The sequence below is a fragment of the Arachis hypogaea genome, chromosome 16, assembly GCF_003086295.3.
Source record: "Arachis hypogaea cultivar Tifrunner chromosome 16, arahy.Tifrunner.gnm2.J5K5, whole genome shotgun sequence".
Taxonomy (NCBI): Eukaryota; Viridiplantae; Streptophyta; class Magnoliopsida; order Fabales; family Fabaceae; genus Arachis; species Arachis hypogaea.
The window spans coordinates 19722090-19866268 of record NC_092051.1 but is presented as its reverse complement, the minus strand read 5'-3'; the positions used below and the strand labels follow the sequence as shown (position 1 = coordinate 19866268).

The 144179-nt window shown below is 34.8% G+C and overlaps 9 protein-coding genes and 1 long non-coding RNA gene across 15 annotated transcripts; 3 read left to right on the top strand and 7 right to left on the bottom strand.

Annotated features, from left to right (window-relative positions):
• The first annotated feature begins 102 nt into the window (after nucleotides 1-102).
• On the top strand, nucleotides 103-4316 carry LOC112758305 (inositol phosphorylceramide glucuronosyltransferase 1). Its single transcript, XM_025806931.3, has 10 exons — nucleotides 103-614; nucleotides 705-825; nucleotides 1112-1297; nucleotides 1441-1604; nucleotides 1991-2098; nucleotides 2242-2379; nucleotides 2472-2600; nucleotides 2812-3097; nucleotides 3218-3341; nucleotides 3736-4316. Exons 1-10 carry the CDS (start codon nucleotides 378-380, stop codon nucleotides 3875-3877), a joined length of 1635 nt encoding a protein of 544 aa, XP_025662716.1. The 5' UTR covers nucleotides 103-377; the 3' UTR covers nucleotides 3878-4316.
• Nucleotides 4317-21173: 16857 nt separating this feature from the next.
• Nucleotides 21174-23528, top strand: LOC112758302 (F-box protein At5g03970). Of its 2 annotated transcripts, none has more exons than XM_025806928.3 (2): nucleotides 21174-21312; nucleotides 21927-23528. In XM_025806928.3, the coding sequence occupies exon 2, from the start codon at nucleotides 21969-21971 to the stop codon at nucleotides 23178-23180; it is 1212 nt and encodes a 403-aa protein (XP_025662713.1). In that variant the 5' UTR covers nucleotides 21174-21312; nucleotides 21927-21968; the 3' UTR covers nucleotides 23181-23528. The 2 variants fall into 2 exon arrangements, with proteins under 2 accessions (XP_025662713.1, XP_025662714.1); XM_025806929.3 differs by having other exon boundaries at nucleotides 21179-21312; nucleotides 21934-23528.
• Nucleotides 23529-23843: 315 nt separating this feature from the next.
• Nucleotides 23844-32824, bottom strand: LOC112758872 (myosin-11). Its single transcript, XM_072219951.1, has 36 exons — nucleotides 32548-32824; nucleotides 32314-32457; nucleotides 32078-32223; nucleotides 31835-31991; nucleotides 31512-31730; nucleotides 31278-31427; nucleotides 31055-31191; nucleotides 30820-30966; nucleotides 30640-30741; nucleotides 30466-30523; nucleotides 30274-30375; nucleotides 30153-30190; nucleotides 29856-29982; nucleotides 29605-29775; nucleotides 29320-29451; nucleotides 29083-29192; nucleotides 28903-28963; nucleotides 28574-28751; nucleotides 28259-28464; nucleotides 28052-28171; nucleotides 27550-27648; nucleotides 27210-27431; nucleotides 26921-27060; nucleotides 26708-26819; nucleotides 26547-26591; nucleotides 26196-26450; nucleotides 25941-26096; nucleotides 25647-25853; nucleotides 25367-25510; nucleotides 25187-25257; nucleotides 24986-25085; nucleotides 24824-24880; nucleotides 24671-24727; nucleotides 24509-24589; nucleotides 24328-24410; nucleotides 23844-24211 (listed from the first exon to the last, which is right to left on the bottom strand). Exons 1-36 carry the CDS (start codon nucleotides 32683-32685, stop codon nucleotides 24088-24090), a joined length of 4596 nt encoding a protein of 1531 aa, XP_072076052.1. The 5' UTR covers nucleotides 32686-32824; the 3' UTR covers nucleotides 23844-24087.
• A 20235-nt stretch (nucleotides 32825-53059) lies between these two features.
• On the bottom strand, nucleotides 53060-54256 carry LOC112756797 (protein MAIN-LIKE 1-like). Its single transcript, XM_025805416.1, has 3 exons — nucleotides 54185-54256; nucleotides 53318-53635; nucleotides 53060-53236 (listed from the first exon to the last, which is right to left on the bottom strand). Exons 1-3 carry the CDS (start codon nucleotides 54254-54256, stop codon nucleotides 53060-53062), a joined length of 567 nt encoding a protein of 188 aa, XP_025661201.1.
• Nucleotides 54257-63790: 9534 nt separating this feature from the next.
• LOC112758299 (uncharacterized) lies at nucleotides 63791-66681 on the bottom strand. Of its 2 annotated transcripts, none has more exons than XM_025806922.3 (5): nucleotides 66513-66681; nucleotides 66183-66430; nucleotides 65280-65356; nucleotides 64775-64859; nucleotides 63791-64567 (listed from the first exon to the last, which is right to left on the bottom strand). In XM_025806922.3, exons 2-5 carry the CDS (start codon nucleotides 66261-66263, stop codon nucleotides 64133-64135), a joined length of 678 nt encoding a protein of 225 aa, XP_025662707.1. In that variant the 5' UTR covers nucleotides 66264-66430; nucleotides 66513-66681; the 3' UTR covers nucleotides 63791-64132. The 2 variants fall into 2 exon arrangements, with proteins under 2 accessions (XP_025662707.1, XP_025662709.2); XM_025806924.3 differs by having other exon boundaries at nucleotides 66030-66430; nucleotides 66513-66666.
• An 11324-nt stretch (nucleotides 66682-78005) lies between these two features.
• Nucleotides 78006-79468, bottom strand: LOC114925437 (uncharacterized). Its single transcript, XM_029293511.2, has 3 exons — nucleotides 79071-79468; nucleotides 78703-78975; nucleotides 78006-78621 (listed from the first exon to the last, which is right to left on the bottom strand). The coding sequence occupies exons 2-3, from the start codon at nucleotides 78931-78933 to the stop codon at nucleotides 78394-78396; spliced, it is 459 nt and encodes a 152-aa protein (XP_029149344.1). The 5' UTR covers nucleotides 78934-78975; nucleotides 79071-79468; the 3' UTR covers nucleotides 78006-78393.
• Nucleotides 79469-79531: 63 nt separating this feature from the next.
• LOC140179915 (uncharacterized) lies at nucleotides 79532-82223 on the bottom strand. The gene is made up of 3 exons (XR_011873986.1): nucleotides 81133-82223; nucleotides 80034-80845; nucleotides 79532-79951 (listed from the first exon to the last, which is right to left on the bottom strand). It is a non-coding gene; the product is annotated as an uncharacterized lncRNA (long non-coding RNA).
• Nucleotides 82224-82863: 640 nt separating this feature from the next.
• LOC112758296 (myosin-binding protein 1) lies at nucleotides 82864-90196 on the bottom strand. Of its 2 annotated transcripts, XR_011873985.1 has the most exons (5): nucleotides 89954-90193; nucleotides 88505-89597; nucleotides 86727-88235; nucleotides 86415-86533; nucleotides 82864-83405 (listed from the first exon to the last, which is right to left on the bottom strand). XR_011873985.1 is itself a non-coding variant. In XM_025806919.3 (4 exons), the coding sequence occupies exons 2-3, from the start codon at nucleotides 89517-89519 to the stop codon at nucleotides 86740-86742; spliced, it is 2511 nt and encodes an 836-aa protein (XP_025662704.1). In that variant the 5' UTR covers nucleotides 89520-89597; nucleotides 89954-90196; the 3' UTR covers nucleotides 86197-86533; nucleotides 86727-86739. The 2 variants fall into 2 exon arrangements, 1 of the variants encoding a protein (XP_025662704.1); XM_025806919.3 differs by lacking the exon at nucleotides 82864-83405 and having other exon boundaries at nucleotides 86197-86533; nucleotides 89954-90196.
• A 1147-nt stretch (nucleotides 90197-91343) lies between these two features.
• Nucleotides 91344-95915, bottom strand: LOC112758295 (flowering locus K homology domain). 2 transcript variants are annotated; one of them, XM_025806917.3, is made up of 7 exons: nucleotides 95787-95915; nucleotides 95240-95665; nucleotides 93101-93353; nucleotides 92663-92811; nucleotides 92305-92586; nucleotides 92019-92213; nucleotides 91344-91813 (listed from the first exon to the last, which is right to left on the bottom strand). In XM_025806917.3, exons 2-7 carry the CDS (start codon nucleotides 95642-95644, stop codon nucleotides 91619-91621), a joined length of 1479 nt encoding a protein of 492 aa, XP_025662702.1. In that variant the 5' UTR covers nucleotides 95645-95665; nucleotides 95787-95915; the 3' UTR covers nucleotides 91344-91618. The 2 variants fall into 2 exon arrangements, with proteins under 2 accessions (XP_025662702.1, XP_025662703.1); XM_025806918.3 differs by having other exon boundaries at nucleotides 95240-95662; nucleotides 95787-95909.
• A 19665-nt stretch (nucleotides 95916-115580) lies between these two features.
• Nucleotides 115581-120699, top strand: LOC112759161 (uncharacterized). Of its 2 annotated transcripts, XM_025807984.3 has the most exons (8): nucleotides 115581-115759; nucleotides 115969-116012; nucleotides 116262-117849; nucleotides 118035-118123; nucleotides 118255-118360; nucleotides 118448-118519; nucleotides 118612-118722; nucleotides 120148-120699. In XM_025807984.3, exons 3-8 carry the CDS (start codon nucleotides 116266-116268, stop codon nucleotides 120322-120324), a joined length of 2139 nt encoding a protein of 712 aa, XP_025663769.2. In that variant the 5' UTR covers nucleotides 115581-115759; nucleotides 115969-116012; nucleotides 116262-116265; the 3' UTR covers nucleotides 120325-120699. The 2 variants fall into 2 exon arrangements, with proteins under 2 accessions (XP_025663769.2, XP_072076051.1); XM_072219950.1 differs by lacking the exon at nucleotides 115969-116012 and having other exon boundaries at nucleotides 115586-115759.
• The last annotated feature ends 23480 nt before the right edge of the window (nucleotides 120700-144179 follow it).

Below are 144179 nucleotides of genomic sequence, written 5' to 3'. Positions count from 1 at the left end.
AAAATAATTAATTTACTAATCCATTTATATAAATATTAAAAATTTAAATTTTATCTTCTACATCCCAACAAATTTATTAATCAATATATCATATTATCATTTAAAAGAAAATCAACAAAGGCGGTGCAGCTTATTCCCGTGGAACCGATCACAGAGGATCAGAAAATTCGCAAGCACGCAGGCCGCAGCCAGAGAAGACCACCAGAAGGAAGGAAGAAAGAAAGAAAGGTCATAGATGAGAAGAACATAACCTACATATTCCTCAAATCAAACACCTTTCACTTCAAGTTTCAACATTTTTTCCCTTTTTTCTTTCCCCCTATACTTATTTCACTGTCATCAAGTTCGAAGCACTAGTAGGATCGGGGATTTGAGGTATGATGAAAACACATAGGGCATCATCATGGTCGTGTTTAATAGTGATTTTGATGGTTTTCGTTCAATTGGGAGCTTCAGTGAGGACCGATGAGGCATATGTCACTCTTCTCTACGGTGATGAGTTCTTGTTGGGCGTTCGAGTTCTCGGTAAATCCATACGTAACACTGGATCCACCAAGGACATGGTCGTTCTTGTCTCCGATGGAGTCTCCGATTATGCCAAAAACCTTCTTAGGGTAAGTGAATCATTTCACATCGTAATTGCTTAATTTTTGGTCATCAATCCCAAAATGTTATTTTGATTATTATTTTTTTTTTCTCTGCAGGCTGATGGATGGATAGTTGAGATGATTAGTTTACTGGCTAATCCTAATCGAGTGCGTCCAAAGAGATTTTGGGGCGTCTACACAAAGCTCAAAATATTTAACATGACTAACTACAAGAAAGGTAACATTTTCTTGGGGGCTTTGTGTTATTGTTTAGTGTTATCTGGTTACAACAATAAGGAGGAAACTTGTAAAGTTTCTATTTAGGGTTAATTTCCATTTAGTATTTTACTATTAAGTTTAATTATCTTGAAACATTTCCTTTTTTAATAATATGTTGTTAGCTTCTTTTGAGTTAAGTCAAATTGGAGCTGGCAATTTATATTAAAGGATTTGTGCTTCCTCTCTTATTGTGGGATACGGAGCATGGCTTATTTGTTGTTTTTGTATTGAATTTGAATGTGCAGTTGTTTATCTTGATGCGGACACTATTGTGGTAAAAAATATTGATGATCTATTCAAATGTCAAAAATTCTGTGCTAATCTGAAGCATTCTGAGAGGTTGAATTCGGGAGTCATGGTGGTGGAGCCATCTGAAACCCTTTTTAATGACATGATGAGCAAAGTGAAGACTCTTGCGTCATATACAGGAGGTAAAACAATTTTTAGACACCAATTTGAAATTCTATGATTACTTGTTCCTTGAATATCGCTGTTGGAAACACCTATATGAGAAGTCGGTTCAAATTCGATAGCATGATAACGGTTATCTTCTTCTGTCTTTCTCCCTTTACAGGAGATCAAGGATTTCTCAATTCATATTACTCTGATTTTCCAAATGCACATGTTTTTGAGCCAAATTTGAGCCCAGAGGCATTGAAGTCCAGACCCATTCCTCAAATGGAGCGACTTTCAACGCTGTATAATGCTGATGTTGGTCTTTACATGCTTGCTAACAAGGTACTAGAATATAGGTAATGAGAGGATGTTACATTCCTTTCAAGTAATAGAGTCAGTAAGGCACATGCAATATATGCCCCTTTTTCTTCTCCCCCCTCTTAACTTAATGATATTTGATATCCTTATTCATACCAGCTTCATTTATCTGCCTAATGCCGTAATCTATATTTCGTCTAGAAGAGTCCTATACTTCAATACACCTGACGTTTAATTACTTTTATTTCATCAACGATATGCGGCCTGTTGTCCCCAGATGTTTTGTAATAATTCAAATAATATATACCATTCAGGTGATCTACATTAATAATGACATATTGACAAGAGGTTATTTAGTGCTGCTTTTGAATTTTTAGTTCAATAATTTAATCAATATGATATTTTTTCAGTGGATGGTTGATGAGAATGAACTCCGTGTGATTCACTACACACTTGGCCCTCTTAAGCCCTGGGACTGGTGGACATCATGGCTTCTGAAACCTGTTGATGTCTGGCAGGTATTTCTGCAACTTACTATCCTCTTTTGCGCTTTTAATGATATTTGAAAAATTGTTGTCTTCCCCATTTTTCTCTGTACCATGCTGCTTAGTTTGAAGTTTGTGATAAAAGTATGCTGACTTTTTCTTTTATGGTTATGCAGGATATAAGAGTACAACTTGCAGAATCCCTTCCTGGCACGGGAGGGGGCCAAAATCCTAAAGAGAGTTTTCTTGTGAAGTTTCTCTTTCTGCTACCACTCTGTGCTCTTCTCATCTGCTTCTACCATTCATTTCTAAAGGTCAGCAATCATGGACTAATATTTTTCTTTATATCTCAAGCATTGAGCAAATGGACTTTAAAGTAAGTATCGGAATATTGTATCTCCTGCAGAATCAAGGGTCTTCATTTTGTAGAAGCTCGCTATGTGATCATTTCAGACGCCATTATTACAAGATTAGATCAACTGGACCACTTACATATACTAGTATTTCGACATCAACAATCAGTTCGTCCCATCAGGTCAGCCTTTTACGTCCTCTGTTTTCTGAATGGGAATTTGGATCTTTCTCATCCGAGGCTCTCACATGCCAAATACTGCACAAGTCATCGTGATTTGTGCCTTGTGTCTATGTCTTAATGTCTATAACTTGTTATTCAAAATGCTTAGACTTATTATTTATGTATATTTGACAATTGACTCAATAAATTCCTTTTCTGTGGTGTTGAACAGCTCTTAAATGGTTCTCAGTTCAAGGTTCCTGTCTATTTGGGAGGCATTTCCATCTGTGTCTGTTTTATGGCTGCAGTGGTGTCTCTAGGAATAGCTCTTGCGATTATTCCTCGGCAAGTGATGCCATGGACTGGTTTACTTTTGATGTATGAATGGACATTCACAATTTTCTTTATATTATTTGGAGGTTATCTCCATTTGATTTATCAGTGGGGAAAGATTGTGGCATCAAAAGCAGTGTCGTCCTTGTCGCAACCTGGGTCTTCTGATTACGATTCAGGAAAACGTATGACCTCATGACCAAAGCTTATTTATTGTATTATCTTTCTTTGAGTTTTGATCTCAATATTTGTATTCCATATAAAAATTTTTTTGACATCTTTTTATCTTTTTGGGGTATTTACAGGTCATCAACGACAAGCCTCATCTTGTGATGCTACTACGTGGTTCTATGGTTTAGGGATGGCCTTTCTGGCAATTGCAGCTCCATCTTTGCCTTTCGTTTTTGGAATAACTGCCCTGTTTGTTAGGTAACTTGGAACTAAACTTATTTAGAAGGAGAGCTCTAATAGAAGCATGCATAGTGTAAGCCATCATGATAGATCTAGTTAAGACACTTGAAATTTTTTTCAATGTCAATTTCGTCTTGGTGATTCTGATTACTCTTATCAGATTCAGCTTGAGTTGTGGTTTGTCAACCAATATTATCTCTTTTCAGAGATGTCATAGTATCCCTTCTCCGTTAGTAGCAAACAAGCCCTTAGTAGTTGCCTTCTCCTGTAATTTGTAGTTTGTTGGTTCATTGCATAGCAGTAGCAGCTACTTTTAAGTTCTAAGTAGTTTTTAAGTTGAAAATGAGCATTGCCCTCAATTCTTTTTTTTTTTTTTAATGAAACTAAAGTAATGCTTATATACTTTTAACAGGTTAGGATTGATGGTTGTTGGGGGCATAATATTGGCATCTTTCATGACATATGCTTCTGAACATCTTGCCATCCGTTCATTTCTGAAAGGCCTTGAAGAGTGGGATATTGCTAGAAACAGGACTTTCTGTTTCTTATGCTGATTTGACCATAGGAATTGGTGGTGTAGACTGTGGTAGATATTAATTTGCTTCATTCATTCAGCAAATATTTGTATCATCATAGTGGTGTTAGTGGCAAATGTAATGTAGAAAAATTTTGTCACCTAGCAGTTGTATTGGCTCAGGTCCTGTTGTAGTAGTATTATTTTATATTTTATATATTCTACCGTCCGTTTCAAAATCACTTTCGCTTTGATTTTTCTGATACATTAAAAAATTAATGTATTTTGACTTATTTAGCATCTAAGTACATTGATTTTTTAATATATCAAAAAAGTTAAAACGACAAATATTTTGAATCGGAGGAAGTATTATTCTTTGGTAGGTGTCGATATATTGAAAAATGAAAATTGCATGGCATTGAGACTTGAGAACTGCTATCCTTGGTTAACATTCATTTAATGCGAGATTGTTCTGTTCATATGATCTTGAAATAGGATTGGTTAAGACCATCTCTTTGTGGCCTACCTGTCATAAAAAGTAACTCCACATCAGTTTTTGCGTCATAAACAGTAAATAGGAACTCAAAACATCTTTCTCTTCTCCATTAAGAAAAATTAATTTTAGTTCCTGTTATGGTCTCACTTAATTAATTAATTAAAATATTTAAAATTAATGTAATTAATTTTTTTAATAATATAATTTAAATTTATAAATTTAAAAATAATTCACTATTAAAAAATATTAATATTAAATAAATTCATATATAACAATAATACACAAGACATAATTCAGAATTACACTAATTTGTAAAATTAATTAATACAAAAAAAAACATAATTAAGCTCTATAGTTGATAAATTTTAATAATGTAGTTAGTTTTGCAACAGTTAATTTTGCAACGACTAATTTCACAACGGCTAATTTTAATAATGTGGTTAGTATTTTAAATTTTAAAAATAAAATTTATTTAATAAATTAATTATGATTTAATTATTTAATTATATAAGTGTTAGCATTTTAATTATTTAATCTAATTAATTATTATAATTATTAACAAATTAATTATGATTTAATTATTTAATTAATTATTATTTAAATAATTAATATAAATTATTAATTACATAGAAAAATAATTATTTACTATAATTATTTATTATAATTATTATTAATTTAATTATTATTTAATTATTTAATATAATTATTTAATTATTTTAAATTTTATATAATTATTTATTTTTAATAATAACTTACCAAATAGCAAGTTATTATTGGTTACAATGATTCCTTCTAAGCAGAGATTTTCTTCTCTTGAAAAATGTGCTGGGACTGAGTAGTGATACTCTAACGATAGGTTCCTAAAATGTCAGAAAAAAGTGGAATGAACCAGTCGCAGTTGGAGGTAATTCACATTCCCATTTTTTTCTTTTGCATCTTATGTATGAACACTTCTCAATTTTCATATGCGTGTAAGGAAATCAGCTCAGTTCAAGAAAGTTGCCACGGTGTTATCCAATAATGATGGTTTTGAATGATAAATAATAATTAATTATAAGATAATTGGAGCTGGTTAAGCCTTAACAAGGCAAGTAATGAGTAATGCTAGTTGGCTACAACTCATATCCCTTTTCTATATCATATCATATATCTAATCTAAAAGTTAATAAAAGAATGGAAGAGATCTACAATTATTTACAAGATCAATGCTTGTCTGAAGCAAAAATATTAAGGTTCATTGTTTGTTCTTTTCACCAATCTATCTATGCCTTTTTCTCTAAAAAAGAGGGTCAATTTGTTTCTTTTGGCTATATGCTTTTTTCTGCTCCATCTTTGTGGCAATGTCCCACGTCAATCTGACATTCACAATCTATCTATGAGAGTGGAATTACAATGGAGAATAAGTGGAACTAGCACAAAGAAACCAAACTGATTCATCGTCATTATATTGAGTAAACTGTAAACTCAATAAATAAGCTTTATGAGAGATTTTAAAACGCGATAAAACGAACTAAATATTAAATATATATTCTAAAACAAGACTTCAGAAATCAGATTTTAATACAATTTTTTGTAAGCATTACTAAAAAATATATCTTTTTATTCTAAAATTTTGATAATTTTATATTAAGTAAATTTTTTAAAAACATATTTTGTGAATGATCATATTATTTTAAAAAATAAAAAAAATGTAGAGATCAAATTTTGTTTCGAATTTTTTTGTGCATTTCCTAAATATTCATTTAAATATTACCACAAAAATTTGGCTTAAATAGATAAGTTATTTGATAAATAAAAATTTTTTTTGTCACTTATAAAAAAATATATATTGATCATTTCATCTTATTTTCAAAATATTCAAAAGTTATTTCAATTACATCTTTTAGAATTTTTTTAGTCAATACCTAAATCTTTGGATACCAAAATAGTAATTCACTATATTTATATATCTTTCAGTTTTAGTGTAACAGCCACTTCTATTTATTTCTATATTAAACAAAGATTATCTTTTCAATTGCCCTCATTGTTGAAGTAAACACAAACAAGTTGAGAATATCTCAAGTGGTTCACACTAAAATCGCATTATGAATTATGCGTCTTGGTCAGTTTAATTAATCCAACTGCCATTGAAGTTATCAGCAAACAATAATAAGATTAAAAGAGTCATCACGTTTTGGTTTGTCGTTTTATGGCATTTGATGAGTCACAAAAGCTAATAGAAATTAGATATGATGGCCGGTTTTATATCACTTTTTTTAATGTTGTTTGGTTGGTGCGCATCTCTTTCCTCAGGTGGGGCACATACACCAGCTTAGCATTTTAATTATCTAACAAAAATATTACTTGTACACTAAAATCGGTTGTTAATATATTTATATATAAATATATATTTAGTTTAATTTATTTTTAATATATATTTATATTTTAAATATATTTTATACTAATAATTAATTTTAATAACTAATTTTAATATACACGTAATATAATTAATTATTTAATATTATATAATTAATTAATAAAACAATGTTTGCACCATAATTATTATATTATACCTATCTTGATTCTTGAAGGTCATAGCGAAGTATCACACATCAACTATAACTAATGTTAATTTTTTTTTGTCTACGATATTTTTTAGTTTAATAAATTAAACATTAATTTATTATGGATCTAAATTTTATTTAAAAGTTATCGTTAATCAATAAATTACTGTATACACAAAATAAAATTTAAACTCTCAATACTTATTTAAATAGACGAATAAATTAATCATACGACTAACTCAAGTTGGTTCAACTAGTGTTAACTTTAATTAGATGTTTATCATTAAACAGCACTTGTATAGTAACATACCATTAATCTTGTTTAATTAAAGGTGATGTGTTGTAATAAGATGAGGACATGTGGTACTAACGCAGGATATGTCTTCATCCTCTAAGAGCAAAAAAGAGAGATTAATACCGAAAAATAAAAATTAAATTAAATTTTTATAATGTGTTTAATATAAAAAATATAAAATTGAATTATGTTTTAGTATCATGTTTAGTTTAAATTAAAAGATAAACTTAAAATTTAAAAATTTTAATAAAAATAATTTAAAAAAATATTATTAAAATTTTAATTTTTATATTTAAATATTTTAATTTATGTATCTTCACTTTTTAAAAATATTAAAAAAATTAATATTTATATTCCAAAATTAAAATTTTAGTTTCAGTCTCTATTCATCAAATACAATACTTAATCCTAATTTTTCGCCCGCAGTCGCAAAAAACAAACACGATCTAAAGTGTCTACTATAGACTCAACCGACTTAGCTAGCTTTTTAATTAGTTCCTAAAATTCCTGAGTTTTGTGAATTATAGGCATTAGGCAGATTTGATTTATTTAATGCATTTAATCCGTTAGAATCAAACAGTACTCATAATTCATGAGCCTTGAGGCCCTCCTGAACGTGGTGAGCACTCTGCCATTGAAATTCCTGGCTACTAGAAACTGAATCAAGTAACCGACAAAAACTCACCAGTACTATTCCTCTCTATCATGTATTATGTGAATGCTGTTATATATTAAAGTTCCTACACAATGTTTCTACAAAAGTATACTAAATCTAATTTTTTAAATGCATTTATTAAATTCTAAAAATTGAAATCTTTTTTACTAACAGTAATTTATGCAGTATGTAAATGTATGAATCTAGCTTGTATTTCGTCTTGATTCGTTTAACCATATTAACTAGAGGCATCGCTGTATCTATGTTAAAATTTGATACAATTACTATGTATATAATAAGAACTGAATTGAACAAGAATTAATAAGGAAGATAAGAGACTTGAGTTCATTTAATTTCTTTTGGTAAACACAACATATCTTACATATATAGTTCTGGGAATGATAAACTTGCTCAAAAGACAATAAAATGAGAAAATTAATTAATGACCATCATGATAGATCATCCTCTCCAAGAGAGATGTGAGATGGAAATCAATTCAATTATTTAAATAAAAGCCAAGCATCAGACTTGCCTAGATCAGAGGGCAGAACAGAACCCCCAGGTCAAAGGTCAAATGTCAGATCATCACTACTCTCTTATCTTTGTGGTGCTGTTATATATATTTGGCCACGGCTCCAACAACCCCAGAATCCGTAGCAGTAAACACTTGAATGCTGCTCTTCTCATCTTCTTCTTTCTCTCTTTCTGCTGCTGCAGCAACAATTACACCGCCATGTTCATGGCAAATAAAGATTATTGGATTTGTTGGGAATCATATATGATATATCCCAACAAGGCAAAGATTTCTTAGTACGATGATATACTAAGTACAAGGAGCACAGACGGATGATACCATGAACCATGCTCATATATATAGGGCTAAACAACATACAAACAATCTCATCTACGTGGCCGCATTACATTATTAGTTATCACATAGTTGTTGTTTTCATCATTTTTTTTTTTTAAATTATGAGGTGATGTTTGATTTACTTGTTAATATATTTATTTTTTTAAATGATGATTTAAACTGTTAATATAAAAAACAGTTGTTTTTGCTGCTATAATTATATAATTAAATATATGCGTAAATTTTGAAGTATATAATTAAAATCATGCATTTGACATTTCAAACTATGGTCTGTCTTTGAAAATAACCAAATCAGGTTCCTATACCCTAGAGGATTAGGATAAGTGGAAAGGAATATTCCAATTAGCAATTAGAATCTACCTGCTACATTCATTATTGGACTGGAATCTGTGGTAACGGACCCCACTAAACGAAAACAAATTACTAAAAATTATTAAGAAAGAGAGCATAATGCAGCAGGTAGTAGTTTAAATGTACTTAACTATATATAAACTAGTTTTTCTAATAATATCGACATATTTATTGAACCAACGAAGGTTAAAGTGTAGTAGAATTCCACTCTCAAGAAGAGAACCAAGATTCAGATTCTAGAAAGACAGTTAGCGGAATTGTTTCTTAACAGCAACAGTACTTGAAGGTAGAAATACTTTAAAATTAAAATCAAAATAGTTAATTATTTAATATTCAAAAAATATTTTATGTACTACTTTTCGTCTATATTATATATGTACACTCTTTATTTATGGTATTAACTATTAGTAATAATATGACATGAATTATAACTCAAATGACATAATCTTCTATACTAATTTAAGAAGTTACATGTTCAATTTTTTTTTTCTTTCGTTAAAAAAAATTATTAGTAATAATATAAAATATAAACAATTTATCTTTTATCATAAAAAATTAAAAATTAAAATAAATAAATAATGGTATGTGCTGCCAGCATACTGATGTTGGACAAGTGGCATGGATATTTTGATGCATCAACATGGTGGACCTTACCTGGCCAATTCTCTTGTCAGTTGATGACTAAAGCAAAGAGCACATACGCACCAATAATTTCATTTCATTTCATTGTTATGTATACCTACTTTTGTCGCATAATTAAATTGATCATAAGAAATTAATTAACCATTTAGTAATTTTCAATGAAGCAAGAACTCACACCGACGCAGATAACCTAATGCTGAATAGAAGCTATTTGATTCAAGATTTTTTGACATTTTTAACAATAATACCAACTCCATTGAACAAGAATGGAAAATTAATTAAAAGACTCGAATAAAATAAACGATTGTAAAGTACAATTTAAATTGAGAATGAGTTGGAGAATCGCTCTCTTTTACAAATGGATCAAGTGAATTGGTTGTCTCTCCCATAAAAATGAAAAAGTGAATCTTTATATAGAGAAATAAAAGTATTATGAAACTGTATGAACCGTACCCTGGTTGCTGCTGTTATAAGAGTACGGTTATTCCCTAGCTAGCTAATATCTACACAAACAATTATGGAGTACCTTTTAATCTCAAGTTAGTTAATAATACTAATAATAGATTAATGGGATTATGGTAGACCCAAATTTGATTATTTGAGTGACCACTATTGACTATTCACTATCCAGTGGCTCACCATTAAGCCTGTTTTAATACTTTGCAACTGCTAGTAGGGTAGACCTTTTCATTAAATATTCATTCTTATCCAAATTCATTGCAATTTAGCATGCTTCCATTATGTACAAAATGTTATTTTACTCAATATAGTGTTTTACTTTACAGAAAGCTAATATCCAATAACAAGATATGTATCATGGATCCTGTACGGACATTAAAAAAACGTTTTTTTTTTCTATTTAAAATATTCTATATTTCTCAATTTGAATGACAGCAGAAGCAATTACGTGATTTTTTATATTATATATCGATTTTGCAGGTAATTTGATTGTTTCAAGGCCTATCTGAAACAGTAGAGGTATTTAAGATAATTTGACGTCAGCTCTAAAATGGCAAGTGAGGTACTTACAAAGGATTTCAATATTTAAATTAGTAAGTGTTTAATTAGATTTTTAGTAAAATAGAGTTGAGAGATATTTGAGTGTGACAGAATATTTATACAATTGAGATGATAATTTGACTATCACTTTAAAATTCTCATATCTATAATGATGAGTAGTTATTATTTTTTCATGTTTAGAAAATTATTGTTATCCTACATTTCAAATAATAGGGAGTTTATAGGCATGCACATTAGTGCAATTGAGATGTCTTTTTTTCTGTACAAGTCAGGTCGAACATGGGTCGTGGTACTCGTGCCCCAAGTAAGTTGGGTAGGTTAACCCGTGTAGTTTTTAAATTGATCTCCTTGGATTTGGACAACTTACACTGAGTCCATTAAGGATGGACCAGCTCTTTTGGGCCACGACTAACTATTTGGGCCACGGTATGAACAGTGTGCCTGTTCGAGGTCGAATTTGGAGAAGTTAGATCTCGAGCAAGAATTGGTTGTTTAAGCTAACAAGTCGCAATTTTACTGAGTCGAATAGTTGTTCGACTATCCATCCCGAGTTGTTTTGATTCATACAGATCGGTTGGTTGGAGTTGGAGCCTTCAGGGTTGAAGTCGTATTCTCAACGTGATTTGTAGCTCCAAGTCGTCAGAAATCTCGACGTGATTGATATGTGTATCATTTCAGCTGTTCGCGTGCTTTTTCATTGCTTTGGTAATTGTGTTCATCTTTCAAATCAGAATGAGATGATCTTTTTATTCCTGTTAGCCATTTATTTATAGCAATTTTCTTCTCATTCTTCATATTCTTCAATTTTTTGAAAAACTTGTAACATTCTTTATTTTTTCATCTTCATTGTCATTGTATCTTCTGATTTCATTAAGTGTTCTTCATCTTTTATCTTTCAGGTTAGTCTCCATTTTCTTTCTCATTGTATTTTTGTTATTGCTTGTTGTTTTGTCTAATTGATGTTCTTATAATGCTAATGCTTTGAAGATGAATGGATGTTAAAAAAAATAATTCCAAATAAAAATAATGATTTTTTTCCCTTTTAGTTGCCTTTTTTTTCTGGTTATGGCTAATTGTGTTGTGGGATTCTTACCCGTCAGAGATAATGGTGCTACCTTTGGTGCGGTGGCACCGTCATTGTCATAGCCATATGTGCAAATTTGGGGTAATTAGTAAATAATTAACCAATAAATTAATTTTGGATAAGTGACGCATACGCGCACTTCCGCGTACGCAGATATGCTATGTGTACGCGAAACCCCTGTTGTCTGAAAATGTTGATTATAAGTTTTAAACCATTTCTCAAACTTTCCAAACCCCTTTAACCCTTGTTTAGGTTCTGTTAGTGAGTTTTTAAGCTTTAGAACAAGGGTGAATAGGTTGAATGAGTTAAGAAAATATTGAGAAGAATTTGCAGAGTGATAATAAAATATTGAGTAAGAAGTAATTGATAAAGATAATGATAATAATAATGAAATGTTATTGAATTAAGAGATATTTAATGATGTTATTGACTATGAAGGAAGTGGAGTAAGGTGGAGGATGAACTTGAACATGAAATTGAATCTGATTGAGAGATATGTTGAGATACCGAGTAAGATGCAGTGGCGTTATCCACTTGCTCCGGGTAAGAGATGGAGAAGAAGAATGATGAGAACTGAGTTTGATTATGAATTTGAATGATTATGAATGAATTGAAATGATATTGAGAATGAATTTTTGTGAATGAGATACCTGGTAGTGGCAGTAGTAGTAGTTTGTCCCACTTGTCCTGGATCAGTGATTGAGATATCTGGGCAATAGCAGTAGTAGTGGTTTGTCTCACTTGTCCTAGGTAAGTGATTGTGACGCCTGAACAATAACAGCAGTAGTGATTATTCCACTTGCTCTGTGTTGAGTTCGTAAACACCCGCCTGGATAGTATAAAGTAGTAGTGGTTCAGACCCACTTGCTCTGCGAGGTGGTGTTTCTGTCCAAGGTTAGCTACTAGAACATGTCGGGCTGGCTATATAACCAACAGATTATATCATCAACCATAGGATATGCATACATCATATACATTTATATGTTTTACTTGAGTGTGCATTACTTTAGTTTGCCTAATTCATTAGCCATGATATCTGCTATTTGTCCTACTTGCTATAATTGTATTCTATCTGTGTTTTTTTTTTTGCTTGTCTTGTTTGTCTTTACAATTGAGAGACCCCTCATGCTGGCAGAGGTGACGCTGAGAGTAGTTCCACCGGTGATTCGGAGGGTTGGAGGGGACAAGAAGTGAAATGCAGGTTAACGTTAGATTAGAACTTGAACACCTTAGATACTTTTACCTAATTTCTGGTTTAGTTGGATCTTAAGTTTTAACCTGAGTGTCGAAGTTCTAAGATTGCTTCTGGCTTTTTCGAGACCTTTTATATTAACTATGCAGGCACCTTTACCATACTGAGAACCCCCGGTTCTCATTTATACATATTTCTACTGTTTTTCAGATACAGGTCGAGAGGCACCTCGTTGAGCATTCTGGAAATTCTTGGAAGTGAAGAACTATTTTGGGACTTAGTGTTTGTATTTTGTTTATGTATATATATGTAAATAGATTCTCCGCCCTGTATTTATGTTTTATGTCCCTTTTAGAGGTTGATATGGAGAAACAGGAGTTCATATTATAGTTTGAGTTATATTTTGGGTTATATATATATATATATACACACTCTGGCCGGCCTTAGATTCACAGGTCAAGTCTGGAGCTTGATATTTGTATATTTTTGGAACTCCGGTCCTTATGTATATAACTTATCCTTCTCTTTGATCTTTTTGTCTGTTTTAAGCTTATCCGTACGAGTGTGACGCGACTTCTGTTACGATTTTGTTTAGCTTCTTTTCAAGGCTCCTAGTTACAATTTCTTTCAACTATATTATATAAGTATTTTTTTTTTAGAGATTGTATCGCCTCGCCACCTCTGATTTACGTCCTAGGCGTAAAGCCCTGTGTGGTAGGGTGTTACAATATGTGTTTACTATGTTGAGTGTTTTGCGTGCTGCCATTGTTGAATGAAGTGTAGATGAATAGTTTTCATCTTTTGTCTTGGATTGTTGATGAGACTGGCCTCTTTTACCAGTTATGTTAGTCGTGTTTTTCCTTTTGTAGGTGCCCGACCTCCGTGTCTCGGTTTGTAGCGTTTAGAATGCCTCCTAATGTGCTTGAGAGCGTAATGTGGGTAGATACAACCTTTTAGGAGCTCTCTCGGTTATGGATAGAGAAACTTTAGAAAAGTTTTGACTTATCCATACCTTTTGTAGTGATAGGAATAAAGAGAAAAATTACAATCTATTGGCCTCTTAACCCGAGGAGAGGGTGTTCTACCTTCTTATCAACAACTTGGATCCCCACTTTTTTTTATGTCTATGAATGTTTCATCAATAGATTAGGTAATAAGGTCTCATTTTTTGACTTTGAAATGGATGTCCTTTTCGCTTGTAAGGTTGTCCCAACTCAGTTTCATCCCAACTCTTGGGCTTTTATGCATGGCTACCAAGTCCTATGTCAAGCCTTCCGACTTCCTATTTTTTTTTTTTTAAGTTTTCTTCTATTTTTTTCATCTGACCAAGCCTTTCAGTTTTTCCAAAAGATAGCAATAGACTTCTTTCCAAGCTCAACAAGGTTGGAAAGTGTTTACTATCTTTGAAGACTCTTTTCATGATTTTAAAAAATATTATTGTAAGTTGCAATCCCGAAAAGATTCCTGGGCATTTTGGTTGAATAAGAAGTCCAAGTACATGTTCCATCTTTATAGGAACTCTGAACCTGAGATCATTCGTTATGACTTAGAGGATCTTACTAAGAAAGAAGTGACAATGGTTGAGATGTTCGAAGATGTCTAAACTGAGCTAGGTAGACTTTTGTAGACTATGGCTTGTTTCTTTTGTGTATATGCCTTCTGAAGTAGGTTCTCCTTTTTTGTAGAGAGAGAATGGTCAGCTCATCTGAGGCGTATAAGAAGTTGAAAGCTTCCAAGAAAAAATTATCTCAATGCCAAGCTCAGCTCGAAATTCAGAAGGTCGACGATCAGTTGGGTACTACTTCTTCTTCCGAGTTGGCACCCTCTTATTTACCCATTGGTGAAACAGAACCCGACCTTCAAATTACCAAGATTGTTCCAAAGCCTCCCCCAGTTTCCAAGTTTCATGAGTCAGACAAAGGGTCCGATCAAGGGAATTCTCGAAAAGGAAAAAATCTCAGCAACAAGTACGGTAACTTTTTCGACCCTCACTTTGATTCTATAGGCTTTTCTAATGAGTATATTATGTCGGACAACAACATAGCTGTAAATGACTTGGGGATGGAGAAGAACTTAGAGATATTGATAAAGAGTAGAATTTGCAATTCGGGTATATGTAGGGCTATTCAAAAAAAGTTTAAAGAATCTCTTCCCAATGCCTTGCAATCTGAGCTTTCTGACATTCGATCTAAAGTTGAGGTTCTTAAGAAAGAGAATGTCTAACTTAAAGCTAAATGTAACACTGTGAGATCGGATAATGTTGATCTAAGAAAGATGATTAAGGAGAGTGACGAAGCCCGAGATGTGAAAGTTGAGACTCAAAATAAGGTCGAATCGGAGAGAGTATGACTTTACGATGATATTAAGTTGAAGAAAGATTAGAAAAAGATGAAAGGAGATTATGAACAACTTGAATATGACTCTGTAAAGAGATTGGATGATACTGTGAAAATTTGAAGGCTTAGGTTAGAATGTTGGTGTCCAACTTGGACATTTCTTTGATTAACCTAGACAAGGTCATGGTGGATGGCCAAATCGTGGATCCTTTGACCTCTGATGCCATTGAGTTAGGTGTTTCTGAGTCTGAAGACAGAACTCTCGAGGTCTCTACTGTCGACCTCCCATCCGAGGTTGTTCCTTCTGATGTTGTTATTGCTTCTTAGCTTTTTCTTTATTCTTTCCTTTTTGTGTATGTTGCCTGAGTTGTGGGCTTTTGAACAAAGATACTACAATATTTTGGATATTTATCCTCTTTGTTGGGAGCTTTTGACTTCAATTCTACTAAGTAATGTTGCTTTTGTTTGCACGCTTTTATGTTACATCCATTGTTGAATAGCTTTGTTAGATTTAATTTCGCTAAGTGTTGTGCGTGCTTTTGAAAGTCGCACGCTTCCGACTTGTAGTGTATCTTGTGGACGACCTCATCACTTATTTCTTTTACCGCATGCTTTTCACTTCTAAGCTTTTAATTTGTCCTCTCGGACTTCATTATCTCATTTGGTACGAGTTGTTTTAATTGGAGGATTATTGAAACTTTTTACAATCCTTTCTTTCCTTTTCGACTCATTTTTGTACGAGTTGTTTGGTTGGAGGATTGCTTTTCTTGTCATTTTTGCTTTTACCCTTTTTAGGGCTTTATTAGCTTTTATGATGCATGCTTCAACTTGCATGCTTTTGACTTGTCATTTTCAACTTTTTCCTAACTCATTTTTCATACAAGTTGTGGTTTATAGGATTTTTTACGATTTCAGTTTCACTTCGATTCGTTTATACAATACGTCATTGAACTCAGACCTCGTCGCTTCATAGCCTCGACTTTCAAAGTCGGTGCAACTATTTTTGCGCTTTTTTTAGCATGAGTTCTAATTGTGTAGGTCGGATTAAATGAAGACTTATAGAAATGTAGATCACTTGCTTTATTAATCATTGAAAGCAATTACAATAGATAGCCAGTTGCTACTAAGAGCTTTTTACAAGTGGAACTCCTAGTCCTCATTTTGATGGCTTGTTAAAAATTCCTTCAGTAAAGCCTTGAAGTCAGGAAAATAGTGCATCAAGGGGTAAGGTTCACTTTATAACTGTAGCATCTCTATAGTTGTAGACATTGTACGATCTAGGTAGATTGTTTCGAGCAAGTCAGATATTTTGTAGTGACTCTTTTCCAAGCCTTTGAGTGAATTTGTTGGGATCCTTCCATTTTGCCGCTAGCTTTGCTTCGCTTGATTTTGGCCCGATGTCATTTCGGATCTGGGCGAGATCGCTAATTGAAAAACTTCTTCATATGACCTTCTTATTGTATTTTATAACCATTTTTTGCTTGGAATCTTTTTCTCGTGGTCGTACCTCGAGAAAGAGATTGGATTTTTCTCTGTAATCTTGGAGGTTTTCAACCTCATGGTAAAGTCTAATCTTGAGGCTTTCTTCATTTACCCCCTTTAGGATTATTGATTCTAACGTGATGACTTCTTTGCTTGTGGGACTATTTCTAAAGTTAAAATTTTTATTATAGCATTTATGCCTCAACTGTTGATCTTCATAAATGGTGGTTATCCCCTCTTTTGTTGAAAACTTCATGCATATATGAGGATAGTGGATAGTACTGCAGTTAGTTAGTTTAGTATTGTCCGACCTATTAATGCATTGTAGGTAGATAGGATGTCTACCACCATGTAATCAACACTGACGGTATAGACTTTAGGTCTTTTGCCGAAGGTGGTATAAACAAGGTTTTGAAAACTAAACCGGTCATCGAACCACTTTATCTACTAGTTCACTAATTTACTGGTTTAACCGATTTAACCGTGATTTAATCGAAATAACTGTTTTATAATAAAATATTAAATAAGATATAAATAAACATACTAAAACATAATTATAGTCTAATGTAAACTTTAAAATGTCATCCAAATTAAAAGTATTACATTAACCACAATGTTATAATCTCATCTAAATACAAACTCAAAAGTCAAATAAAAAAAAAACAACCAAACATGATTAGTATTATTATCTGTAAATTATATTACCATACAACTCAAAAGTCTAACATAGCCTAATATTTTCTCGGTCAATACATTGTTATCCCTTGTTGCATCTTAATTAATACTATAATCCATAACTGAAAATAAAAAATAAAAATTACTGATCAGATATCATTTAATCAAATTGATTGATACTATCATCTGTCTAACAACAAAACTTAGTTAAAAGCAACCAATAACAAGAATAATGAATTAAGATCAATAAGGTGAACAAAAATAAAAACAACAATGATAAGATCAAGATTAAGAACAGCAAACCAACAATCACAAGGTGAAGTACAACGCAACAACCTAACAATCACAGGGTCAAAACCAGCGTCATGCCAATAATTTAACAAAATTAATAAGTTAATAAGATCAAAAACATAAACTGAAAATTATAATAACAAGAAGAACAATTAAAGCTTTAAATACAACAAACTAACAACAAAACAAGAACTACAACAGCATCCTAATAAATAAAACAATAACTTATTTGTTAAACAATTAATAAAGAAAGAATAAGAAGAAGGAAAGAAATAACCAGAAGTTTTCATATGTTCTAAAATTCAACAAAAGAGGGAGAAGGAGCTGGAACTTCAAAATGTAACAGAGATGGCTGAACAGTGGCAGAAAGAAGGCTGAACAACGGCAGAACAAAGGCTGAATAGAGACTGAAAGACGACGGCTAGAGAAGTGGCAGAAACACAGCGAAATGATCGCGGATGCACGACAAAATAGAGGCGGAAGCTCGGCAAAACATAGGTGGAAGCACGATGAACAATTGTCGAGCTGATGCTTTGCAACGAAGCCAGAGTAGTACGGACGCAGTGGACTAGATGTTATGGCAGCGATGGCTGACTGGTTGAAGAACGACAACGAGATGGAGGTTGCAACTTTCTCAAGTTTTTCTTCGACAAGTGCAGTTTTGGAGTTGATTGGTTGAGAGAGGCCAGAGTGCTGAGGGGACTAGGGAAGTTAGGGTTTTGTTTTTTTTTTAATTGGTGAAACGACATCGTATGGAGTTTTTTTTAATTAAAAACCAGCCGGGTCCCGGTTCGGTCGGACTGGCCAATTCTCGACTGGTTTAACGATTTTGGTTTGATTTTTGAGAGAGGCGGTTATCCCTATTACCCGATTCGCTTTAGTCACCGATTCCCAGTTCGATCGACCGGTTCGAACTGGTTTTCAGAACCTTGGGTAAAAAGGCTTATGTACCCAAGAGGTGAGATCGATGTAATTCGAATATAGTGCTTAGGTACACCTTTAAGTCATTTTCTTCTAATATGAGCTCGTCAAAGGCAGGATTGAGGAGGATATCTGTAGAACTCCTAGGGTCCACCAATGTTTTGTGGAGGTTGGCGTTGGATAGGATTATTGTTATCACCTAGGGATCATTGTGGCCGGAGGCCCTACCTTTGATATCTTCTGGTACAAAGGTTATAGTGTAAAGGCCGGGTACTATACAACCTTTTCCGACCTGGTAGACTTCTTTGAGATATCTTGTTCGAGACAACTAAGTTGTTCTGCCTTCAGCAAGTTCTTTCGTGATGATGTGGACATATCGATTTGGGGTGCTTATGGGATCTAACGATCTTTCTCAATCTTTGTACTCCCATATTATTTTTTGGTCTTTTTCTTTGTTTTTTATTTGGTAGTCATTTTGCCAACCTTGCTGAGGCTTCATGATCTGGACAATTTCTTCCAGATTGAAGAATTTTTTCGCCCTTTCTTGTACTTCGAACAATGAAGTTGGGTGTCTTTTCGAGAGTGACTTTAAGAAAGGGACTATCCCTGAGGCAATTGACGAGCCCCACGATAACTGCTTTTGTTGGTAGACTCTGTATCTCCAAGCAGGTTTTATTGAATCTTTTCATATAGGCCCTTAGGGATTCTCCTGTTTCTTGTTTTACTCCAAAAAAAACTTGTAGCATGCTTTGTTTTGTCTTTTACTTCATCACCGCCTTGGTGAGAATTGTTGGGAAGGCTTTATATCGGGTTGTGTCAGATGCGTCGACCAAGTAATGATGATTTTTAAAGTTGTTGTGATGGTTACGTAGATAAGTAGATCCATCATAGAGATCCAAGTTGGGATATTTGAAATTTCATGGGACCTTTGAGCACATGATCTCTTTAGAGGAAGGATCACTCCTCTAGTGAAGACTGGGTCTTTGTCATCCCGACATCTTTTTTCCCTTAGCTCGGTTTCCACTTTCTTTAGCTTATCTTCCATTTCATAGCTTTTTTCGTAGTTATCTCTCCGATTCTCTTCATTGTTCTAACTCGATTTTAGTAGTTTGAGTCGACCTTGATGATCATGGAAGAGTCCCATGATCTCGGCAGTATTTCGATTTCCTGATTCTCTAGGGATGCGAATTTGAGAACTCACTCCATGTCCACTACATTCCCTTTTGTCTTTCAAGCTGTTATGGTGAATAGAGAATGTTTGATCGTCAATGCGGTGGTCTCTGTTTTTTTATCTGAAGTTGGACGCAATTCGTCCATTATCAATGGTTGAGCTCCAGGTCCTCGACAACGGCGTTAATATTCCAACACATACCTGAAACGAACTATAGGCAATTGGTCCTTGAGTAATGAGGCTAGAGATGGTGGTGAAGGTGTTTAAGATAACTTCACGTCAGCTGCAGAACGGCGGATAGGAGTACCTTCAAGGGACTCCGATGCTTAAATTAGCAAGAATTTAAACAGGTTTTTAGTAGAATGGAGTTGAAAGATACATGAGTGTGACAAAGTACTTATACAACTGGGACGATGGTTTGACCATCACTCTGGAACTCTCCCACTTACAATGGTGGATAGTTATTTTTCCTTATTTAGGGAATTATTGTTATCCCACATTTCAAATACTGGACGAGTTTATAGGCATGCACGTTAGTACCGTTGAGATGTCTTTGTTTTTGTACAAATTGAGTTGGACACAAATCGTGGTACCTATATCTGAATAATTCTGGTAGATTAACCCATATATCTTTTAGACTGATCTCCTTAAATCTAGACAGCTTGCACTAGATCCATTAAAAATAGACCAACTCTTTTAGGCCATGATTTTAATTATTTGGACTATGATATAAACACCGATATCATTAACTAAACTTGCGAAATTAAGGAACAATATAATTTCACAGGTGATCAAAATTAAAAACATATATGTTTTACATTAATTTATAGTGACATAGCGATAACGAAATTAAAATAGAAAATGTGTGTGTTTAATTTCGTTCACAGTGCCTTCAAAATTGATATATAATGCACAAGTTAAGGGTGATAGCATTTCTCAGCTCTTCATTCACCGAGCTCATTAACGAGAAGGCGGAGAAGGAACTGCAACCAATTATGGAAGATGATTTTCTCGTTGCAATGTATAAAATATATACAACAGAAAATTATTACAAATTTGGTTGTTAATCATTTGTCACGTTACCTTGAAAATAATATGTTTTGCTTTTGGTTCGGAGAAATAAAAATTCTATGATTGTATGACAAGAAAAGGTCTTGCGGTCCAGTCTATTGTACGGCCCATTAAGACCTTGAATGAGACCCAGGCCTAAACCTAAATTGATGAACTAAAGCCCAAATATGGCCCATTTAGTGTACGAGAAAAAAAAAACGAATAAGAAAAGCGTGATTTCTTCGTATATATATATATGATTTGGAATTGGAAACGAGCGTGCTGGGTTTGATGGTGAAACGACAACAGTGCATGCAGCTGAAGCACCGTTCACTGCTCAGTGCTCTCAGTACTCACACTCCCAACTCTGAACTCCGAAGACACAAATGAAATGATTGAGGTGTTTATACTGTTTACCCTTTACCCTCTCTTCTCTTTTTTCATTTAATCTTTCTGCTTTCCATTTCGTTATCTGTTTTAGATTTCAAAGTTTTTTTTTCCGATTCTGATATTTGATTCAATGTTCAAAAATCGTTTAACCAAATGCTTTGAATGTATTCATTAGTTTTCCAATTAGGTGGGTTGGTCTGGAAGATGAGGGTTTCAGAATCGAAGCTACAAAAATTTATCTTTATGATTTGGCTTCACTGAAAATTTTGTGCTATTAACTACTGCTTCGTATTCGTCGTATTCTTAACCTCGTAGTTTCAGAAAGGTGGGAGGGCAAGGTTCTTTACCTGCTAACTGCTGTGTGATCCTATTTTTTCTGTCATGTGATTATGAATGATCTCGTAAATAGTGATGAAAGGATGATATTTTCTGGCACATTTTTCATTGTAGAATTCAATATTCATACACTATAAGCTGATGAAGTTAATTTATCTGATGATGAGTAGTGCGTTTAGTAGTTTCATTAAAATGGGTTTGAATGACATTGAATGCGTTTAAGCACGCCATTATCTGTTTAAGTATTTGAGATGTGTCTATAGTGTACTAATTTTAAGCTCTTAATAGGATGCAGATAGGTATGCTCGGAGATAACTTGCTTTGACATGAATGGGAATGGAAATGGATAAGAAGAGTTGCAATAGCGTTTATGCTGTGCTCAACTGTGATGACATCTTGCATGATATATTGCTTCGTTTGCCGCCGTCAACTGTTCACAAACTCATTCTTGTATCAAAAAGATGGCTGCGTGTGGTAAGCAGTTCTTCATTTCGCCGTTGCTACTTGAGGAAGTGGGGACAGGATTTTCGACTTCTGGGTTTCTTTGTATGCAACTTTTTGTATCTTGGAAGACCCCGAGATGGCTACCGTCGCCCTAACTGGGAGCCCGCCCTGCCGTTCTTATCCACATGTGAAGAGGGTGATGATTTCAAGCTTTCTGGAATCCTCAAACAACTTGGCTACTTCATTGATTGTTCCAATGGCATTATTCTTTCCGGTCGCCATCCAAAGACATATTTTGTGTATAATACCATGACCAAGAAGAAATATCAACTCCCGGAACCCCAGCAGTTCTACAAAACTCTGTGCATGGCATTGATTGTTGAGGAATCCTTTGATGATGACCTCTGTTACAAGGTGATCCGTGCTAAGTGTGAATGCAAACTTAGGGAACGCAACACTGTTTCCATCGAAACTTACTCGTCAAAAACAGGAAAATGGAAGCAATCCACTTTGATGTGCTCTACATCTTTTGCACTGCGCCCAAGGACAGTTGGTATGGTGGTTGGTGGGGTTGTACACTGGTTTGCAATGTGGGGAAAAATTGCTGTTTATGATCCACGTCTTGGCGACAGGTATATAGCATTGGTTAAACTACCATCGGGTACTTTATCACATGAATACGAAGAATGTGTTCTTGGGGAGTCTTCTGATGGTCTTTTGCAATATGGTCAGAGCAGTAACTTGGGTCTGGAGATATGGGTACTGGAGAAGGAAAGTGACAACCCTTCCCTTTACTGCAACTGCACTCGGCTGAAGTATAAGTGGGTTCAAAGGTGGAAACTAAATTTCAAAGTGATATGGAAGAAGAATCCACCTTTGAGTACACAGTCTAAAGAAGCTCAGATACTATCATTTCTTCCTCGGAATTCTAGAACTGTCTTCATCAGATCCGGGTCGAGCATTTTTCTATGTGATTTGGGGAACAAAATGGTAGAACCAGTAAACTACCAAGGTCGTGGAGCTGCCATTTCATGGGAATCAAGCAAAGTAGTTCCTTGCTTTCTACCAGCTTGGCCAGTATCTTCTTTATCTGAATAAGGTGGAAATCACTTCTGTAGTGATAAACCGCTCTTTGTGAATAGATAGATGCAATGACTATGTTTGTCCTTTTGTTTTTATGTGGATTAGGAAAATTAAAGACATTAATTTATTGGTAGGTAGGTGTATCTGGCTCCATGCTGCTGTTAAACAAGAAAGTGAGAAGTTATTACTTCTAAGATCGTCATTCTGTTCTTTCTCAGCATAGAAAAATTGCAGATGAAACAGTTGCAACTCACTAACAACTTTAAACTTATGCTCTTTTAAAGATGAATATAGGGGAATGCTTTTTCACCCCCATTTTTGGTTACTTGAATGCAATATGGAATCTGGTTTTGTTTGCTGACAGCAGCTTATCTTGTGTGATTTTCATCTATATAAAACTGATAGCCTTACAACATCAAACTTTTTCATTGGTCAATTGTGCTCAAGATTGTAATATAGATAGTTCTCAGATTCATTTATATAAAAAAACCTATTAATAGGACTAGTTTAATATATATGTTTAGAAGGGCTTAATCTACTGCATTATTGGCAACTTTATAGTCATAAGCTAAAAACACCTAACAAGAAAGCACTGAAAAGAAATGAGAATGTGAATCAGTTAGATCTGACACAATGCCATAATATGCAACTTTTTGAATTCATTAGTCATTACTGCATTTTGGTGAAATTCCTATATTTTCTAGTTACAAAATCTTATTCTAAGAAAATGTGCTGACAAGTGAAAAGTCCAAATAAAAAGGAGATGGTGAAGGCAAAAATTGTCACAAGCCTTTTAACCACACCCCCAAAATCTAGCTGCTGCAAAACCAAAACGTAAGATCTGCACTATGTCTCCCTTTTAAGAAACAACTAATAAATAAATTACGTATGTTAAATCAAAAAATAAATCAGCATCCCTCCATCAGTCTGCGCGTGGCAACAAGAAGCTAAAGCCAGAATTCTCACGGATTAATGGTGGGGGCTCTATATCAGATATATCCATCTGTTCCATCGACTTTGATATGTCATCAACAGAAAATGGAATGCTGCAAAGTAGATACTTCCAAACGGTTAATGGCAAAGGTATTGTAAAAAATTATCTCATATGTTTGCGACTAGAAATAATCAGATCTATGACATTGCCGAACAAAATATGGCATACCTTGAATCATCATCCAACAGGAATGAATTACTAACGGCATTATTTGAATCTTCAGTCATCAACACTCTCATATTGGATATGACCTAGATGAAAAGAAAAAAATTGAAACAGAAAAGTTCAACATAGTTTTATACTTGAATTGTGGACTTAGTTTAAGAAATAGTTTGCTGTAAGAACTTACATCAGGGGACACACTGTGTGTGCCATACTTGTCATCCCAGTACATAGTACTTATTCGATATAACTGTTGTATACTAAGTACCTACAAATAGAAAATTCACAATTATAGCCAGGTATTTGGAAAAAGTGAATTTATAAGTAGAAAGAGAAAGTATTCACTTACAGGACATAGGTCATGACTTATTTCATCCAGCGTTTTCTTTGGTTTTTGATGTATGACCTAAATTAGTAACGGCATAAAATATTAGTACTGAATTCTTAACTTCTATTCACATGGTTCATAGCCAATATAGGATAGAAATATATATATAGATACCAGAAATCCTATAGCCTGTCTTATATGTTTGAGTTCATCCCAAGCTGAGCCTGCATACTGCATTTTTTTCCCCCAAGAGAAATATGGAGGGAGAGGTATTAAGTATATATATAAAAGAACTGTGTAGTATAACAAAAAAACAATGTGAAATAGTTAATGCACCTCATCTGTTGCTTTATAACACCAATGCTCCAATTCAGCCAAACCAGCTTTCACATATTCTCCGTTGCTAAATGAGCAGCACTCTCGTCTTAAGAGAAGACTGTAAAGGAAAAACAAATGAATACACAAGGCATTAAACCTGAATTCTGATTCGAAGAACAGAAAACTACCACAAAACAATGGAAAACAGAACAAACTAACCTGTTGAAAAGTTGGACGTTAATGAATGAAAAAATTTGGGTGAACACCTTACGAACCAAGAATGGAGGAACCTGCCAAAATGAAAACAAAATCGGAAAATTTAAAGCAAGCTAGTTTAATAAAGTAACATAAAATAAATAAAGCATACATAACACGGGGGCAAAATGTTGTTGTACTAACATGATTTGCTTTTAGAGTATTTAAGAAGTTTCCAAGGCTCTTAACTATCCCTTGCCAATGTGCAATCAAGGCTTTCTGGGCTTCGGTGTTTGCAACTGAACGTGATGATCCCTTAACCAAGCTTGCTCTGGATGTTCTTGGTGCCTGTCTCATATTGCATTTAAAAACAGTTACCCTTTGAGAGGAAACTTTGCAAATGAAAAAGCTTTATGAGCTTGTGAACGCATGCATGCATGATAGACATGTACATAGAAACTAGTGAATGAAGAAATCATCAAACCTGAATGCACAATCCAAGCAAAGGAGAAATTTCTTTCTTCAAATTATCTCTGATCATTCCATATATCTTTTCCACATAAGCTGTAAGCTGCTGTTTGAAAAGCAAAGCTGGGTACTTGGCTTCAACTTGTCTTAATGCATCCACTCCACCATTCATGCCACCATTGATGAGGGAAAGGTTCACTCCCCCCGGTGCTCCACGGAAACTCTGAAACAAAATATAGGAAAATAAATCACCATGCTGATCTGAAGAAGCAAAATGTTAAAATCTGTTAGACTGAGAAGTTACACTTACTTGTGTCATCCTTCCAAAAAGAGTTGCTGATGAAGAACGACGGCGTTGAGGAGCCATTCCAGCTGCACCACTCGCTTTAAGGGTGCGCTGGAGTAACAAGAGAAGCGTAGAAGCATTGGATAACCAATAAGCCAAGACATCATTGTTCTCCTGTGTCTGAAGCCATATAAAAATGTCAGTGAAATGAAATCTGCTGAGAAAGAAGAGGAAGTTTGGAAGATAAATGTAGCACATGAAAATTGATACATTTCACACCTCAATTGCATGCCCAATAGTTTGGATTATGCGATCGAAAACACTGGTACGCTCAACTTCAAACGATCTCCAATGCAATAGGCATTTGTATATGATACAGGCTGCAATTGGTCTATTTCCAGCAAAGCCTAAATGTTGTGCAACGCATCTAATGAGCAACTCTTGATTCTCTTGCTGTTTCTCATTCAATGACTTCTGTGGCTTATCCTCCATTTCAGAGGATTCTCTGTGGTTCATTGATGGACTATGCATCTCCTGGATAGTTCATAAGAAGATAGAGAACAAGTTAAAAATCCACATATGCATAATATACCTAAAAAAAGTAACAATGATTTGAATAAATTCAGTTACCAAAGATGGCTTAGACTCCACTGCAATATGTCCACTCTCAACTCTCTATCAAAACAAAATTTAAAAAAAAAAACTATATTAGCAAAAAGTTATTTAAACCAACTTAAAAGATTCTTATTGTTAATCCTGTATGGTGGTTCGTAAGTTCATTAAAAGGACACCTGCATAATTGATCTGGAGCGGCCTGAGAGGAACTTGTTAGGAGACATGGACAGAGCTTGTTGACGTAGAACTTGATTCTCTGATTCTAAATTATGAATCTTCTCTTCCAGCCTAATCAAACAATTATGAGGATTTAGTCTTCTCAAAAACTTAAGGATGAATATGAGTCACATGATATTAACATTGATTCTACTGTTCATTATTTGTATTACCTGTGTAGTGATTCTTGGAGCTGACGAACCTTCTTCTCTGTGTCTTCTAATTTGTGAGTCTTTTCTTCACTCGAAACTTGGATTTCATTATATTTCTTTTCAAATTCATCAGCTTTCTGTTTTTCCGTCTCAAGGGAAGTCTGTTCAAAGATAAAGGCACAGGCAACACAAATTAGTTGTGATAATCATTAGGCACCTACATGAACTTAAGTATATCACTATGAGCATAAGATGATATCAAATTAGTCTATAAGAGTAGTAAAAGATTTGAAATGTTGAACATGGTTACCTTTAGCCTCTCAACTTCCGCTGTTAGTGCGTCAATCTTTGCAGTGTCTTCAACAATAACCTCCTTTTCTTGGATAACCGGAGTTGCTTCGATGGTAACCTTCTTTACATTCTCTCGCTCCTTGACAAGCAGAGCATTGGTTTCATCAAGTTTACCCTGCATCTCCTGTAATGAATTCTGCAGTTTCGATATCTCTTGTGCTTTAGACTCTTCGAGGTTGGTCTGCAGAATTCAACATAGTTTTCTTCAGGAGTTATAGTATGCATGATTTTGTAAAGATATCAAAAAATAACAAAGTCCACCAACTTATATCTAATTGCAAAACAAACAACACTCTCACCCGCAAACTTTTTTCTAGTTGGAGACGCCAGGTGAGTTCCTCCACCCTTTTCTCAAGTTTGTCCTTTGCTTCTTGAAGTGCACCAGTTTCTCTTGCAGCCTAATCATGCAAATCAAAAGATATGTCAACTTAGAGTAGGAAAAAAAAAAGATAAGAAGCTTAACTATTTCATTTTTAGCCATTCAAAAAACCACCAATAAGAGGAACTAAAAGATCTGGGAGCACAGAAATGATGCTTGACATTCAGATGATGCCCATAGGGATTTGATATTCCCTTCTGTTGTTCACTACAAGCTTTATTTTGCATCTGTTTCACATGTTTCATGTACAACAACCACCAATAAGAGGAACTAAAAGATCTGGGAGCACAGAAATGATGCTTGACATTCAGATGATGCCCATAGGGATTTGATATTCCCTTCTGTTGTTCACTACAAGCTTTATTTTGCATCTGTTTCACATGTTTCATGTACAACATAAGAACATAGTTAGAGAAACTTACCATCTTCAGTTTCCTGAGTTCTCTCCTGGCCATCTTCCCCCTCCATCTGCATTGTGCGACTATTGCTCCTACCTTAAGCCTCTTGTAATATTTAGAAGCTCTGTGGCACCTATAACGAGCCTGCCATATTTGGACAGAGATTTTAAAAACTGATCGTGCTTGTGGCCGGTCCTGATAGACATTACAATAGTCCAACTCAAATCATACCTGAATAATGATTGAGGCTTTAGTCTGTTTTCTAAACTTGAACTCTTTAAGGGATGCCACAGCCCTTAAAGCTGTTTGTAAGGTAAGAACTGATGCGTGGAGTTTCCTATATGATTTCCTAGCTTCATATCTGCGAGCATGCTTCTGAATTTTTATTGCAGCTGCTTTCCTCCTCATGTTCTGATAAAGTTTGCATGCAAGGTTTGCTGCACAATGTGTCAGGCTTATTAACGTGTATACATTATTGCTTAACCATAGGATATTGCACCTATCATAAAAAAACGGTTTAGCTGTTTAACTTGTAAAACACCTCACCTCTGCACACAGACTGCACGAATATCGTCTTCGTCCGCAATGAAAGATAATGTTGTCGAGCTTGATAGGTTCGTACACGCCGTTGGATAGTTTTTGCTGCATTGCTGAGTACTTGAGCCCTACGAGCATCTAGTTCAGCCATCTGACCTGCCCTTAGGAATACCTTTGTTTTTCCAATCTACAACAGTTGACAACAATAAAATGAAGTCCGGCCATAAATGTCAATTAAACATATGCCTTTTTTATGATTGTACAATAGTCTTGATAATATTCATGTATAGACTTATAGGTGAAAAAGGCACTATGAATTATGAAACATATGGAAGTACCTGATATCCAGCAAGCCCCATTTTTTCTAGAATCTTTTGGCAAACAACCTTCTCATCGTGGCTGCCACAGGTGAAAAAACATAGCAGATCAACAATATTGTCTTTGGTAGAAAAGTATCTGGAAACATCAATTCCAAATCTTCGGTTCTGACACAAAAGATATGCTACAAGAGTTCTTACTGTGAATCTGCGATCTCCGGGGCGAGGAGGCTAAACCGATGCATAAATTCAAAGAAAGCACGCCGAGTAGGGTAGCCCGCGCAACTAATTCTGATTGCCTCTAAAACACCCTGCAGGGAAAACAGTTAGAGACAACTCTGAAGAAAGGCTAAAATCATGAAGAAACTATGGATTTATATTTGTACAAATCATCATTCAAGGAAGGAGATAAAAAGAGAACAATCAAAGCATACTCACACCACAACGAAGTTGTTGCATAATGTTTTGATTCTCAAAAATTGCAGGCTTCAGGAGGTTGTTTGGTTTCACACATCTAATGTAATGAGGCTCTGTAGAGTTTAATGTATCCATCAGTGACTGCAGTTGTAGCTGCACCATTCAGGATACCAACACAAGGTTTATTAGCTTCCATATCTACAGCTCTATTTTGATAGAACTGACATGATCTTATACATATATCGATGCAATAAAAGGTAACAGTGTCCAAAATTTTGATAATGAAAACTAGAACAAGAGTGATACCTTAAAGCGAGAACCAATTGAAGAAAATTTGGAAGATTTTGATGTCTCTTCTGGAAGTGGAGGAAAAAGGCCAGCTACAAAAGAACATTTGGAAGCACCCAGCAAATCTTGATACTCAGGGACAACATAATCCTTGTTTTTGTCTAGAAATTGATCAGACTGGTATTGTACCTGCATATTAAGGACAGTTAGCATTAAGAAGAAAAAATGTCTCACTTTGCTGAAGCTTCTGATATGAGAATAAGTCATACCTCGCCTGCATAATGAGAAATAGTGAAATCTGTCCGAGACAATTTTGGCTTAATGAAGCGCTTATGATTCTTAAATGTCTGATACAGTTTGTTTGAAAACGTTTCATGTGTTGACTTTGGAAACATGCTGAAAAACCAGGGGAAAAGTGAGAACGAAAAATCAATTGGACATGTTATGTAATTTGGAACTTCAGATTCAAAGCACAGACAACAATGGATCAAATTATTTTTGCCACCAAAAACGAATACAGAATCACCATAGCAAGCCATGAACTTATATAAAAAACAATGTCTTACCAAGCTTCATCAAGGAGAGCAATGATTCCACCAGGTTTCTGCAAATGAAAAAAGGCTTTATTTAAATTGACTGCTTATAAACTCAATAAGTGAAGTGTAAGAAGAGAAAAACAAAAACAACCTTTTCAATAAGGTCCAAAACATCTTGGTTGTCAACAAATTCAATGTAGCTCCAATTGATCTCCTCCTTTGTATATTCTTCTTGTTCCATTTTAAATACGTGCTGAAATTCATAATCAAAACCAAATTAAGAAGGGTTATAATAGTCGTAAGCATTTTTTCTAGAAGTGGTTATTGTGGTCTGAGACTTTGCCTGATTGAAATGTTGCTGCAACTTCTCATTTGTGAAATTAATGCAAAACTGCTCAAAGCTGCAGAGCATGATAGGCTGAAAATGAGTTACAAAGAATTGAAAACAAGCATAGGGTGCTTTCAATATCTTCCATTAATGAAGTCTAGTGGATGCACTTCTAAAACTACATATTACCTGTTGGTTTTAAAGCTTTCAAAGCCATAAATATCAAGGACTCCAATCAAACATTTAGAAGTCGCGTCTTGTCCGATCGAATTGTTAATCTTGTCCACCAACCTAGTAACAAATTAAACACATTAGTGGAGCAGGTTTTGAATAGCTAGAATTTGATTATATTTTTTTTTTCTTAATTACCAGTCAAAGAGTCTAGAATATATTGTTTTCGCCAAGCCATCTCTGCTTATTGCTGCGCTTTGCGGATCGAGGCTCCGTTTAATAACTTCCTCTGGGGTGATCATCACACGCTTCACTAATGCATCTTCCAAACCAGCAAGATCACACCTGATCAAGTGAAAAATACAGTATAACTAAAATCATCTTAAAAGTGATTGAGAATCAAGTTGACATAGGAGTAATAACTCAATCTTACATGAGAAGCTCAGCAGTGGTTTTCAGGTGGAATTTGGCGTTATCATCTTTTGGAACAGATGAATCAGCTTCCTTTCCTTTGGTAAACGCAATGTTACCAAGATGAAGAATAGCAGCAACTACTCTGAAAATTGCTTCCTGGCAAAGACGCAATGATAATGATTCAAATTGTTCTGTCAAGAAGCCAAATTCATTCTTTCCAAAAAGAGATACATTATAGATACCTGATCCTTTTGGCTTATTCCAACAATGTCCATAGCTCTTCTAGTGGCAAGATACTCGCGAGCATCGCTTATATCGGCCAGTTCATAACATTTTGACTGATTAAGGTAATGAAATGTTTTAGGATGTCCTAATTTGTATTTCTCAACTTCCTGTTAGCAGAAGAAATTGCAACGAGTTTACATAATGAAGCGAATCATAGCAACTATAAGTAGATTAAGTGGGGCGCAAGTTACCTCCTGCGGTGCAGCACAGAGAAGATAGAAGCAGTGGTAATTGCGTTCAGGATCATTTACTTGACAAACCCTAGATCTTTCTAGAAGGTATGTTCTAATGGCTGCTCCTGAGATTCTTCCATTCTTATCAAATTGGATCTCAACGAATTTACCAAATCGACTCGAATTGTTGTTCCTCACAGTTTTAGCATTTCCAAAGGCTTCTAAAACTGGATTTGACTGCACTTAGATCCAGTTTATTCAAAATCCCCAAATGAGTCAAAATTCAAACATAAAAAAAAAAAAAAGAAAAAGAAAAAACGAGTGGTTTATTTGCATCGTACTTCAAGAACTTGCTGTTCAACTGTTCTTCCTTCGGTGGCAGCCCTTCCTCCTAAATAAGCAAGGTATCGCATAAGCATTTTCGTAGTTTCAGTTTTACCGGCTCCACTTTCTCCACTGACAAGAATTGAATTGCTTTTTCCTTCGTTAATCATAGCCCTGATTGATAACAAATTCATGAAATCACCACCGAATTATACAGAATATAAATCCAATTGTGATGATTAATTAGGTACGTAACATACCTGTAAGCAACATCAGCAACGGCAAATACATGAGGGCTTAATTCACCAAACGGTGCTCCCTTGTATTGTTGCATCATGTGTGCATCGTAAATGTGAGGTAGCCTTTGGAATGGATTTATAGCAATCAGAATGTTTCCAGTGTATGTCTGCCATGGCAACAACAATATAGATATAGATCTTAATTCTTATTGATCGATGACGAATAGAAATTGAAAGCCTTAATTATTATTACTTACATATATTTCATTCAATTCATATCTACTTTTCAAGTTCTGCAAGACTCCAGGCTCGTGCAAATACGAGAGCTTGGTCATATCATCCACTCCGCCAGCAGGAGCTTCCATATCCTTGGGATATATCTTTGATAACTTTGCAGTAATCTGAGGTCCATGCATGCATGGTTGTGGTTAGAGAAAAAGAATAATAATTAAGTAAACGAAAGAAAGAAAGAAAGAAAGAAAGATAGGAACCTTCTTTCCATTGGATGTGGCGACTTCAACATCCTTGCCAGTGATTTTAGAAACCTGTCCATCGAGCCAAGCTTCATCTGGATCTTCAACCCAGACGTGAGACCCCACAATGATATTCACTGGAGTCCCCTGCATCATGCAAAACAGATCAGATCATGCATGCATGCATGCATGCATGCATAGAAAGAGAAAGAAGAAAATAGATCGATAACGTACCATTATTGAGGTGCAAAGTGGGAAGGGCTAATAAGGAGTATTAATTGTTATCATCATGTTATGTAAAGTGTTGAAGATGATGTAACGTAGTGTGGAATGAAGTGGTAGTAAGTTTGGATTGTGAATGAGTGAGTGAGTGGCCACATTGTTCAAAGGATGGGAGGCCCTGTAACTTCGCCAACACCACCTTCGATCTTCTTCCCTTTCCTTCCCTTTCGCCAACTTGTGGCTACAATTCTTATCGATCTCTTTCTCTTTCTCTTTCTCTCTAACAGAATAATTCGTCTCTCTGTCATATATAAATCCATTCAAATATTCAATTTATTGTTATATAAGATTTTCATACTAAAATATTCATCTATTACATGCGTAAATTATCTACAATCTTGTGTGTTTATATATACAAGCAACATAACACAAATTTTTTTTTTTCAAATATTCCTATTTTACTTTTGACCTAGCTTTTTTTCTTAAATTTATTTTTACAAGAATTTTTATTATGATGAAAATATGTTATTAAAATATGAATGAAGTTTTAAAATAAAATTATATTCGTTCTGTTTGACTTTTATGTTTTATGTTCCTATTATATTTTTATCTTTTTAACATTTAACTCATATATTTGTATTTATATATATGTATATTTCTTTACATACTAGCTAGCTAGTAGATAATAAAGAGGTAATTAAATGTCTGTTGATAATAATAATAATAATAATAATTTAGTTTGAAAAATAATGTATACTTTGTGATAAACTATTTGATTGATGAATAATATGTGTTAGTATAACAGTCAGTGGCGGAATTTAGTGTAGACAACGGGGCCATGACCCCCCAAATTTTTTTATAAAAAACTTAGTAGTACTTTTTCAAAAGATAAAAAATAGTTCAATTGACTTAAATGCTTTACTATGATTTAAAGTATCTAATAAGTTCAATAAACAATACTCTCTCTATCTTTAAGTTCAAATATAAAAAAATTAGATATTTTTTATTTATTTAATTTAATATTATTTTATATTTTACTATTTATATAATTTAATTTTTTTATATGATAAAAAATAATAGAATATTCAATAAGTATTAATATTATTGTATTTGTATAAATTGATAAAAAAAATTTAATAATTATAAATTTTAATATTTGTCCTTCTAACTTCTTTACATATTTTACAGGATATATATTTAAATTTTTATATAAAATAATAATGAAAAATCAAAGAATTGATACATTTTTTAAGAGAAAGGCTAATATTTAAGAAGGAGAACATATAACTTTTACAATATCAACACATGTAGATAGTTCTTCTACTTTAATGAATAACGAAGAAAGTGAGATATAACCTTCAAAAGTTCAAAAAGTTACATCTGATGACTTTAACCTTAATTTTTTGGAACGAGATCTTGAAAAACGACTTTAAATTTGGCAATATTACCCAAATCAGAGAGATGAGATTAGACAAATTTATCTTAAATGGAGTCCATATCAAAAATATTTTGACAATTATTTTCTATCTGGCCCAAAATTTTGCTTCAAGTAACAGCTACCCTTTAATGTAAATGCAATTGTATAATCTGATAAAATAAATAGCCTCCAATTTGTTTTTGAGAACAACTAGGGAACCAAAAGCATATCAGCCAAAAACCAGTCAAAATGTGTTTGGATTCCATGAAAAATTGGGTTTTGGTTTGTGCTCCGTGATCCCAGGAGCAGTTTTCAAACATATTATTCAAAAATGATTCTAATTAAACGGTTTTGTTTACTTTTTGGCTGATCACCTTTTGATTCCATGTACTTTTCCTTTGTTTTTATAAGAGATATTTATGGTATATGCATGGTAAGTACATACGATTTATTTAATCAAAATAACAAAATATATACCTGATTTGTGATGTATACACAACCACAAAACAACATGTTATAGATGGATATACGGACAGATTTTTAATCAGTGAGGGATTTCGTCTGTTAATAAAAGCCTTGTTTGGCAATAATTTATTCACGGATTTTTTTAGTTACTGACAAATTTTACTTCGATAATTGCCTCACCCATTTGGCTAAATACATCAAACTTTTTGATAGATAGTCGATAACCAGCAGCAAATTTTTCGATAAATTTTTTTATCGCTAATTAATAAAGTCAAACGTTTCAAATTTAAAGTATTTTTCACATACAAATATTTTTTTTATATAAGTCTTTATAAATTATTTATATTCATACATTTTATGTTTTTATTGTATATTCTTCTTCTTCGTTATCGTCGTCATCAACACCACTCCTTCCTCCTCCTCCTCTTTTTCCTTTTTTCTTTTCATTGAAATTTCTTCTCTTCCTTTTATTGTTTTGAATCTAATCAAGTAGCTAAGGTGTGGTTCAATTCAGAAGAAAAAAATGTAACATTAAAGAAAATATTTTTCTGTATTTATAGCAAATATGGATATAACACGGAGATATTTGGGTATAACACGAAAATATTTGGGTATATTTTAAAAATTTTGGATGTATTTTTATTCTGGTTCTGCATAATTCAAAATTATTTCTCTTCCTTCCCATCATCTTCTACTGCTTCTTTTTTTTTATCATCATCACCATCTTTTTTATTTTTATTCATCTTTTTCTTTTAGTTTTACCTTCTCAAGTTTCTTCTTGTTTTACTCTCTTAACAAAAATAAAAACAAAAAAATCAAACAAAGAAGAAGAAGAAAAAACACATACATAATGCTGCAAAATTACTTGGAAGATGATGAACTTACATTCATTTAACTAAAAGAAAGAAAGAAATAAGGAAAAAAAAGAAGAAAAAAAATGCAGCATTAGAAAAAACATTTTTCTGTATTTGCAGCAAATTTTGGTGTAACACAAAAATATTTGGGTGCAACACAAAGATATTTTGGTGTATTTTAAGAATTTTAGGTGTATTTTTATTCTGATAAATTTTGCATAATTCAAAACTCTTCATCTTCCCCCTCCTCATCTTCTACTATTTTTTTATCATCATTACCATCTTCTTTTTTCTTTTTTTTTATTTATTTTTTTTTTGTTTTACCTTCTCAAGTTTCTTCTTATTTTACTCTCTTAACAAGAATAAAAATAAAAATATCAAACAAAGAAGAAAAAGAAACACATAATGTTACAAAATTACTTGGAAGAGGATGAACTTACATTCATTTAACTAAAAGAAAGAAAGAAATAAGGAAAAAAGAAGAAAAAATGCAGTATTAGAAAAAATATTTTTCTGTATTTGCAGCAAATTTGGGTGTAACACGGAGATATTTGGGTGTAACATGAAGATATTTGGGTGTATTTTTATTCTGATAAGTTCTGCATAATTCAAAACTCTTCTTCTTCCTCTTTCTCATTCTCATCTTCTACTGCTTCTTCTTCCTCATCTTCTTATTTCGTTTTCTTATAATTCTTCTTGGGAGAAAAAATTAAACAAAGAAGAAAAAAATACATAATATTGCAAAATCAATAGAAAGAGAAGGAGAAAAAAATGCAACAATAATAACAACAATAAAAAAAACTACGATGGGGATGAAAACCCGAAGAAGAAGAAGCAATGCGAAGAAAAATGAGGAAGAAAGCAAAAAAGAAGAAGAAGGAGAAAGAGCAGGAGGAAGAACGTGAAATACAAACGTTGAAGAAGAACCGTTTCTTATTTCACGCTATTCAAAGTTGAGGAAGCACATGTTTACATGCTCTTTAAATTGAAAGTTATTTTTGTTGGAGTTGGGTTGACTTGTATGCCAAAAAAACTTATATGTATAGCAAGTTTCTTTAAATTTTTTGTCGATAATTTATTTTAGAAAAATGTTAATAATTTTTTTATTTGTCAGTAAATTTATTCAATAGGTAGAATATATTTTTTCTTTTAGGCTTTTAATCACAAAATAAACATATTTTCATATAAAATAAATATAAGTTTAATTATGATAAATTTTTATCTAATTTTCAATAAAAATCAAACGTAAATTAAAATATTTATAATAATTCAAAAAACAAACAAATTAATCATCTTAACAATCTAGGAAAAAAATACTAAAAACAAATAAATCTATTCTAAATATAAAACCATGTATTTGGAGATATTATATCTAATAAAACATAAAAAATGTGAGTTATAATTTTGAGTATTATCTTCGTTCTCATCATTATTATCGTTATAGCTTTTATCTAATTCTATTACGAGTGAGATGGAACAACATTATTATATATTATAAAAAAATACTTTTAACAAATTTAATCCCACAAAGGTATGGATGAATTTTTTGACAAATTTTTCGTCAATAACAAAAAGGATGTGTGAAAATTTGATGTGTTTGTGAAGAAGAACACATAACTAAAAAAACTGAGGTGAAAATGAGTAATAAACTTACATTAATAAAGAATTACACTCGTTATAATGCTAATAACAACTATATATATAGATATATTATTCTAATTAATTTTGTACAGCTCAGTAAAACTAATGATAACAGACCTCAACAAATTAACAAACTGCCTAACTAAGCAAAGAAGCTATACTAACAGCAGTAACAATTTCTAATTTTCTATTAAATAATAATCAACAACCAGTATAAAAAAGTAACACCTCCCGTAAAGATGGAGTATTAGGAGAGAAGAGGTTCAAGTAAACTGCAGCAAAAGGACCAGGAGCAAGTGGTTTGATGAGAATATCAGCAGTTTAGTTGTCAGCAGAGATGGGCAAAAGATAAATCAAGTGTTCCTGTAATTTGTCACGATATGGCAGTCTGCCTCAATGTGCTCAGTGCGTTAATGAAACACTTATTTGTAGCAATGTAGATGGCAGAATTTTTATCACAATACAAGTTGATGGATTTTTGAAGTGGCACACTGATCCTTAAGAACATAGCTCAGCCACTGAGCTTCCTGTGTAGCTAATGCTAGCGCTCAATACTCAGCTTCAGAAGAAGAAGCTATAACTGTGAGTTGCTTCTTGCTCTTCCAAGTAACCAGAGAAGGACCAAGGTAGAAGCAATAAGCAGAAACGGGAATCAGGACAACCTGCCCAGTTTGAGTCAAAGAATCCCGTAAGTTGCATCAGACAGAAAAAAACAAGCCAGTAGCAGGAGAACCTTTGACATAGCGAAGTAATCTATGCACAGCTTTTAGGTGTTCAGTAGTTGCACAATCCAAGAATTGACTCAGCTTCCCAATAGCATAGCTTATATCAGGTCTAGTATTGGAAAGATGTAGAAGTTTGCCTATGATCCTTCGATTTGGAGTAGAGTCTGTGAGTAATTCCCCAACATCCTTGCTGAGTTTAACCCCATAGTTGATAGATGTGGTAGCAGGTTTGCAATTCTCGAATCCAATTTTCCTAAGCAAGTCAAGGACGTACTTCCATTGATACAGCACAATGCCACTCTTAGATCGTGCCACCTCCAATTCAAGAAAATACTTTAAATCCCTATGTCCTTGATTTGAAATCTGTCATGAAGTACACTTTTAACCAACTCGATCTCATATAAATCATTTCCTGCCAACACTAAGTCGTCCATAACTCCATATACACCAAGACAGCCGTGAAACCAAGTGCTATAGATTTGATGAGCAGGCTATAATCGAACTTGTATTGAGTAAAATTCAGCTCAAGAAGAATAGATTTGAGCTTGCAATTCTATTGTCTGCTCGTCTGCTTCAACCCGTAGAAGAATTTTTCAAGCTTGCAAACTTGGCCAGGTGTGGCTTCTAAACCTGGAGGCACCTTCATATACACATCCTCATCAAGCTCACGATGTAAGAAGGCAGTATTCACGTCAATTTACTTTAGGTACCAACCCTTAACAGCAGCAACAGCCAGAACAACTCTTAGAGTACCCAATTTGCGTTAGTAAGTTTTTTTTTGCATGGAGGTGTCCTTATAATCCACCCCTACTACCTGTATGAATCCCTTGGCAACTAGACGTGCCTTGTGTTACTCTACTATTCCATCTAGGTGATACTTTACACGAAACACCCAATTGCAACCGATAGCTCTTTTACCAGCAGGTAAAGAGGTTAGCCTCCATGTTTTGTTTTCTTCCAAAACAAGGAGTTCAACTTTAATATCTTCTTACCAACAGGGTTGAGTGACAGCATCCTCATAGCATTTTGGCTCTAAATTTTTGTAGAATTAAGAACATATCTAACTTAATTGATGATGACAAACATTGATATATTGGATTAAACACCCAATTAGTTTTGATTGCATTTGATTAGTGTTGCAGGCCAAAATCAAAGATGCAGCAGCCCAAACAGATAAAAACATAAATAAGACTTTTAATGGGTTCTCTATCTAACAAAGCTCAAAGAAATAATGCAGAGAAATCAGTTGGGATGAATGAAAAATAAATCCAACCCAAGTCTAAGAAAATTCCACCAAGTAGAAGCATTCCAAGGCCAACGCTCACAAGCTTGCTTTGGTCAGAATCAAAAAGAAAGAAGAGAGCTTCATCCTTCTTGTTTATTCACCAAAGAAGAAAGAGAGAGAAAGTTAAATCACAAAAGCTAATGTCTAATCACCCAAATCAAAGCAAGCTAAGCTAAGTCAGAGGATAAATGTGATTTATTTCTATTTGTATGCAATTTATTTTCTTTACTCCTTCTCCAAATCTCTGCAACTCTAATTTGAGATAAATGGAGAAAGTGTTTTCTGATAATCACTGCTGTGAATCAAAGGTTCAAATTGTTTCTTGGGGACAAAGCACTATCTCAAGGATTTGAATTTGGATTTACCACTGAACAACTTTTTCCTTGTTACTCTGAGGTCTTCGGTCAAGCAAAAAGGACCAGCTTTAAAATCTCTAATTTGGGGGTTAACTGAAGATAGTGAAATGACAAGTTGGGGAGGCACACAGCTCAAAGAGTTGACTCGGAAGAAATCAAAAAGAAAAATATGAAAAGAGGTACAAAAGGAAAAATTTTATTTTTTTAAAGACAAGGAGAAAGAACTAGAATCGGAGAGTGTTTGAAGAGAGCTTTCCTGAGAAGAGTTCACCATTTTGGATAGTGTTTTCTAAGTTAAAGAAGCGTTCCACCAAGATCAAGAACTTAATCAAAGTTAGCTGAATTCGGTTCAACTGATAGTAATAGAGGTTGTTAATGCATCAATCTCTTTCATGTTTTATAGTTTATATTTCATTTTCAATGTATATCTTTCTGTAATTTTTTAGAGAGGTAAAAGGCTGAAAGAGAGAATTCAATAAAAAGCTTATAAGTGACAAAAGGTTGAGTGAAACACTTGAGAGAAAAACTTAGAGTGATTTCAGATTTCTTTAGGTTGTTTTATATATCTTGTGTCTTATACCTGTGAGGTGTCCTTTTCTAAGTTGGGTTAACACTTAAAGTGAAGAGTTAGGTATTAGTATAACCAAGTCAAGTTAGATAAGAACTTGAGAAAAAAAATGATTGAGTGAATCCTAAGAAATTGTTGTATGTAATACTTTAATTATAATGAAAATTCTACGGAAACGGAAAATTCCACCTTCTTATACATATCCACTCTTGCACCTGAGCCTAAGCTCCACTTTCCATTCCTCTTTAGAAAGTCTCTGTCCTGCGGCAAACTTTTCCCATATCCATGTTTCTTCTTTTTTTGGATTCACTTCTCCCGGAACTCTTGATCAAGAAAGTATATAGCTTTTAAGATCTTGACTCACAAAACCTTCGAATTTTGATGTACTCTCCAAACTTGTTTTGCTAGCTGAGTCGTGTTTTAGTGGTAGAAGTCTTTAAATTCCAACCCTCCATCTTTCTTATTTGTGCACAATTTGTCCCATCTCTTCCAGATAGTCCTCTTTTTTTTTTTTGCAGTTAATCTCCACCAAGTTCTAACTGTTCGAGCATATATCTTAGATACAATTAATTTATTTATTTTCAAACACGGTTACTTATCCCGTATATTGAGCCACTAGATTGTATTTTTTATAATTTTTGTGTCCCAATACCCAAAATATGTAACACTAATTTAAATTAATAAATATTTTATAAGTAAATATTAAATTTATTTAATTTAAATAAAAAAAAAAGCCATCATTTAACACCTTCTAGAAATTACTCAAATAAATCATTCATACTTCATGGGACACACTATACACAGTTGATCAATCAGCTTAACCTTTTGTGTCGTTACAGATAACTACTACACTTAAATATGAATTAAATGTTTGAACACTATATATGCATAAAGATAAAGAAGTCTCCTACTACATACGACAAAGAGGAAACGTTGAACATTGAATTCAGATGCTTCTTCTGTATGATCTCACGTGCTTCTGAATAGATAAGATACTTACAATATTTTCTTTTATTTTTTAAATACACTTTAAAGTATTTTTTTTTTTAGAAAATAGCGCATATTTATAGATTTTTTTAAATAAATAAAATAATATTTTATCGAAATAAATAATTTAAAACATTTTTATCAAAATGTGTCGTTTCTCTTGTCTCATTTACAGTTTAAACGAAATAAGATTATAAGTATCTCGTTTACACTGTAAACGAGATAAAGCACGAGACGATGTGGCCGTAGCACATTTATACACGTGTTGTGTAAAGTCCTTATCTCGTTTACACTGTAAACGAGAAAAGAGTGGAGGATGCCTATATATATGCATCTCGTCTACAGCCTTGAATAAGAATTTTTGACTTCTATTTTTTGTCATTTTCTCCCATTTTTACCCTTTTTTAATCATATTTTCAAATTACTTAAAGAATATGGCGCGCATTGATAATCACGATGGAGACATTAACAGACTGAACGCGACTTGGCACATTGCAGGGGCAGCTGACTTTGAGGTTGGTGTTGTTTTTCATTTTATGCTTATCTTAAAGTATAGATGTGTTGCCATACTTAGGGTACTTTTATAGAGGTAATATATAGTATATGTTAACCAAATAAATATATAGTTAGGAGTAGTTTAAATGTTAGGGTATGATGTTAGGCATACTTTAAAATAGATGTTAGTTAAATATTTGTTTAGGTTTGTTTTTCTTTCATCTAAGTTATTATTAAGCATATATTTATTAATTTAGTTATTAATTAAGGTTATTAACAATTTCTAATAAACTTAATTAAGTAGCGAAATGCTTATATTTGTATTTAATAAATATTTAAGTAAATGGTTTTTTCTTAAATTTTTTTGCTACTTAAACGAAGTTATCAAGTTGATGGTGTACTTATTGATTATTTAAGTAAATTTTTTCACTTAATCTACCATATATAGGAGATGTAAAATGAATTTTGTTATTCACTATTTAACTAAATGATTTTACTTAAATTAAATAAAATAGATATTTTTTAGTGTAGTCACTAGTTATCTTACGAAATATTTTCATTTGCATTATATCATACAAGCGTTTAAGTTCATTATTTTACTAAACATTTTCATTATTTAAGTAAAATTTTTTATATAAATAAATTTATAATTTAAATGTTTGAAGTTATTTGCTTAAATAATTTACTTATAAGTCAAATTAATTCCTAAGTCAATTTTTTTATTGTTTACCAGAGGTCTCTCCTACTTTATCCGAGGAAAGTGAGTCACACACTCTCACCACCAAATGCTATTGTCCCGTACCTAAAGGAGGCTGGGTTCGGTGACGCGTTGCCACTCAGAGATTTTGTGTTCGACAACTCCTTGATCATGGCATTTGTTAAGTATTGGTGTCTAAAGACCCACAATTTTCACCTGACATGGGGTGAATGTACGATCACCCTATAGGACATCGCATACCACTTCGAACTGCGCACTAATGGAGAGTCTGTGGGTGGTTACTTTCATGACTTTCACACATGGTACGGAACCGGGGCCTGGAAGTTGGTTGAGAAGCTACTCGGTATCAAGCCTACTGTAGTCTAGCAGCAGGGAGCTTTGAGGAAGGAGTCTTTCTCCCTGAAGCTGACATAGCTTCGAAAGTGTGTCTAACAAATGCCGCTCGATACTGATGATCCAGCCACTCTCCGACAGTATACGAGGTGCTACATACTGTTGATGATCGGGGTTACTTGATGACTGATAAGTCCAATAATCAGGTTCATCTCTGGTGGCTCCCAATACTGGATGACTTTCAGAGGTGTCAATCTCTGTCTTGGAGATCTGTGGTGCTAGCATGAACATACCATTTGCTATGTTCTGCGGCCACCGCTCCACCACAGACATCACAAGCTGCACTCCTCTGCTGGTATCTTGGATATACCAGAGGTTTCCTAAGTGGTGTCCAGCTAAACGACAAATTTAAATGTACCCTATGGCTGCGAGGTAACTGTTTAGTTTGGTTTTTACTATTCTTCATTTTTCGCATAACAATATTATGACAGATTGATTGAATGGTGGTTGATCTTGTAAATGTCCACATGTTGATGGGCATGACACAGCAGAGCAGTGACAAACACGAGTAGAGAGTCATGCGATGATGTCGGGAGTTAAATCAGTTACTCTGGGATGAGGTAAGCGAGTTACCCTTTTATTTGGTTAAGTTGTATAGATTAGTCAAACTTTTATAGCAACTGTCACTAACACTTCTTTCAATGCGTCCGTTGTAGTTCACGTAGACGCCGTACGATGACCCCTGCACTGCAGGATATCTGCCTGCTATGGCTGAAGGAGGAGGCAGAGTGGGGGACATGGATGTCTGTTATCCCCCTCGTTTGCTTAAACATAGTGGAATTCTACTAAGCCGATCGTGTGAAGTGCCAATTCAATGGCGAGCATCCAGTGCTACGGGATCCGGTCAACAACTCTACAGGGCTTGTAGCAACCTCAACACATTATTGTACGACTCCTCCCAGTCATTGTATATTTGCGCAATTATCTTTTACTTCGCCATCCAGACCTTTCTGTACGAAGGTTTGAAGTGATAGCTTTGCCTAATTACGCCTTTTAGGACAGAGATGCTGATAGATGGGTTAGATTGTATCAACAGGAGGATGATATGGCAGATAAGACTGCTGTTTAACTATCGGTGAACACGTGTGTGCTCCTCCTATCCTATGCACCTCCCTAGCGAAATAGAATAACAGTGGTAAACAGGTTCAACAAGCATGACAATGACAATTAGAATATAGAACACAAAGAAATTTTAACTTACCAGTATCCGAGATTCTGTGGGAGAGCAATATGGAGACTCCAAGAGCAGCCTGCTGCATATTATCGGCAACGCACATGGTACTTTAATCGATCCGACTCCATTACTCGGTATTCAGTACTTTTGCGAATGTTGTAATTCTTCACACCTTACATTACTGCATCTCTGTTTTTGAATCTGTGGCCAACCCTAAACTCCACACCATCGTCTAAGTTGTAATCGTCTTCATCCGTGTTGAAAAATTGATTCTTCTCTTGCATCACGTCCAGATCCAACGTACTGTAGTGACTTGGTACAAATGACAAGGCCGAAATTGAGTGCGGAGCAGGTAGAAGATACCTACGTGATGCCTCAACCAGGGTATCTGGTACAAACTCCTCCTCATCATCATCCTCAGAAGAATCGCACTCGTTGTTATCTGCAACTTACTCCTCGTTGAAATTCTCACCGTCGACGTCCATGTCTTCCACTAGACTAGCAACACGAATCGGTGGTGGTGCGAGAGGTGGGTCATCCTGGACGAAGTCTGACAAGCCAAATCTACCGCCACCGTCGTCACTAACCTCCGCAGAAAGCTCCATCTCTTACTCCGCCATGATTCTCCCATAGATGTCAAACATCAGGCGCACATGCTTGTCACCATGGAGGCAAAACAGACGAAACTGAAAAACTCTGTTTTCCATCGGTGCTAGCAACCTATACCCCACCCTTCCGATCTCTTTTCTCCCGTTACCACCGATGCTACCCAATATCAGACTCTTCAATTTGAACAAAGAACTTATTGGCCGAGTACGCAATAGAATGGGATTCTCACACTCAAATATCACTCTATTATCACTATTTCTCATACGACAATTCCAATACACACTTACAACCAAATATCCACTACTAGCTACTAGACATTTTGGCTTATTTTCGGAAGAAATAGGTAGAAAAGAAGTAATGAAATGTTTGTAAAGAATACAAAGGGTTGCACATCCTTTTATAGCTGCTGAAAATTGGTCTTTACATATCTCCTTTACACTGTAAATGTCATAATTATTCTCTTATTTAGTTTACAGTGTAAACGAATTAAGATTACACGTATCTCGATTACATTATAAACGATATATACACTTTATTTCTATTTGCCCTTATCTCGTGTGTAAACGAGATAAAAGAAGCGATGCATTTCGATAAATAAAATATTTATTTTATTTATTTAAAAAAATTCCATATTTATTATATATTTTTTTCATCATATCCACCTTTAAATAAAAAATAAAATATATAGACAAAAGTATAAGTATATCAAAATAATAGTACAAATAACACAACTCATACTTAATTTTAATTTCTTAGAGTCGCACCACGAGCACTACTACTTTTACTCACATGAGTCATCACTAAATATAAATTAAAGTCACCATGATCTATATGTTGATTTTGTGCATCAACATTGAATTCAAATGTTTACTCTCGCGCGTGTAATCTTAATCTATAATCAAAAGAAATAAATAACATATAGTACCTTGGTTTTTTCTTATACGCTAACTAGTAATTAGTTAAGGATAAATTTAACTCGACAGTAGAAAAAGAATGATATTCATCACATTGTATATCAGAATTCAACTAGGGTGTTAATTTTTTTTTTAGTTTGAGTATCAAGGAAAAATTATTAAAAAGAACTATAAAAAGATTTAATTATTAAAAAAAAATTTTACTATTAAAATTATTACAAAAGATTAATTTTTGTAATATTTAAAGAGAAAAACCAAATCTTTTTTATAAATAGACAAATTAAAAATTCTATTTGCACACAAAAATTAATTATTATATATTTATGTATGTATAAATATATGTAATTTAATTTATTTTTAATGTATATTTTATATTTTAATTTATATTCTATTATGATAGTCATTACTTTTAAATTTGTAATATTTATTATTTGTGAGTTCACTATCTTAATTTAATTAAGAGTGATTAATTGTATAAATTAACTTATTTTTTTAAAGATACTTCCAAATCTGGTGTTTTTCTTTAACAGTGAACCCTTATTCTCCAGATCAGGCAATGACAATGCAATGGCCTTGGCCTTGGAAGCTTCAAAGAAGTCTATGAATAAAAAGAAGGAGAAAAGTCCTTGAAGACATTCAAACACAAAATTAATTAATTAATATAACCTCTCATGTCACCGCCGTTCAGTCGTTTACCATCTTATATATCTATGTTGATTAATTAATTTATTATTACTAACGAGTATAGTTAAGAGAGAAGGATGAAAGAATGAATGGACAAATACAGGAAGCTCTTATGCTAATAGCCCAGTGATTCTACTGTCTTTTTTTTTTCTTTCTAAATTGTAAAGCTCTTAAGAAGAATGAGATCTTTTCTATGTATACCTATGTCATTGATGAAAGAATATATTAATAAGGATTTGAATTTGATAAGCAGTTAGAAAGATAATACGTTTATGACAAAAAGATAGATAAAAAATAATTGAAGGATATATTTATTTAAAAAAATTAGTCATTCTTTTTAAATACTATATAAAATAATTTTTTTAATAATTTTAGTATTAAAATTTTTTTAGTAAATAAAATTTTTTAACAGTTTTTTAGAGTAATTTTTTATATATTAATTAATATTTTTAAAATTATTTTTGATTTTAAAATTTAAATTTATACTCTAAGTTATAACTCTAAATCTTAAATCTTTCAAAAAAATTAAATTAAAAAATAATTTTCTAATAAAAACCATTCATATAATTAATTCAAAATTAATTTCTTTTACTCATTCTATTTATCGTACACATATAGTATGCTTGTATCATAACAAAATGATATATACCCATAATATTGAATTAAAACACAACCACATACATAAATGGAAGGGACTAGACGACTAGTTGATGCTTTTCCTTATTTTTAATATTGGAAATGTGACGATGTGTTGTAATATTGTTGGAATATGATGTATTTCATCAAGACGTAGAGAATACAAATCGAATTAATAAATTTGTTATTTAAAATATAAATCTGACTTTTAGATTTATGTACCTTAATTTTTTAAAATTTTTAATATATAAATCTAATTTTTAGATTTATTTATTTTATTCAAATTAAATTCTCAAATTTTATTTTTTTTATCATTTTAATAAATCTGAATCTCTAATTTATTCAATAATAATTGAAAATAAAATTAGTTTTATATTAAAAAATACCATAATAACTATGTATTACACATTAATTTTTTTCGTATAAAAAAAAATTAGCCGCTAGGTGAACCATTTTTACAGAGGATAATAATCTAATATAATCAAATAAACAATGTGGAAAGTCACCAAAAAAAAAAAATAAACAATGTGGAAGGAGAAGGTTTAAAGTTTTTTTTTTTTTTTTTTTTTTGGTGACGGGGAAGGTTTAAAGTTTAAACAGCGAGCAACTGCAGCAAACGTAAATAAAGTTAATAATAAAAAAAAATCATCCGAGAGCGACTATATAGATGACTGGACCGCAGTCATTTTAGAACAAATAAAATAAGGCAGCCTCCAATAATAATGTAATATTATAATAATAATTAATAGTGAAAGCTAACTAGCTAAGTATCACACTTTAGTGTGCTTGATCTTAAGGTAGTCGTCCAACGCAACAAAGGGTGAGTTTGATTTGTATTTTTATTTTTATTTTTATTTTTAACTATTATTTTTAGTTTTTAAGATGTTATAAAAAAAAACTAAAAAAATGAAATTTTATTATTTTTATTTTTCACAAAATTTAAAAAATAAAAAATATTAAGAATTAAAAAATGATAATACAAATAAACAAGTAGATGTATATGTAACTCTTATTTTTGCAGGTCAATTGAATCGATTGAGTTTTTCCACATTTGTCTTATCTCATCTTGTTTCTAATTGGAGAAATTCTACACACGTTGTTTCTTGGAAGCCTCGTCTTTGGAAGGCTATATATAAAGGCAAAGCGTGGTATGTATCTTGCTCACTCACTTAACATAGATTTAGAGGAAAAAATGGGAAAGGTGAGACAAAATAATAATGATTATGGAATAATGGAGGAGCCATGGAAGAGGGTAAAAGGCAAAGGAGGAGGAGTTGTTAAGGTAACATATATATCGAGGCCGGTGTTGATGAGGACATGCCATGCTTCTCAGTTTCGATCACTTGTTCACCAACTCACTGGTAAGGAATCCAAATCCGAATCGGATGATCAGAACGCCATGCCAATATTCTTGGATCATCATCATCAACAACAACAACATTCTTGCTTCCTTGCTCCATCATCACTTTTCCACTCACCACCTTCTTCTATGAATCTGTTTTGGGTTCCAAATTGATTCTACTTAGTAATCACTACTTACTTAGCTTCTATATCATGCCATGGGATATATATATATATATATATATATATATATATACATGTATGTCGTTTGTAATCGAATCAATGTCGTTTCAACAATGTTACATAGCTAGTAATATTATCATTTTGAATCAATATTTGATTAATAATCTTTTTTTTTTCTTCCAAAGTAACGAGGAATCCAAAATTTTTAAGTGTGAATGGAAAAACTATGTCATTTAAATTATAATTAATTGATTTTAACTAATAATTATTTATATTCATATTTATAAAAATTTATACACATAAAACAAATAATTTATACTTATATTTATTAAAATTTATAAATATAAATTAATATAATTTATATCTATATTTATCAGAATTTAAATATATATAAATTAATAATAAAAAAATTGTTAAAAATAATTTAATATTTATAATACTAACTGAAATTAGTAAAAACTGTTCATCCTTACCATTTTTATGTGTTTTTTTTTGAGTTCCTAGTATATGTGCGAATTTGGATGTGGCTAATTTTTTTTTGTTATGAGAGTAGAAGTGGTGATATACCTTAACATTGTTATTTTTTATATTTTTTAAAATTGTGGAAAGTATATAAATCAGAGGGTCCAATTTTTGTACCTCAAATTTTTTAATTTTTTTAAACACAAATCGGACGGTCCGATTTCTGTACCTCTACAAATCGAACGGTCCGATTTATGTACCACAAGTCGGATGGTCCGATTTCTGTACCTCTAATAAATTAGACGGTCTAATTTTTACTTCTCTAATTAAACGATTTCACATTTAAGTATAACACCCCAACAATCCATATTTTAAAAAAATACCACTACCACTCCAATATTAAAAATAAAAAGTTCTTTGGATGTCACTGCTCACGGTGAATTTTAGAACCAATATAATACAATTCAAACTTAATATTACTAAATAATATATAATTTTTTAATTATCATTATGTTATGCAGATTTTTTTGTAAGTCGGTCAATATAAATAACCGTCTATTAAACATTGAGTTTACAAGTAAAAAATAATATCAATAAAAAATTTTAAGATAAAAAAAAAGCAAAAAAAAGAACTGAAATATAAATTAATAATAAATTTTAATTAAAAATTACAATAAAAATAAAAAGATAAAAATAAAAAAATGCATAAATAAAAATGAATAAGAGAAAGGAAAAATAAAGGAAGAAAAAGAAACCGAAAGAAAAACTACAAAAAAAAACTAAAGAAAAAATTAAGGACAAATCACTTAATTAAATTAAGGAGATGAAAATTTTACACAAATCCACAAAACTAAAATCTGGTTTATGAATCAACCAATGCAGGTTTTTATGTAGTTCGAATCAGGTCAATTCGAACTCCATTTACATATAATTCGAATCAAATCGACTCGAACTATACACACACGCAAACACATACTAATTCGAATCGGCCTGATTCGAATTACAAACACACAGTAATTCGAATCAGGGTGATTCGAATTACTCCTCAGCACGCAATCCCAAGTAATTTGAAACTGGCTGATTCGAATTACACAATGTATAGTTCGAATTAGGCTGGTTCGAATTATATAGGACCAAACGTGTATAAATAAGGTGTGAACGTGAATTGATCTCATTAGAGTGAAAAAATGGCTAGTGATGAGAGTTTTGTAGTGTTGGTTCACCACAGAGAATCGATTAAGAGAAAAACACGGTCCGGTGTGAAGTTCACCGATAAGGATCCTCTCAGTATTTTTATGAGGCCTACGACGAGCTATGATGACCTAGTTAATTTTGTACTACAGAAACTTGGTCTGGAAGGCGTGAAACGGGTTAAGAAGTTTTTCTATCGCATTTCAATCTCGGTGCTGCAAGAAATCGTGAAGTATGATTGTTTCATGATCAGGAGTGATGAGGACTTGCAGGTCATGTTTCATTGTCGTCGGTAGTTTCCCGAAGTTAGGACACTTGAACTGGCGAAGTTAGTTGATGTGGTATCCAGCTCGGGGGGTTCGAACTGGAATACCCCCACTGTAGGCATGGTAGCCGGTTCTAGTTCCAGACTTGCTAGCGCATCTTCATCCGTCCCTGTGTATGAACCTCTGGTCGAGCCTGTCGCCTCCCCTTCGTTCGCTACTGATCTCAACTATAGTGGAGGGGGCGAGGTTGGAATAGGGGATAGTGTGCCGACCTCTTTACAGTGTGCTGCACCGGCTGGTCTGGGAGATGCATTGTTGGATGATTCAGACGATGATGATGTGGAGCCGGATATCATTGCTGATGACAGTGGCGATGATATTGGAGCGAGTGAGCCAGCTGGGGCAGGAAGTGGTTCTAGCTCTGGCACACAACAGTACCCTCCGCACTTTTCATCTTTGGACTTGGATGCCATGAGGCAGAAGGGGGTTCCTGGGGAGCCTGCTGGATTTGGTGCTAGAGATGCCGAAGGGTCTGCAGGTCTGACAGAGTTTCAGGATAAAGACGAGGCTGTGTTAAGTGTGAAGACGTACAGCATCCGACGCGGGGTACAGTACAAGGTGGTGGAGTCTGACTATCGCCGGTATGTTGGAAAGTGTTTTGAGTTTGGGAATGGGTGCACATGGTTGATTATGCTTAGTCTCCGGCAGCGCAAGGGCATTTGGGAGGTCAAACGGTACAACGGACCGCATACGTGTCTCGCGACGTCCATCTCCAGCGACCACAGGAGTTTGGATTATCATGTGACCTCGGCATTCATCATGCCAATGGTTAGGGTTGATGCATTCGTCAGCATCAAGGTGCTCCTGAATACGACGGCAGCACATTTTGGGTTCAGGCTGACGTACAGGAGGGTTTGGCTGGCGAAGCAGAAGGCCGTTGCCCACATCTATGGTGATTGGGATGAGTCGTACAACAAGCTCCCTAGGTGGGTGTTAGGAGTTCAGCTGACGATGCCTGGTACTGTTGCAGTCCTTAGGACGAGCCCTGTTCGAGTTGGGGGTCAGGTGGACGAGTCGCAAGCTTATTTTCACCGACTGTTCTGGACGTTTCCACCATGTATTGAGGCATTCCGTCATTGCAAGTCCTTGGTCAGTATTGACGGAATCCATCTGTATGGCAAGTATGGGAGAACGTTGCTCATCGCGATTGCATAGGACGGGAACTCCAACATTCTGCCTGTTGCATTTGCACTGGTTGAGGGTGAGAATGCCGAGTCCTGGTCCTTCTTTCTCTCCCACCTGCGTCAGCACGTGACCCCGCAACCGGTCTGCTGGTTATATCAGACAGGCATAACGGCATCAAGGCTACCCTTGAGGCTCCGGACGGAGGATGGCTACCTCCAGCTGCCTACCGTGCATTCTGCATTCGACATGTCGCAGCAAATTTTGCCCTGACCTTCAAGGGCAAGGACGCAAAGAGGCTTCTTGTGAATGCAGCCTATGCTAAGACTGAGGTGGAGTTCAATTACTGGTTTGATATTCTGCGATCTGAAGACCCTGCCATGTGTGAGTAGGCGAACCGGATTGAGTATTCATTGTGGACACAACATTGGGATGAGGGTTGGAGATTTGGTCACATGACAACAAATATCTCCGAGTGTGATGTACTTCGTGTGGGTTATTAATTAATCAATGTGTTCCGTTTCTGAAGTGAAATATCAAATTAACTAAAATAAATAAGGCAATAATGCAATCTTGAAAGTAACTGCTACACGAGAAGCAAAATATCTAAATAACTTAAATAAATAAGGTACACCAATTTTCAAAGTAACTGATACACGATAAGTCAATAAGGTACGTAACATAAATAACAAAATACAACTAGGATCCTACACATACATAACTTAAATAAACAAAGCAAGCTAACATACAACATTGATTATAAACATAAGTCATACAACATAAGTCCCGAAACGAGCTCTCCGCTCAACCCGACGCCTATCTGGAACGTCGACAACACGGTCCATCTCAGGAACTTGTCCGGCACCCCTCTGCATCACCTCAACAAGAATAGGCACGGATCTCGGATCCCCAAGGTACATCTCTGGTGAAAAGAACATCTTACCATGCTGACGCCACCAATCCAAGAAGTCATGTGAGGGACCTGGGTTTGCGACAACATCAAACCGGAGAACGTGATCCGCACGGCTCTCCCAATGAAGATGCCAGAAATGCAAACTGTACGAGAACCAATGATCACCACCTCTGCCATCCTTCGACATCAAGAAGTCGATGTTCAGGGCGGGCTGGGACGGGGCTGTACTCCGCCGAACTGCGGTAGCACCCGATCAATCTGATGCCACTCTATGACGGCGAAATATATCAATGAAGTCACACACCGCCATAACGCCGTATGACGAGGCTCCAACACCTCCGGATGCACAACCTTAAGGATATCGGGAGAGCTATACGGCATCCAAATAAACTGCAAATACATATCAACAATGTTAGGTCACCTCGTGAACCGAAGTATGAAACGTTATTTAACTAAACATAAGCGGTTAGTATACTCACATCCCCAGCCTGTAACAGGTCTATCCTCAGCCTCCACATCTACACTCGAGGTCCCTTCTCGATAGCGGAAGGATTGTGACCTGACCACTTGCAACTCACATCGGTGTTATAGCGAAAGAAAAGTGTGATATAATAGTATAACATTATAGGCGGACATGGAACAAAATAATTTAACTCGAAATAGAAAAGTCCAACAACAGTACCTCGAGGCCAAGGGCCAGCTAAACGTATCATACCCAGCAGGTCTAAACCTAGGAAAGCGCCAAAAGATCCAAGACTGAAGTAACTGCAACGGGCCAACTAACTTCACCACATGTCTGTTGGCCACTCGGCACATGCACCGGTACAACCACGCTAGTCTTGCCGACCCCTAGCTGTAGCCACCCATCTCCTCAAGCCTAGCCACGTAGGGTAGCCATCTAATGTGAATACGGTTGCCGGACTTGTCGGCAAACAGCTGAGTGCCCAACAGCATCATGATATAGGCACGAGCATAGCGCCTCACTGTCTCCTCGTCGGCTGCCTCGGGGCACTCTCTAAAGGTCTCCTGGAACCAGGTGCAGTTCACTGCAAACTTCTAAATTTGGTTTGTAGGAGGTAACACTCCAAGCAACTCCTAGAACCACACCCACGCTGGACGGCTACCCTGGATGTATATCTGGAAATCCGTCAAGCAACCACTGACATAACGTCCATCGACCGGCAACCCCAACTGGTACGCCACGTCCTGTAGTGTGATCGTGCACTCCCCGAATGGCATGTGGAATGTGTGCGTCTCCGGACGCCACCGCTCGACAAAAGCACTGACAAGGGGCTCATCCAATCTGAACCATCTATCGTTCAATCTCGCAAGATGGTATAATCCGGCCATCTGTAAGTACGAAACGTACCTCTCGTCGAGTCGCATGCCCTGCTGCCGTCGCATGCTCGAGATGCATCGCTGGGGCTGCGCATATGATGGATCGCATAATTAAAACCACTTACAAAACCACTAACAACATAATCCACTAACAGAAAAAACTAACATAAACCACTAACAAAGACCACATGCAAAACCATTAAAAAAACCACTAACAAATCCACCAAAATAAACCACTAACAAAACCACTAACATAAACCACTTCCGAAACCACTAACAAAATCGCTAACATAAACCACCAACAAAACCACAAACAAAACTACTAAAGTAGATCATATGCAAAACTACTAACATAAACCACATGCAAAATCACTAACATAATCTACTAACATAATCCACTAACATAAACCACTAAAATAAACCACATGCAAAATCACTTACAGAACCACTTGCAAAATTACTAACATAAACCACTACAATAGACCACATGCAAAATCACTTACAAAACCACTTCCTAAACTACTAACATAAACCACTAACATAAACCAATATAATAAACCACATGCAAAATCACTTACAAAACCACTTGCAAAACCACTAAAACAAATCACTAAAAAAACAACTTTAACTACTAACATCGTCGTTGATGACCCCGGCTATATGAGCAACTCCATCCAAACGATATAGTCTTTCCGGATCATCCCCCATCGCCTCAGTATCCTGCTCGAGCCTTTGTCGGAGTGAATCTAGGTCGTTTTCTCTGGGATTTTGTAAGGTATGAGTTTGGAAAAGTGATTCGAATGAGGGTAGTTCGAACTCCTTTTATAGGTGAACCAAGTGTAATTCGAAACATCCCAATTCGAATTACTACTAGAGCTAACAAACAAGTAATTCGAATCAACCTGATTCGAATTACTTAGGGTTTCGTCCTTGGGTGTAATTCGAATCACCCTGATTTGAATTAAGTTTTGTGTAATTCGAATCAGGTTGATTCGAATGAGTGAGTGTGTGCGTGCGTGTAGTTCGAATATATGTGATTCGAATTACATGTAAATTGAGTTCGAAGCAAGCTAATTCGAACTATATAATAATGTGCATTGGTGGATTCATGAACCAATTTTTCAATTGGCTGATTTGCGTAATTTCCTTCTACCCTTAGCTTACCATAGTGATTTGCCCAAAAATTAAAAGATGTAAATGAAACTGAAATGAGGGGGTGAAAGGAATATTTGATTTTTTTTTTTCTGAATCCGTTTGCGTCATTGTGATATTAGAATATCTAGAGTACTGCCAAATCTTTATAAACTACAATTATATCTAATAATGTAAAAATAGTTTTTGAAAGATTTGTTTTCGTAAATATATTTGTACCATTATGATTTCTATAGCATACGTTTTTCAAGTTGTACTTAGAATTTTGAGTACATAAATAGTTGAATCTAATATATGCTAATAACTTGATCAATAAAATAATATTTTTGACATTTAAAATCAGATCAGAATTTAAATTTATCGAAGAGTTCAATGATAATTTGTGAAAATATTATTTTTGATATAACACATTAACAAACATTTCATTAATCTATCATTCTCATCCACATAATATTTTTATAAATTCAAATTAAATTGTTTTGTTCTTATTTATGTGTTTGAGTTTTTCTTTACTCTATATTACTTGAATATTAATTTTCGCTGAATTAAAAGTTTATCTACTTAGAGTACCAAACTAAATAACCAATGCTACTGGCTTTGCTTTTCCTACTAATTACGAGACTTGACTTTAATTAACACTTTAGGATGGAATATACATCAAAATTAACATTACATAATAATTGGTACTTCGATAAGACTATATTGAAAGATGAATAATCAATGGAAATAAGTTATCTCAGCTTCAAGCGAGTGATAGATACAAGATAAGAGCTTTTTGATTTTTTGAGGGATTTTGACAAACGAATTGTAACTAATATTTTTATATTGACGATATATAAAGTTTAATGTTGACTAATTTTATAAAAATATTTTTGTGTGTAAATAATATTACAAATTATTAAATAATTTGATATTTAATTTAAATTATCTAATAATTAGTAATATTATTTTTATATAAATTTTTTTTTATGAGAGTAACTACTATATTTTACCGTAGACATAAATATAAGTCATTTATTTTTTATAAAATAATAAGCAATAAACTCTTTATTAGTTAATATTAATTTTTTTGTATATAATTATTTGTTAATTCTAATTTTTTTTATAGATTTAAAATTTATAGTGAGAATTTAAGATTTAGAATTTACTATTTAAAATTTCGGATAAAAATAATTTCAAAAAGTCGGCTAACTAAGAATAATGAACTTTTTATAATTGAACTCTTTTTGTGATAGGTATAAAAATAAAAGGGCAATTTACGCAACTAAATTGTTTGATCCTCAATATTACGCAAATACATTGTTTCAGTTTTTAATACGCAAATGCATTGTTTCTATATTTTATGTAAACCGCTACTGCCAGTAGCGGTTTACGTGTGAGTGTGTGTGTAAACCGCTACTTTACGTGTAAGTTCGTGTGTAAACCGCTGCTGGCAGCAGCGGTTTAGGTGAGTGTGTGCGTGTGTGTAAACCGCTACTGCCAGTAGCGGTTTACGTGTGTGTGTCTGAATGGGGCTGCCTATATAAACCATAGAGGGACCAAATGTGAAGAAGTAGATTGTTATTCACAAATGGAGGGAGAGGATAGTTTTGTGGCTCTGGTTCACTGCTCTGGAAAAATTCAAAAGAGCAAAAGGCATGGTGTAAAATTCACAGATAGAGAACCACTTAGTGTTTTTATCCGATCTTCGAATACGTTGGCGGAGATTAAGCAAAGCATATTACGGAAGCTCGGTGTGTGTGGGACGAAGTGGGTAAAAAAATTATTTTACAAGATTCCCATTGATGTTGTCTCAACTGGTGTGAGATATGAGACCTTCGTGATCGGGTCGGATGAAGACTTGCATGTCTTGTTTCACTGCAGGCGTAGTTTTCCGGAGGTGAGGGTAACTGAGCTGTTTGCGAAGTTGGAAGATGGTGTGGATAGCTCAGGTGCATCGGCCCCTAATCCTCAGTCGATCCCAGCCGGTGGTGCCTCAACATCGATGCCTGTGGTAGCAGTGGCAGTTCCGAATCCGGAGCCCGAACGTGCTGGGGCTATTCATGCATATGTAGGTCCTGTTGTTCCTGATTTTGAATGCGATGCCAGACCGGATCGGGTTGAGAATGCACTGTTTGACGATGATTTGGATGAGGAGCCTGTCGATATTGGTGGGGACAGTGATGATGATATTCGAAGAGGCGGACGTTCAGCCCATGGATGTTCCGGTTCTGCAACACAGGAGTACCCTCCCCACCTCTCTTCTTTGAACTTGGAAGCCTTCGGCCAACAGCAGAATGCTGATGCAACATTCGAGGGGCAGGGGATGCATGATGGGACAAATATGTCTGAATTTCAGATTGGCCAATCCTTCCAGAGTAAAGAGGAAGCCGTGTTGAGTGTGAAGGATTACAGTATTCGGCGTGGAGTTGAGTACAAGGTTATGGAGTCCGACAACCTGAAATACCAAGGGAGATGCAAGGAGTTTGGTAACGGGTGCACGTGGTTGATTCGGATAGTCATGCGGAAAAGGAAGGGCACATGGGAGGTTAGGAGGTACAACGGTCCACACACGTGTATGGCCACATCGATATCAAGCGACCACAAGCAGCTTGATTATCATGTTATCTGTGCGAGAATCTATCCATTGGTTCGAGCTGATGCGTCGGTGTCTATTAAGGTGTTGCAAGAGGCCACGGAGGCGACTTATGGATTCATGCCTAGTTATCGAAAGGTGTGGTTGGCGAAGCAGAAGGCAGTAGCGCAAATATATGGTGATTGGGAGGAGTCATATGCAGATCTGCCTCGGTGGATCCTTGGAGTCACATGCACGATGGAAGGTTCGATTGCTCTATTGAAGACGTCCCCGGTTAGGGTGGGTGACCAAGTTGACGAGGATAGAGTTTTCTTTCATCGGATGTTCTGGACGTTTCCTCCGTGTATTGAGGCTTTCCGCCACTGTAAGCCGCTGATAAGCATCGACGGCACACACCTGTATGGCAAATATGGCGGGACGTTGTTGTTGGCGATCGCACAGGATGGTAACTCGAACATTTTGCCTGTTGGGTTTGCACTTGTGGAGGGAGAGAACGCAGATTCTTGGTCGTACTTTCTATCGAACCTTAGAAGGCATGTCACTCCACAGCAAGGTATTCTCGTGATCTCTGACAGACACAACGGCATCAAGGCTGCATTAGAGAGCCCCGATAGTGGTTGGCAACCCCCCCATGCTTATTGGGCATTTTGTATTCGGCATGTTGCTGCAAATTTTGCCCTCACTTTCAAGGGGCAAGATGCGCGGAGGTGGTTGGTAAATGCCGCGTATGCGAAGACGGAAGCAGAATTTGACTATTGGTTTGATATAATGAGGACGGAGAACCCGGCCATGTGTGAATGGGCAAACAAAATGCCTTATGAGAGGTGGACACAGCATAAGGATGGTGGGAGAAGATACGGTCACATGACCACCAACATCTCTGAGTGTGTGAACTCTGTCTTGAAGGGCACAAGAAACCTCCCGGTGACGTCTCTGGTTAAGTCGACATATCTCCGGCTGGCCGAGTTGTTTGTTGTCCGTGGGCAGACGGCAGAGGCACAGTTAGGGTCCGGGCACCGGTTTTCACAGGCAGTAGTTAAGGCCATTGAGCGTAATCTGAAGGAATCGAGGTGCTTCACGGTGACAGTGTTTGATAGGCATAAGCTTGACTATACTGTGGCTGAGACGACTCCCACCGGGAAATTCTCTTTGGGTAGCTATCAGGTTTCTCTGAGGGATCGCACCTGCGATTGTGGATACTTCCAGGCGCTGCACTACCCCTGCTGCCATGCCCTCGCATGCTGTGCGCAGTCACGCCTAGATTGGGCAACTTATGTTGATGAGGTGTACATCATGTCTGAGGTCTTTAAGGTGTATGAGATGTCCTTTTCACCATGTATTCCAGAGGGGCTTTGGCCACCATATGACGGGCCGACGGTTATACCCGATCCGGGCATGAGAAGGGCTAGAGAAGGACGACCACGGTCCACCCGCATCCGCAACAACATGGACGAAGCCGACACCAGCCGACCTAAGAGGTGTGGTCTGTGCAGGCAGCCCGGTCATACCCGACGGGTTTGCCCTCAGTGAGGATCTACTAGTGGGATGTAGATTTATCTTTACTTATTTCGTTTGTCGTAGTTTCCGTGATAACAAGCGTGTCTGCTTGTTATGAGTTTTAAGTTATTTGTTTTTAGTCTTTTCGTTTATCAGTTATGAGTTTTTAGTCTTTTTGTTTTGTCTTGTTAATGATAATATCGGTAGTTGTGTTTCACTTTTCTAGAGATATTGTGCTTAATTTCCATCTTAGCTAATAGATCGATAAAGAATAGACTGTCTCAACCTAATCATAAAGTAAAAACTGAACAATATAAAAGTCCTTCCAACAAGACTAAACATAAGGTCCAACGGGCATAAAACATAAAGTAACAAGTACCCAAAATAACAGTCATCCAAATATAAAAAACATAAAAGTCCTAAATCAGAAAATAAACTACATAGCGAGAAATAAAAAACAACAACACATGGTGCTAACCATCGCGATCATCCCTCGCAACATCATGAAAGTCACCAAGGAGATGAGATCCTGTCCCACATCGAGCTGGACGTCTGACTCGAGTCGGTCGGGCTGCCTCCTGTCCAACATCATCACGTGGAGGGTCTAACCCGAACGTGGACTGGGGGGTGCCCCCCATAGTAAACCAAGTATCCAACGGACTACCTGCAGGCACGTTCAGATCTACCCCATACTGACCCTGATAATCATGTGGCTGGGAATGCATCTCCGTCATATGTGGCTGGTAAGCTCCGGTCTCCATCTGCACATCCGGCATCTGCTGCTGGTAAGACTGGCCACCAAACTGCACATTCGACGTGCCAGCATCATCCCTAATCAACTCAGCAAAGTCTGCATAAAACCGTGGACTAACCAGCTGATCATCTAAATCCATAGTCATGGTCGGTGTGAACTCCGGCATCTGAGAATAAGCTCTGCTAGTGAATGTATCCCCTCCAGCCTCAGTCGCTGCGGTCCCACTAACTCCGCCTGCGTGCTGTGTATCATCCAGAGTTCTCCCACGTCTGGCATTAGCCCGACAAACACGGTGATCGACCTCATCTCTAGCATCTCCGCCTGCGTCATCCTCCTGCATGGCATCATGTAACCACCTCCACTCTCGACCAGTGTCCCTAGTACCAACACGACGGCGTCTCTCAACACGACGGTTGTCCGGCATATCAGGTAGCTGTGATCTGCGTGGAACCTGAGAGGATCCTCTCTGATATGCCTCCGGAGGTATCTGGGTGCCTCTAGGATCGGCAAATGCAGCCCCAGGGCTAAGGAACCGCTGAGCCTCTCGGTACCACCAATCTAGGTAATCTGCAGATGGGCCAGGATCTGCCACTCGCTCAACGGAAATGACGGCATCAAGTCGGTTCTCCCAATGCTCATGCCATTTTCGATAGTAGTGGGGAAACCACCTATCGCCACCCCTACCGTCCTTAGCATGCAGCCAGTCTACGTTCAAAGCATCCTCGGGGATATGTTGTACTCCACCTTGCGGAGTAGGGCTCCCACACAATCTGAAATTTAAGAACTCATCAAGGACTACAATAACAAGTATATATCTAGTCACGAATAGAGATCAAACAAAAAGTAAAACTCTTGCTGCTATAAAACTTACATCACGAGCGGTCAGTCGATCCAATGCAAGCCGATACCTAATGACCCTCTGCTCCTTTCCATCATTAGGAGGTAAGTAGGCAGACCACCTAAATTAAAGTCATATGAGACACAAAATTTAAAATATGCCCAATAAATTTGTTAAACTTAAAAAAGCATAACCCATACCTTGATGCCAGCGGGAAAGAGAAAACCTCAAACCCGGCCGGCCTAAGAGACGGAAACCGCCAGAATATCCAACTCTGAAGTAACTGGAGCGGGCCCGCAAGATTAGTCACATTTCTGTTCGCTACCCGACACATACATCGGTACAGCCACGCCAAAGCGGCCGAACCCCAGCTATACCTCCTCATGCCATCAAGGTTTGCCACAAATGGCAACCATCGTATATGAACCCGGTTCGCACTCTTGTCCCCAAATAACTGAGTCGATAACAGCATCATGATGTAGGCCCGTGCGTAGATGCGGACAGTCTCCTCGCTCGCATCTGGTGGTAGCACCCTAAACCTCTCGTGGAACCATGTAAAGTGTACTGTCATCTGCTTGACCTTATTCGGTGGGGGCCGCTCACCGAATAGGTCCTCAAACCACTCCCAAGCTGGTCGGCCACCCTCCATGTATGTCTCAAACTCACCAAGGCAACCACTCACAGCCTCCCCATCCACAGGAAGCCCTAGCTAAAATGCCACATCCTGCAATGTCACTGTGCATTCTCCGAAAGGCATGTGGAACGTATGCGTCTCAGGACGCCACCTCTCAACGAACGCACTAACGAGTGGCTCATCCAACCAGAACCATTGGCTATTTAGCCTAGCCAAATGGTACAATCCAGCCCGCTCTAAATACGGGATGATCCTTTCATGCATGGGCATATTCTGTTGCCGCCTCACACTGTATATACACCTATTGAGCTGCACAGAACAACAAACGAAAACAGAGTCCAATTAAATTCTCCTATCCTTAAACAGATTTCCATATCTAACCGAATACGAATACCTTAAACCATCAGCAAATTCTCCTATATAATATTTAAAAAAAATTTCCTACTCACGATAGGGAAAATAACAACACAAATAATTTACTTATTAACATCCAGAAATTTTAAAATATTGTAAAGATTTAAAATTTAAAACTTCATATCATACAAATATCCTAAACAAACTATAATAATTCACTAATGTCAACTATCCCGTTCCCTAAACTAAACCAACATTAATTAGCGGGCATAACATTCATTGAATGGAATTAAATTTCAGGTAACTAGGCATAACTATAACTAACCAAGAAAAACTAAAAACACTAAACCAAGATTAGTGAACTAACATCCTAGCATGCGAACCCTAAATTCAGGATACAACGACTAATCTATAAATTCTAATTCGTCTACCTAACCTACCGTTTTTCTGACTAAGATATGCAAAGACTAGAAAAAAAATAAATATTAACTAACCTCGTCACCAATAGAACCGGCAATATGCGCAACGCCGTTCAGTCGGTACAGGTTCCTGCCTGCCATGATAACTCGCCAGAAGTCGCCGCTGAGGAACCTCGGGGCCGCTCACAACTTGCTCTGACTTCTCTCTACAATTTCCTCTCTCTAGAAAACTCCTCAAACCTTCTAAACACATAATCCGCGGCTGCAACCACGGTTTATATAGGCAAACCATCACACGTAAACCGCTACTGGCTGTAGCGGTTTACACACACGCACACACTCACGTAAACCGCTGCTGCCAGCAGCGGTTTACACACACACACACACTCACACGTAAACCGCTACTGACAGTAGCGGTTTACATAAAATATAGAAACAATGCATTTGCGTATTAAAAACTGAAACAATGTATTTGCGTAATATTGGGGATCAAACAATTTAGATGCGTAAATTGCCCAAAATAAAACATATAATAGTAGGTGATCTATACTCCTCAGTTGGCTCATCCTTAAATAATATTTACTAACTAAAGAATATTGTATTTTATCAATTAACAAATTTTGATTTTTTATTTAAGATTTAGCTAATATGTATTTTTAGGTTATATAATAAAACTACTAATTGAAAAATCTTTTATAAAAAAATATAAAATTTAAATTTTCAAAATCTTTGTTATGTATTTGTTAAATTAAACTAAAAAATTTAGAAAAAATTAATAATAAATTTATCGTATATCTTTTAAGACATATGTTACCTAAATTTTTTTATTTATTATACTTTATATCAATAGTTTATATGTAGAAAAATAGTGCTAAGAAATCAACAACTAATTGGCCAAGTTCATCCAACATTACAGAAAAATAATCATAAATTTGTTGACAATCTCGTTAGATAACCAATAACAATAAGTCAACAAGTATTTTTGAACTGTATTTTATATTAATTAATGAGTAATTATTTAAATTTTATTTTTAAAAAATAAAAAATTATTAATTATTAATTACAGTTGTTTAAAGTTGATTAATTAAAAATTATTTACCTATACTACTTTTCTATTATTTGAAACTACTTTTATCATTTTTTCTTATTTTTCCCTTTTCTTTAATTTCTATATCATAATTTCATCCACTACTATAAACCACTAACCACCGTGGTCGCTAGTCACGGTCATCACCTCTAGCCACCCTAAATTCTAAATGAATCTAAATTCTAAACCATAATTTATAAATCCTCAATTCTATAACTTGATTTTATTTTATTTGACTTTCAAATATTTTTTTACTTGAGTTTGGATGTTTTATTGTTTTTAATTTTAGATATTTTTTATTGTTCAATTTTAAGTATAAATATTAGCTATGATGTTAGTTAAGAGGGGTTAACTTTCAAGATTTTCTCCATATAAAATTTAGGTAGAGAGATTTTTTATGTAATTCATTTCAAGATTTTTTATTGTTCACATTTACCGTTGCTTAAAAGGAAGTCAGTTTCAAAATGAAGCTGCCGAGCTTTTTCATATTTTAGTGAAATCAACACTTATAAAAAGACGAGACACCAGACATATTTCTGATCACCGCTAACACCAGTATACCACCGACTCCCATAAACTTGCCACCACAAAAATATACGTTAACGGAAAATTGGTTCAAATATCAAAATACAGAAACAGAAAAGTTTTAGTAGCACCCAATGGTTTTTAATGTGCACCTCTGATCTCTCCCACAAGAAAACACCAAACCCATTCAATGCTGAGTCAAACTCAGCCCTCAATTTGGAAGAGCCAGCTTTCTTGCTTTTTTTTTTTTTATGTCTTCTGACTTGTGACCACAAAATATCTTAGAATTTAACTAACATGTAAACACATTAAATTTACTATTAATACAAAAAATAAAATTTTATATATTTTGGACAAAAAAATTTTAATTTATAATCTTAATTCGTGTGGTTACAGCACAGCATACATAAACTCAGTGAAGGCATGCATTTATTTCATTTCATTTATGTTGCAAGTATGGTAGAAAAGTCAAGGCAAATTAAAAGTGGTCTTTGAAACACACTCTCTATGTCGATTGTTTTTTTAGCCTTCATTCCCAGTTCCCATAAATCACAAGAAAGATTAAAAGCCAAACATTCTTCTTCAAACACACAAGTCTTTTGGCTTTTTCCAACCTAGCTAGAGGCTACTACTACTACTACTACTGATAATTTAATCTTCCATTCATTGCGTACCTTCTTCTTCTCCTAACTAATTAATAAACTAAAAAAAAAGAAGCCTAGGTAGTTGAATTGCCATGACTCCCATGATCATTCATCAGCAGATTTGAGGTACATTGTTTCACCACCTTCCCCGGTGTGTCCACTAGAGCTTCCACCACCACCACCGCCACCTCGCCCTTCACCCATTTCTTGCTTGCTGCTGCTGCTTCCAATTATGCTCCTGCCCTCTGCACCGGAGCCTCTCACGAAGTCAGGGTACCCTCCTCCTCCTCCTCCCATGTTTCCGCTGCTGGCTTCGCCGTGCAGCATGTGTAGACCACCACCACCACCTGAACTACTCATGCCGAGTTGGCCGTGGAGGCCTTGCTGTTGGAGCGCAGCGTATGGCTGCTGCTGCGCATACAAGAGGGAGGAGCGTGCCGCCATTAGCTGCTGCTGTGTCATCTGCTGCGCCGCCGCCGCCGCCGCCTGCTGAGCCTGCACGTAGTGTCCTCCCTGCTGCATCATCCCACTTCCCGGGTACTACATCATTAAAGAGAAAATACATGGAACCAATATTCAGTTAGCCAGTTTTGCCGTTTAGGTTTATTATTTAAGATAGATTCAGAATCTAAATTTTAAGATAAACAAAATAATTTTTAAAAAATTGGTGATGTTAGCTGAAAAAGATCTAGCATTACTCATCATTAAATTATGATCACATATATTAATAGTTCAATATGAATGTACCTGGCCAGCCATGGTAGGTGGTTGTGGTTGAGAATCAGCTATTGCTGCTAGGTACATTAGATTTCGCTGTAGCCTTGCTTGGTTCCTGAATTATTATAAACCAGGATCACAGGATTGACGAAGATTAATAATTATGTAGAATACCTAGAGACTAGAGAGTGAGAGAAAGCATTCAACAAAAACCTAAACAGAATCCAAAACTAATTAACCAATAGTGTAATTGTAATTGATGGTCCATTTATATTCATAGGGTAGCTCATAGGTGTGCAGCATATACAACATACTATAGAAAGTGGCGACCAAGATGCTAATAATTTCAAACACATCATTGGTGCCATTATTGAATCGGTCATATCACAGTGAATGAAGAACTGATACCTAAAACTTTTCCATCATATGCTAATGTCTTAGTTGTTGGCAAGGTTATTTCTTGAACAATACAATAATAGATTGGTGGTAGCACTTAGCAAACATAATAGATGATTAGAGTATTAGTGATTCTTACTCAGCACACTCGCTGAGCTTGCCAGAACTTTGGCTTTCCACAATCTTAAGAATCAAGGACTTGTTCTCATCCAGGTACTGCATGAATTCAAAAGAATGATATCATACGATATAAATGCAGCGAAAATAGAAGCAAAGGAGAGAAACAAATAAAACAAAACAAAACGTCCTTGTTAGTTGCTACTATGTGTGTTATCCATCTAGTATTTTATCTCAAGATACATATAATAAAGTGTAAACCACAAGGAAGGATAAAAAGCCTTTTAAGATATGTGATGTAACAAACCCTTTTTTTTTTTCACTTTTTCATCTTGTTGTATTTATGAAGTAGATGTCCTATTATTAGAACAAATCATTCCATTAGTAAAAAAGATTATAACTACAAATTAATAATAATAATAATGAAAGTGGTATGTCAAAGATATATAGACAAGGTTAATGATGATGATGATCGTCTATGTTTGGATTTAGATATGATCTAAACTGAAGAGTGAGAGAAGGACACGTCATATATATGTAAACACATGAAGCAAGGGTGGTGGGTGGTGGTGGAAAAGAAAGAAAGGGGGGCAAGAAGGAACAAGACCCAGAAAGCAGAACCAATACCAACAAGTAGTAAGTGGTAACAGAAGCTGACAATGAAAAAGAAGTTAGCAGAAGCAGAATAAAGAAGAGAAAGAGAGAGTATTTATTAAAAGAGAAAGCACAACACAACACAAGACCAAAAGTGGCATACAAAGAAAAGACCCACCAAAGCTGAGACAAAACAAACCCTCCTGAGACTGAGCCTGAACCTGAACCTGACCACAACCAAGAAAGGGATGCCACCCCTTCCACAAGAGAAGAAAGAAAGGTGGCGTTTGAGTGGTGGGGAGGTAGAAGAATCAAGAGAAGAGAAGAGAACCTGTTGAATGTGATCAGTGGTGACGTTGTTGGGATAGTAAGCTGCCATCATGGGCTGCATCTGCATCAGGTGCTGCTGCATATTTTTATTTTGATAACACCCGCTAACTTGTTTATATATATATATATATATATATACAGGAAGACTTTCTTTTCTTTTATTTAGTTTTCCTGGGTCCAAAAGAAAGGTGAAGAGAGCAGAGAACACAGAAAGGCAGAAGCAGAAGAAGCACAGGGACACCCCACCACCTGCAGCAAAGAGAAAGAAAGAAATAAAAACGCAGTGGTAATGTAATGTAATGTAATGTAAGTGGGTTTATTATCCGAGCACCTCGGCTATTGAAAATTGATGCTACCACACGGAACAAGGTAGGTTTTGGTGCATTGGGTTTGGAGCTGTGATTTTTGTTTGCTTTTTCACTCTCTCTTGAACTCCGTGTCCCTCAAAGTACCTCACGTGATCTCAGACATGGACCCTTCAAAACATCTTCTCTCAATCCACATTTCTAAATATAATTATTTTTTATTTTTTATTAAAACATTTCTCCGTTTTAAATTAACTTCAATTTTTTATTTTATAGTAATTATTGTTTTTAACTTTTAATAATTTAATAATTAATTTTTAATTTTTAATTCAAAAATATAATATTAAAATAAATATTTATAAATAAACAAAAGGACGATAGTGTTTGATATTTGGCGTTGGGCGTTGTGAATTAAAGATGGCAATGGGCGGAGGGTGGTGGATTTGTCCAGTTTGATCTGACCTATTAATGTACATGACGTTGGACTTGCGTAAGCAGATTCCTATGCCTTCTCACTCATTACGTCACGCGCTCTTCCCCCGACGCGCTGTCACACTCTCGTTATCTCCGCTCACGTTCCTTGACCTTCGTGCAAATCATTGTTCTCCTCCTCCGTTATCTCTCTCTACACATTCTTATCTTATCAATACCATCTACAATAAATTTCTGAGAATTGCAGTACAAAGTAAATTTTAAAACTGTTAATAATGGAGCTTAGCTAAGCTTACAGCTGCATTTCTCATTTACCAATCAAGGAAACGTAACCATTTGTTATACAGTGATGTTCAACTTTTTTATAGGACTATTTAATTTTAACGAATTTGAATGTGACTTGATAATAACTACTGTAGAGTGTGGGAGCAGTCAAACTACGTTGACCCTTAATTTGTCAATATACACGGTAAAATGAAATTTTATGTAGTACTGTATATTATAAAAAGAAACTTTCTAAGTTTATACTGTGAGAGGTTTTTATTAAAAAGACTAAAGTATTATTTTTGTCCTAATATTTAGGATAAGTTTTAAAGTTGTTTTTAATGTTTTAATTGTTCTATTTAAGTCTCTAATGTTTTAAAATTGACTCAATATTGTCTTGTCGTTAGAGATTCATTAACAGAATTGACGGTGGGACAAAATTGAGACGATTTTGAAACGTTACAAACTTAAATAGGACGAAAATGTTGTGGACAAAAATGATACATAGAAATAAATTTTAATTTTATCTTTCAATAATATTAATTTTTTACTATACATAGTATTCAATTATTTTTAATCACATCTAAGTAAATTATACTTCATATTACTTTTATTTTAAATAAATTAATTTTTTTTATAATTTTACTCTTAAAGATTTTTAGTTATGAAGAAATGTTTGTAGAAGACTAGTATATAAACTTACAGAAAGAAAAAATAATATATAAATAATAAAATATAAATTATACTTTTTGTCTCTAATGTATCAAAATTCTTTAAAATTATAAAAAAAATAAATTTATCTAAAATGAAAGTAATGTGATTAAGTGTAATTTATTTAGATGTAATTAAAAAATAATTGAATACTATGTACAGTAAAAAATTAATATTATTGAAAGATAAAATTAAATTAAAATTTATTTTTATGTATCGTTTTTGTTCCTAACGTTTTCGTCCTATTTAAGTCCCTAACATTTCAAAATCGTCTCAATTTTGTCACGCCGTCAATTTTGTTAACGGATCCCTAATGGCAAGATAACATTGAGTCAATTTTAAAACGTTGTGGACTTAAATATGAGTGAATATGACAATTGAAACGTTAGAAATAACTTTAAAATTTATCCCAAACGTTAAAAACAAAAACAATATTTTACTCTTATTAAAAAGAAAAAGAGAAGTTTTCAAGATTTTCATTATATAAAAAAAAATTGCTTCAGATAAATTTATTATGAAAAGAGTGTATATCTTCTTTCAACTCTGAAACAAAGGCTTTATATGAGAAATATTTGTATATATTTTAAAATCATATTTATTATTTAATATTAATATATATTTTAGAAAATATATAATTTGACTATCATAAATAATTTGGATATACAAAGAAAAAAAAGATAAAATCTAATCGCAAGAGTAGATTTATATGAAATATAGATCAATAATAAGAAATAATAATAAAAAAATTAAAAGTATTCGGTATAAAAAATACCTAATGTAATAATATCATTTAATATTTTATATTAAAAATAAGTTAAACAATAGACATCGTAACCAATTTAAAATCTTAAAATATTAAATTAATGGACACATTGACACAGGAATTTTGAAATCTTTTTAGAATATATGGAATACATTTATATATAAAATATAAAGTGTCTTTTAGATAAATCGTAACGATATTTTGATATTTTATTAATATTAAAATATAAAATAATTTTTTTATTTATTTTCAAAATCTTATTTTAATTATATAAAGTATTTAAAGTATTTTTTATTTTAATAAATAATAATATATACTATTTGTAAATTTATTTTAAAAATACATGTTAAGAATAACGTTGGATACAATGACATGTGATGGTATTTAAGTGTGTTTAAGTATGTCCGAAATAATTTTTTTTATATTTTATTAAGACACAGTTACACACAACAGACGAACGAGTGTCGATATCTGAAATATATTCCACACATGCACACGATAACTTAGCAAAAAATTTTTATCTTATAAATTCTTGAAAAAAGGACAAATAGGTCCCTGACCTTTTGTCTCGCAGACATTTTTGTCCCTGACTATTGAAAAATACTTTTAAGTCATTGACCTTCACAAAACTTGGACGGATCAGTCCCTCCGTCCAAATGCCTCTGTCAGGGACTGATCCGTCCAAATGCCTCCGTCAGGGACTGATCCATCCAAGTTTTGTGAAGATCAGAGACTTAAGAATATTTTTCAATGGTCAAGAACAAAAATATCCGCACGACAAAAGGTTAGAGACCTATTTGTCCTTTTCTCAAAATTCTTTACTCTTCTTTACATTTTTCACGCTTGCTACTTAACACACAAATAGCATTTTTCATTCTTTAATTTATGTATCCAATTTGGTTGGATAAGAAGTTATTGTTTTGTTTATCTTTAATTTAGATTCTTTACATTGTGTTTGAAACGAAATGTTTATTAAAAGAACTTTTAACAAATTGAGTTTCTAGTAGTGTAGCAATAGCAAAACAGGATTAACAGTAGTGGATTAGCTGAGAATAAGATTAAGGAGAATAGAGAGGGAAGAGAATAATATAATTGGGTAGTGAATGTTGGTTTGGCAGAAAGGACATTGGATAAGCATGGCGAAAATCACATTACATTTCATTTCATTTAATTTGGAGATGAAAATGGGACCCAAAAGGGTTCACATGATAGATTTTGTAATAGATAGAAGAGAGTGTTGTCCAGTCAATATCCAACTGTATTATTAATATGAATCATGAATATATACAAAGGTCAAACTGAACTCAACTCAAACTCGCGTCTTTAGCCCTCAGAACTCAGAACTCAGAACCCATACATATAACATATCATATGTGGGTCACACATATAACTGCAACCCCCCAACAACTAATGTACATTAATTCATACATGCTTGATGCATGCTTTGCCCCTCTCACTCTCATTCCATTCCCAAAATCATCCATTTTATTATTCTTGTGAAACCAAACAAAAATAATATGATTTTGAATTATTATCATTATTATTATTATTATTACAAGATGCCATATGCAATATAATGGTTGTTCTGAGTACTACACACTGTATTGTATTGAGTAAGTATTGACCATGAATAGAATCAAATAACGATGATGACTAAGGCAAGGTGTTTCAGTTCTTCAAACATGATGGGTGGTTAGGATGTCTCAACTCTCAATTGTTTTCTCTGCTTAAATTTCAATTCTGTCTTCTCCATCCATTCTTTGCTTTTCCCCACTCTGTATATGTAGGTCCTCCCCCCATCATCCTCTCATCCTAATTTTAACTGCACTCAATAATTCTTGAAAAACTTTTTATTCTACTTTTTAATTTTTTCACATTAATAAATGTTACTATGTAAAAAAAATTCATAGATATTTTAGAATATAAAAAAAATCTTATTCTATTTTATTTTTTAATAGTATGTTCACATGTATGTTTATTGTATAAGAAAAAAAAAGAATACTCAAATTCACTAATATATTAAAACAAAAAAAATAAATATGACTAATATTTTAATAAAAATAGAGAATTTATTAATATTATTTTGAATATAATACAAACAGTAATTCTAATGCGCTTCAAAAAATATAAGTGTAGCAGTCATTCAACTTTAAAATCTAAATTTAAAATCTTAAATTTTAAACCCTAAATCTTAAACTTTAATCTTTAAATTTTTTATAAATTCTAAATTTTAAATTTTAAATCCTAATTTTTAAATTTTACGATAAAGTAATTTTTTTGTCATTAAAATTTGTTAAAAATTTTTAAAATATCCCTAAATTTTATTTTGTTTCATTTTTATCCTAAATTTTTTTAATTTGTATAAAAAATACTTCTGATAACTAATTTTTCAAAAAACTTAAGACCAATTTAGCAACAATTACACAAAAACAATCTTCAATACAAACAAGCCAAATATAGTTGTCATCATTTTTGTTAGACTGATCATAAACTTTTTCAAACAAAAATTGCTGTTAAGGATATATTTTTTACAAATCAAAAATTTATGACACAAAATTAAAACAAAATAAAATTTAATAGTATTTTAAAAACTTTTGACAAATTTATAGAACAAAAATATACTTTACTTTAAACTTTAAATCCAGGTAGGAATTACAATGAATCTCCATGGGCAGAGACCCCTCCCTCGCTCCATCCCCATTTAGTAAAATATCTCGTTCCCATCTCATTTCTGTTATAGGTCCCGTTTATTTTTTCCTGCGAAAGACGGATACATACCCATAGGTACTCATGGATATTAAGTTCTTAGAAAAATTTTTAAAAAATTAACACAATCATAAACAAATCTAATACAATTCACCAAACATATTAAATTAAAATATAATTTCAACATAAATTTAATATAATCAACAAACATTCAAAATATCTAGTATACAAATTAAAATAAAATAAAATAGAAATTTTTTTCACAAATACTAGAAATGAATTAGGATTACATAACTATACACATATATATAAGGCATTTAAGTAAACTCTTCTTCGTATGGATTTTACTGGTTTTCACAAAGTAGGTACTTCAATCCCTACTTCCGTTCTCATTTATTCGCGGAACAGATCCTCATTCCTGTGGGGGGGGGGGGTTTGCGGGTCCCATACTCCCCCTCCTGTCGTGGGTAATCTCCACGGATATTCGTGTGTGCGAGTTTTTTGTCCTCTTTAAATTAAATTCGAATCATTGATATAAAATATAATAAATAAAAAGTTAAAATTTATTTATAAGGATTAACTATCAAAAACGCCCCTGAAAATTATTTTGACGTTGACATAAATAACTTTCACTTTTGCTAACGACAAAAATGTCCTTAATAATATTACAAACGTGTCAAAAGTACCATCTGTAAAGAGAGATGTGTTCCATTAACAGAATTAGCTGACGTGGCAAATGAAGATGCAAATATGGCATTTATTTTTATGAATGTCCTGTTAAAAAAATTCTTAAAATTCTCAATTTCTCTAATTTTCCTAATTCAAAATTCTAATTAATTTCCCAAATCATAATAAAATCAAATCCTCTGCTCTACTAGTTCCACCGCCACCATTCTTATCTTCTCCCAATCAGCTGATGTCTTCTTCGATTTCTTCCCTCATCCAACCGTCAGTTCTGTCATTCTTCCTCTCTGTGAGCCTGAACTCATGATTTCACTCGGTTTGTCGAAGCTCTACCATCGTCGTTGCCTTCTCGTCGGCTTCCTCTTCTTGTTACTGCCGTTTTCACTTTGTGCTAACCTCCACCAGCAGTCATACTCATCTTCTAGTTCTGGATGTCATGATTTTTTCTTAGAGAAAGTTTATGAGGCCAGCACTTTTATTAAAAATCGGCCAGCATTTAACCAGCAAAAAAAAAAGTAATCTCACACCATTAGATGTAATCTACGCCATTAAAAACATTAATGATGACTAATTGATGGCTACAAATCACAAAACCTACTGGTCTCCTAGCACTCCTCTTTTTCTTATTCTGTTGACCGTCGCATTCCAGATCTATCGTGCTCACGTTCTAGTTATGGTAGTCCTTTTCTTCTTTGACTCGTAGCTTGCTGTGGTTTTGGCTTTTTGTTGATGGTTGTGTGTTGTGGTGGTTGTTAGTTTTTATGTTGGGCCGGGGTTGTTGTGTTGTAATTTTTTATTTTTTATAGTGCTGAAAGTGACTGTGGCTTTGGCGTGGGGAGGAAAAGAATAGAACAGTGGTGCAAAGAGAAGGAGAGGACAATGACGCATATTTGGGAGAAGAAGAAGAAGACGATAAATGCGCTGATGAAAGAACAAGATGAAGCTCTAGCAGCAACAATGGCTATGGCGTTGGTGCACGAATCCCATACTTCGTACAACTGAACCAGCAAGTGCACTGAGTCGTCCAAGTAATACCTGAGTGAGCAGGGTCGATCCCACGAGGATTGTGATTTGAAGCAAGCTATAGTTATCTTGTAGATCTTAGTCAGGCGGATAGAAGAGTTGTTTGTTTGTTTAATTTGCATGAAAAGAAAATAAATAAAACGTTACTAGGTTGATGTGTTTGCAATGATAAGAAGATGGTTAAGACTTGGAGATGCTTTGTTTTTCTGGATTAATCCGGTCTTATTGTCTTTCTCAACTGTGAATTATTTCTTCTATGGCAGGCTGTATGTGATTAACGTCTGTTTGAGAGATCGCTAATACTCCTCTAGATCTGAACCCCGGGGTTAGTGCGGATCCAGTCTGATTGAAGGTGAAGCTCTTGCAGTTTATCCTTCTTGGTGATCCTACTCAAAACGCCACATACAAGGTCGAATCCTCCGGATCAGGAAATGTTGCGCCTTTGGTTCTAGCCTTTACCACAAAGACTCTAATCTCCCCGTACCTCGGCTAAACTGGTGTCTCGAGAAGTCCCCAACGAAGTCATGAATTAGCCGTCTAAGAGATGTATGATCAAACGGGTGGTTCATCATTGTCCGATGAAAGACTCACTCTGAACCCCTGTAGAATGAGATAACCTTGTGCCGGTTCAATGCATTCGTAATGCTGAAGAACGGATATACATCTTAGAATAGAGAATTAAACACGAATTGAGATAGAACAGTAATACTTTATTAATCCATAAAATTCAGCAGAGTTCCTCCCCTCAACCTTGGAGGTTTAGAAACTCATACTGATAGAAAATACAAGATGAAATTCGAAAATATGGCATAAAGGTCTAAAAAGTGTAAAAGTTCTCAAATAAATACTAGACTAATGACTAAGGATTATATAAGAAGAGTAAAACAGTCTTTTAGGGCTGAGCTTGATTGAGATCCACGTGCTAGGAAGCCTCTAGGGCGTTGAACGCTGGTTAGAGAGTCCTTTATAGGCGTTGGACGCTGATCTCTTCTCCTTTGGGCGTTGGATGCCAAAAAATGGCAAGAGGTTGGCGTTGAACGCCAGTTTTGGGCCTTCAATTCTGAAGCAAAGTATGGACTATTATACATTGCTGAAAAACTCTGGATGTTGGCTTTCCATAGCCATTGAGAACGCTCCATTTGGACTTCGGTAACTCCAGAAAAGCTCTTTCGAATGCAAGGAGGTCAGATTTGGACAGCATTTACAGTGCTTTCTCTTCTTCTGAATCAGACTTTTGCTCCAGCTCCCCAATTTCAGCCAGAAAATGCCTGAAATTGCATAAAAACACACAAACTCAAAGTAGAATCCAAAAATGTGAATTTTGCACTAAAACCTATGAAAACTTAATAAAACTTAAATAAAACATATTAAAAACTATATGAAAATGATGTCAAAAAGCGTATAAAATATCCGCTCATCAGGCATCGCGATAATAGAGAATTGGAGGCTAATTTGGGAATTAGAATTCTTGTTGAGATTCAATTAGGATTAGAATTTATAATTGAAGCCTATTTGCCACACTAGCCAATTCTATTAATAAAATACATTTCTCTTTACAGTTGGATACTTTTGGCATGTTTTTAATATTATTAAAGATAATTTTCTCATTAAAAATCTAGAGGTTATTCATGTCAACGCCAAAATAATTCAACAACATTTTTAGTAGTTAACTTTTTATTTAATTAACAAAAAATACAACACTTTTTACTTAATAAAGAATACGAGTCTGATACATATAAAAATATATTAACCATTTAATATTTTTCTATTTTAAAATAACTATTATTAATCGTACAGAAATAGGTTTGACACAGTTTTTAAAAGTTACTACTTTTCTTGAGCTGTGCATTTGGTGCAAAAAGCTGGTAAGTTTACCAAAAAAAGAAAATAGTTGAGTGAACAGAGGAAAGCCTTGTTTGTACCAAGAAAGAATTCTTACAAAGTCCGTTGTTAAATAACAGTTGAGCACTGTACGTAGTACAATATCATTGAGAAGAGTGCCGACAGAAAATTACGGACCACATAGGTAAAGTACGTCCATACTAAAATAAAATATCTGTACAAAATACTGTATAAATATTAATTACTTACCATAATGTAACCATTAAACGTATTACATACACTTATTTAGTAAAAATAGTTTGTATGTTAAGGTTAAATATTTTCAACTACGTCTAAGACATTTTTTCTTTTATTTTGGACGTGAGACATTTTCTATATAGGCCTAAATGCATTAAATGGATTGTAATATATTCAATTCTGATTACATCCCGTTAAATTTGACAAGAATATATATGAAGTCCTTATACACTATAAATATAAGATGACATGTATCACTTTCAGCCGACTCATATATTATATTTGGAATAAAATAATAAATAAATTTTTTAAAATTTATATTTTAAATAAATTAATTCTTAAAAAAAACTAATAAAGTAAAGTTCGTCAGAATAATAAATATGAATACATTATTTTTAAATTAATCTCCATAATTAGAATTGTTTTAAAAAATTTTATTGATAATTTTTTTTGGGTCACTTTACTCTTATACTTGATTGGAAGCTTTCGTTCTCTTACAAATTAACCTCGCCCAATCCAAGTATTGCTGAACAAGTTGTATAAGCATTAATTATGTATGTAGTATTTTTAAAAAGCAAAGGAACACGTAATGAAAATAAAAAGTGAAGAGTATAATAGAAGAACACGTTGAGTAGATTATAATACAAGAATGTTGTAATAAGATGACAGCTATCTAAGGCAGTAGTAGAGTGTGTGTTGAGTGTTGATAGCACGCTTTAATAGTTTTTTGAATTTCTTATTTGACGCATTTCGTTTTCGTGTTGTTAACACTACTACTATGCCAATATGGTTTTGTTTTCAATAACACACTTGTTGGTTTATGCTGTAGCTAGCTAGGTAAGTATTTGAGGGTTGTTCTTAAATGAGGTTGCAATTATATATATGTGTGGTACTATACATTGTTTTGGCTCACTTGCTCTGCGCTTTGGCATGTGACTTGTTGGAGCTAGATGCCCCCACATTGTTTTGACACTTTCTGCCTCCTTTCCACATTCAACATTGAATGACGAGATGAGGTTACACACTTATACTACTATTTCGAATGTGTTGAGACATGTGTACTTAAAAAAAAATATTGAGACATTACAATAGGTGTGGTCAGTGATTTATAAATAGGCCAGTTTTCAAGTGTCTTATTTTTCATACTGAAATTGCTAAATTTGGCTTGATATATGATTTTTGAATAAAAAATTATTAATAAATCCTTCATCCAATTATAATTTACTAACTTATAAAGCTTGTTATATTTTTTAAGTCAACATCCAAATTAATTCTTAAAAAAATTTAAATTGGACATTTTGATTTTCAATAAATTTTTATTATTTTAGACTTTTTCGAGACGAATTAGTTCTTTTCTAAAGAGATCTTATTTGTTTTATATTGACATTTGTTAAGAATCTAATTGTCTTATAACATAATTTGATTGAAAGTTATTGTCCAACACATATGTTAAATATTTTATTGTAAGTGATAAAGAGATTAAACTGTTTCACATAAGTAATTTTAAAAAAAATGACTAAACCACCAAAAGTAACCATGAAAGATTGATTCGCTAACAAAAGTAACCATGAAAGATAAAAACTCCTCAGATATCCACAATTAATTTGCTCCATTTGTCAAATGTGACCAAACATTAATAAAATGTTGTTAAATTATACAATGTGTTCACATCCATTGCAACTTGACAAAAGATGCCTTACGTGGATTTTTTTTTTGTTAAAATTAAAATTGTATTTATTTAGTTTATTAAAAAAAAAACGTTACTCCTTCTGAAAATAGAAGAACAGAAAGAGGTGTTACCCCTCCCTTTTGAGCGCGAAATCAATCATGTCTTAACAGAGCAGTTTTTCATCATCTTCTCTAGCGTAATCCCATTGTGCTCTGATTCCATTCCTGCGACGACATTGGAGAAGGAGGTTGCTGCTTCTCCAGCACCCCGTGTTTAGAGACGATCTTTGTCACACTTGAAGGCTCTATGAGGTAATACTTTTATGAACTAAGTCATTCGATGATTTTAACCTCTAAGTTATAAGAGTTGTTCGTTCGATGTGAAAAAATTTGTTCTGTTGTTGTGGTTGTTTCTGATAGGGTTTGGATTTGTGGTAACTTCATTGTATTCTTGTTTGAGCAATGTCAAGGAGAGAGGTAACTACAAGCGAAGAAAGCAGATTTTCAGGAGCTTCACATTCGAAGATGAAGAAGAAGAAAATTATGGATGGAAGATGTCACTGTGGTGAGTATGTTATTTTGTTGGAATCTTTGACGGTTACTAATCATGAAAGATGGTTCATTCGTTGCCCCTTTTCGAAGGTATGAAACATTATTTATGATAATTAGACAAGTATAGGGTTCCTATGCATCTCTGATATTTTGATTTTTTTGGCTTCTGTAGAGTCGAGATTTCCATTATTTTGTTTGGGTTGATGAAATTGATGGGGTAGGCAAAATTTGGCAAGGTGTTTGATTAGAAGACTGAATGAGCATGAATGTGGTGTTGCTAATCAAGATGTGACAATTGCTCCAACAGACCACAGGGAGAGAAATGTTAACATGGCCATGAAGGTTGAGAAGAAGATTGAAGGTAAAATCAAAGTTATGAGAGTATGGCTTGTGTCCGTATCTTTAGGATTGTTTCTGCAATTTACGCTTTTTTTTGCTTGTAATAGTCATGTACAAGTGATTGGTACATGATTGTTTTCTATCAATGAAGAACAATGTAATTCATGTTTGAATGGGATGATATATTTGTTATTTCTTGCTTTTTTATTCTATCACTATTCTCAATAATTGTTATTCTTTTCTAACATTATTTAAGCATTCTGAGCTGAGAAATTAGTTAATCATAATAACATCAATATCATAATATAATATGTATTAGCATAATCATAAGCACTCATAAGCATTCATAAGGTTCTAAAAAGGTACATCAATAACTGTTTAAGTATTGTATGTAGCATACGAACATGACATGATAATCCAAAATAAAAATAGTAAACATAACTGATCCTTATCAGTAAAGTATTGAGGTAAATTACATAAATATAGATTTCAAAAAAGATAAAAATTTTCAATTTATTTTTATTTGGTGTTGAGTTGCTGCTCCCACTGGATAATCCATAGACTGTGCCTGGCATAGTAGTAAATGGTCTGGGTGGTTTGAATCTAGGAACTGGCCATGTTGGTGTAAGGTGTGATTTTGGTGTTGGCATAAACTGTACAAACCTGGAAGTTGTGCCTGCACTGGCTCATTGCATTGTATGTGGGGACACAGTAGGTGGCCTAACAGATGCATTGGATGGCTGCTGAAGAGTGTTCAAAGTTGGAGCCTGAGTCACAGGGGTCTGAACTTGTGATGGAGGAGGCCTCTTGGTGGATCTCTTTGTTCTCTTTATTTTTGTGGTTGGTGGCCTAATTGGTGGTGGTACTTGCGGTATATGTGGTATATTAGGAGATGGATTCAATGTGGTAGTGGCCTATAAATTAAATTAGACATGAATGTAAGTAAACTTAATAGCTCAAAAAATGTTTAAGCAATTAACAAATTTATATTTTACCTGTGGTTGGGTTCCAGCACCCAAAGATGCCTCAAATTCAGCTGCTGCAGCATCCAAGGCTGCCTCTGTCTCTGCATCCTCTAAGGTTTCCTCCCAATACATCTCAGCCAGTCTTTCATCATCCTCATCCTGTGCTACATAAGCAGGTGGTACTGGTACATGTGCAATTGTTGCTGCAGAAAAGTTTTGACCATGTGCTGTAGCATCTGCAACAGTAGCAGCTGCTGCCATGGCTTCCTTTTTAGCCTTGCAACTTCTAAAATTGTTCCCTTCCTGTATAATAATTGAGATTTTATAATAGTTTACAACACAAATATTCACAGACAAATATCCCTAACAATTGTTATGGTGAACAATATTTCACAAACCTTCAAACAATATTTGCATTTTATTTGACCATATTTTCTCTTTGTCCTGTAAGGGTCTGGGTTAACTTTGGGAGCATCCCTAGTGGTGTCTCTCTTCTTAGTGGGCCCCTCGATAGGCCGTTTGTAATGTAAAGGCAAAATTAGTATAGTGTCTAGCTGTTGCCAATATTCTTAATTAGGCACCGGCTGAACCAAAAATTGGTATGTTGCATTGTAAGCACCAATTGTTAGCCGTGTGTGCAACATCTTCAGCCCTTCTATTTTGATGTGCCAATACTGCACATGCATGCTTACAGGGTATGCCAGTGAGCTGCCATAATCTACAAGTACAAGTATGCTTTCTGAGATCAACACTTACTTTCATAGGTAAGCATTGAATCTCAAAGATATTTCCAGCATCATCCCCTGTCCAGAATGGCCTCTAACTACTGCTATCTTTCTTATTTTTTTCCAATCTACTCTGTTGTACTGGACAAAGCCATCCATTGTATCCCCTCAACTCCTTCTTATTTCTAGCCAAGATTCTCATAACATAACACCTTATCTCTTTCAGGAGGGTAATGATTGGCTTTCCCCTAAAATTCTTACACTTAGAGTTAAAAATTTCACTATTGTTGTTGGTAATATTATCCACCTTTGGCTATTCACTAAAGTGGGATCTTGACCATTGTTTTGGTGGAATGCGGCTCAAATACTCCCAAGCATGTGCGTTTAGTTTTCTGATTGTTGTCATGGCTGCTGCAAAGTCTTGGGGGTGGTGCTCCTTGCACACACCCAAACTGTAACCTTGAGGTCTGTGCTTTGGTGAAATTGTGCCATATATGCATGGCACAATACCTGTGATGTGCCCCCGGCATAACTTCTAGAGTTGGAATAAGACCCTGAAAAAATGTATAAACACTTTGTGATTTCAGGTGACATGTTTATATGCAAGAAAATGTATAAACACTTTAAATGTTGTACCTTTTGTTGATCTGACATAAATGTCCAATAGTTATTCCTCTGATCACCCAAATCTTCTTGCAAAAGTTGAAGAAACCATTTCCAGTTGTCTTTGATTTCCGAATCCACAATAGCATATGCGATGGGGTAAATGTGATTATTCGCATCTTGACTAACAGTCGTCAACAGTTGTCCACCATAGTATCCTCTCAAGAAGGTCCCATCCAAGTTAATAAATGGTCTGCATCCAGCAAGGAAGCCCTTTTTACACGCATCTAGGCAAATATATATTCTTCTGAACAACACAGTTGAATCTGGTATTGGTGTGGTGCATATATTGACAGTGGATTCTGGGTTGGTAGTTAAAATTTTTATGGCATAATCTCGGAGTCTTGCATATTGTGCTATCTCACTATCTTCAATTCTTTATTTTGCCTTTGCCATCAATCTATAAATTTTTCTTTCACTCAAGAAAATATCATACTCTTTCTTAAAGTAATCCTTAGCCTCTCGAACAGTCATCATTGGCTGCACCCTAATTTGCTGCTCCAACTCATCTACAACCCACTTTCCATTAGCAGACCGATTATGCACGCAACAAGTATGCTCGTTCACAAATGTTTTCACTTGATATCTCAGGGGATAATTCCTCTTAGCACAGTATATCTGCCAAGGACAGTTCTCATCCCAACACAACACCTTCACTCTTGGAAAAAAAATACTCCTCCCTAAGTTGATATTAAACTTTCTCACCGCCCTCTTAAATTGCTCTAAAGATTCAAACTCCATACCTACTTCAAGCCTAACTTGTCCAACCGGTGCATCAGCATTACCTATGTAGTAGGACAAATTGAAGCATATGATTACCAAAAGTATTATAAATAACATGCTGCACAAAAATAGTTGTAGTGGATAATAACTGATGTGTAGTATAACTCTGATCTAGGCAACTTTCTTTGAATTTTGACTTAAATAATCATATATGAACAACACTCATTAGTTAATATTCATCATACAATAATTTGCACACAATTGCTCAATTCAGAAAAAAAATTAAATTATTATTCTAACTTCTAACTTACTAATAATCAAAGGAACACTAAAAAATATTAGTAAATACCTTGTGGGAAGACCTCTGGTTGTTCCTCATCCGAATATGCACAACTTTAAAGCTCCTCAGACTTATAATAGTGTAATCCTGGTTCAAGATCTGAATATTCTTCAGCCTCATCAACTGGCACAAAAATACTTGGAGCCTTTTTAGGATCTGAGTTCTATTTAAAAGTTTGTCCAGTAGGTTCAGGTCTGCTAGTGCTCCTCTTGTTCTACTTCTTGGCCGCTTCTCTTACTTTATATTGAGATGGACCTTAATTGTGTTCAGCATTTTGACTTGTTGATGGTGGTGGTTGGGGCTGAGTAATAGAATTAGAATCCTGTACATGATAGGATTTAGATTGGAGTTCATTACAAGGTTGGGGTATATATTGTGTCAGTATCTCTGGTGTTGTTGTTGGGGCAGCATGAAAAGGACAGTGAGAACTAGAATTGTGTTGTGAATTTAAGGTATTTGTGGCTTCTTGTTGCTGTATGGGATTACTAGACTGTCTTATGGTTGTGGTGGGTTGGCTAAAAAAATTCTGCCTTGTGATAATGATGTCTTTGCTTGTGTATTGGGCTGAGTATTGGGTTGTATATTGGGACTTTGATTGAGTTGGCTATTGGGCCTGGTACCTGACTGTGTGGTGGGCTGGGCTTTGGGATGATCAGTTGTGTTGGCCATCTTCGTAACCTTCTTTTTTCTAGGAGTTGGAGTCTTCTTTGCACAACTCTTTTTTCTCCCCTTTGAAGGAGATGCAACATTACCACCACCCTCTTCAACAACTTCTGGCTAGCTTATTAGGTGCTCAGTGTATACACAAATCCTACTATCATTCCTTAATGCAGCTTCATACATCTCTATTATGTCTCTATCACTCCTCAATAACTTTAAACCACCATTAAGCTCCATTCCAGGCACTAACCAATAGCATTCATTGATCATGGTGTATCCTATATCTCTAAGGAGGTCATTGATAAAAAACCATTAAGAGTATCAACATTGACCCTTCGAATTTCAGATTTCTCTCCACCTACATTCATAGTTTTTCCATCTTTTGTTCTCTCAAATTTTTCTCTGTGATATATCTTCAAAGTGATATGTAGTGTAGCCATCTACGCAAAAGAATAAAAAATCCACCATTAGTGGCAATCTCACAAACTCCAAGTTACTCAAACCCTAACCATCATGGTACCTAATTTCACTATCAATTTGATTTCAAGAAGAATAATTACCACAATATTCGAATCATAAAAAATTATATAGCTTAAAGAGAGGAACAAGAGTACAATGAAGTTACCACAAATCCAAACCCTATCAAAAACAACCACAACAACAGAACAAATTTTTTCACATCGAACGAACAACTCTTATAACTTAGAGGTTACAATCATCGAATGACTTAGTTCATAAAAGTATTACCTCATAAAGCCTTCAAGTGTGACAGAAATCGCCTCTAAACACGGGGTGCTGGAGAAGCAGCAACCTCCTTCTCCAATGTCGTCGCAGGAATGGAATCAGAGCACAATGGGATTAAGCTAGAGAAGAAGAAGATGAAAAACTACTCTGTTAAGGCATGATTGATTTCACGCTCAAAAAGGGAGGGGTAACACCTCTTTCTGTTCTTCTATTTTCAATGCTTGAAGGAGTAACGTTTTTTTTATTAAACTAAATAAATGCAATTTTAATTTTAACAAAAAAAAATCCACGTAAGGCATTCTTTTGCCACGTTGCAATGAATGTGGACACATTGTATAATTTAAGAACATTTTATTAACGTTTGGTCACATTTGACAAACGGAGCAAATCAATTGTGGGTATCTGAGGAGTTTTGATCTTTCATGGTTACTTTTGTCAGCGAATCAATCTTTCATGGTTACTTGATTTGCTTGATTCTGCATGCACATGTTCCGTAGGATGTTCATTTTACTATGTATGCGGATGATTCTTTTAAAAAAAATGTAGATATTTATTTGGATCATACAATTTGGGTGAACGAAGCAAAGCGGCACGCGATGGAAGTGGCGACGATACAACACAACAGCGTGAAAGCAAGGGCAGAGGTGCAGTGTTGGAGTAACGGCGGAACAAGGCCTCAGGCTCGGCGACGGTGCGACGTCATAGAGGATAGAAGAAGGCGCGCAGCGGCAGCGTCACTTGCAGGGAGAACAGAAACGGCGCGACGCATGGGGGAAGAAGGTGCAGAGGCGGCGTGCGACGCATTAGAGAAGAAGCTAAGGCGCAGCGGTGGTGAGATGCATTGGTGACAGCGCGACATGGAAGGAGGAGTGAAGCGGCTGCCATAAAAGAAGAAAAAAGTGGAAGGTAAGAGATTAGAATTATGGTGGATAAATAGGGTAGAATATTTTTTGTTTTACTAGACCTGAAGTACAGCCTATTGTTCATATTGTCCACACTCTTCATTGTCTACCTAGCTAATAGAACTTTTTTTTTTTTTTTGGTAACAAATTCGATAAGGTACATTTTGACAATGTAGCTAATAGTTTATAAATAATAAAAGAAAGCAGTAAGTATGGCATATATTTTTTTAGATATTGATAAAATTTTGTGTAACAATTAGTTCTTAAATTTTATTGTGTTTTTAAAATTTTAGATGCAAAAATAATACATTCCTACTTAAAATATACAATATGCAAAGAGCGTATTGTTTCGCTTCCAAAATTTTAAAAAACACCATAAAATTTAATAATTTAGTGTTATACCAAATTTTTTTCAATATCCACAAAAAATTAGCCCGAGCATGGTGAAGGAAATTAGTTGGAAACAGTACAACGGAAAAAAACAGTGCAGTACTGTGTACGTGGTTAGGTTGTTGGAAAACTCTCATCTCATGCATGTGTCATAAAAGGAATATCTAGGGGAGCCAAATGACATCTATCAAGATATGAATTTACAAGTACATTTTCTTATCACCCCAACAATAACTACTTAGCTATATTAGCTTGACCCTAATTAATTAATATATTTGCAACCAGCATTACCTCACCATGATAAGCTGCAGTATATATTTAATAGAATCAATGTAATTCAATACAAATTTGATGTATAGCTTGCAGGTTCCCCCTCTAATTTAGTTTACTACTATCAAAGTAGGCTGCAATATGTGTATCAAAATATATACATGTGTGTAACCTGTTCTATTGACCTCAAGTAACATTTTGTGTGTAGCAGTGTAGGCAGAGTGAAAAAACTGAAATGGTCCACTCGTAGTAAACATTTATTATTAGTAGGCAGATATTGACAAGTTTGACTACATGAGAAGTTGGCCCAATGTATTCAAATATATATCGAAAAATATTATATGTATATTTTTTTACATAGACTTTTTATCTTTAAAATTAAAATAATTGATAATAAATGAAAAGAAATTATTTTTTATACCATAAAATAATATATATAAGTATACATAAAAATTAGTATAAATATCATTTCTTATATTATAATATATAAAATATAATATAGAAAATATTTTAAATATTTTCAGAAATATTAATGTTTTAATAATTTTAATCATTAATTTCAATTATATATTTTATAACAAAAATTAATCGTCAAAATTACTAAAACATTAATATTTTTAAAATACTCGAAAACATCCTTATAATATAAGAAAGTCAACGTTCACTTTTCTTCACAAATTAAAGTAGGAATGAATTAAAAGTGAAAGTCAATTACATACTACAATTATAAGCATGGATGAAGCATCATCCATGATGCAAGAAGAATTTGACACCTACCTAAAGTACAAATACCAATAAGTATATTTCATAATCCTCTATGCGGAGCTTCAAAGTGTATATAGCAGAAACTGTCATCAAATACAGAGAAATGAATAATGAATGGGGTATGTATATGCATATGTATGTTATGGTATGATGATGATGAATTTAATTGGAAGGTGGTACAAATTTGAGAAGAAAGTGGCCTGCAAAGTTAATTTGGGTTTGACCTGTGGGTCCCCTTGGGCCTTGGCTTTGACTCCAACAACAATAAATCAGGAACATGTAATTCCTTCTTCTTCAGTTCTGTTAATAATGTATGCAGTAGTTCTTGCTTCTTGTATTACTATTCATATTATCCTCTTTTTATTAGTTTAAATTTTTAGGGTAAATAATATCATAACATAATATCAAAATTCTATATTCAAAAAATTTAAAGTCCAATTCTTTATAAATCTTAAAAGTAAAAAATAGCATAAAATAAATAAAAAAAAGTTTATACAAAAACAAACAAACACAAAAAAAAAAATCTTTACTTAAGGGATGTCGTGTTTGTTGTTCTCAACACAATACACACCTTTCTTATGTTATAAGCAAGTAGGGATGATGATGAAAATTAAGCGACAGATTTATCATGGTTGTGGAGTATATTTATAGGGCTTAATTGACAGACTTGTTGAACTGTTTTGATGATGAGTAATGAGTTGACCAGTTAGAGACAGTGGTCATAATAGAAAAATAAAAGATCGAGTACTTTGAGGTGAAAGTAATGATGTATCTCAATGAATCAATTATAGTTTAGCATATTAATTTAAACATTTTTATATTCTCACTTTAAATTGTCACTCGCATATGTTGGATTGATTAAATTGAATTTGGACGAATCAATTGATGGAAAATAATCTTGGTATTTCATTTCATGCAACGAGACTTCAAAAACTGAGTCTCTCAATTTTCACTCAAGTTTAAATTTGAGGAAGTGGATCTTTTTCGGTGAAAAAAAAACTGGATGATATCTAGTGTTTAATCTAACTATTTATTGTTCTCTCTCTTATTTATTTCTGGTCCCACTCATAGAATCAAAGGTGATAGATCACACTGTATTCTATCAATTGTTAAAAAAACTGGAGAAGATCCTTTTCTTAAATTTGGTCCTAGAATTATGCTGACGTAGATAATCAGTGACACATCAGAACAAAGTGTGGGTAAATAACACTGACAAGTCAAAGCAAACGATAGTGTCACGTGTATTAACATGATTTGTCCACGTGAAAACAACAATACATAGCATACTAATTTTAGGTCACATTCCTCTAAAATACTCGCATTGATACAAGAATACGGGAGATACACAAAACGATCACTCTTACGTACATGTTATCTTTTACAAATGTCAAAACTGCAGTATAAAAATTTTCTCCTACATGAAAACCATGCAAACTCAGTGGAGCAAAATGCTCCATGAAAGCTAACCCCAAATAAAAAAAATGCAGGGGACAAATGAGAAACAAAATAAATAAATAAAAAGCTCTCCATATATAATTTGAAATCCTGTTTCTATTTTACCTTATTTTGTGAGTGGAAGCAAGCTATTGTTACTGTACAGTTGCAACCAGTCTCTGGTAACCTGGTTTACTAATGTACAATTTACCTTCCTCCTGATCACTGAGCACTGCTCTATGAATCTGTAAAATGTTTAAAAAAAACCATGGGTCAAATATTTTCTATATCATGCCTAAAACTTTGATATAAGTCAAACCACATATTTACCATGCACAAGTTAATTTAGAAAAGCAGTATGCAGCAATGTAACTAATTTAAAGGGATAAAAAGGAAATGCTTTGATTTCTTGTGCAATAGTTAACAATAATTCCTAACCTTAAATACAACATCAAGCATCGAGTTGATCAATTTCTCTAATCCCGATCCGACGTAACTGTTGCAGATGATCAGCTATTTCCTTTAACAATTTAAGTCCTTCATTTCCATTGCTTAGTAAGTTCATACTATGCTCAAGAAAACTCAGGTCTGCCTCAAGAATTTGAAGCCTTCCAACGAAATTATGAATCACATTTCCAGTTGAAGCTAAATCATTATTTCCACAGAGCAAAGGGGAATCACCATTTTCGTCAAAATCTTTAGGTTCCTTGGATGAGAAGTAATCACAATCCTTGGCATCTGAATTCATTTTTAATATGGAAACAGAATCTGGCATCACAACACTGCGGTCTAACTTTTCGCAGTTTACTGGGGATTCCTTTCCAGAACTTTCAGAATTGATGCACTTCTCCTCTGAGTGATGCATATTCAAGAAAAGGTAAACTTGCTTCTCCAGCTTCTTCAACCGGTCCGAAATATACAGCCTTTCCTCTTGAAACTTCAATGATGAATTTTTCACAAGTTGAACATTTTTCCCCTCCAAAGAAGTGACTAACTCTTGAGCTTTGTCAGATATAATAGGATTTTCAGTAACTGATTTTCCAAGAATACTTTCTTCGCTTTCGATGGCAGAACATTGTGAGTTATCCAATCCAATATCCTTCACCTTCATCTCAAAGTTTGTCACCAAAACATTTTCATTCATTGATTCATCAGGGAATTTCTTCCTATAAAAATCAAGCTTTGCTTCCAATTCCTCAATCTCTCTGTCCTTCTCAGAAATAGCATCGTTCGCCTTTTGCAAAGCGTCGGTATCATACTCTGACTGCTCATCCATCACTCTTAAATACTGCAAGGCTTCCATATGTAATGCTGCCTTTTCTTCCTGCAGCCTTGTGATCATGGCTAGTGCTTGATTAGCAGCAACTGCAGAAGCATTTCTTTCTTCCTCCAGCTCTTTATACAAAGCACTCATCAGTTTCCTGTCATGATCAACTTGCCGTTTTAGTCTGTCAACCGCGCTTTCACCTTCAATTTCACTCACAATGCTTCCATCCAGAGACAAGCCGGACTCATTTCGCTCGAGTGATATCATCTTTTGAAGTATCTGCATTCCGGTAGAGTTAGAAACATCAGAATTCTTCATTTCGTCGCTGTTTATAGACAATCTGGGACTGATATCGTTCATAGACAGATCAGTTCCTCGAGTAGCAGAGAATTGTGACAACATCATCTTCAAATCTTCGCTAACTCTTGTAGAATCTTTACCAAGCCATTGTTCAGCAAGCATGCCGGATAACTGTCTTCCTTTGTTACCAACAGCTAGCTTATAAGCATCACCCAGATCCAATATAATGGGATTTTGCTGAAAACTGTCACTAGAAACCGGGTTTGGTTCGGAACCTGCTTCGGATGTTGTTTGCTTATTGCCTGACTTGATGATTTCCTCACAATCCATGGCAGATCTTTTATCAGATGCTAGCCCAACTTCATTTGTTGTCAATTCATCTATAAAAGTATTGCACAAAATGTTCAATGTAAGTACCAAAAATCATGAACTTATGGCCTAATATAATTAGACATTAAAACTTTTAGATATAAAAAATGAATATAGAGTTACTGACTATTTTATTCATTCAGAAAAATGATTTGGTTAAAGTAGGCTATAAACTATTCATCTTCAATCCTTCATCAGCTAACAAATTGTGATGCACTCCTAAATCATTCAAACAGAAGAGTTCCATGGTACAGAAAACTAAAAGCTGAGAATAACTTACAGCTTTCCTTTGATACTGTGGTAGCATCAGCATTTTTTTCAGCCTGTTGCCAATCAAGTTCTTCGTCATTATTCTCACTTCCCATTGCTTCTGATACAGATTTAATAGCATGAGTATCCGTATTTTCTAACTGAATTTCCGGCTCTGATAGTAATGGCTCAAGTGGAGGAGCTAAACTCCTGGGCTTCCCTGAAGCCTTATTTAAATCAATGATGGTAGGCTCTATGTCTTCACATGGAAGTTTTACATCTTCCTTGGTATCATCCGTTACAGAAACTGGTATATTGGTATCGTCATCTTCGGATAAGGGAAGTTCAGATTCAGACTCAGTATCAGAAGTAACCTTGACTTCTGTATAACCTACATGAGACAAAGGGTCAAGCTGGCTATTTCTAAGGTTTGCAACTCTGAATGATACTGATGGTTTTGCTCTCCTTTTCTTGTCATGTAAACTGTCTCTAACAGCTTCCAACTCATCAAGATCCACAACTTCAGACTCAATTGACTTACTGAAAGCCAATCTTTCATCATAAGAATTGAAAATCCTTTGCTCATTGCAACAAGAACACCGTGTTTCAATCCGGTCACCAAGTAATGGATCCTGATCAAACCTGGAGGCAGATTCATCCCCAAATTTACCTACTAAGTTGCAATTTTCAGCATTGGTTTTATTGATGTTAGCAAGAGAAAAGAGGCAGTTTTGGCAAATTCCTTGAACATTAACAAGCTTATCATGCGCGCGACAAAGAACCAATGAAGAAATCTCCAATTTATGAGCACTGCAGATCAATTCCCAATAGAATCCTGTTTTCTGCTTTCCTAACACATGATCAAGTCTTGAACAAAAGAGGCATGGGGTTTGCAATTTGCAGTAACTAGCAAACTTTGTAATGACATAAGAAAATACAGCATCAACAAAAAGGAAAAAGATCAGAAACCATTCCAGCAATGCCGATGCCAATGATGTGCTAAAATTTCTGGATAACATGGCAGTTGACAATCCAGAAGACGCCATTGAATCAAGGGAGCAACCAATTTCTTGAAAGTTGAAACAGATCAAACTTGATACCAAATTTCAAGGCAAAAGACAAAACTGATTGCACAAAAAAAAAAAGTTAGAACATAGAAGGATTGTTCAGCATACTATAAGATCAAAATTACACGATATTGATTGATAATTTGATATACAATGAACACTAAACAGTCCCATTGAGATGCTAAATTAGAAACAAACGAATCAATATCCAGAAAACCCTGAAGAAAAAGAAGTCATTATTATTATAAATCATACAACTATGATCAGCTGCAGAAACTTTAAACAGTATAAACGTTACATACAAGATAATAGATAAATGAATAATTATGAGAGATAGAGAATCACATCAACAAAGGAGTTATATTTATTACAGAAACTGAAAGAATATAACATCAGAGAAGTATGATAAATACCTTATTGTAGTGATTAGTAATTATTATGTGTCATATATGTATGTGTAAATGTTGAGTCCAATCAGATTCAGAGGCATCAAGAGGGTATCAACACTTAGTATGTGGCGATGGTTGGAGCTTAGTGATGTAGAAAATAATCAACAAAGTAAACCAAAAAGAATCAAACACAAAGTTTGAAGCTTTCCAACGTAAATCCACGCACACACACATTTACTTTCTTGTTGAAAAATAAAACAAGCCGACAAAGACAAAAAGGGTCTTCAAGAGTGTAGAGAGAGAGAGGGGGAGAGAGAGAGATATTCAAATACCGGAACTACCCCGGAAAAACATTGACTAGGAGTTATCTCTTATGTCCCATTTTGGTAATTGTATCAGAAAATAAATAATAGTAGTAACAATATTATAATGAAAAGAAAAAGGATTGGAGCACCAATTTTATTCTTCTCTAATCTTATTTGTTTTAATATTATGGTACGTTTACACTAAAATTATCACTAAAAATTAATTAATAATATAAAATATATATTAAAATATAAATATATATTAAAAATTTTAAAAAATATATATTTATATATAAATATATTAATAACTAATTTTAATATAAGAATAATATTTTTGTTATTTTAATGTCTCATTTCTGGCGCATGGAAGATTAGAAAACAAGGAACCTTAGGCTATAGCTATCTATGAACAGAGAACATTCCCGAAAGTAACAAAGCAGTTACGGGTGGCCCATCCCTTTCCATCTTCCATTCCAATCATATCAATATTTACGGAATAAGAGATCAGAACATACCATGACACGTATATTTTAGTTAAAACTATGTAAAAGGTTTAAAGAAAAAGGTCAAATCATGCAAGTGAGCGAGTGAGCTTGAATATATTACAATATTTCCATATTTTTTAAAAAATGCAGAAAACACTTAAGAACACGTTTAATTGAATAATTTCAAGAGATTAAATAATTGTTCCGTTATTATTTGTATGTGTTATAACTTTATATTAATTATAATAATGAATAAGCGTGTAAGGAAGTAATGGTAAGGTGAAAGCCGAGAGAGATTAGATATCAGATATGTCGGCTATATGTAGATGGTCGGCGTGAACTTTAGCAATGTGAGCTGTGACTGTGACTAATCTAATCATAGTAATACCGACCGAAGAACTTGTTGACTTGGCGTTTTCAAGAATCACAATTATGGTTTATGTTCTTATTTACTGAATTATTATACTCATTCTAGAATTATGACGTATCTCTTTATTTAGAGTTTCTGGCTTTAAATTTAGGCGTCTATTGTTGTGTAAGTGCAAATATCAATGACTTTATATTTATCTAGTACGTAATTATGGACCCCTTGAAAGAAATTGCACTTAATTGACGCAGAGCAAGTATCATCATATGGTCATAGGTGCACCAACTTTCCAAAACAAGTAAATAATACATCAGGCCATGGATAGTGTGTGTAGTATTTCCAAATGACTAGAATTACAAACAGAAAGCTAGCGCCATACAAAAATCACATTCATAAGGATTCAGAAAAATGGAGGGAGGAAGAAAAAGAAGCATAATTTAGCAGAGCGTCCTTGTTCGTCAAATTATTACATCAATCAGTTCCCGGCATTCTACACTTTCAACAATGAGCAGATTTTGTAGAACTGCTCAGCTCAGTAGCCATAGTTCGCACCATAAACTGAGCCATAGCCTCCGGTATGGCCTTGGTTGGATGGTGGAGATGCATAAACAGAACTATGAGCCTGATAAGAATTATATCCTTGATCTGCACCAGGTCCCCCTGTTTGTGGCTGCTGCCCTGTTGCTGCTGCCGCCGCTGTTGGTGCTCCAGCTTCCGCCATAAAATTCTGCACCACAAATTCATAATCACGTTGCTTGATTGCCATGCAAATTAATTAGGTTAAAATACTTATAAATCAAGCAAGATTATCCCCAAGCTTAGAATATCTTTTACTTGAAACCAAAAAGATGACCTATAATGTACAAAGCTCCCACGTGGTCTGAATTTGGGTGCGTAAATTAAACCGTTAAATGCAGGATAAGGAGGATTACCTGTATCAATTGCTGGGCAGTTTGGACTTGAGAAGCGGTTCCACTAATTTCAACTGTCATCTCTCCCGGAACACCTCTTGTTTCTTGTATAGTAACCGTAGCTCCACTAGCCCGTCTAATGTAACTTATATTTGCTCCAGCTGTTCCAATAACAGCATCGGCATAAGATAGGGGAATTTGCATTTGCTGTGTGATCTGACAAAATAGCAAGTGCAAATTGAGGTCAACAAAAAGATGTATTCACTTTTGGAGAGTGCAAGAGACCAAATTTGCAATTAGTAGGTACCTGAGTCACTATAGAAGGTGCAGATTGAGTATTTGAAGACGCATGAACACCTATTGAAGAATCTCTTCCATAGGCAGATATACCGTGATGGGGCTGTTTCTCCACTGGAGGTGGGATTTCAGCTGGGGGATAGTAACTATCAAGTGGTCGCGGAGGTGGCATGTATTGAGGAGTAGGTACAAAACCAGGACCTCCACCGGCATTTGGAGGAAGACCCTGAGGTGGACCCCATGATTGGTGAGGTGGCATGTGCTCCACTCGATGAGGATTTGCCATTTGCATCTGGAGAAATAACAGTTTATGTAAATGCCTCAGTTTGTCAAAACGATAAATTATTCGGATAAAATCACACACTTACATTCATTTCAAAAATTGGAATTACAGAGCGATCAACTAAAAACTTCTTTAGATGGGATGCAATAAGTTCAATTGCCTTGTGAACCCCAGTGGGATCCCCTAGTACTTCAACCACCCTATCATCTTGAAGAGCAAAAACAGGAAGGTCTTCTGCAAAATAGTAAGACAAGTAGACAACCATATGCTTAGCAACTAGAAAATGTCACAGCCTAACCAAGGATTAAAGGAAAAAACACAGCAAATATGTGAGAAACCACCATAAAAGTTCATGGATAGAAAGAATTCTTTTGTTTTGAATTTTTTTTTTTTTTGGGTGGGCGGTGGGGGCAGAAGAAACATAATTACGCAACAACACATAATAATAATAATAATAATAATAATAATAATAATAATAATAATAATAATAATTAACAAAAATTTTAAGAAATATAACGAGAACCTGCTCCAAGAACCCTAACTATACAATTTGATGCTTCTTGGATAGATTTTACAGTTCCTCCTTGCTTCCCAATTAAACTTCCTGCTTGTGATGCTGGCACCAATATTTTTGTAGAAACCTTCCCGGCCACACCTGAAGAAGCATGGGAGAAATCATTCTCTAAACCATCAAGAAGCCTCTTATGAACTCTCAATAAGCCATCCACAGCAGGAGGAAGAGATGAATCAGGCTCGTCTTTTCCTGATACCATTACCTGATCAACGTGAACAAAAATCATCATCCTAAACATTCTGTCCAATGCTTGCAAAAAAAGGAAAATATATATATATCTTTAACCAACAATAAAACACACCAACCCCAAGCATGTTGCATGCCACCTAAAATCTCAAGACAAAAGCATACAAGAAACGATTTTCAATGATAAAATTTCAATAGTTTAGAGGATTTAGAACAATGGCTGATCCACCTTCTAGTATATTTTCTTTCCCAACTAATCCTTAACTATCCTCACTTGTCAGCAAAATACCAGAAGGAACAACCTTCCTCAACCATATTTATGATATCCCTTCCCTCTACCAATGTATGGAATAACCCCTAATGTTCCATTAAGAAAAAAAAGTTACTATTTTTGTTTGATCAACTAAACCAGCTAATATTTTACATTTTACTAAATCCAAAGCTTGCAAAAGGTTGAAGTCTCATAGTGGAAAATAATCTTTATAGTTTACCACTAATTTGTAACATAACACAAGATGTAAGACACATGTCAAAGTGGAAGTGCCTTCTAATTCTTCAATGACCAAGTCTTGGTTTAGAATAATGCATTTTAGCTTGTAATAGATCAGTATGGCAAGGATTTCTATTGAAGAACTACTATGAAAAACTAAAATCATTAATACATAGGGAAGCTCTGTGTGTTAAGAGGAAAATTGATTGATATAGTTAGAACTTAGGTAGTTTTTTAATCCTTTTCTTTTAATAATATGTATGATAATAAAAATACTTCAGTTTTAATACATGGTGATTTTAATATTGTATAAGAGCTGGCAATAAGCTGTTTTTTCATTGCTTGCAATCTGCTTGAGGCAAGACATCAATCATCGAGGTTCTGAATTTACCAGATGAAATGCAGAGCTTCATGCTACTTTGGTACAAAATGTCTACAAATAAATAAACTTTTCAGCACTTTGCAACGCTCAAAGCTGATCCTTGCATCTGGATCTTTGGTTCTTCAAGATTGGGATCTAAATGATGATTGAGTCGTTGCCTTTAAAATTGGGACATTGAACCTGCACAGATTCATTTTCTGTTAGAATTAAATTAATATTTTAGGGATTCTTGCCAGCATTCTTCTTTTTGGAATTCGCTTCATTTGCTTTGTATTGGTTTCTTTACTATTGTAGTACATTTAAGCAAGGTTACCCCTTTGACCATGCAAGCTATTGGTGAATTTTCTTGGTTGTTTTTATACTTTCATGTAAACATCTACCTACTAAAACATAAGACTGAAATTTTTTATTAAAGATTGACAAGGAGACAGAGCCACACTCTGTTCTCCTCTCTAACATCTTTGGCAAACTTTCAATCACATTGGATAATGTTCCATTTCTTCCAAAAGAACAATGCTTGTAGTATGTAAATGAACTGTGTTTTTTGCCCATTATTTATATTCTAAGTACTTAGAAGCAGTTTGGGTGGCAGATTACGTAATTTATCTAGAGTCTTACAAAGTTACATAGTTACATGTCAATTCACACTCTTTTTTCTTTCTTTCTTTTTTTCTGGTATATATATTAAATCAAGTAAAAATATTAAAAAATGATAAACCTGAATTTATAATTGCAACATGCAGGCAATAACCACAATCACTAGTAAAATCCATGGTAAAAAATTAGATAATATCATCACCCATCAACTGCTCTAATAACCAATATCATCAACCAAATGGAGCAAGGAAAACATCAGAAAGAACAAAGAAGAGATCCATATCAATAGTTCTCCATCAATAGCAATTAGCTTAAGCAACAACAAAACCATCCTTCCAGGGCAATAATAAAGAAGCTTGAGCTTAACGAGTCACCAGCATGCATTCAACTTATTATACTTCCAATTGATAGAAGGGAAATTAGGATTACTTACAGCCCTTTCAGAAGTTCCAGGAGGACCATCAAGAATCTTAATGCGAGCACGTGTCTCCTCCACAATCTTCTTAATGAACTCTCCTTTACGTCCAATAATACCTCCAACCTTCTGCGCAGGAACTAACATACGGAACACACTCTCGCCTGGCCACCCGGGCCACTTCTTCTCGCCGCCGCCGCCATCACCACCAGTTCCCCCTGCTGGTGCTGCTACTTCTGGTGGTGGTGGTGCTGCTGCTGCAGCCTCCGCGACGGGCTCCTCCTCCGCCACCTCCTGCCCTTCGTTTTCCTCATGCTCCACGTTCTCTATCACTTGGTCTTGGTCTTGGTCTTGTTCTTCCTCTTCCTCTTCTTCCTCCTCCTCATGTTCCTCTATGTTCTGATCAACTTCAGCATCAGCCATAGGGTTTCACTGATTCCACTACTACAACACAAACAATATCGTAAATAAATTTGGAGAAAAATCAGATGCGAGAAAAAGAAATGCCAGCTAGCTCATTGTCATCAACAAAAGAATAGAAGTGAGTGGTGTTGTTTAAAACTACCTTGGTTACGAGCTGAGGTAGAATTACGACAAGAGGGATGGAATTGGGGAATCTAGGGTTTGGGGTTTTGGAGAGAGAGTGTGGCGCAATTCTTGGGTATTACTATTATATATCTTCTCGAACTCTTCTAACAATATTATATTTTATTGATTAATTAAAATACTTTAATAAAGACCAATAAGTATAAAATTATTTTTTAATTTATTTTTTTGAAAGATTAAATATTTAAAATTCAAATTTAAGATTTTAAAAAAATAACAGATATTAATTAAAAAATATTAACCAAACTTAATAAAAACATTTATTCATAAAATATTAATTTTTTTATGAAATACATTTAAATTTATTCACGATTAATAATGTTACTAATGTAAGATCCGCGCTACGCGTGAGTTAAATGTTAATCTATTATAAAAATTTGTTGATACATGATCATTTATATTAATAGTTATTACTTTTTATTTGAACAAATTTTTGTGCATAAAAATTTATTGTACAGTATATAAAACTATTTTATTATTTATTTTTTAGACTAAATAATCTTATCATTTTTCTAGTCTATATTAACAAATTTCACTTATATGTAAAAGCTATTATGTTTTTGTGTTTAAAATTTTAATAAAAATAATTTATATTATTGTAACTATATAAATAATAAATACTAACTAAATGATATTTAGTTATATTATTATATCTCTAATGTTTAGCCCGCATTACGCACAAATCATGTATTTAATGTACTTTGTTGTATTTATGTATAATTTTTTATAAAAAAATTAATATATTTATTAAAACAGTTAATTTATTTAATATACAAATTAAATTATTAATTTAGTTATTTTTAATAAAATTTTTTTTAAATGATAACTTTTAAAACACATTTTTTCATAATATTTTTCTAATATGTTCTCCAATTCTGGAGCATATTTTTTCACAAATCTATTTTATTTTATTTTCTTAATCTATACACAAAGAAGCTCATATATGAATATATAACAAAACATAAATCATTCTATAACCAATATTTTAACCTCAAAAAAAAAATTTTCAAACAAAAATACAACAATGATTTCAAACACATTAATTTTCATATAAAATATTTTAAAATAAATAAATGGTTTGGGCTCACGTTCAAACATCCAATACATTGTCCATGAATAAATAAAGTACTTTCATAGTCCGAAATAAAAACAACAATTATCAAGAATGAAAGACATTCAAATTAAAATTTTCCATATATAAATGACTATGATTTTGCTTCCAAAAAAGGCCATCATGTTTAAATCTTACACTCCATTAATATGATTACCCTTTAACAAAAAAAAATAAAATGAAATAAAATTTGAGGCAAAATCCACATTTACATAGAGATATATCATATTTGTAGGATATAATAAAATGTACCAAATTGAATCAAATAAAAGCACTTGTTCTTGGGTGGATATCTGGACTTGACTTCGGTTCTTAGAAGTTGTGGCCGAGATATTATCTTCAACGCCGAGCTTTAAACTTGAAGGATCTGAGCTTTTCGTCCAAAGGTATTCCACGTTGCAAATAGCGTGAGCATAGGGGAGTGTACCTGCAAAAGACACTTCGATACTTAAATCAGTATTGTGTATTTCTTGTGTCTCTTGAGGATATGATGTCTTACCTTTTTATAACCGAGTATCAATCGTTACCCTTTTTTATCGTCGTTTTCATTAAGTGGTATTATTTGAATAAATGGCCGATTTGTAATGTTAGAGATGACTTATAACGGCTTGGCCGAGTTATAGCTCATAAAGCCGATTTATACTTATGGTAACGGTCGTATCATAGCTGCCAGTTTCCCGTGGCTTGAAGGTTTTCTGGCTTGCTCGGTTTTCCTCAATACTAAGTCGTGGAGATGAAATCTTCTTGGTTGAAGCTTCTTGTTATATTGTCGAGCTATATGTTGTTGCATAGCTCGGTGACGGATTGCCACTGAGAGTTGAACTTCTTCAATGGTATCAAGGTCGTGCCTTCTGGATTGGTCTGATGTTTCAACGTCGACAATTTGTGCTCGGATTGAGGATTGAGAGATCTCCACTGAGATCATTACTTCTGAGCCATACACCAATCTAAAAGGCGTCTCGCCGGTTGTTGAATGTACAATTGTGTTGTATCCCCATATTACTTCAGGGATTAGTTCGGACCAGAGGCCCTTTGCCTCGTCGAGCTTTTTCCTTAGTGTATGTAAGATGATCTTGTTTGCAGCTTCTGCTAATCCGTTCGTCTGTGGGTATTCAACTGATGAAAAATGTTGTTTGATTTTGAGATTTTGCAAGAAAGAAGTGAATTTGTTATCGGCAAACTGGCGACCATTATCAGTGATAATGTGCCGAGGTATGCCGAACCGACAGATAATACTTTTCCAGACAAAGGAGATCATTTGTTGGGATGTTATCTTTGCCAGTGGTTGTGCTTCTATCCATTTGAAAAAGTAATCAATTGCAACTATCAAGAATTTTACCTGGCCAGGAGCTAATGGGAAAGGGCCGAGAATATCAATCCCTCACTGATGGAACGGCCAAGTTACCTCAGAACTGTGCAGAAATTTCGCAGACATATGTGTGATGGTTCCGTGCATTTAACAATTTTGGCATGTTTTAACTTTCTCAGCGCTATCCTTTTGTATTGTCGGCCAATAAAAACCTGCACGCAGTAGTTTTGAGGATGAGCTTCGGGCGCCAATATGTGTACCGCAGATACCTTTGTGGGCCTCACCGAGTGCTAGGTCGGCTTCGTTCCTGCAAAGACATTTCAACAAAGGTCGAGAGAAACCTCACCTATACAAACAGTTATCGTATATAAGAAAGAAAGATGACTGTCTCTTAAATTTTGTTATATTTGTGATATCGGCTGGGATGATTCCAGATTGTATATATTCTATGTAAGGTTGTCTCCAGTCATCTCCCTGCGTTAAACTTAAAACCTCAGCTAAAGTTACACTGGGTGTAAGTAGTGTAGATTGGTATAGAGAAGAAGTAGGTGTTTGGGAGCTTGCAAGTTTAGACAAACTATCTGCTCGGTGATTATTTTTCCGAGGTATGTGATGTAACTCGAATTTAGAGAATTTTGAAATTAACCCTTTCATAGTATCCAGGTATTTTGCTAATAGAGAATCTTTTACCTGGTAAATATTATTTACTTGTTGGACGACAAGCAAAGAATCACAATATACCTTTAGTTCGGAGATGTTCAAATTGGCTGCGAGCTTTAGACCGGCGATTAATGCCTCATACTCGGATTGATTATTGCTTGCCTTGAATGACAAGTGCAAGGATTGTTCCAAAACAAAACCATTTCCATCCTCTAGAATGACCCTTGCTCCACATCCTTGAAAGTTGGATGCTCCGTCAAAATAGAGTGTCCACGCAGCTGAGCTATTTGTTGGATCTGGTTCAGTAAATTCAGCAAGGAAATCGGCAAGATGTTGTGACTTGATTGACCCTCGGCTCTTATATCGAATATCGAACTCGGAGAGTTCCACCAACCATTTAATAAGTCGGCCAGCCAGTTCGGGCTTGTATAACACTTGTCTTAAAGGTTGGTTAGTTCGTACATTGATTATATGGCTTTGGAAGTAAGGTCGTAGACGACGAGCTGTGAAAATTAGTGCCAGCGCCAACTTTTCAATCTTCGGATACCGGAGTTCGGCATTTTGTAGTGATTTACTGATAAAATAGATCGGTTGTTGTACCTTTTGTCTTTCTATAACAAGCATAGAACTTACAGCCCAGTCAGTAACAGACAGATATAAATAAAGCTCTTCGCCTGGAAGAGGTTTTTGTAAAATCGGAGGCTTTGAAATTGTTGTTTTCAGTTTTAAAAATGCTGCCTCACATTCCTCATTTCAAAGAAAATTGTTTTTCTTTTTACGTGTTTGGAAAAAATGAAATGATTTAGATGCTAAGCATGGTAAAAATCTTGAGAGAGCGGCAAGTCTCCCTATGAGGCGTTGTACTTCTTTGATGGTCCGTGGGCTCGCCATTTCTAATATAGCTTGGCATTTTTCTGGATTTGCCTTAATTCTCCGGTTTGTTAACAGGAATCCGAGGAATTTGCCTCCTTGCACTCCGAAAGCACATTTCTCCGGGTTCAGCCGCATATTGTATCGTCGGACTTGACCGAAGATTTCTATAAGATCAGTTAGATGGTCATCACCGACCTTAGTTTTTGCAACCATGTCATCAACGTACACCTCCAAGTTTCTGCCGATTTGGTGGGCAAAGACTTTGTCCATAACCCATTGATAGGTTGCACCTGCATTTTTAAGTCCAAAAGGCATAACCTTATAGTAGTAATTACCATGTGCAGTAATGAAAGCAGTTTTATTTTGATCGGATGGGTGCATGAGAATCTGGTTATAACCAGAATATGCATCCATAAAACTCAAAGTTTGGTAACATGATGCATTGTCAACTAGGCAATCAATAGAAGGTAGAGGGTAAGCGTCTTTTGGGCATGCTTTATTGAAATCAGTGAAGTCAACACACATCCGCCATTTACCATTTTGTTTTTTTACCATCACCACGTTTGCAAGCCAAGTGGTGAACCGAATTTCCCTGATGAAACCAGCATGAAGTAGCTTTCTGGTTTCCTCCAAGGAGGCTTGCCTTTTTTTGTCTCCCAAGTTCCTTTTTTTTCTGAGCTATAGGCTTTATTGAGGGGTCTAACGCCAACTTGTGAGAGATAACCGAGGGATCAATCCGAGGCATATCAGCGGGTGTCCAAGCAAACAGGTCAGCATGTTGGGACAAAAACTTTTGGAGCCTGCTCTTCTCCTCGAGGCTAAGAGTTGTACCTACATAAGTAAATTTTTGTGAGCCAGTGTCAAAATATATTTTCTGTAAATCTTCTGTAGGTGTTGGCCTTTCAAGGAACTCGGCTCTAGGGTCGAGATTGGATAGTGCTGGTAATTCGCCGAAACTGCTGATGTTGTTCACTTGTGTTGCTGTAGGTAGGCTCGTATACTTGAGGCTCGTATTATAACATTGGCAAGTTTCTTTATGATCACTGTGAATGGTGGCGACAATATCATCCTGCACATGAAACTTTACACAGAGATGAATTGTAGAAACTATGGAACCGAATTTGTTCAAGAAAGGGCGGCCAAGTATCAGATTATATGGGCTAAAGCAGTCAACTACTAAATATTGTACATCATAGGTTTTAGATAAGGGATGCTCACCTAGTGTGGTTTTTAACCACACAGACCCTAGTACAGGGACGCGTTCTCCTGAAAAACCGACCAGGTCCCCGGTGGAAGGTTGGAGGATCTTGTCGCTAAGCTTCATCTTCTGGAAGGTGGAATATAAGAGAACGTCCGCACTACTTCCCAGATCCAATAGTATTTTGCGTACCAGAAGGTCGCCTAATTGAATAGTAATCACCACCGGGTCGTCCAGGTTTGGAGTGTTCGTACTAAGGTCGGATGCCTAGAATGTCATCTGCGGAAGATGTGGTGGTGCTAGATCCCAGGCAGAACCACCTTCAATCGAGAACATAGCTCGGTATGAACGCTTTCGTGCTGAACTTGTGGGGCCTCCACCTGTAAAACCACCGGAAATACAGTTAATTATCCCTCACGGTTGGTTGGGGTGACTTGAGGTTGCTTTATCTTTATCTCGGGAGTGTTGTCCCGCCGAGGTGTTGTCAGCTGAGAAAGGGGGACGTTGTTGCATATGGCTGCCGATGTATTTGTCCAGGTGGCCCTGCCGAGCTAGGCGCTCTAGCAAGTCCTTCGCAATGATACATTCATCAGTGGTATGTCCGTGCTTTTGATGGAAGATACAATATTTTGATTTGTCTACATTTTTTGCATCTTGATAAGTGCCGACCTTGCGAGGTGGTTTGATCAGCTTAGAGTTGAGTATTTCCTTGATGATGTCGTCCCTCTTGTATTAAACTGGGTGTAGTTCTCATAGCGTGGGGTTAATTTGAAGCCTCTCTTATTTTCCCGAGGCTTGTCATCTTCCTTGTATTGGCTCTTGTCTGATTTCCGAGCTTGCCGTAACTCTTCAATGTCAATCTGCCCTTTTGCCTTCTCCCAAAACTCGGCTAGGGTTTTTGGTTTGGCGACAGTAATAGACTCCTGGAACTTGCCTGGCCGAAGACCGCTCTTAATGGCATGTAAATGTACCTCGGGATGGAGATCTGGTATAGTCATGGCCACCTTTGTGAAGCGGGTCATGTAGTCTTTGAGGCTCTCGTTCGGCCCTTGTTTGATGGTGTTCAAGTAATCAGAGTCATGCAAATAAATAGCAGAGCCAGCAAAATGATCCTCGAAGAGTGTTGCTAATTCTTGAAAACGAGAAATTGAATCTGTAGGTAAAGAACAAAACCAATCAAGTGCAGGACCATCTAAATAAGAAGGAAAGCAACGGCATAAAACTTTATCAGAAGCACCGTTTACGATCATTATGGATCTGAATTTTTTGATGTATGTCTTTGGATCTCCCAACCCATCATAAGGGGTTAGAGTTGTCAGCAGAGTGAACCTCCTAGGCAGCTCAAAGTTCATCACGTCGGGTGTAAAAGGTCCAACAGAGTTTTCAGGCTCGGCATTTTCATTTTCTGGCTGGGTTTTCCTATTGTGCCGAGTCTCATCATTCTGCTGAGCTCCTTCATCACGTGGTTGCCCATCTTCATCATTCCGAGGGGTTTCAGATATGTGTATCAGACCGGACTGATGTTCTTCATCTTCGAGGTGTTCACGGCGATTATTATTATTCTCAACCCGAGCATTGGCTAGCTCGGCAATTTGGTTGGCCATTCTTTGATTTTCTTTGGTCATACGCTGGTTGGCTTCCGCCATACGTTGGTTTGCTTGCTGAAGTTTCGTTACCATCCGAAGAAGTTTGGATGGGGTAGGAGGTGGCGCGTCGGCCATGGATTAATGCGGGAAATTTTGAGACCGATAAGTAGGAAGGGTTTTTCGTACACGGTCATACGGTGTGCGCCAATTGTTCTTGGGTGGATATCTGGTCTTGACTTTGGTTCCTAGAAGTTATCGCCGAGATATTATCTTCAATGTCGGGCTTTAAACTTGAAGGATCTGAGCTTTTCGTCCAAAGGTATTCCACGTTGCAAATAGCGTGAGCACAGGAGAGTGTACCTGCAAAAGGCACTCCGATGCCTAAGTCAGTATTTTGTATTTCTTGTGTCTCTTGAGGATATGATGTCTTACTTTTTTATAACTGAGTATCCACCGTTACCCTTTTTTATTGTCGTTTTTATTGAGTAGTATTATTTGAATAAATGGCCGATTTGTAACGTTAGAGACGACTTATAATGGCTTGGCCGAGTTATAACTCATCAAGCCGATTTATACTTATGGTAACAACTGTATCAACACTCATGATCGAACATAGATGATTAATAATTATCAAAAAGAGAGGAAATTAATATTTCTTACATCTCTAATTCATTTATACTATTGAGGTGAAATTGAAAGTTATAAACAATAAAAATAGCTAATGCACTTTTGATAACCTTATCTTATATTGCATTAAATTATTATTAATAGACAACAATGAAAATTTTGTGAGTGAAGGTAACATATAAATAATATGATAATAATTTTTATAATTATATTTTATTATTAAAAATGTAATTAGTCTTTAAATTATTTAACCAACAAATTAAAATACTAAAATAATAATTTAAATAATAATATATAAATTAAAATTTTTATTGTCAATATAATTAAATATCTCTCTTTTTATATATATTGTTAAATAATCATTTAAAAATTCATCTCTCATACGATTATGAAATCGATTCTTTATAATATTCATATTAAAAAAAATCAACTGATGTTGTCACAGAAAAAACTAAAGTTAACTTTAAAACAAAGCACCAATAAATAAACAGTGTTATTTTAATTTATTTTTTTATTATTATATTATTTATTTAACCATTTTTTATTTAATAGTCAATATAAGATTAATATTTTTATTAGTCATTCTTAATTTAATGTTAAAATTAGTTTAATAAGATAATTTATTTAATTTAAAATTAATTTAACAGAATAATTTTATATATTTGTAATCAAATCTAATAAATATTGGAGTAAATTTTATTGACTACCAAATATTTTTATTATTTTAAAATAAAAATGCTAATCTAGCGGTAATTTATAGAAAAGAGAATAATATTTTGAAACATATTATTTTAAACGAGTAAACAATCAAAATAGTATTAAAAAATTTACATCGCTAACAAAAAACAATTCTAAAAGGTGTTAACAACAAATAAGTCTCGAAGAACTAAATATACATTATATATATATTCTAAAAAAAAGACTTTAGATGTCATATTTTGATGCAATTTTTTGCAAGTAATATTAAAAAATAAGATCTTTTCATTCTCAAAAATTTATAATTTTATGTCAAGGGAATTTTTTAAAAATTTTTTAATTGTGAATGACTAATTTTTTTTGAAAAATAAAAAAATATTTAGAGATCAAATTTTGCTTTAAATATTTTTGTGAATCTTCTAAATATTTATTCAAATATTGACAAAACAATTTATATTAAATAGACATGTCATTTGTTAAATATGAAAATTTTTTGTCACTTTTAATAAATATAATATGTATTAGTTATTGTTATCGCAATTTTTAAATTATTTAAGAATTATTTTTATCTGTGCCTAAATCTTTTGGATACTAAATTAGTAGTTACCTCTATTTTGAACAAATATATATATATATATATATATATATATATATATATATATATATATATATATATAAACAGATTTTTTTAAAATTTTAAATTTATTTATTAGTTGCAATTATAAAATAACAAATCTATAATTATTTCACTCCTTTTTAAAGGTTATTGTAACAAAGTCATTTGAATCTTGAATTACCATTTGTTTTTACATAATTAAAGTTGATGAGTGAAGTTCAATTATAGTGGGGTCAAATTTAATTATATAATGAGGGCAAATAAAACTTGTTACTATGTATTAGTTAAAAAAATTTTACTCTATTGGGGCACTTCCCCCCCCCCCTACCCAGGAATATGAATCCGTCCTTGATTTATAGATGCAACTACTAAGTGAATCTCTTCTTTTAAAAGAACCATGGACAATCCCAATAAAAAAGGATTTGAATTCTCTAAATTTTGAATTTTACTTTAAAGAGTAAAGTGTGATCTTTCACTAGGACCAAGAGTAAATTTGAGAGAGAAACTATTTAAAGGTAGAAGATCACACTTTACCCTCTAAAATAAAAATTGAAAATTTAGAGAATCCAAATTCAATAAAAAAATATTACTTTCATAAGTGCACATGAAAAAACCTATCTCCTTAGTACCTTAAATACTTATTGTTAAAAGTTCATATATATATATATATATATATATATAAATAATTGCCATCACATACATAAATAATTAAATACTATTGGAATAAGTGAGTTTTAAAATTTACTAAAAACTTAAATACAATAAAAAAAAAAAAGCAAAAAAACACCAACATTATAAAATTGCGACTAACACTAAACTTACCACCCTAATTTTTTAGCACATAATTATTATTATGTTCTTTTTGGTGTTAATAGTAATAAATGTCTTGCTTTAGGTTTATAGATAATACAAAAATTATTATGCATTTCAAATAAAAATTTTTACTTTTTCAAAATCCCAAAATAATAATAACACTAATACTAATCTATGGTCTAAAATAACATAAATTAAAAGACAAAAAAATTAACAAAATTAAAAGTAATGTTTGTACCTGATGATTGTTAAGAGAAGTAAATGATATATTGTGGTGTTATCATCATTCTCATGCAAGGCCAAAAATTCTAAAATTTTGGTTCCAGAATCAATTGTACTAAATGTCATTTTAGGTAAAAACACACAATTAAGATAATATAGTAGAACACATGCATAATAAAGATAGGAGGAAAAAAAGGGTCCTTTTTTTTTTCTATTTTCTTATATTGTTATCTTAAATAAAAATATAACTTTCCAATATTCAAGAGTAAGCCAAAGCAAAATTATATAAACTTTCAAAAAATATATAAACATAGTTGGGAGACTAATATTTAAGTCTATGAACATTTATGTCAAAGATGACTGTGCAATAACTAAGTTTTTCAGCAAAAGAGAAGAAAATTGAGATCTACTTCAACAAACACAACCTGGATGCCATCTACTTCTAATTCTAGAATTGTAAGGAAAAGTTTTAGAAAATTAAAAGACAATAATAAATCTAGAGATGAAATTATTTCAGCAAACACAAAAAGAGCATTTCAGTCAATTTTTTGTTTTCGACAGTCACACACTTCAAATCCTCTTTCAAGTAATTAGTATTGGATTGAAAATAGCAATACAAATTAGATCATTCATTAGTTCTGATTAAGAAATATATACAAACAGCTACAACTTGTAGCTACAATGATGTAGTGGATACTGAAAGGGTATCAAATTCTAAATTGGAGAAAGTCTATGGGGCCAATAGTTTTATTAAAATCTGGCCAGCACTTAACCAGCAAAAAGAAAGTAAGCAATCATATACTATTAGATGTAATTTCACACTATTAAAAACACTAATAATGACTAATTCATTGATACAAATTACAAAATTTGTTGGCCCTTAGCACTCCTCAATTTACATGTTTACTCACTGAATCGATTTTGAGTTGAGTTTTACTATTTAAGTTTACCTAAGTTCCACAATTAGAAACCACAGATGATCTATTTTGCATATTCCAATGATCGAAAATCAATTCTTCTAGTTTGTTGATATTAGATAAAATTACTACACTAACATCTTCTTTTAAAGGAATCATGGACAATCCCAATCAGAAAAGATTGCTTTCAACCTATTTTTTCTTAATTCAAACACATAAAAACACAAAAAATTTGTCTTCGTCTCAAGGCATTATTCTTACCAAAGTAGTTCACACACAAATCATCTATACTTACTGGAAATTAATGTAACCTCAACTGGGCGACCAGCAAGTGGTCAAGTCACTGCCTAAACCAAATGCCTCCATCCGTGGACTAAGCATTTTCTCTTCTCTTCTCTTCTTTTAGCATAAAAATCTAATGGGCCGTTTTCGTTCTGCAACAACATCTGGAGAACTTCCTAAATCAACTGTATCTGCAGCTTCAAAAATGAACAACAAAGAGTAAAACTTGGAAATTATTCCACAATGATAATAAAAGTCCTAATTAAATGACACTCCATTTGTTTATACACACAATCATAGAAAAAGAAAAAATAAACTCAAATAAACGAAACAAAACAAAAATAATTTTAAGAAAAGGGTGGGAAAAAAACAAATTGAAACTACTTGTCCAACCTGGTCGAACAAATCGTAGAGATTCTCATCAACCTCAGGGTCCAGATTCCCAATGTACAACGACATCCGCGAACTGCTTTGATGCATTCGCAGCACCTGCCGCCGCTGCCGTCAATAAAGGAGCGACTGTGACGCTGTTCTACGATCTAATAGCGTCGCCTCTATCACCATCGCCACCTCACTCCTCTTCCTTTCTCTCTCGTCACTCTATTGTTTTCTTCTTCTCTGCTTCGTTCTACCTCTTTTTCTTCCTTTTCTCTTTCTCTCTCTCCTTTTTATATTATCAGCAGTCACTATTACTACTTCCATCAGCAGTGAGCTCTTTGCTTCTTCTTTCTTGTTGGTCACCACTCCATTTGTGTACTCAATTAGAGAGAAAGAGAGCGTAAGAAAAAAAAGAGGAGGGATAGAGAGAATCTAGGAAAGAATCGATTTTTAAACCTAAATTAAATCTGTGCACTTAAAAAGAAAAGATAGCACTTATAATTTGTTTTCAAATTCTGATATCAAAAGGAGAAAGATTGCAATCAACTAAATCATTCTTTTTAAATAGTGTATTGAAAACAATCAAACAAATAATCATTTTTAGCATTAGTTTTGAATTAATATTAAAATAATAAAAATAAAGCATATTATATTTTTATCCATCACAAATAATTGAAATGACTTTTAGATCTTTGTTTTATCTGTGCCACTTGTCAACCAAATAAACCTGGCACTTGTCAAGTATTTAGTCATGACACTTGTCAATTAACTAACCTATTATTACTCTTATTATATATTAATAGATACAGATAAAAACAACCAAATTTTATATTTTTTATTCTTTATCTATTATCTAACTTTTATTTATATGATAAAATATAATTGGATGTTAGTATGATAAGTTAATATAATATAATTTTTTATAAAAAATAAATTATAGTAAAGTATTTTTTTGTGTTTAGCGTTTTCGAAATTTTTTAAAAATATTCTTAACGTTTAATTCAATTCAATTTTATCTTTAACATTTAAAAAAACTTTCAATTTTACCCTTACCGTTAAATTTTAGATGGTCAACTATTAATCAACATTTTAATTCCAATTTTTACCTTTAACTTCGTTTACTCTCCTCTATTTTTCTCCTCTGTCACTGCTTCCTTTTCCTTCTCCATCATATCTCTTCTTCCACCGTGTAATGCTACTTTCTCTTCCACATACATCTACCTCCTCCTTCAGCCTCTTCCACTCCGCTCTCGTTTTCGAGCATCGTCGCCGCCCCTCCTCCTCCTCCCTCTTCCTCTCTGCGCCTCTTTTCAGGTAGTCATTTTCACATCTACTTTCACCTCGTGTTACTTTTTGGATTTGTCTTGCATTATCACCTATGCCTCTGCGTAGCCTTCTAAATCTGACTGCCGCCGACTTTCTAATTTCTTTCTCTTTTTCTGTCGTCATCGCCTTACTCGTTTTATTATCTTCCTCTTCCTTTTCTATTATTGTTCCTATTGTTTTGTTGAGTTGGGTTGCTGCAGAGGCAGAGGGGTTGGCATAAGATTGGTGGTGTGGGAACTGGGAAAAATAACAACTGAAGATAGAAAAATTATTTTTTATACAACAAATTTTGCACCATTAAAAATATTCTTTCAAAAATTTGAAATTGCAATACAGAGTGCAGGACACATTTTATTAGTGGTCTGCATGAAAAAATCGAGCCAATATAAGAAGAGAGACATAGATAAAATAGTGCTAAAAGGCAATCGAAGGACTAAGGAAAGGGAGAACAATGATAGACACAATAATTAAATTATGAATGATGTTGTAATAGAGTAAATATGGATGTACATTATAGCACCTGCATAATTAGTGGTGACAAACGGAAAAGTCTGCCCCGTCTCACCTAGTGAGACGGTCTTGAATTTTTTTTCCTATCCCACTTAATGGTGGGCTAGCAGGCTAAACCCGCCAAATCTTTTTTTTATAAATCATTAAATATTAAACAATATATATAATTTTACAATTATTTCAATAAATTTATAATTTATAAAGACATAAAAAATTAAAATTTCTAAATTCATAAACATTAAAGTCTTTATAATTATGAATATGTAATAAACATAATTATAAACCAAGTTTTTTTAACAAAATAATAAAACTAATATTGTCCAAAGTAAAACAAATATTGTCCAAAATATATAATTAAACATCTTCAAGTTTATAATCAATCAAACATAAAACATTATTCAAAATATAACTTAGAACATCTTCCATTATCATCTTCGTCCTCTTTTAGATGAATAACGTAATAGAAATTTGTAAAAAAAATGGTCCTGACAAAAAAAAAAAAAAAAAAAACGCTGGCCCGCTGGGTGTAACACCCTACTACACAGAGCCTTACGCTTAAGTAGTAAATCAAAGGTGGTAAGACATTATGACACCTAAAAGAAAAATATATGTATGGGTATAGAAGAATAATATCATAACTAGGAGCCCGTGAAGAAATTAAAACATCGAATTACCGATACTCACACACAAAAAATGTTAACACGAGCGAACTTTATATGCCAAGCCAGAATATATATATATATATATATATATATATATATATATATATATATATATATATATATATATATATATATATATAGGTTTCAAAATAAAATACATGATAATCACTAGTCTTGACCCGCGAAAATAAGGCCAGCTAGAAAATATTACAAAACCAAAAGTACAAAATACAATCCTGTTTCTCAGAAAAAAAACCTCTAAGAGAAAATTATACTAATACATGTTCAACAGTGGAGAAATATGCTAAATACAGAATAAACTTCAAAAGTAAAGTCTTCTTCAATTTACGAACGAGTTCCACACTCTCAGCGAGATGGTCACATCCTATTATCTGAAAAACAAAAATTTTCACAACAGGTGAGATCCTGAAAATTTTCAGTAGGGTAAAAGTTCTCAACTACACCAAATCCTAATCCTAACATTTTCCCTGAACCTAGCCACCACCTTTCTCTTTCTTCCACATACACACATGCACGATGGATAAATAGAAAAAAAAAGAGAGAAAGAGAGAACGAGGAAGCTGGGAAGAAGAAACAGAGAAGAGGAATGAAAGGGAAGCGGCGCGGTGGGCGTCATCGCCACCGACGTCGCCGTTGTGCCGTCGAAAGGGGAGAGCTCACGTTGAGAGGGGGAGGAGCCGTCGAGCCAAGTGTCGCCGCCGTCATGTTGCTACCATTGTGCTGTCGAGAGGGAAACCGTTCTTGCCCTGTCGCCACTTCTAGAGGGAGGAGTCATCGCCGATCTGCATGCCGCCAACGTCGCCGACGATGTCGCAAAGAGGAGAGAGAACTTGCAAGTGAGAGAGGGAGGCGTTGTTGCCAGCATCGCCGCCATGCCTCCACCATCATCGAAGGTCTGTCACTGCTGTTGCTGGGCTCGCCGTCGTTGCACCTGTGTTGCTGCTACGTCGCTGGAGCTCCACACTGCCGTGCTGGCCGCCGGAAACCACCGCTGAAGCCTCTGTCTTCTTGGAAAGCTCTAGCCTTATTTTAGATTTCCTTCTTTGTCCATTGAGATCCTTGTTACTGTGAGAGTTGTTGCTGAGGTTATTTGTGCCAGGAATTTGATTATCGCGAGTTACTCTGTTGTACACCGCCGTTGGAGTCACCACCGGAGCTACTACTGTTCAGTTTAGCTATTCTTCCTTGTTACAGTAGGTATCTCTGTTTTGAAACCTTCACCGCTAGCTTATAAGTATTATGTTATGTTTGGTTAAAGACTTTGAGGTATTGGTAATATAGGATAGAGTTCTGGTTATTGCTTGTCGCTTTTAGAGTTGTTGTGGTTGTGGCTGTCGCTGATTGCAGACCAAGAGAATATGGTTACTTTGACGTGTTTGGTTTATAGGTTCGACTATTCGAGGTAGGGGCGATATTAATGCAAAAAATATATTTTTATGATTTTCGTAAGTCTTATAGATTGAACTGAGTAGTTTTGGGTACGTGTGATTATTTATCTGATTGAATTATTGATTGATTGAGGAGGCTGGATATTCTGATTGTCTTATCGATTATGTTGAGTTGGCTGCTATTGGAATGATTGCTGGATAATTCTGTATTAGCTGTAGAACTGGTTAATTGAGTTTGGATTAAGAATTTAATGAAAGGTTGGGATGCTTGCCTTGCTTGATTGGTTTATGAATTGATTAAGAATGTTTAGTTGGATCTTATGCTTGGTTTGAAGTTATTATGATGATGGTTAGATTGTGGCTATTTTCTGAATATTGAGACTGATTGTTTGCTAGAAGTTTGGGTTAAATTGGTGAGGTTACTTTGATTTAAAATTTGATGGATTAAGAACTCTGTTGTTCAATTGTTGTTGAGAACATGGTCAATGAGTGTTGTGATTGATGAAACTCGTAAGGGTGATAAAGCCCAAGCTTTAGGAGAGGTGTTATCGAAATTTTTATAAATTTGGATTAAACTGAATAATAAAAAAAATAAAATTGGTTGTTACCCCCTAAAGTCTAGAGACTTTGCTATGGAGTTTAATTTAATAAATCTTAATTCAAGGTGATTTAAGTGAAATTGAATAATAAGTTTGACTCATTTGACTTGGGTTGATTTAGAAAAAGATTTATGCTTTGGTCCTTGAGGAAAAGTTCTGAAAGTTTTTAATGGTTTTCAAAAAGTAATTGAAGTTAAAAGTTTAAAGTTGAAATGGTTATTGAAGTTAGTTCGAGGTTTTTGGTTAAAGAAAAATGAGGGTTTAATTTGTTTTTCCAAAGAATGATTTCGGAAAAGGGCTATTTCTGAATACGTTAAGTTCTTGGTATGCTGTTAGTGAATTGTGTTTTGAAATGGAAACCGGAGTTATTTTCATAAATACAAGGGGCTTTATCTTGAAGTTATTTTTTGGAGAATTTTGACAAAGGAATCATGTTTTAAATTTGATTTCATATGAAAGGAATTATGTTTTGAAGTTAGTTTCATAAAGAAAAGATATTTGAACGTGATTGGCAAGGGTGGTGGTTAAATCTCACTTGCGTGTTGAAAAGTGTGACATGGCACGTAATCCCTCTAATGGTGACTGGGCTAATAATTCTTCTAATAGTAACAGAGCACGTAATCCTTCTAATGGTGATAGGGCACATAATCTCTCTATTGGTGACAGGGCACGTAATCCCTCTAACGGTGACAAGACACATAATCCCTCTAATGGTAACATGGCACTCTCCCTCTAATGGTCAACTGATGTGTTGAGATTTTAGTGCACAAAAGAGAGACAATATTTGGGTTAGCTACGGACATGTCGGATTTGGCTCTATAGGATAGACATGCATCATGTTGCATTTGTTTGCTTTGTTTGGGTGTGCTTAAGTGTTTTGGTTTGCCTATCTGATGAATTATGTTTAACTAGTAACTATGATACTTGCTGTAACTGTTCTTTAAATGTGTTTGCCATGTATTTGTTTGTGCTTGTGATTGATTTCTGTTTTGAGTATTTGGTGGTGAATTGATGATAGCGGTGATGGATTTTGTTGGGCCGGATGCCGAGATAGGTTTGTCTTTGGGCCGGAGGCCATGATTGGTTGGATCAGTGGTAAGTTTTGGTTCAAATGGTTTCTTAGTAAGTGGAAAAATGTATGAAATGTTATTTTGCGTAAAATTTTTATAAGAATAATATGAGTTTTATATTTGAATAATGAACTGATGATCACTGCGTTTGAAATTAGTTTTATTTAAAATATCTTCTTATGACAATTCTTAAAAACTCCTCTACTGAGAACCAGCGAGGACGATGTTCTCACCCCCTACAGACTTCTCTTTTCAGGACGGACGAGGAAACTTGCGGAGTTTTTGCTAAGTTCTTAGATATGCTAATTCTGTATGCATACATATGTTATAGATTCTCCTCACCTATATTATTATATTCTTGTAAGAAGGATATGAGTCGTGACTGTAATGACATGTATGTATATAATAGTTGTAAGTTGCTTGAGTAAGAAGTTTTGTACATATGTATATGCTTGTTCGTTTTTCAAGAAAAAGTATTTTCCGTTTTTTTTTCAAAGAAGACAGCGATATGGTTTCAAGTCAAAGGCTCCTATTTTATTATTAAGTATATGAAGTCGTCATAATACTTCTCACTATGAGAGTGGTGCAATCGGAAACGTAACATTCTGATAGTAAGGGTGTTACATCGGTAGTACTAAACAGTCATCCTTATCAATATTTTTAGTCTTATAAGTCTTAATAATCCCAGTAAATCTCAATTCTCTCAACAAGTCTCCATAGTCTCAACAAGTCTCAATAGTATCAACCACAAACAAAATATACAAGTCAATCATAACAAGGACAATTAGTTCAAGTAATGCAAGTAGCAGATAGATGAATAAGTAGGCAAATCAAATAATTATGCATACCCAAACAATTACAAACGAATGCACATGATGTATGTCTGTTCTATTGGCCATGAGCTTACGTGTCGATTAAACTGCCAGAACCCGACACACCCGGTAGCTAACCCGGATATCGTCTTTCGATTGCACATCCCCAGGAAGAACATAAACAAAGGAAAGTGCCTTTCCAACTTCTCTTGGAGGAATTACGAAGGAGTCTGCCTTTTCACATCGAAGGAGTGTGTTTTTCCACCTTGCAACTAGAGAGAGATGTATGAGAATCAATACGAAGAAGAGCATCTTTTCACCTTCCCTTAACTCAGGGGGGTTAATACGAAGGAGTGTGTATTTCCACCTTTTCCACATCCACATCACAACAAGAGAGGAAATCATTCATCCTCAACTTGTCTATCCGTGAATGGGATGAAACCACCGTCCTCACAACATCAATCATAATCACATCATAAGAGAGGGAATTATTCACTTCAACTTGTCTATCACAGCAAGAGAGGGGATCCTTCATCCTCAACTTGCCTAATCGTGAGCAGGACAACGCCACCGTTCTCACCGTGGGCGAGACAAAACCACCATTTCCACAAGGACACTGCAATCACGAAAGTGGGATACCACCACCATCCTTGCCTGATGCCAGTGCCAAACCAATACGCAAGCGGGACGAAACTCACGACCTTGCCATAACAAGTATTTAGTTAACATCCATGAACAAGCGGGATAAGACCACCGACCTTGTCCGAAACAAATATCACATCAGTATTCAAGCGGGATAACACTCAGACCTTGCCACTTCAGTCATTTAGACCCAACTCTCTATTAAGTAATAAATTTTATTTTTTCGTGAACGGAATAACACCACCAACCTCACCGTGGGCCTTACAAAACCACCATCCTCGCATAGTAGTTCACGCTCTTAGCAAGCGAGATGATACCATCGTCCTTATTCAAAACAATTATCAAATCAACACGCAAGTGGGATAACACTCAAACCTTGTCACACAAGCGAGATTTAAAATTGGAAGTGAATTGTGTCCCTCGACTAATTTAAAACTAGTGATTTAAAATCGCATACGTATTAATAATAATAACAAAAAGATCAATTTTTATTTTTTTAAATTGGTCCAAATAAAATTATTAATTTTTTATTATTTTAAAAAATTATATTTTTATATTTACAAATTTTATTTTTAAATCGACTATTTAATTAATCAACAAGTAGAATAATATGAGTGCGTAATATTATAGTTAAATTATTAAATAATATACATATCTCAAATACGCTAATATTAAACATATTGTACCTATATCTCAAGTACTAGGTACCCGTTATATGCACAATTTTACAGTTGTGCTATATTCGAGTTGTGATGTATTCAATTTTTGTTAAATCAGAAGTATCCAGATAAATGTCTAATGTGCTTTAAGTCACTATATTCAAAATGCTTAAAATTGTATATATCAATAAATATTATGTATATTACAAATTTTAATAAATAATATATTTAATTTATGTAAATAAAAAATCCAATCTTAACCGTGTTTTTAATTTAATGACTAAGATTGTAAATTCCTATTTCTCACGATAAACATCTTTTTCATACGAGTCAATTCCTTATTGTACATATATAGTTAGAAGTTGACGTGGGGTAACGGCGTTAAAATAAAATAAAGTGGAATATTCACGTTGACTTTGGTGCTTATCTCTTTCACGGTCAATTACCCAATTCCTTATTGCGGTGTAGTTGCAACTTGCATACTTGCAATGTAACCAAACACAAAAAATGCCAGAAAACTGAAGTTAGTGTAGTAACCAAAACTCCAAAAGGTGAATGAGACAAAACATTGCTTAAATTTTTAAAAGAAAGTTTAGTGTCCCATCACCTGTTAAAGATAGAGCTAATTAAGTTAAGTTTTATTGGTATGTTGTTACAACAAACTTGGGGATTATTTCAGGCGTTGAAACCTCGCTGTCATGTTAATTAACGGCGTCAAGGAATTCACACGTATAGTTAGTTATATCTATATATAAACAAAGAGCAACGCAGGAATAGGAACAGGAATTAGAAAAGAATTAAAAGGAAAAGAAGACTAAAAAGAGAGTCTCCCCTAAAGTAAAGGAATATCTCAAACTTAAAAATTTTCCATTTCGCAACAACAAACAAGGAACGAACAGCGCTCAACTCCTTTGAGATCCTGTCTTGTCTGATCGCAACCCATTCCGCTGTTACCGTACGTTCTCTTTCCTCAACTAATGCATGTATTCCCCTTTTTTTTTTGGTGTTGTTATTAATTAATTAATTAATTAATCAATTAATTTCCTTTCTAAATCAATCTGTATGCATGTTAATGAATGATTCTGCAATTTGTCCCACTTAATATAATGAATCAACACTAATTGAGATGAATACTTCTTTTCATTTTTGTTTCAAAAATTTCAGGCTACTTGCTAACAATGCTCAAAATGACATAAACACTTCTTCTGGTAATGACATCATGATGTTTATAATTACATTTTTTTTTTGAAATTCAGTGAAGCTAATTTGATGTGAATTCAATATTTGAGAGTCGTTACATGATAATTTAGTCAAACCTATCAAATTATTTATCGACTCTCACAGCTATATCGACTTCTACATGAAGTTAACTTGAGTTTCCATATTTTTTTTATTGTGTTTTTCATGTAATTTGCATCTTGGAGGTGGTGGAATTTCTTAATTATTGTATCATGCAGTGTTATGGGGCGGGAAGTTGCAGGCGTACATATGGTAGGCAAGAAGCCGAATGGTTTGGAAGCTTCAGATGGAAATTTAAGTGATAACAGTAGTGTGAAGGTTTCTCCCAATATTGCAGCAATGGATCATGAGAAAAATGAATCTTACGAATCTCTTTCATTTAGTGAGAAGAAGAAGCTTTTCGCTGCTAAAGCCACTATGTTAAGAACTGAATCTTTCAAGGAGAAGAACGAGAAGTTCGACGACAATAATAAAGCAGCATTTCATGAGAAGAAGGAATTTTTCAAAGCTAAAGCGACTATGGCAAGGACTGAATCCTTCAAGGAGAAGAACGAGAGATTCGATGACAATAATAAAGCAGCATTCCATGAAAAGAAGGATTTTTTCAATGCTAAAATCGCTAATTCAAAATCGTTGTCGCCTAAAGAAAAAGACGAGAAATTTGAAGCGCCAAAGAGTGGAGATGATAACAAATCAGCGTTTTCTGAGAAGAAAGATGTTTTTAATGCCAAGATTATTGCTACTACTGAATCGCCCAAAGTGAAGAATGAAAAATCCGAAGTACAAAAGATGGGAGATGATAATAAATCAGCATTTTATGAGAAGAAAGAATTTTTCAATGCTAAAACTGCTACCTCAAAAACCGAATCGCCAAAAGAGAAGAACGAAAAATTTGAAGTGCAGAAGACGGGGGAAGATGATAACAACCCAGCATTTCACGAGAAGAAAGATTTTTTCAATGCTAAAATCTCTACTTTAAAGACGGAATCGCCTAAAGAAAAGAACGAGAAATCCGAAGTGAAGAAGATAGTCGATGATGATAACGCAACAGCATTTCATGAGAAGAAAGATTTTTTCAATGCTAAAATCGCTACTGTAAAGACGGAATCGCCCAAAGAGAAGAACGAGAAATCCGAAGTGAAGAAGATAGTCGATGATGATAATGCAACAGCATTTCATGAGAAAAAAGATTTTTTCAATGCTAAAATGGCTACCGTAAAGACTGAATCACCTAAAGAAAAGAACGAGAAATCCGAAGCGAAGAAGATAGTCGATGATGATAACGCAACAGCATTCCATGAGAAGAAAGATTTTTTCAATGCTAAAATCGCTACTGTAAAGACTGAATCGCCTAAAGAAAAGAACGAGAAAACCGAAGTAAAGAAGATAGTTGATGATGATAATGCAGCTGCAATTCTTGAGAAGAAAGATTTTTTCAATGCTCAAATCACTAACTTGAAGACCGAATCTCCGAAAGATAAAATTGAGAAACCTGAGGTACAAAAAACCGGTGATGATAACAACATTGCAGCATTTCATGAGCAGAAGGATTTTTCCAATGTTAAAGTTGCTAACTTAAAGATTGAATCACCCAGAGACAAGAGCCAGAAATCTGAAATACAGAAACAGATAAGTTCTTCTGTTCCACAACCATCTGAGCAAACCACTGAAAGGCATGTCACACATACACAAACTATTGACTTGTCGCCAAATGGACACCACTTGTCGCCAAAAGCTAACGATTTAAACTTCTTGTCCCCAAAAATTTCTATTATAGACTCACCTAATTCATCAAAAAATTCACAGGTATTATTTCATTTCTTTCAATAAAGAATTTCATGTGATTTGAAAACTGATTTAATTATGCAAAATGGACCATAAATATTTGTGTGCTTAAAAAATTATAATATTAGAGAACATTACATGATAAGTATACTGAGACTAATATATCCGGAAACATTTCCCCATTTGTTGTGTCTTTTGGTTTTCAGCCAAACTCACCTTTTTCATCAAAGAAGGCATTTCTACGTGATGGAAAGAAACACCGTGATGATGAGGATAGTTCATCTTCTACATCACCGTATCCTTAAAATTATGAACAATTTTCTTTTCATGGTTATTTTTTAAATGATAAGAGGAATTTTAGGTATATTAATGGATTTGAATCAGAAAAGCTACCTCATGATTTGTTCTTTAACTAAGCATAATTAGTAACAGTGTGAAATCTACCGGATCTATGCGCACATTTAGATCAAAGGTAACCGTAGGCACAGCCCCTACATTTAAATGCCCAGAGCGTGCAGAGAAACGGAGGGAGGTAATGTCTTGCTTAACAATTAATCTCACTCTAATTACGTGATCTGTGTTCTTAATTAATCATCATGTGTTTGATTTATGCGCCCAGTTTTATCAGAAGTTAGAGGAGAGACAACGAGCTCGTGAAGAAGAAAGAAAGCAGTACGAGGCAAGGAAAAAGGCAAGTTATTCATTTAATTTGGGTCACTTAATTAATCCACAGTTAACTTTGATGCTAATCTAATATCTAATTAATTAATATGATAATAATAGGAAGAGGAAGAGGCAGCTTTAAAGGAGTTGAGAAAGAAGTTGGTGATCAGAGCGAAACCAGTACCAAGCTTCTATTATGAGAACCCTCCCCCTAAGCGTGAACTTAAGAAGGTACTCTCTGTTTCACCATGCTTTCGTACAAATTTGTTTTTGGCAACATTAGGTGTTTTTGTATATTTTAAATGTTACAAATGTTTTTGAAAGATGTTTTTAAAATTAATTTATATTTATTAAAATAAAAAATTCAATATAATTTTATGAATTAAAAAATAATTAACTTTATTTTTAATTAATTATTAATGTTAAATTATATTTATGTTAAAATTCTTTTTTATTTTATATTTATTATAATTATTTTAAATTTTAAAATATTTTGTTAAATATATTATTATTATTTTTTATTAAAAATTATTTTTAATTTAATTTATCAAAATAAATATTATAATTTTTAAAAAAATAAATATTATCACTCTTATTTTGATAATACCACTTTATTTTTTATAGATTCATACACACATACAATACAAAAAAATCATTTGTGGAATGACATTATAAAAAATGTGAGTGACATGATCATTTTGGTTTAAAATATTATCGTTCAAAAGTCACAAGCTACGTACTTATAAAAAATAAGATTGCTACTCAAATAAAGTTGTTCTTTTAGGAGAATGATGGATGAAAATTATTAAATAATTTAACGTATTTAATTAAATTATTATTTAATAATTATCAATTATTATCTTTATATGCAATAAACAACTTGAATAATCAAAAAAAAGAAAAAGAAAATGCTAAAGCCTAAAAATTGAAAGGATCAGTATAATTTATTATGAAGAGTGTTAGAAGACAAGTAGATTTTGTGATTTGTAACCATTAATTAGTTATTATTAATGTTTTTAATATATGAGATATAGGATTACTCACTTTTCTTTTGGTGGTTAAGGATTAAATTTTAATAAAAGTGTTGGTCACCTAAATTTTTTTTATTTATTTTTTATTAACAATAAAATATAGACTAAAAATATAAAATTATGCTACATATACACTAAAATCAGTCACCAAAGTTAGCTATTAGTATAAAATACATACTGGAATACAAATACACGTTGAAAATAAATTAAATCACATATATATATTTATACACAAATACATTGATAATTGATTTTATTGGCTGATTTTAGTGTACAAATAACATTTTTGAAAAATATATTATTAGACTAAATAAAAAATACAAAAATGATGACTAAAGATATTAGTAAAAAAAATAAAGAAAAATGTTATTTGTACACCAAAATTAACCACTAAAATCAGCTACCAATGTACTTGTGTATAAATACATGTATGATTTAATTTATTTTCAATTTGTATTTGTATTCCAACATATATTTTATACCGGTGGCTGACTTTAGTGGCTAATTTTGATGTATGGTGGCTAATTTTGATGTACACGTGCGTGACTCAAAAATAAATTCGGTTAGACTTTGAACTTTTGTCGCCAAAACATCTCTTTAATTCCTTTGGTTTGATGCATGGCAGTCACCCCTGACTCGGCCAAAGTCACCAAACCTGACCAAAGTGTCAAGGAGACGGAGCTGCGGTGATGCTTTAACTGCACATCCAGAAATTTGTTCACGTGCAACGCGTAGCATTGGTAGTAAGAGACCCATCACCAGACACAACAGCAATGACGCTGCTTCCAAAATTAACTACTAATTAAGCTCGACACATTATGGGTTCCACAAATTCATACACAGATGGGGAGAGATTCTCTGACGTTCTTCGTTTTTGAAGTGCATATGATGTTTTGTAAGTAAAAAATTTGGATAAATCACGTTATCTGAATCCATATGAAATATGTTCCCATTTTGTAGGATGTGATGTCCATTGTGTCTATTCCATTAAGATTAAGTGATACTAGATGTATCTTTGTTTGTAACATGGGTTTGTATTTATTTATTCTTTCAATCATTAATGTGGTTCTGTGGACACTTGTTTTGTCCCAAAAATGAAACCAGCAACATTCAAAGTCCTAAGCAAGTTGGTTTTTGCTGCAAGTTTTAAAATATGGAATGGGTTGAGTTTTCGCCATTTTTTTATTTTATTATATTTGAATTAGGAAAAGTATAGGTGAACAATAATTTTAGTGAATAATATGAATAATGGGGTTACAAATATAAATTACTCATAAATTTAATTAATGATGTAATTAATTTAATTATAATAATAATCATTTTTCAAAATTTTAAAAATCAGATTTTTGAGTAGGGAACAGTTACACGTTTTCTATCATCTCACACCATATCTCTTCCCTCTCTCGGTGGATCTTCCCAACAACGAAGCCAGCCTTCCCCGCCCACCCATGACCGACGCTGCCTCCCCCTGTGCCAACGTCCGGCCAGCCCCCTCCCCCAGCGGAAAAATTTTTTTTTACCACACCCCACAACCCACGCACCGTGCAGCCTCCCGTAGGTCTCCGCGATCACGCACTGTGCAGCCCCTGCAGCCCAAGGCCTCCACCATTGCAGCCTCGTCGTCATCGACTGATCCGGTGTAATACACGGGAGAGTTGTGGCTCCCGTTTCATATGTACGTGACCTCTCACAGCCATTTTAATGGAGAACAATTCCGTTGAACCGAGTTATCTCACGTCAGATTCTTTCACCGGCGACATTACCACGCATTCAATCGACAACCTGCTCAATTTGTTCAACGGAGAAAGTGAACAGTTGGACAAGGTAAACAATGTATCTTGTTTCTTTCAGACGTATGTTTATTTTCATATAAATTAGATGGTTATTAAAAGATCAACACTCTTAATTCATGATGATATTTTGTTACAAAAGAAACAATTTGGATGGTGTTCTTGTCCGTCCATGTAGTAATTAGTTAAAGTGTAATATATAAGTGGATGATCCCGTAAAAAAATTAGTTTCAATTTTTCTACTTAAAAAGAAAAAAGAATTACATTTTTAGAATGGTGGAATGTCATTATACAATGTACTGGTTAGTTGTTACTACTTACTAGCTACAGATTGGGTTCTTATTAGGTTTTTATAACTAGTTACAATGAACCATGGTTCAAGTTCTAAAGAAGATGAAGATGGAAATTTATTTACTGGAGATGATAAATTGTTACATTACCTTTTTAATAGGTTATCCTGAGATGTTTTGAATATATGTATAGTGTTAAATGAGAAAATTTTGGCTATGGTTGCGACTAAAATGGTAAGAATCCCCATCTGTATGCTATCATACCATGCATGCACTAACAAATGTGGATAAATATGTAAGAAAATTATAGGAGCTAATAACGAGACTTTTCACATCATAGTAGAAGACTCTCTTTTAGTTTGTGTAGTGATATTTTATACGTGGTGGATTTATGCATTTTCTATATAAATAATTAATATAAAACTAACTGGTTAGGTGCCACTTTGTATGAGTATAGTCTCATTATTCTGATTTCGTTTAATTCATGTATATTAATAAATTTTAAGATCATATTTTTGGATATAGTATTAATAAAATCTATTTAGTTGATATTTTATTATAGTATCTATTTACGTTGTGTATGTTTGATTGTAGGTCATAGAATGTACGAAAATTACTGAGTTGGGATGTGATGACACGAAACTTGTTGATGAGGTTCGGACTCTATTTTATTGTTGTTTTTTCGTTAACCGCATGTTTGAATTGACCATTAATCGTCGTGTTCATCAAATGATTTCTATTTTGAACTGATTCGCAGTTATCGGATCATAGTTGCCTTGCTGAAGAAATTTTGACAGGATGACAAAGCAACCGATCAACCAATCTATCCATTGCAATCGGGAGGGTTTCCAGGGGTCTCGTGTCAAAGTACCCACACGAAAGAACACAATTGCAGCTGTGGAGTGCAGAGCAAGAATATATGCAAAGTTTGACAGGGAAAAGCATAATTGGGTCTTGTTGAAGGTTGAACTAAATCACTCGCACCCGTGTTCAACTAAGAAGGCAGTGCACTACCACAAGAACAGGGAGTTAACAATGCATGCGAAGTGCATCATTGAGGTTAATGATGAGGCGGGCATTCAACCTAACAAGACCTTTCTAGCCTTAGCCAATGAAGTTGGTGGGCCTTCGAACTTGGGCTTCTCAGAGAAGGACGTCAGGAATTACATTTCATCAAGACTCCGATCCACAAATGTCAACGCGGATGTCAAGGAGATGCTGAATTACTTCATGCGAATGAAGGAGTTAAATCCGAACTATTTTTACGCAGTGAATGTAGATGACGATTATAAGCTTATGAGTGCAGTTTGGGTGGATGCAAGGTGTAAGGCGTCTTATGAATACTATGGAGACGTGGTCTCATTTGATACCACATATAGCACGAACCGGTAAAATGTATTTACATTCACGTTGTTTACTTATTTTATTATTTTTTATTAGTTTGATGTTTCTAAATATGGTTGTTCTTCCTTTAGGCATGGATTGCCGTTCGCTGCTTTCATTGGTGTGAACCACCATGGTAAGTCTACTTTGCTAGGCTGCGCTCTGTTAGGCAGCGAGGAAATCCCGAGTTTTGAGTAGGTGTTTACACAATGGCTGAAGTGCATGAGAATTGCACGGAAGGGCATCATCACAGACCAATGCAAGTCTATGTTTGGTGCAATTAAAAAGGTCCTGCCCAATACACGACACCGTTGGTGCATATGGCATATAACAAAAAAGATACAAAACAAGCTTGGAGGTTATGCTAGGTTCAAAGAGTTGAATGCTGAGTTGAATCACATTATATGGAACTCTCAGTCGGTTGAGGATTTCGAGGATTATTGGGCTGAGTTCATTGATGAGTTCAACTTACATCACAATAGATGGCTATCAAGTTTGTGTCTTTTTAGTAAAATCATGTGCTGGAAGTGCTTAGATGTTGTTGTGTTCTTATATTTTGTTATGAAAATATGTTCTTATGTATGGTTTTGTTTTTGATGGGTTTGTTTGATTTTTAGATTTGTTTGAGGACCGACACATGTGGGTGCCGATCTTTTTCAAGGGTCAATTATGGGCTTCCATGAGGAGTACGCAGAGGAGTGAGGGTATGCATTCATTCTTTGGTGGATTCTTAAATTGCAAGACTAGTTTGGTCCAGTTCGTCCACGAGTTCGACAATGTGCTAGGAATGAAGGAGCAAAAGGAACTGGAGGATGATGCTGCAGACTCGAGAGGTCTAATCCCATGTTCAACTAGATCAGCCATCGAGAGACGATTTCAAAAAGAGTACACCAACGAGATGTTTAGGGATGTCCAAACAGAGTTTGGCAAGAAGGCTGATTGCACTATTCGTGCCGTGGATGAATAGGGTAACTCGGCTTGGGTAAAGGTGGAAGAGAAAATACTAGTCTATGAGACGACCTGGTATGTTACGTACGACGTCCATTTTGACCGTTTGACTCACGCGGTTCGATGTGATTGCAACTTGTTCGAGAGTGCAGGTATATTATGTTGCCACTGTCTTGTAGTACTTTCATCTTACAAAGTGAATGAGGTGCCTTCCTGCTATGTTCTACCTCGTTGGAGCAAGAACATAAAGCGCAAGCACACCTACATTAAGAGTAGCCACGATGTTAGACGTTCAGATGAAAGCCACAACATATTCAGAGGGTTATGTGCATATTTCTACAACGTTGCGTAGGAATTCGTGGATTGTGACGATGAAGCAGACATGTTGCATGATGCTCTGGAGGATGCAAGGGCCAAGCTAGTAGATTACCGTGCCAGGATGCGGAATAAGACCGTCGCTAATGCACACAATAGCATCGCCACAGACACTTCAACCGTGTTGGGCACAGAGGACATTCAGGCCCCATCAAAGGTAACCACAAAGGGTCGTCCAAAAGGTAAAAGGCTAGGATATGAGTTGAATAAATCAATCAGAAAATCCATGTTGAGAAAGCGGAAGAGTTTAGGCAAGGTATGTATAGGAATTAAATTTAAACTTCACCTTTACTACGGTTTTTATTATGTCGATAGTGACTTGGTTTTGATTGAGTTTGTTTATTTTAGGATAATCGTGTAGAATCTACTGCAGATCAAGATTCGGAGGCTTCCACACAGCAGATTGCTAAGCAAGGAGTTGGTGGATTCATGTTGCTGTTAAACTCTTTCGACAATACCTAGAGTGTTTAGGATACAGTATCCATTATGTTATATTAGAGGTCCCTTTTGTTAGGTCTTACAACTCAATATGTATCTTTCATGGTTATTTTCTTTATTTGGGTTGTCTATGGTAAAAAAATTATGAAACTGGTATTTCCATGGCCTTATCTTCATGCTACTCATGTGGCCGGCGTGTTTATATTTTTGTGGATGTGGTTTGACTGGTTGTAGAATAATTTTTGGATAAATACATGCCGTTTTAATATGTATTTTTACCTATAATATAATTGGGATTTTGTGTGCGTTTAATTACGAGTGGCATGGCTTGGATTTTCGATTTACTATGGTAATTGATGGTTATTTTTTTGGTGTTTGGATGGTTACTTCTTATAGGATTAGCATGGTGTCTGTGATTGTTTAAATGTAGTATAACATGGATATTCCATTATATGTTGTGATTCAACATGTGTGTGGATGGATACTCTTAATACCTGTGTTGTTCCTTACTATTAGCTTTTAGGCAGCCTTAACTACATGGAAGAAAATCAAATGATTTGCAAAAGAAATAAACCATATAAATGGATTTTGCCAAGATAATTTAGTAACTCTGTTGTAACAAAACTCCAACCCATAGATACAAAAAGAAGCTAAGAAGAATTGAGTGTATGGTTTGAAAACTAAGTACAACTATTGCATTCTCCTTTTCCGGGTCTTACTCACAGGTAATTCTCCCACTCTTTTCATCAATGTCCTTGTGCTTGGTGCTGTGAAGGGTGATTTAACGACCTTTTTCTTGTTTCTTTGACGGTTGCGGCGAACACGTCTGTCATTTTGCTCCAACAAAGGTCGCACCGGCTGAATTGATTCATTGTGTGCTCCCATGACAATATCTAACATCAGCTCACGTCTTATTGACAGAAGCATTTCCTATGTAGTGTTTAAAATATCAGTACGTTGTTTAATGTATCAAATTAACATGAAATGGTAAAAACAAAGTAAACAGAGACCGACCGGTTAACTTACATCATTCCATTCATCTATGTTACAATCTTCAGTCCATGTCTCCATGAATTTAATGGCATAGATACCACAGTCCCAATTACATAATCAAGTAAAAACGATGCCATCAATAAAATAGCAATGCTAAAGCCACTGGCGAATGATTCATTTATTGGGTTTGTTGCTTTGTACTACTTACCCGTTTGGTTGCATGGGCACTTTGGCATATGCACACATTGGGTCGTTTGGACTTCGGTCATATGTCGGAATGGCCACTTTAGCCATGTCTTCAATTAGCCGTCCCTGTAAATCACACAGCAATATCTCTTCAGCATATGTTTTATGTGGTTCATGTATTCATGAATAATGCTTAAGGGAGTGTTTGATCTTACCGCATATGAATCTAGTTTCTTCCGTGCATCGTCATGTGCCTCATCATGAAGACTATCGATTACCACAATCCTTTTTCTTGCCACGTCAAATACATATAGCCACCAGTGTCCTCTTGAACACATCAGAATAAATCACTGTGACAACAATATCCGCATGGTGTACCATGCAGGACAAATAGATCAAATCCTACACAAGTGAAACAATCATCCCCATCTACGGGCACCAATAGGAGATACATCTCCCGTCCCAATCATGATGAATTCTATTCAACAAGTACTACTCAACAATTTGGTCAGGAAAACACATGAAGAATTGTCCTACATATGCAACAAACGCCTAGCAAAGTATGCAGAATAATTGACACGAATAAATACATTCTCGTCTAAATATGGTGTATCATGCAACACGTAAAATACACCAATGACTCACCCATTTTCTTTTTGCTGCATCCACTTTGTTAAAGAATCTGATATCCTCTCCAAAGTTTGGACCCAAGCCCTCATGCACCGAAACTGGCCCGTTATAGAACGATTTGAGGTTGTGCTGTTGTATGACTGTTTCCTGTTGTCAGAGGATTAGTCAGCTATAAAGTGTCGACAATAATTTGCAAAAAAAGTATATAATTCATACCAATATTCCCGGACAGACACACTAGAAATCACAATTAAATCTTACGGACTGTGCATCATTGAATGTGTAACACATCCATTAAATGATCTGCGGTGCAAAATTAAAAATCATGATATAAAGTGTATGAAGAACGCAATGAGTGAAACTAAAACATGGAAATTAAGCACTTACATTGCTATTGACCCAACCACATGCTTTCAATGTACATAGATCCTTCCTCAACAGCTGAAGATATGGCCTACTTTCGTAGGTTGCCAACAGCTCCTCTTCGTTGAGGGAAGAGTTCAGAATCCAACCTCGGACCATGTCTTCCTTATCCTCTCCTAACTTGACATCCTTAAGACTTGGATGTACTACTGTGATAGGGGGTGTGGTCGGTGGCTTCTCCAGCTGTGTCAAGCCAAGCGAAAAGCTAGGCCTTCCAGGACTCGGGATCTAGCACCGTGACTTCTTCGGCATCACGGTCTTCAGAGGTTCCATATCTAATGGCTTGGTGTATCTCTTCTGTTCAACTTTTAACAATATCTCATCCACTTCTGGACACTGCACGAAGTTCAAGTCAAACTCTCTACATCGAAAGCAACAAAGTAAGACAACACAGTTAGCACTCGGATTGAAATCACACGTAAATCAAGATACCGCCAATAATATCTACAACAGATGTTAACTGATAGAGCTTACTTGTAAAAATCATATTCAGTGGCTTTCACAAGTGCTGTGGAAGGTGTAACTGGATCAACTTGCTGCGCATCTGACTGTTTGGCATCCTGATTTAGCTGCTCGCCAGTCAGGTTCGAGCTGTCATCAAATAAACGGTGCTTTGGTCGAACATCTGGCACGTGTTTGTTGTCGTCGGAGTCAGAAACAACTGCAAGTCTCTCCTTGCACCTCTGGGCAACACGTGCTATACTGCTGCCTTTACTGGATTTGGGTCTGACGACGGGCAGCTTTCTTTGGGTGCCTATCTTGCTTTCCTGGGTATGGAATATCCACCAAGTTATCAAGTTTTAGAAAGAAACAACTGTGTTATAAAGTCGCATACAAATTGACGACCACAATACAAAATTCAATTCGTAAAAAGGCTATGTTTTTTCCTATAACAACCTACATATCACTAGGTCAACATCCAAGCCAAATACAATTAGAGTTGAACATCGAATACGTCTAACACAACACAAAACCATATTCGACATCAAACCCCAACAACATTAACAGGAGATCAGAGTAATTAATTCATGAAGCCAATAGATATCTACAAGAAGATGAACTCACCCCTAGTGCCGCTGTATGGCTTCCAAGAAGTTTTGATTCAAATGGCCTTGATGGCATTTTAGCTGATTTCTTATGGTCCTCATTTGTAATAGATGCCTCCTTGCATTCCTGTGTACATTCAGCGAGAATTTCATATAACAACTTCAATGAGTTCGACATACAAGGACACTGATGTGAAACCTATAAAACATCCAAATGCTATAGGAGCATGCCTCCCGTTGTGCAATTAAAAATAAACACTTCAAATTATCATATGATCTAACCACCTATGACTTTAATGTCGCACGTACTTTACATTTCAACAGAGACATTACCTTCTGAACCGCTCTAGTCCTGCATTCTCTCTTTCCGCTCTTTTTTAGAGGTAGATTCTGCACCCTTCTTCCTGGTTTGAAATTTTGGCTCCTCACGGACTTTTGCCCTCTTTTTGATGGGACCTTAACATCAAAAGGTCAACTAAGGTTACGAAACAATCATCCGAAATCCCGTGCTAGAAAATTCTGACTATTTTAGTAGGATTATAATATAACAAAGAATATATCATCCATCTTAGTACCTCATCAATGACATTGGTTGCCTTTTTTTCAAGTTCTGATGCAGTCCATGCAGTCAATCTGGCTCTGGTTCTCGACAGCGCTCTAGTGGACCATGCCTTAGCCGCTGAAAGTACAAGAGCTGGATGAAAAGATTGAACGGTTAATTCGTTCAGCATAACCGCAAGTAGGCTAAATAAGTAATTGAACAATTAAATTTACCATCAGGGCAAACATGCAGCCACCACAAGTTTCAAGCTTTTTATTTTGGTGTGTTTCAATCGCTTTTCCCAGCCACTTGAATGTCTTCTGTGCCCAGTTAAATTTGCTGGGATTTGAGACATCCAAAATTGGAGGTATGTGCCATAGAAAAATGGTTTGTTGGCTGGTTGGACAGAGGAATATCTTTAAGACCACCAATATGAAGTACCTTCTAAAATTCATCCTATCCGCTTCTGTGTCCATAGGGCAGGTATAAACGAAGTCGCATAGCTGAGTGGTTGTCTTCTTTTTAAATTGCTCTTTGATTTCCCGGTGAGCCGGATTCTTTTTTTCTATTTTTGGAATGTCAACACCTACATTTCAGAGTGAAACAAGCAAATATAATAAATTTAACGATAGCTAAGAGCAAAACCCACCGAACCATATATGACAACAAATTCACAAGTAAAAATAAGGAGCTTACCACTGGAGGGTATCCTTAACGCCCTCCCTATTAACTCAGCATTAACTCGGATGTTCCCGACATCCACTATAAGTGTGTCTGTCTCCACATCATAAGCCCTGGCCAGTTGAATCATTATCTTCTGCTTCACTGCCCAGTGAGGAATCTTCTTGACAAAGCCAAACCCAATAGCGTCAATCTCAGCTAGCTTCGCATCGGCATTAATTTCTTGCAAGTGGGTAATCATCCTGTTGATGTAGCATGGAGAACATCGCGTCTCCACTAATTTCTTTTAAGAAAGACAATACAAGTTATTAGAAATAATAGGAATCAATACTTCGTAATAACAAAACACTGCTTACCTTTTTCCCCATTTAAATGCTATTCAGCAACTGAAACTCAGAACAGGTTCTTGCCTGTCAGGAAACATTCAACCATAAGTCTTGATACCAACGACACATTATCATTTGACTATAATTGCAAATCTAACCAACAATCTGAAGCTCTGGACACACACATAATCATGTTTCTAGAAAGATTAACAAATAAATATGTTGCCATCAACAATTAAGCTGCCGTAGTAATGACTCCCATATTAATACATATGTAGGTTAGCCACCAGAAAAGACTTCTCCATTTAGGTATGATGTTTTATTACTAAATTGAACATCCATAGTGTATAGAGTTCAAAGTCAATCACATGAACCACACATAGATAAACAAAATAAATAAAAAAAATCAATCACCAAACTGCAACAAATTTCATACGATTCGCTTTAATCCAAGCATCCGTGCACCATGTGATATTACTAACTATGTTGTAATTTAAAAAAAAAAAACTGGAAATCAACAGCAAAACAACAGAATGTCGTGTGCAATACAAGTAAATAGGAAAAGAACCAAACAGCGGGCGTAGCAGGCTCCTTAGAAAGGAATGAGTAAAAAATGGCCTTCCGATTACAAAAGGAACCAATACAATTCCTAATAAAAATTGCTTAATAGGTACTAGAAATTATTAACACTAAAAATTGCTTTATAAATGCTTTAGATCATTTCAAAACCATAAATTTTTGACATTCATGTAGTATAATAGTCCGCTCGCATTATTTAGAAAATTTCACACGTATAAAAAATATTATTTCTATATAACTATGTATTATTCTTAAAATTTTAACACGAGTCTTTACAACATCCATGATCGAAAATAATAAAGTCATAAATATGTAGACATCAAACATTATGCAACTATAGTATTTACAACCAATTTAACTCATATCTAGTTAAGCCACCACTAAAAGCCATCCCTTTTTTGTATCCATCGTTTCTTACAAAATTGAACATCCGTAATTTACAGAAATTAAAAGTCAATCACATGAACCAGAAATCGATAAAGAAAAGAATTCTAAAATATCAAGCCCAAACTCCATCAAATTTCATACAGTTCGCTTTAGTCCAAGCATCTATGAACCATGTGATATTACTATCTTTATTGTAATTTCAAAAAAAAAAATGAAAATCAATAGCAGAACACCCACAGTCATGCGCAGTATGAGTACACAGGCAGATAATAAAAAATCAAGTAAAACAAGGTCCTTGGAAGCATAGCAGTCAAAATTGAACTTATGATGACGAAAGTCACCAAAATAAGTCATAATATAATTAGCTTAATAGGCTCTAGAGATTAGTAACAACAGAAATTGCTTACTAAATGCTGTAGATCATGTCACAACGCTCAACTTTAAACATTCATCTAGTATAATTTTACTGCTACAAGTATTAAAAAAATCAAATGGACCAATTAACTTATAAATTCAAGGTAACACACTATTTATTTCGATATGGTGTGTCAAAAGGACTATTCATACTGACTTACTCACTGTTTTTAAAGTCTAAAGCTGGTTTATTTAGAATGTTCCCAAATATTGATTGCGATGGTAGTCAAATATGCTGATCAACATGTAAATAGAGTCTTTACATGGTCAAACTCAATGCAAAAACTACTTTCATTTAGATCCTATCCAATCAAATGCATCAAATGCAAGTAGACATGTGAGAAAAAAGTAAAATACATTTTCAGCTAAGACTAGAAAAATGTAAATTGATTCCAAATTATACTTACAATTTTCTCCTTACATAAACAAATAGGATACTGATTCAAACCTACCTCTTTAAAATCAAATATGCATAATCAGAGAATTGAACAGTTATTAAAATGTGATACCTTTTTAGGTTAGGTATTGGAAGGAAAAAAAAAAGTTAACATCGTCAACCAAATTTCAAACAATTGTGCAAAAAATTCAACCATCCATTCATGTATAGAAATGACCATCCGACTTAGAGTGATTAAACAACTCATAAAGCAACAAATTTTAAGCACATACTTCACACCAATTGCTGACTTACTAATATCCGGAGACAAAACAAACCTAAATACAGTCAACCATTAAAAAATAAGATGCGAAAAATCGGATCCTCAACAATATGTACGGGTCATCATTCTTTTCAGTTTCCTTATGTTAACAAACACTTGAAGAAGTCAAACAGGTCCAGCAATTTTTACAAGCAGCAAAACCCTTCTATGCAACCATAATATAAACATTACTATGAACATCTAAACCTTGAAGAAACGGCTATCGGGGGACTAACCTTCAATAGGGGCAAGCAAACACGCACCATGGTTGCTTTGGTTTTATCCAAGGAAGACTCCAAGAGGCGCGGACATGCACGGATTTCAACCTCGGGAGATGGCCATTAAAAGACAATGTGGGTGGCGGCTGGACAACTTCCACGCGACGGCGATAGGGGGTTTGCCTGTTGCTGCTCGTCTTCACAATGGAGGATCCCTAGGGATGGTCGGTTCGGCGAGGGGTAGGATGGACGACGAGATGCAGCAGAGAAGAAGTGCCGGATGTGGGAAGGTCCTCCTTTGTCAATGCCGTTTCAATTGGGGGTAGGGGAAGGCTACTACTTCCTGAATGCCGTTTGAATAGTGGGGAAGGGGAAAAGTTTTTACTGCTAGGTCAAAAAAGGTGGGAGTGGGTGGGATGATTATGATGTTAGTAATTAAGATTATTAGAATTAGGATTTGGGGGAGGGGGTGTATACGGGTATACTGTGTTAGTAATCTAATTGGGCTAATTTTTAGGGTCGTTGTTCATATTGTTCAACAAGGTCATTGTCTACCTAGCATTCCCCTTTGAATTAATATTAGTTAATTATCTCACTTTTATATTAAAAGTGTTAGTCGTCCAATGTTTCTAAATGCAATAATAATCGAAAGAAATATATGCAATTAGATTACAGAAATTATTTTTTATATAGAGAAAGCAATGGTGTTTTCTTCAAATATTAGTGTTTGAGGTGATTTTTCCAATTGTAAAGCCGTAAAAAATGCTGGTCAACGCGCAGATCCCGTGTTGCTCACCGTGCAACTTGCATGCTGACGTGTCGTCCATGCAAGGGACAAGAGACAAATGACAAGAGGCAACCATACATACTTAGCTCAACCTTGCTCCATGCAAGAGGCAACCATACATACTCAAGCGAAGGTTTCTTCATCCAAGAATCATGTAGGCCGACCAAGTATCACGCAGAATGCGAGTTGAGGATGCTATGACACATGCATGCCACCAAGGCAGCACACAGGTTGCGTGTTGGTGGCGCTCCACCATGTGGCCACCATGCAGCAGCATGCAGGCTGCGTGTTGATGTCGCTGCGCCACTTGTCCACCATTGACGCGATTTGCGTGTTATCGCTGCGTCACTTGTCTAGCATGCAGGAGGTAGGCCCCCCCTCCAGGAACAAGCGTCGTTAATGGTGGGAGGGGAGGTTGGTAGGGCTGTCGTCTATATTAAGAGGGTGGTACGGCTCATTGCTTATGTATAGTTGAGAGGTGCTGGGGTTGGAGATTTAGGGTTTCCTTTCATTGTTGAGGGAGATGAGGGTGGGGTTTTCACTCATTGAGACTTAGGATTTTGAGTTAATTTTAAGGTTGAGAGTGAGATTAGAATACTCAAAATGGTACGTATAATTATACGTCTCCTGAAGATCATGTGGTCAATTATTTGAAACATCCTAATTATGTAAGTTTGATTTTTTTTGTTTAATTTATTAGTATTTACTTAGTTAACATTTATTTAGTAGTTTATCATTATTTATTTGGGTATTATTATTCTAAGTGTAATGTTAAATATTAATATAGATTATAATTAATATTAATTTTTTTCGAAATTAATATATATTTTTTATTATTTATTAGAATATGGTATTTTATATTTTGTAAACATATATTTTGCTAGCCAATAATATATAGTTATATGTTATAGTAAAACTAACAAAGAATATAGATGTGAGTAATAAGAAGTTATCAATTTATTCGTATTGCTATTTATTCGTATTGCTATTTATTAAATTAATTCCTTTTGTGGTTGAATTTTATCTGGCTAATAGGAATCTTTTGTCCCGTAAGCTTGACCAACCAGAGACGTGGCATCCGAATGTTGAGCAAGCCTTATGGACCACCGGATTTTATCAGCTCTTGAGAGTTGGAGTGATTAGAGGACATTCCGCGATGCTAGCTGCTTTTGTGGAAAGGTGGCGGCCGGAGACACATACATTTGTAATGCCAGTGGGTGAGGTCACAGTGTCACTGGAGGACAGTTATATATATTCGGCCTACCGATTGACGGAGAGGTTGTGACTGGTTGGACTGATAACAGTCACGACTTCTTGATCACGCAGAGCCTTGCGATATTTGGCAGCGAACCCCAAGTGAGCAGTTCCTCCAAGAATTATATAAATCTTTCATGGGTTTACCATATTCGACAAGGTTCGTCGTCATGTGACCCCATCGATGTTCCTCGTCAAATGTCAACACCCACTGGGGACGATCGATGTTGTCTCACCAACGAACATATGCCTCACCTCGTTCTTGCAACCTCCTATAGTTGGCGTTGTACTCATCCACTGTCCTTGAATACCCAATATTGACCACAAACTTTTGCAAGTATGGAACCTTGAATTACCTCAAGAAGTTACTGTCAATGTGCCAAATACAAACCATCCACCATGCTCTCGGAGGTTTTCAATCACCTCCGCTACGATTTACTGCGGCCCGGATTGACTCATGACGATCGGAGATTATCCCCATGCCGTCTTTTCCTACAACATGTGTTCGCAAATTACTGAAAAATAGTGCCACACATCAGCAGTCTCACCCTCTACAATGGCAAAAGCAATCGGTATAATGTTTTGATTCCCATCTTGCATAACTGCAACCAAAAGGCAATCTTTATATTTTTCGTATAAGTAGGTCCCGTCAACCTGAACCAGTGGCTTGCAATATTTGAAAGCTCTTATGCATGGATTGAAACTCCAGAATACTCGATGAAGTATCCTAAATAGAGGGATCATGTTTCTATTTAGACTTGTGAACCAGGCATCTTCTGAACCATCGCCAAGAGCCACAACGGCAAAGCTTGGTAATATTCTTTCCATCCACAAAAAACATTGGCTATCAACTTCTGCTTTGCCAGCCAAGCCTTCCGGTAACTAATAGTGTAGTTGAATCTTGCCTGGACCTTCGTAATTATAGATTTGACCTTTATGGATGGGTCGGATTCAACCAATGGCTTCAAAGCCTCAGCAATCGTGTCCGAGTCTAACTTGGAGTGATCTTGTGAGATCGTTCCCATAGAACACGTGTACATCCTGTTGTATCTCCAAATCTCCCAAGTCCCGACAGGCTTTCTTCTATATCAAGTTGGTTCAGATAAGCTAGTCGCACCCACGTCTGTAAGTTTTGCACTTTGCATAGAACGTCTGTGACTTGGATTCATAAACAACGTAATCGACTCCTTTGGAGATAGTGTAACTCCGAATTGCCGCAATGACTGATTTTCTTGAACTGTATTCTATTCCAATCCTAAACTCCCCATCCTCAGGATCAGCAACACCTATAAGAAAACAAATTTGTCGTTCATTGATCCGCTAAAACAAAATCAAGTAAACATACTACCCACTGCTCATGTACTTATGTTTGCATATTCGGGAAACTCTGGTGCATGCATGGCGTCAAGATCCAAGCTACGTACGCATATATGGTGGAACGTCCATCGGTTGACTGACTGCGAATGGAACCACTAAAGTTTCCGCCACAACCTCACCTCCCCCATCGCCATCCTTGTCCTCATCGTCGGCTTCATACATAGCTTCGAACTCCTCATCGCTATCATCATTCATTCCAAAGTATGCCTCAATTCTGTCATCTTGCACATCTGGGTCATGTTGAACCTCATTTGCAATAATATGCTCAAACTCAACGTACAACTCAATCCTCGGGTGTTGCACCTAAGTTTGCTAGTGAATACGAAACATCCGCTGAATACTTGTTTCGTCGACTATTGGCATAACCTCAAACTGTATCAGGCCACCAAAAACGACAACCGGACTCCTATAGAGAATGTTGGTCACCCTCTTTACAATATCAGCCTCTATGCTTTGACAAAGCCCGTATTATAGTTCCGCGAACGTTATAATGCACGGAATGATAAATGAAAACATATTCTCACACGCAAAGCTCACACTCCATACGTATTTCCTACGACCTCACCGTTGTGGTAAACCACTATATTTGTTGTGCCCTCCATCGTACCGACCCTGGAGAAAAACACTTCTCTCAGAATGAAGTAAAATAGTTACGAACTTTGCTTTTTATAGGCAGAAGACTCACCTCGCAGGCTACGCATTGCTAAATCATCTAACGAACGCCCGCCACGTGTGCAACACGCAACCTGCGAGTTACAGGCACGTAAGAATCACGCAACATGCGTGTTGATGGATGGCCGCCACGTGTCAACACGTAGCTTGCGTGTTGCTTCAGATTTGGACACGTGTTAACATGCAGCTTGTGTGTTGTGTCAGGTTTTGGACACGTGTTCAACATGTGGGCTGCGTGCTGAGTCAGCACGTTACCTACGTGTTGAGCCTGTACCTCTACAACATCCACATATGTATATACACCAAAAACGTCCATTTTCAGAAAAATCACATATCTTTTTCCCATATTTAAATTCTTTAGCCATTAGATTCATCCACAATTTAAAACAAAAATAAAGAAATGGAGACTTAGAGAAATTTTAACACAAATTAATTTTAAAATGGATTAAATTTAGTGTAATTCACCAAAACTTAAACTAAAACGTGAAATACGTAGGCTAATGAGTTATGGATCAAATGGCATAATCTCCTCATACTCACCTCGAAGTCGCAGATTCGAGTCTCATTCCTAACTTTGGTAAAAAAGAAAGTAAAAAAAGTGAAATAGGTAGATGTAAAATTTCTGTTTTTCACAAAGTACTTCTTGCATACTATAAAATACAAAAAAGATTAAAAAAAATTCTTTCTCACATACATATTGCGAAAAGCCGAAAACCTTAAAGGAAAAAAAAAAGACCTCTTACACTTCGGAAAAAAATCCAATACCATATTTCTAAATTTTATCTATAAACCAGGTGTGGCAAAACGGGTCGAACCCGTCGGGTCAAACCACCAAAAACAGCGGATCGGGATGAGATTTTGAACCCGCCAAATTTTAAAAACCTGCCAAAACCGCACCGCCAAAACCGCGGGCCAAGGCGGGGCGGGACGAGCTGGCCCAGCGGGCTGCCATGTTTTTTTTAAGGGTATTTTTGTAAATTTACAAATGATATATAAATAAAAAAATTTGGTTTTCCTTCCCTGCTTCCCAATTCCCACTTCCCACTTCCCACAAACAGCCGGCCCTAAGCCCCTAACCCTTTGTCCCTTCCCTGACCCTTAGACGGTGAGACCCTCAGACAGACCCTGACCTAGTGACCCTCGACTTCAGCCTTTAACAGCTCAGCTCCCTCGTCTGTCCTCACTCCTCGCTGTGTTCAGGTGCTCCCTGAGCTCCCTGCACAGCATCACACCATCGCGGTTCGTGGCGGCGCGCTCCAGTTTCACTTCTCTATTCTCTCTGAGCTGCCTCTCGTCGTCGGTCAGTCACGTTGCCGGTTGCTGTTTCATCTCGTCAGTCCTCACCAAATTGAAGTCCCGGCGATGCTGTCTCATGTTGCCTCTACGCTGTCTCGGCGGTTCTGTGTTCCAGTGGATCCTGGCGGCGCTTCTCTCTCCTCCTCTGCCTCTCGACGGCTGTGATTCAGTAAGTGAAGATTTTTTTATTTTTTGTTTTTTTTTTTAAGTAAGGAACTGTAACTGTGGTTGTGGACAACTTCTTTCATGCTGTTGAAAATTGTTGTGAATTTGTTTATGAAATTTGTTTTACTAGTGTTTGTTTTTGAAATTTATTTATGAATTTTGAGAGTAGGCAAGTAGCCCTATCAGATATCATCATATTATCATTGTAGTGTGAATAATACATGCTATTCATCTTGTTTCTTGCCTATCTTTGTGTGGCTTCTATTAGTATCATTTTAATATTTTTTTTTTGGATCACAAACAAATTGATGGTTTGCTTTTGACCCACCCATTTTGATAAAATCCAACACATCTAATTCCTACATCAGTTATTAGTATCTGAAACTTTATGAGCAGCTTCATTTCTAAAACTGGAAATCCACGAGCCCCAGCTCAAGAGTTTCCAAGTTCCTTTGTAACCATTAAAGTAGACAAAAACAATGAGAAAATTAGTTCAGCCTGAAATATTATCATAAAATCACAAGTGCAATGTAGTATTCGTGTTTGTTTTACTGGGTCAGTGACTTAGTGGGGTGTGTGCTAGTTGATATGCATTCTTTAATTTCAAATGGGTACTAGGAAAGGATATCAATTAACTATGTAACTTTAGTTTTAACTTTTAATTCGTTGCTTTCTGTGATGCTTGGTGAACGTGTTCTGACTTCTGATGCAACATTATCGAAGATTATTGATGGTTCGGTTCTGAATTCTAATGCTTAGCTTCTTTCATGCTTTTGAAATTTTACTGTTTCAATATTTTCTTATTAATTTATTGCTGATTTAGATATTATTATGTATTTGTGTTATTTAGGTTGAGTTGTTGATTCTGTAATGTATAATTCTGTCTCTATGGAAGTTGATGATGGGAGTGTAACACAAAATTCTGAAAATATGGAAAGATCTGGAACGAAATAAGATATTAAAAAGAAAAAGACGAAGGCAACAACATCTGATGTGTGGAGATATTTCACAAAGCTTGGACCTGGTGATGATGGTATAGATCGTGCTCAATGTGATGGATGCAAACAGAAGTTTAAGGCTGGTGGTAAATAATATGGGACATCGTCACTTAAGCGTCATTTGGACAGGTGCGTGAAAATAGACTTCGAGGATATTGGTCAAACTTTGATAGAAATGAAAAATAAAATGGGGGCTCTCAAGATAGATAATCATGTATCGCGTGAGATGTTTGCTGCCTTTGTGATTAATTGTGATGTTCCCTTTTCTATTGTTGATAATAAGAAATTTAGGAATTGGGTAAAATACATCAGTCCAACTCTAGGCCTAATTACTAGAAATACTCTTAAGGAGGATGTGTTGAAAATTTACTCAAGGGAAAAAGAAAAGCTTAAAAGTACTTTAGTAGTCATTCCTAATAGAGTTTGTTTGACTTCTGATTTGTAGACATCCATCACTACAAAGGGTTATTTATGCCTAACTGCTCACTTTGTTGATTTGAATTGGAAATTGCAAAGTAAAATTTTGAGATTTTGTCATATGCCTCCTCCTCACACGGGATTTGAATTGTCTTCCAAGATTTTTAAGCTTTTAAATGAATGGGAAATTGAAAAGAAGATTATGACTCTTACACTAGATAATGCATCTGCTAATGATACATGCCAAGATCATTTGAAAAGTACATTAAATATGCATGATTGGTTGTTGTGTGATGGGGAGTTCTTTCATATTCGTTGTTCTGCTCATATCTTGAATCTGATTGTGTAAGATGGATTAAAAATTGCTCATGATGTATTGGATAAGATTAGGGAAAGTGTGAAATATGTAAGGGGATCGGAAAGTAGAATGATAAGGTTTAAAGAATGTGTTTCAGCGATTCAGGGTTTGAGTTTTACAAGTGGGTTGCACCTAGATGTTACTACTCGATGGAATTCTACGTACATTATGCTCGAAAGTTCTATAAAGTATCGGAAGGCCTTTGAGTATTTGAAGGCAACCAATCATGCTTATAAGTATTGTCCTTCGGTTGATGAATGGGGGAGAGCTGAAAGGATATGTGAATTTTTATACCCCTTTATGAAACTACTAATTTGATTTCTGGCACATCTTACCCTACTTTGAATTTGTATTTTCTACAAGTCTATCATATTCAATGTATTTTGATGGGAAGTTTGAGAAGTGAAGATGAGCTTCTAAGGAGAATGGGAGAAAAGATGATGAACAAATTTAAGAAGTATTGGGAAAAGTATAGTGTCATTCTTGCATTTGGTGCTATTCTTGATCCTAGACTTAAAATTTTTACTTTAGAGCTTATGTATGAAGAAATTGATGCTGAGACTACAAAAGGGAAGGTGGAACATGTGAAAAAGAAATTATACAAGCTTTTTGAAAAATATGACAAGAATTCTCTTCCAACTGTTCAAGCACAAGGGCCTAGTATTCAATCTTCATTCATGGCCCATACCCCTGAAAGTGCAAGCAAGAAGCGACTTGAGATTGTTGGCGTAAATAATGTTTAACATGTTTAAATTCTCTTATTAATTGTTATTATTCTATCCTAACAAGATGTGATTATTTCTATTTTCATAGAAATTGATGAAACGTAACCATCAAGCTGAGGTCTCTAGTGGAAAGAATCCACTTGATACATACTTGGAGGAGCCACTTTTGTTAAAGGATTGTTTTGAAGATTTAGATGTTTTGGAATGGTGGAAATTATATGAGAATCGTTATCCGAAGTTATCAATCATGGCACGTGACTTATTGAGTATTCCAATTACTACAGTTGCATCGAAATCTGCCTTTAGTATTGGAGCTCATGTCATTAACAAATATAGAAGTCGAATGTTGCCAGAAAATGTTGAGGCTGTGATTTGCACTCGCAATTAGAATAAAGGCTTTGTTGATGTTAATTACATTGTTAGTTACTAAGTTAATATTTATATAACAATTAAGTATTTATATCTTGTTCTAAATTTGGGTATTCTTCTAATTGTAGGTGAAGGTGAAGGTGAATATGTGAATCCTCAAGGTGCTAGGCGAGGCAGTGTTTCAACTTCTGGATCAGATTCAAATTTTATTGATTTAGAAGTTGATAATTGATTTATGTGTGTTGATTTAAGGATTTTTTTTGGGTGTCTTGTTGATTTATGAATTATATTGTGTTTTGTTTTAATTATAGTAGGATTTATGTGTGAATTTCTGGATTATGTGTTTGTTTTGTTATTATCAATGTTCTGAAAATCGGACCGGATCGGCCAGTCGAACCGATTCAACTGGAGACCGGCAAAGAAAACGGTTTGGTCCAGTGTGTAAAACCACACAACTTAAAACCGTTTGAGAACCCTCTGAACCGGCCGGTAACCGACAGGTCGGACCGGACCGGAAGCCGACCGGATTACAAAAACATCGTTTCCTTTCTTGAAAGGAAGATTGCATGCGTTATCCACTTATCCCCCTTCTTCAACTCCTTCCTTCAACAAATGCCCTAGCGTCCACCAAAGAAAGCAAACCTAGCAGCCTCCACCAATCGTTGTCGCCGTCTGTCGGAGTGAGAGACTGCTGCCACCGTCTGTCGCACTCAAGAACTATCGTCTTCATGGTCTCGGGCCTCTCGCCAGATCCTCCGCTTCGTGCGCTCGCATCTCCCCTCTCTCCTCTGTGCTCGGCTGCTCGTGCCTCCCTCCGCCAGTGAGTGCTCGAGCTGTGCGCATTGGTTGCTGCTCGTTGTCCGTGGTTGTCTCTACTCGATTCTGCCTCCCAGTGTCACTCGAGCCTCATCTTGGTCACTGGCATCTCGTGGTTCGTCTGTCTCATCGCCGGCGGCAGAAGTAACTCGTTGGGTTGTCTCTTGCTTCGTCGCCTTCTGTGGGTGGTTGCCAACTCACCGTCAACCGTTGGTGAGTCCCTGAACCATCACTTCCCTGTTCTCTCTTTTCCAAATTTTCCTTCTTCCTGTATTTTTGCATGTTGCTGAATTGCTAATCAATAAATTTGCCTTGTTGCTGATCTAAATGTTGCTGTAAATCGGAACTTTACTAAGATTTGTTAAATATGTTGCTGTAACTTGAATTTGTTGCTTCCCAGTAACAGAATCATAACAGAATGCTCAGTCAGTGCTTAGCTGATTGGCTTTGCTCACTGATTGTATTTGATGATAGATTTTAAATTGATAATTTTTAAATTTTAAATTTGCACTGCCCATGTTACTGATTCACTGTTCCTTCAGTGTTTTTTGTTGTTGTTAATCATTGTGATGAGCTTTGTTAAAATTGGGTTGAAAAATGTTAATCTTTCTTCATTTTTCATTGTTCTTAACTTCTATTCTTATTAAAAAATTACAATTGGTGATCTTTTGATTTATTATATGCTTCATGTTTTTAATTTCACTTTGCGAAGGCTTTGAAATCAGTTTATGATAACTATGGTGCAATTATTTAGTTGGATAACTGATGTAATTATTGTGTTCAAGAGATTGAGTTTTTCTGTTCTCATTATTAGTAAGACATGGATAGTTTATAATTTTCTATTTCTTTTCCTTACTTCTGAAGTTCCTTATTTCAAAAGGTTCAGTGTTGGCTTCAACTTTCAAATGGGAATTGGGAGCTGGTGAAGATAATAACATCTTATGGAACTGAGTCTGATCTAGAATTATGCTAGTACACAGTGATGTTTGTTCCATTTGGCTGGACTCAGTGAGACAACTTGAAAATGTTCTTTTTTGGTCTGATTAACTACAATATTTAACCTTGTTAATCATATCTTGTACAATTTAGACAAAAGCAGGGCCTATTTTGGTTGCCATAAATTCTTTCAAGAAAGTTCTTCTGTATGGTAATAATTGTATTGAAGCCTACAATCATAAAAGAATTAAAAGGGCCTGTTTTATTTTACTTTTTGACTCAATTACTTTAAGGCAATATTGTCTATCTTTAACTTGTGCACTGCAATTCAATCCAGTTATTTTTAATGGAAGTATAATGATGTTAATTTTGCATATTTTGATGATTAATTAATTACATTTAGTTGGTGATAGGCTGATAGTTTGTGTAGGGTTTTAAATTTGAAAGATATTTTATGATGTTTATTTATAATTTTTATTATTTTATTATGGAACGATTTTTTCGGTTGAACCACAGTTAAACCGGTTGGACCAGTAAACTAATGAACCAGTGACTAGAGTGGTTTGATGACCGGTCCGATTTTTAGAACCTTGGTTATTATTATGCACTTATGTTGGAGACTTTGAGACTTATTATTTGTTATGTTATTTTTATTATTGTTAATTTCAATAAAAAAATTGTTATGGTTAATTATAATTTCTTTATGGATTAATAATTAATTTAAGATATTACTCTATATATAAAAAAACTAATTCGATGAAATAATTTTATTATAAAATAAAATAATCGTTAGTACTTAGTGTGTTAAATTGAATTTTATCATAAAAAAAATTCGGTTAAAAAAAAAAAAAGCAGGGTGGGATAACAAGTTGAACCCATATTAGTTTGGCGGGACGGACGGACCCGCCCCATATTTAGACGGACTTTGGCGGGACGGGACGGGACGGGCCAACCCGCTTTGCCACCCCTACTATAAACTATTTTGGAGCATTACATCAAAATTATATCCATATATAAAATTTTCAACCAAATTTTGGATCTTGCATAATATATTTTTCTGTGTAAAAATAAAAGGCTTAAATGATTTTTGGATATAATAAGACTTAAAAATTATTTATTTTATTTTAAAGTATTAAAGCGACAATTTAAATAGGCTGTAAAAATTTAAAATAATTTTAAATTTAATTGTACAAAAAATATAAAAAAAATAAAAAGTATAGGTATTTTATAGGAATAAAATATACATATTTTATAAAAAAACATATTTACCATTAATTATTTTTTATATGGGTCTATATATGGTGATATACTTTAAAATGAGGATCGATATAATATAATTTACAAAAATCACTATTCGTAATTTTATTATCGTCAAAATCACTAATAGCAATTTATGGGGAAAGTCACGTATAGTATATTATTTTATTATTTTAACTCAAAAAGCGCAGATATTATATGGCTAAAAGATATTATTTTATAAAAACATAATTGAGAATTCTAATTTTTTTTATTTTTAAATAAAAAATAAACTACCAAAAATATTTTCAAATGATTAAATCGCGATGAATATTTATATACAATCGTCTTCATATAAAATTAAAAGTTAAAAGTCGTTAGATAATAATTTAATCAAACTCATTAAATTATCTAACGGATTTTAACTAATAACTTCACATAAAGATTTGTTAGCTGAAATAAATCGTAAGTTAAGAAATGTTGTGATCGAGATGTTAAAGATTGTGTGTCATAAGTCTCATCGAGTGTGATAAGTTCTTGTCGAAGAAAGGAGGTCGATAAAGTAAAAGATAATTAGTTCGACGAAGGTTGTCGAAGTAAAGAGAAGCAAAGAGAAGCAGAGCAGTTATAAATAATAAGGTTAGATATTCCTTCCAATTGAAGACGGTTATGGTGGTGTCTGCATTTGGCGGAAACAGTTACTTTCCAGAGTTTTTCAGAGTGATATTTGGCAACATTTGATTGGTCGAAGAAATCTATAAATGTATGAAGCTTAGGGGATGCAAGAGGTTGGAATTCATTTTCAGAAAATACTCTTACAAACTCACATATTTAGTGACTTTCTGAGTTTGCCACAAACTTTTTTTCTGTAAAATTCCTTTCATTTCTTTACATTTTTTTTTAAA

Bases quoted from the DNA above. Each gene is read 5' to 3' on its own strand.
- LOC112758299 (XM_025806924.3), bottom strand. From the start codon at position 66,263: ATGCAGCAGCACCTGATGCAGATGCAGCCCATGATGGCAGCTTACTAT. The intron at 64,860-65,279 runs GTAAGAATCACT...ATAATAATTCAG, and splicing joins AAGCTCAGCGAGTGTGCTGA to GAACCAAGCAAGGCTACAGC. The intron at 64,568-64,774 runs GTACATTCATAT...TTAATGATGTAG, and splicing joins CACCTACCATGGCTGGCCAG to TACCCGGGAAGTGGGATGAT.
- LOC112759161 (XM_025807984.3), top strand. From the start codon at position 116,266: ATGGGGCGGGAAGTTGCAGGCGTACATATGGTAGGCAAGAAGCCGAAT. The intron at 118,361-118,447 runs GTAATGTCTTGC...TTATGCGCCCAG, and splicing joins GTGCAGAGAAACGGAGGGAG to TTTTATCAGAAGTTAGAGGA. The intron at 118,723-120,147 runs GTACTCTCTGTT...GATGCATGGCAG, and splicing joins CTAAGCGTGAACTTAAGAAG to TCACCCCTGACTCGGCCAAA.
- LOC112758295 (XM_025806917.3), bottom strand. From the start codon at position 95,644: ATGGCTGATGCTGAAGTTGATCAGAACATAGAGGAACATGAGGAGGAG. The intron at 92,587-92,662 runs GTAAGTGTGTGA...TTATTTCTCCAG, and splicing joins TTCCAATTTTTGAAATGAAT to ATGCAAATGGCAAATCCTCA. The intron at 91,814-92,018 runs GTAATCCTCCTT...TTTGTGGTGCAG, and splicing joins CTGCCCAGCAATTGATACAG to AATTTTATGGCGGAAGCTGG.
- LOC114925437 (XM_029293511.2), bottom strand. From the start codon at position 78,933: ATGGCAGCAGCTGCTACTGTTGCAGATGCTACAGCACATGGTCAAAAC. The intron at 78,622-78,702 runs GTAAAATATAAA...TTTAATTTATAG, and splicing joins GTGCTGGAACCCAACCACAG to GCCACTACCACATTGAATCC.
- LOC112756797 (XM_025805416.1), bottom strand. From the start codon at position 54,256: ATGGGGGATGATCCGGAAAGACTATATCGTTTGGATGGAGTTGCTCAT. The intron at 53,636-54,184 runs GTTAGTAGTTAA...TCATATGCGCAG, and splicing joins CCGGGGTCATCAACGACGAT to CCCCAGCGATGCATCTCGAG. The intron at 53,237-53,317 runs GTGTGGTTCTAG...ACCTGGTTCCAG, and splicing joins AGGGTAGCCGTCCAGCGTGG to GAGACCTTTAGAGAGTGCCC.
- LOC112758302 (XM_025806928.3), top strand. From the start codon at position 21,969: ATGGGAATGGAAATGGATAAGAAGAGTTGCAATAGCGTTTATGCTGTG.
- LOC112758305 (XM_025806931.3), top strand. From the start codon at position 378: ATGATGAAAACACATAGGGCATCATCATGGTCGTGTTTAATAGTGATT. The intron at 826-1,111 runs GTAACATTTTCT...TTGAATGTGCAG, and splicing joins CATGACTAACTACAAGAAAG to TTGTTTATCTTGATGCGGAC. The intron at 3,098-3,217 runs GTATGACCTCAT...GGGTATTTACAG, and splicing joins TGATTACGATTCAGGAAAAC to GTCATCAACGACAAGCCTCA.
- LOC112758296 (XM_025806919.3), bottom strand. From the start codon at position 89,519: ATGGCGTCTTCTGGATTGTCAACTGCCATGTTATCCAGAAATTTTAGC. The intron at 88,236-88,504 runs GTAAGTTATTCT...ATACTTTTATAG, and splicing joins CACAGTATCAAAGGAAAGCT to ATGAATTGACAACAAATGAA.
- LOC112758872 (XM_072219951.1), bottom strand. From the start codon at position 32,685: ATGATGCAGGGGACTCCAGTGAATATCATTGTGGGGTCTCACGTCTGG. The intron at 30,967-31,054 runs GTAAGATTGAGT...TCACTTGATCAG, and splicing joins ACCACTGCTGAGCTTCTCAT to GTGTGATCTTGCTGGTTTGG. The intron at 25,086-25,186 runs GTTAGTTTGTTC...TTTCCTTTACAG, and splicing joins AACGTCCAACTTTTCAACAG to TCTTCTCTTAAGACGAGAGT.